Genomic DNA, 142,392 nt, shown 5'->3' with positions numbered 1-142,392 from the left:
CACTGTAGCCTCAACCTCCTGGGCCCAAGTGATCACCCTGCCTCAGCCTCCCAAGTAGCTGGGACTACAGGTGTGCATGCCCTATTAATTTTTCAACTTTTTGTACAAAGTCTCACTATGTTACCCAAGCTGGTCTTGAACTCCTGGGCTCAAGCAATCCTCCCACCTTGACCTCCCAAAGTGCTGGGATTATAGGCATGAGCCACAGAGCCGGGCCTGGGCCTGGTCCTTTTGATAAGGAAGGTTTTTCGGCTCAGGGACTTCATCTACAGGAGCAAAGTGGGGAGTAGAACTGTGGCTACTCCATCATGAGTAAATGTTCCTGACAAGAAATGCTAAAAATCCTTCACGGCAAAGTGAAAGTACACCAGACAGTAACTCAAATCCAAATGAAAAGGAAAAGAACACTGGTAAAGGTAATCACACAGGCAAACATAAAAGTCGGTATTCATGCATTTTTGACAACTGAAATCCTCTTTTCTATGTGGTTTAAAAAACATAAAACGGGCTGGGTGTGATGGCTCAGGCCTGTAATCCCAGCACTTTAGGAGGCTGATGCGGGCAGATCACTTGAGATCAGAAGTTCAAGACCAGCCTGGCCAACATGGTGAAATCCTGTCTCTACTAAAAATACAGAAATTAGCTGGGCATGGTGGCGGGCATCTGTAATCCCAGCTACTCAGGAGGCTGAGGCAGGAGAATTCCTTGAACCTGGGAGGCAGAGGTTGCAGTGAGCTGAGATCACACCATTGCACTCAGCCTGCGTGACAAGAGTAAAACTCCATCTCGAAGAAAATGAATAAAACATAAAACAGTAATTATAAGACAATGTTGATGAGCAAACATTGTATAAAAATGTAATTATGGACCAGGCGCGGTGGCTCACACCTGTAATCTCAGCACTTTGGGAGGCCGAAGCGGGCAGATCACAAGGTCAGGATTTCAAGACCAGCCTGACTAACACGGTGAAACCCCGTCTCTACTAAAAATACAAAAATTAGCCGGGCGTGGTGGCGCACACCTGTAATCCCAGCTACTCAGGAGGCTGAGGCAGGAGAATCACTTGAATCCGGGAGGCAGAGGTTGCAGTGAGCCAAGATCACACCACTGCACTCCAGTCTAGGTGACAGAGGAAGACTCTGTCTCAAACAAAAAAAAAATGTAAATATGACATAATAACTTAAGGGGGACAGAGCTATATAGGAGAAAAATTTTTGTATACTATAAATATTAAGTTGGTATTCATTCAAACCAGAGTGGTAAAGCCAAGCATGGTGGTGCATGCCTGTAATCCCAGCTATTAGGGAGGCTGAGGCAGGAGGAACGCTTGAGCCCAGGAGTTCGAGGTCTCAGTGCACTGTGACTGTACCTGTGAATAGCCACTGCACTCCAGCTTGAGCAACACAGCAATACTCCATCTCTTTAAAAAATAGCAACAAGGAGGCTGGGTGCAGTGGCTCACGCCTGTAATCCCAACACTTTGGGAGGCTTAGGTGGGCAGAATGCCTGAGCTCAGGAGTTTGAGACCACCTTTGGCAACATGTGAAACCCGGTCTCTACTAAAATACAAAAAATTAGCCAGGCGTGGTGGCAGGTGCCTGTAGTCCCAGCTACTCAGGAGGCTGAGGCATGAGAATTGCTTGAATCCAGGAGGCAGAGGTTGCAGGGAGCCAAGATCGTGCCACTGCACTCCAGCCTGGGCAACACTGTCTCCAAAAAAAAACAACAACAACAACAACACAAACTAGAGGGGTATAAATTAAGATGTTAACTGTAATCCCCAAAGCAACCACTAAAAAAGTTATTTCATAAAAGAAATGAAAAAATTCAAAATGGTACGTAAGAAAACATGTGCCAGGCATGGTGGCTCACGCCTGTAATCCCAGCATTTTGGGAGGCTGAGGCGGGTGGATCACGAGGTCAGGAGTTCACGACCAGCTTGGCCAACATAGTGAAACCCCATCTCTACTAAAAAATACAAAAAATTAGCAAGGAGTGGTGGCGGACACCTGCAATCCCAGCTACTCGGGAAGCTGAGGCAGGAGAATCGCTTGAACCTGGGAGGCGGAGGTTGCAGTGAACCGAGATCGCGTCATTGCACTCCAGCTCGGGCAACAGTGCAAGACTCCGCCTCAAAAAAAAAAAGAAAGAAAGAAAGAAAGAAAACATGTATCTAACACATAAGCCAGTAAAGGAGGAACTGAGGAACAAAAAATATATAAGACATATACGAAACAAAAACCACAATGGCATAAATCCTTCATTATCAATAATCAATTTAAATGTACAATCATGTGTCACTTAATGACAGTGACACATTTCTGAGAAATATGTCATTAGGTATGTTTACAAAAACCTAAATGGTATAGCTACTACACACCTAGGCTATATGATATGGCCTATTGCTCCTACGCTACAAACCTGTATAGCATGTGACTATACTGAATACTGTAGGCAAGTGTAACACAATGGTAAGTATTTGTGTGTCTAAACATAGAAAAGGCATAGTAAGTATACAGCGTGAAAGATAAAAAGGCTGAAGCACAGTGGCTCACACCTGTAATCCCAGCACTTTGGGAGGTAGAGGCAGGTGGATTCCTTGAGACCAGGAGTTAGAGACCAGCCTGGGCAACATGGTGAAACCCTGTCTCTACAGAAAAATACAAAAATTAGTTGGGCATGGTGGTGCATGCCTTGTAGTCCCAGCTATTTGGGAGGCTGAGGTGGGAGGATCGATTGAGCCCAGGAAGTCGAGGCTACAGTGAGCCAGGATCATGCCACTGTACTCCACCCTGGATGACAGAGAGAGACCTTGTCTCAGAACAAATAAACAAAAAGACTAAAAAATGGCACACCTGTATAGGGCACTTACCATGAATGGAGCTTGCAGGACTAGAAGTTGCTCTGGGTGAGTCAGTCAATGGTGATTGAATGAGAAGACCTAGAACAGTACTATTACTCTAGACTTTATAAACATTGTACACTTGGGCTACACTAAGTTTATTTTTAAAATAGTTTTTCTTTCTTCAACAATAATCTTAGTTTACCATAACACTTTTTACTTTAACATTTTGACTCTTTTGTAATCATTGTATAGCTGTACAAAAATATTTTCTTTATATCCTTATTCTCCAAGCTTTTTTCTATCTATATATCTATTTGTTTATTTTTACTTTTTAAATGTTTCATTAAAAACTAAGACACACACATACACATTAGCCCAGGCCTACACAGGGTCAGGATCATCATTCTCACTGTCTTCCACCTCCACATCTTGTTCCACTGGAGGGTCTTCAAGGGCAATTGACACACACATAAAGCTGCCATCTCTATGATAACAGTGCCTTCTGGAATACCTCTTGAAGAGACTGTCTGCAGCTGTTTTACAGCCACCTTTTTTTTTTTTTTTTTTTTTTTTTGAGACAGGGTCTCACTGTCTCCCAGGCTAGAGTGCAGTGCTACAATCACAGTTCATTGCAGCCTTGACTCCCAGGCTCAAGAGATCCTCCCATCTCAGCCTCTTGAGTAGCTGAGACTACAGGCATGTGCCACCACATCTGGCTGATTTTTATATTTCCTGTAGAGATGGGGTCTCACTATGTTGCCCAAGTTGGTCTTGAATACCTGGGCTCAAGTGATTCACCTGGCTTGGCCCCGCAAAGTGCTGGTATTACAGGCATGAGCCACCACACCTGGCCTGCCCTTTTTTAAATAAGTAGGAGATGTACACTCTGAAATAATGATAAAATGTATAGTAAATACATAAACCAGTAACATAGGCATTTAATATCATCATCAAGTATTATGTATGATACATCATTGTATGTGCTATACTTTTTAGGACTGTCAGTGCAGTAGATTTAGAACAGTACCAGCACAAATGTGAATAATGAGTTATTTAGGTATTTAGTTTCTTTTTTTTATTATACTTTAAGTTCTAGGGTACATGTGCACAATGTGCAGGTTTGTTACATATGTATACATGTGCCATGTTGGTGTGCTGCACCCATTAACTCATCATTTACATTAGGTATATCTCCTGATGCTATCCCCTCCCAACCCCACGACAGGCCCCAGTGTGTGATGTTCCCCTTCCTGTGTCCAAGTGTTCTCATTGTTCAATTCCCACCTGTGAGTGAGAATATGCGGTGTTTGGTTTTCTGTTCTTGCAATAGTTTGCTGAGAATGATGGTTTCCAGCTTCATCCATGTCCCTACAAAAGACATGAACTCATCCTTTTTAATGGCTGAATAGTATTCCATGGTGTATATGTGCCAAATTTTCTTAATCCAGTCTATCATTGATGGACATTTGGGTGGTTCCAAGTCTTTGCTATTGTGAATAGTGCTGCAATAAACATACATGTGCATGTGTCTTTATAGCAGCATGATTTATAATCCTTTGGGTATATACCCAGTAATGGGATGGCTGGGTCAAATGGTACTTCTAGTTCTAGATCCTTGAGGAATCGCCACACATTGTAGTATTTAGTTTCTTTCAACAATGTTTTGTAGTTTCAGTGTACAAGTCTTGCCTCATTTGGTTAAATATACTCTGAAGTATCTTAATTTTTTTAATGCTATTGTAAATGGTGACTGCACCATTGTACTCCAGCCTGAGTGGCAGAGCAAGACCCTGTCTGGAAAGAAAAAAAAAAGGGAAGTTAAAAGGTTTTGTGGGTTTTTTTGTTTTTTTGTTTTGTTTTGTTTTGTTTTTTTGAGACAGGGTCTCACTCTGTTGCCCAAGCTGGAGTGCAGTGGCACTATCTCAGCTCACTGCAACCTCTCCACCTCCTGGGTTCAAAAGATTCTCCTGCCTCAGCCTCCCAAGTAGCTGGGACTACAGGCGCGTGCCACTATGCCCAGCTAATTTTTGTATTTTCAGTAGAGATGGGGTTTCGCCATGTTGATCAGGCTGGTCTCGAATTCCTGACCTCAGGTGATCTGCCCACCTCAGCCTCCCAAAGTACTAGGATTACGGGCATAAGCCACTGAGCCTGGCCTAGAAAAGTTAAAAGTTTGTAAAGGAAAAAAGTTACAGTAAACTAAAATTAATATATTGTTGAAGAAAAATATTTTTTATAAACAGTGTAGCCTAAGTGTACAGTGTTTATAAAGCCTACAGTAGTGTACAATAACGTACTAGGCCTTCACACTCACCACTCACCCATTGACTCATGCAGAGAAACTTCCAGACCTGCAAGATCCATGCATGGTAAGTGCCTATACAGGTATACCATTTTTTTTCATCTTTTATACTATATTTTTACTGTACCTTTTCTATGTTTACATATATAAATACTTACCATTGTGTTACAATTGTCTACAGTATTCCATACAGTAACATGCCGTACAGGTTTATAGCCCAGGAGCAACAGGCTATATCGTATAGTCTAGATGTGTGGTAGGCTATACCATCTAGGTTTGTGTAAGTACACACTCTATGATGTTTGCACAGCAATGAAGTTGCCTAACATGTCCCAGAGTGTATCCTTGTCACTAAGCAAGGCATAACTGTATGCTGAATCTACAGGTAAATTTAGAGAGCGTGACGATTTCAAGATATTATTAGGTGTTCCCTATCTCCATATTTATGTTTCCTTTAATGTTTTTCAATATACTTTTCTTGTTTTCTCCATTAAAGGCCTTGCTGACCAGGCCCAGTGGCTCATGTCTGTATTTCCAACACTTTGGGAGTCCAAGGCGAGAGAATCGCTTGAGTCCAGAAGTTCAGGACCAGCCTGGCAACAAGAAGAAACCCCGTCTCCACAAAAATACAAAAAAAAAAAAAAATTACCTGGGCATGGTGGTGTGCGCCTGTGGTCCCAGCTACTCAGGAGGCTGAGGTGGGAGAATCAGTTGAGCCCGGGAGGCAGAGGTTGCGGTGAGCTGAGATTGCACCACTGCACTCCAGCCTCGGTGACTGAGCAAGATCCTGTCTCAAAAAAATTAAAAATAAAGGCCTTGTTATTGCAAATGGTTTAAATTCTTTGAATTGGAGCCAGGGGTGGGGGGTTGTTTTTTGTTTGTTTTTTTGAGACAGGGTCTCACTCTGTCACCCAGACTGGAGTGCAGTGGTATGATCATAGCTCACTACAGCCTTGATCTCCTGCACTCAAACCTGAATCATGTTTTCTAAAGATGACTGGTGTGGCCAGGCGTGGTGGCTCATGCCTGTAATCCTAGCACTTTGGAAGGGCTAGGTGAAAGGATCACTTGAGCTCAGGAGTTCAAGACCAGCCTGGGCAACATAGTGAGACCTTGTCTCTAAAACAATATAAAGATGAAGCCAGGCATGGTGGCTCATGCCTGTAATCCCAGCACTTTGGGAGGCCGAGGCAGGCGGATCACCTGAGGTCAGGAGTTCAAGATCAGCCTGGTGAAATCCCATCTTTACTAAAAATACAAAAATTAGCCAGGTGTGGTGGTGCATGCCTGTAATCCCAGCTACTCAGGAGGCTGAGGCAGGAGAATCACTTGAACCTGGGAGGCGGAGGTTGCAGTGAACCGAGACCGCACCATTGCACTCCAGCATGGGCGACAGAGTGAGACTGTCTCAAAAATAAAATAAAATAAAATGAAATAGATGACTGGTGCTTAGAAAGACAACAGATTATATACATTGATCTTACATTTGCCAACTTGCTATATACTCAGTATTTTTAATCATCTGTCTGCAGACAATTTTTTTCTTTTTTTTTTTTTTTTTTTTGAGACAGGGTCTCACTCCATCACCCAAGTTGGAGTGTGACAGCGCAACCTCCGCTCACTGCAGCCTTGACTGCCCAGGCTCACGAGATCCTTCCACCTCAGCCTCACAAGTAGATGGGGCTACAGATGCATGGCACTTTGCCTGGCTAATTTTTGTATTTTTTATAGAAATGGGGTTTTGCCGTGTGCCCAGGCTAGTCTCGAATTTCTGGGAGGCTGAAGTGGGCAGATCGCTTGAGCCTAGAAGGTCAAGGCTTGAGTGAGCTGTGATCACACCACTGCACTCCAGCCTGGGCATCAGAATAGGACTCTGTCTTCAAACAAATAAAATAAAATAACAAAAAAAACCCCTCAAAATCCAACTTATCTTTGTCTTTTATCAGGAGAATGTAGTCAATTTTCACTTCCTGTAATTATTAAAATATCTGGCCGTTTCTTTATTTTTTTGGTCGGGGGTGCAGCTTTTAGGTGTTCCACACTTTCCACTCTTTACTCTCCAGTACTTTATTACCCTTTTTGGGTCTGATTCAATTTGTTTACAATGGTTGGTTTTAATTTTCCACTTTCTCTCATTTGCAGGTTTGAAAGTGATAGTGTTTTGCTTATTTTAGCATTTGTTCATTAAATTTTACCATGCATATTTCTTAACGTGTCTTTGGAAAAACAAACATTTTAGAACAGAAGTCTAACTGCTAACTGACCTATGTGCTATTTTTCAGTATTATGTTTTTGTCCTTTTTACACGCAACAAGTATTACTCACCAAAGAAATGTTTGTTTAGATTTACCTACAATCTTTTTTTTTTTTTTTTTTTTGAGACGGAGTCTCGCTGTGTTGCCCAGGCTAGAGTGCAGTGGCGCGATCTCGGCTCACTACAAGCTCCACCTCCCAGGTTCACGCCATTCTCCTGCCTCAACCTCCCGAGTTGCTGGGACTACAGGCGCCCGCCACTACGCCTGGCTAATTTTTTGTATTTTTAGTAGAGACAGGGTTTCTCCATGTTAGCCAGGATGGTCTCAATCTCCTGACCTCGTGATCCACCCGCCTAGGCCTCCCAAAGTGCTGGGATTACAGGCGTGAGCCACCGCGCCCAGCCTAGATTTACCTACATTCTTATCAATTTCCTCCCAGCACTATTGCATCCCATTTTTCGCCAACTCAATAAATTATAGCTCTATGGACTGGGCACGGTGGCTCACGCATGTATTCCCAGCACTTTGGGAGGCCGAGGTGGGCAGATCACTTGAGTCAGGAGTTCGTGACCAGCCTGGCCACTGTGGCGAAACCCCGTCTCTACTAAAAATACAAAAATTAGCCGGCATGGTGGCAACACAGCTATAATCCCAACTACTTGGGAGGCTGAGGCAGGAGGATCACTTGAACCCGGGAGGCGGAAGTTGCAGTGAGCCGAGATCATGCCACTGCACTCCAGCCTGGGCAACAGAGACTCCATCTCAAAAAAAAAAAAAAAGAAAAAGAAAAAATATATATATATATATGAAATACCAAATACAGGACAGAGTAGGTATGCTGAACCCGAGAGGCAGAAGTTGCAGTGAGCCGAGATCATGCCACTGCACTCCAGCCTGGGCAACAGAGTGAGACTCCATCTCAAAAAAAAAAAAAAAAAAAAATATATATATATATATATATATATAAAATACCAAATACAGGACAGAGTAGGTATGCTGTGTGACACAAGAGATGTCTCTCTCTCTCTCTCTCTCCATATACATATATATATATATATGTCTTTTTTTTTTTTTTTTTTTGAGACGGAGTCTCGCTCTGTCGCCCAGGCTGGAGCGCAGTGGCGCAATCTCGGCTCGCTGCAAGCTCTGCCTCCCGGGTTCACGCCATTCTCCTGCCTCAGCCTCCGGAATAGCTGGGACTACAGGCGCCTGACACCACGCCCAGCTAATTTTTTGTATTTTTAGTAGAGATGGGGTTTCACCGTGTTGGCCAGGATGGTCTCGATCTCCTGACCTCATGATCTTCCCGCCTCGGCCTCCCAAAGTGCTAGGATTACAGGCGTGAGCCACTGCGCCCAGACTATATATCTCTTATGTATCAAACACCACTTTTTCTTGTACTCCAAAACCAATCTAACAAATCCTGTTTGGGGAACACCTTCAACAAACATCCAGAAATAAAACCCTTCACATGACCTCCCTAACTCTACTGAGCTAGTGCAGGCGCCATCACTGTTGTGGGCCATTGCAGGATTTACTGCTGCCTGCTCCCCAGTCTGCCACCCCTCAGCTGGCATGTTCTCTTCATGAAAGCCAGAGAGAGGTGAGTCAGATCCTGTCACTTCTTTGCTCAAAATCCTCCAATGCCTAGAATATTCAGAAACTACACGGCTCACATTCTCCCTCACATCATTAAAATTTGTGTTCTGATTTTGACCCCAAAGGGGTTTAAAAACATTTGCTAAAATATCACACCACATTTTAGTCTCCTCCAAAACAAAAGTATAAACTTCCTCACAGTAGGATCATCATATTTTCCACAGGTCTATCCCCAGCTGTAAACCTAACTGGCATGTAAATTAATAAAAAACTTCATACTTGTTGAATGAATAAATGATACACAATTAAAATAAGACAATAGAAGGGAATAAATAAGAAAAAGATCTAAAATGAGATAGGCAAGAATTAGATTTTTGTAAATGCTGAGAATAATAACTCTGTCTAAAAAATTCAAGTGAAAACCCAAGAACACTCAGCTATGAGGTCATTACTTGGAAGTGTATTATATTTATTAAGGAAAACAGACCGATTATTCTAGGCCACTTTTACAGTGGTGCCTCTAAAAAATAAAACTCCCCCATGACATGAGTTTACCTATGTAAACAAACCTTCACATGTACCCCACTGAACCTAAAATAAAAGTCTTAAAAAAAGACCCCCAAAGAGCTCTCTAGCTCTCTCTCTCCACTATGTGAGGATGTAACGTGACATTGGCAGTCTGCAACCTGGAAGAGGGCCCTCACCAGAACCTGACCATGCTAGCATGCTAGCACCCTGGTCTTGGACTTCTAGCCCCAAAAACTGGGAGAAATAAATTTCAGTTGTTTGTAACCCAATAAATAAATAAATAAATGAAATGAAATATAAAATTCCTTTAAAATAGCAAAGAGCAGACACCTGAATGGACAGGGACCAATCTCACTAGGCTTACAGTGGGTAGGTACTCACTACTCACCAAAGTGGCTTTGGCTTGAGGACTCTTCCTCTAATATCCATGCCTCCTCTCCTTGCTGCAACTTGAAGACCACCTTTGGCTTGCTAATGCAATACCCTGTGAATGAGAAATGACTTAGGACTCAGCCAGGCTTATAGCTTCAAGGCTTCTGAAGAAAAAGGTGCAGTTTTAGGAGCTGTAGTCAATAGTTCCACTTAAGCTTTTCACTAGGAGAGGGGAAAAAAGTTTCCAGTGACCAAAAAAGGTCACCTCATACCTACAGCCCAGGGTCTCCTTTGAAACCTAAATTTCAACCCTAAAAAATAATTCATCTCTATAAAGGATCATGTATATCAACTGCTAAAAAAGAAATGAATGCTATTTGAAGTATATAAAACACAATCCTTACCCACTGAGATGAGGAGGCTGTAGTTCTTCAGCATTACATTCATGTACAGGGTCCTCTCAATAGGGCCCAGATGCTACCACTCCTCCTGGGTGAAGCCCACAGTCACATCCTTGAGCGACACTGATCCCTGAAAAAGTACATCTGTGTTCATTTTACAGTGACTACAACAAACACTATGCAATGTTTGGGATCTAATATCTTGTCATGTTCACTATTGATACTCAAAGAAAAAATGTCACACAGCATACCTACTCTGTCCTTTATTTGGCATTATATCCTGTGGGAGAACAAATCACAAAAGTACCTTAACCATGTATTAATTTATTGATTTGTGGGAAAAAAAAATCTAAAGTTCCCCAATGTGCTGGAACTGTCTTATGTTCTGGGGATATAAAAATTAATACTTTAAAACACTGCTCTCAAAGGGTTAATTATATCATTGAAAGACATAGTTAAAAATATGCCTGCAATAAGGTTTTGCAGAAGAAATGCAAGAAGAATCTAAAAGGTAATGGCCACACCCGGGAAAGTGTTCAATTCTGTTTTGCTACCTTAAGAAATTAACGCATTGAGTCCTCACACATCAATAATGTATCATGGGGCTGGGTGCAGTGGCTCACACCTGTAATCCCAACACATTGAGAGCCCCAGGCGGGCAGATCACCTGAGGTCAGGAACTGAAGACCAGCCTGGCCAACATGGTGAAACCCCATCTCTACTAAAACTACAAAAATTAGCTGGGTGTGGTGGCATACGCCTGTAATCCCAGCTACTCAGGAGGCTGAGGTGGGAGAATCGCTTGAACCTGGGAGGCGGAGGTTGCAGTGAGCCGAGATCATGCCATTGTACTCCAAACTGGGAGACAGAGCAAGACTCCGTCTCTAATAATAATAATAACAATGCATTATGGGCCAAAGACAAAGCAAAAAAAAAAAAAAAAAACCTGGGGACACTGAAAACACAGGGCAGGTTAATAGAACTACAAATACTACTGTTTGTTGGTGAAAGGATAGAGCTATATTAAGATACAGATGCAGAAGCAAAATCAAGAGCTAGATGATTATAAGTAATTTGGGATAAATTCCTTTCCCTAAATATTTTATCATAAGTTAAACATATGTACTATAAAGTTTCTTTTTTGTGAGTGTAAATAATGTAAACAGCTAGGCTAGTATTTTCTTCCAGCGTGCTGATTTTTTTTTTTTTTTGAGATGGAGTCTCACTCTGCTGCCCAGGCTGGAGTGCAGTGGTGTGATCTCGGCTCACTGCAACCTCCGCCTCCCAGGTCCAAGTGATTCTCCTGCCTCAGCCTCCTGAGTAGATGACATTACAGGTGTGCACTACCATGCCCAGCTTTTTTTTTTTTTTTTTTTTTTTTTGTATTTTTAGTAGAGATGGGGTTTCACCATGTTGGCCAGGCTGGTCTCAAACTCCTGACCTCAAGTCCTGGGCTTACAGGTGTGAGCCTCACGCCCAGCCTCAAGTGTACTGATTTTCTTAAGCACTCCCTAAGGTATATCTCGAACCCACCACTTCAAGATCACAGCTGTGGGTAACAGGGAGCCAATAAAGAGGTGAAGTAAGCACTAGAGTTAGATGTCCAGGTTTGCATCTTAGGGGCAGTGATTTTAAGAAGAGTGGAGAAGGGCTTAAGAGGAAATGCAAGGCAAAGACCAGAGGGCAGGATGACCACCCACATTCAGGTGTAAGAACCGGCAGGAGTTGGCAAGCAATTCACAGCCAAATCTGGCCTGCCCCATTCTGTACAGGAACCAGGAATGGTTGTTACATTTTTTACATTTTCCAATGGTTAGGAAAAAATCAAAAGAATATTTTGGGACACATATATGTAAAAATTATACAAAATTCAAATTTCAGTGTCCATAAATAAAATTTTATAAGAACACAAGCATGCGTGTTTGTGTATTGTCTAAGCTGCTTTCACACAACAGCAGGGACAAACAGTCACCACAGACTGTATGTGGCACTCTCACTGCTGCCCAGCACACTACAAATCACAAGACATGGATTCAGTTATAACTTCGCTGCATTTCAAGTGCCAGGCCTAATGCCATCTTGTGACATTTTATTTTCGCTTTTTTTTTTTTTTTTTTTTTTTGAGATGGAGTCTTGTTCTGCCGCCTAGGCTGGAGTGCAGTGGCGCAATCTTGGCTGACTACAACCTCTGCCTCCCAGGTTCAAGCCATTCTCCTGCCTTAGCCTCCCAAAGGACTGGGATTACAGGCATGAGCCAATGCGCCTGGCCTATTTTAGCTTTTTATTACCAGTGCATATCACGTCAAAACAAGAGAAATGGGCTTTGAGTGTCAGATTTTTAAGGCACAGTGGAGTGTGGGTAGTTTTCTTATCTAATTAGCTGGAATATTTCATCACAGCTTATTTGGAAGCCATATATATATATATATATATATATATATTTTTTTTTTTTTTTTTTGAGGAAGGGTCTTGCTCTGTCTCCCAGGCTGTCCAGTGGCACAATCATGGCTCACTGCAGCCTCGACCTCCCAGGCTCAAGTGATCCTCCCACTTCAACCTCCCAAGTAGCTGGGACTACAAGCATGCATCACCACACCTGGGTATTTTTACTGTTTGTAGAGACAGGGTTTCGCCATGTCGCCCAGGCTGGTCTGAACTCCTAGTCTCAGGCAATCCACCCTCTTCGGCCTCCCAAAGTGCTGGGATTACAGGTGTGAGCCATCATGCCAGGTTGTTAGCCATATTTTTAGAAAGAGTTCAAATACAAAGACAGAGAATAAAGCAGTGGTTTCCACAGGTGTTGGAGGGGTGGTAAAGGAAATGCGGAAATGTAGGTCAAAGGATACAAACTTTTAAATATGTAGGATGAACACCATTAGAGTTTTGTTGTTGTTGTTGTTTGTTTGTTTGTTTGTTTTTGAGAAGGAGTTTCGCTCTTGTTGCCTGGGCTGGAGTGCAATGGGGCAATCTCAGCTCACCGCAACCTCCGCCTCCCAGGTTCAAGGAATTCTCCTGCCTCAGCCACCTGAGTAGCTGGGATTACAGGCATGCGACACCACACCCAGCTAATTTTGTATTTTTAGTAGAGACGGGGTTTCTCCATGTTGGTCAGGCTGGTCTCAAACTGCTGACCTCAGGTGATCCACCTGCCTCGGCCTCCAAAAGTGCTGGGATTACAGGCATGAGCCACCACGCCTGGCCTGAACACCTTTAGAGTTCTAATGTACAACATAAGGACTAAAATTAGTAAAATTCTATTAGGGATTTTTATTAAGTAAATTGTAGCTGCTCTTGTCACAACAAAAGCAACTATGTGAGATGACAGATCCATTAATCTGCTTCACTAAACACTTTACTATCTATACATATCCCATAACATGTTGTAAGCCTCAAAAATACACGTTAAATTTATTTTTAAAAAATAAAATCATGACTTTGGGAGGCCGAGGCCGGCGGATCACGAGGTCAGGAAATCGAAATCATTCTGGCTAACATGGTGAAACCCCGTCTCTTCTAAAAAATACAAAAAAATTAGCCGGGCGTGGTGGCGGGCGCTTGTAGTCCCAGCTACTTGGGACGCTGAGGCAGGAGAATGGCGTGAACTCAGGAGGTGGAGCTTGCAGTGAGCCGAGATCATGCCACTACACTCCAGCCTGGGCGATAGAGCGAGACTCCATCTCAAAATAAAATAAAATAAAATAAAATAATAAAATAAAATCATGTTTGTGGACTGGTATCAGTAACTGGTAGTACCTATGTGAAACACATTTTCAAAGATGAAATATGTGAAAGCTCATTACAATTCAACATTAGCAGATGATGATTTGCAATAGATTTTGATGACATAGAATAGTAACAAAGAACCTCAATTAAGCAAAATGTTAACCACCCCAAAAGAATTCCACTTTTCTCATTAGTAGACCTGTATTGCAAAACACTATAACACAATCATGATTATATTTTGAATTTCATCAACAAAAACTGGCGGTAGCCTGGGCAATGTGGCAAAACCCCGTCTTCACAGAAATTTTTTTAAATTAGCAGCTCATGGCAGGATGTGGCAGCGTGGTGGCTGTGTGGTCCCAGCTACTCAGGAGGCTGACGTGGAAGAATCACTTGAGCCTAGGAGGTCTAGGCTGCAGTGAGCCGTGATCACACCATTGCACTTCAGCCTGGCAACAGAGTGAGGCCAAAGACCTCATATCAAAACAAACAAACAAAATAAAACAAAACAAAACAAAAATTGTGGAAATTTCTTCTATCACTTGCTCAATAAGTCCTACATATATCCTTGATTTTATTTCTTGGTCCACAAGGCATAAAATATTCGCTATCTGGCTCTTTACAAAAGACGTTAGCTAACTCCTGGAAAGAAGAATTGATCCTACAAAATAAGACATTAAGAGATATTGGTCCCAAATTCATGGTGCAAAAGAAAGATGGGGAAATTATCTCCCAGAGTTTCTTTATGAGCCTCCAGGTAAATCCAGGTGCCATTTACAAAGACTGGGAAGTGCAAAGAAAGAGGCTGGGCAAAAGGTAAGGGCTAGAGGGGTCTCGGACATGTTGTGCTTGAAGTGTCTGTGGAACGGGCAGGCAGGGATCTTCAGGAGGGAGCTGGATGAGTGGTTCTGGAGCTCAGAAGGGAAGCCCGTAATGAAGCTGAGGACTGCGGAGTCACTGGCATGTTGGTGGCTGCTGAAACCAGCAGTGAATCAGATGGCTCCCAAGGAAAGGCAAAAGTACTGGGGCCAGGTCTGAGGGAACCCACACAGGTGCCTGGAGAACAGGACACAAAGAATAAGAATAAAATTCTCTGAAACATAACAATAAAATTAGCAACCTGCACTAAACATAGAGTTATTCACTTATGGAAAATGAATAAAAAATGAAGTAGAGGCTGGGCATGGTGGTTCACGGGCCTGTAATCCCAGTACTTTGGAAGGCTGAGGCGGGTGAATCACCTAAGGTGAGGAATTCGAGACCATCCTAACCAACATGGTGAAACCCCATCTCTACTAAAAATACAAAAATTAAAAATTAGCCAGGCATAGTGGCACATGTCTGTAGTCCCAGCTACTCAGGAGGCTGAGGCAGGAGAATCGCTTGAACCTGCGAGGCGGAGGTAGCAGTGAGCCGAGATCATGCCCCCGGGAGACAGAGTGAGACTCTGTCTCAAAAAAAAAAAAAAAGAAAAAAAAAAGGCCAGGCATGGTGGCTCATGCCTGTAATCCCAGCACTTTGGGAGTCTGAGGCGGGGAAATCACCTGAGGTTGGGAGTTTGAGACCAGCCTGACCAACATGGAGAAACCCCATCTCTACTAAAAATACAAAATTAGTCAAGCATAGAGGTGCATGCCTGTAATCCCAGCTACTCAGGAGGCTGAGGCAGGGGAATAGCTTGAACCTGGGAGGCAGAGGTTGTGGTGAGCCGAGATCATGCCATTGCACTCCAGCCTGGGCAACAAGAGTGAAATTCCATCTCAAAAAAAACAAAAAATTAGCCAGGCATGGTGGCCGGCACCTGTAATCCCAGCTACTTGGGAGGCTGAGGCAGGAGAACTGCTTGAACCCAGAAGGTGGAGGTTGCAGTGAGCCAAGATTGTGCCATTGCACTCCAGCTCGTGCAACAAGAGCAAAACTCCATCTCAAAAAAAAAAAAAAAAAAAAAAAAAGTAGAGCTACTTCAGGAAAACTCAGGCTATAACAGTAAGAACTAAGATAAGCAAAACAACTGAATATGGGGGGAAAATCACAAGAAGAAATGGGAGAAAATCTGTTTGTTTGTTTTATTTATTTTCTTTTTGTTTGTTTTGTTTTGTTTGAGACAGGGTCTTGGTCTGTTGCCCAGGCTGGAGTACAGTGGCACGATCTCAGCTCACTGCAACCTCCAGCTCACCAGGCCAAGCAATTCTCCTGCCTCAGCCTCCCGAGTAGCTGGGATTACAGGCACCTGCCACCACACTGGCTAATTTTTGTATTTTTAGTAGAGATGGGGTTTCACCATGTTGCCCAGGATCGTCTCAAACTCCTGACCTCAGGCGATCCACCCGCCTTCAGCTTCTCAAAGTGCTGGGATTATAGGCATGAGCCAGCACGCCGGCCTCAATCCTTCTACTTTTAAGCTATTTCTGTCTTTATATTAATATGAGTTTCTTGTCTATAGTATATAAATGGGCATTGCTTTTTTTAAAATCCAATTTGGCAACATCTGCCTTTGGATATTTGGGGCATTTGTATGTAACGTGAATACTGATGTGACTGTTTAAGTCTATAACTTATTTGTTTCTATTTTTCTTCTTGTTCCAGCTGTTCTTTGATCTTTTTTCTCTTTTTAAGCCTTCTATTGGATTTAGTATTTTTTATGATTCTTCCTTCAGGACTTTGCTCCAATGTACCTTTCTCAGTGAAACTAAATTTATGCCTAATTTATCATTTTTGACATTACAAGTATTCCCATTTTTCTTCCATTTCTACTTGGAACTTGTTATTGGCTAACATGTTTAACATTTGTATCTAGGCCAGGTGTGGTGGCTCACGCCTGTAATCCCAACACTTTGGGAGGCGGAGGCAGGAAGATCACCTGGGGTCAGGAGTTCGAGATCAGCTTGGCCAACATGGTAAAACCCCGTCTCTACTAAAAATACAAAAATTAGCCAGGCTTGGTGGCCGGCGCCTATAAACTCAGCTACTCAGGAGCCTGAGACATGAGAATTGCTTGAACCCAGGAGGTGGAGGTTGCAGTGAGCCGAGATTGCACTATTGCACTCCAGCCAGGGCGACAGAGCGAGACTCCATCTCAAAAAATAAATAAAAATAAATAAATAAATAAATGTGTATCTAATTACCTGTTAGCTAGTGACTTTTTAAATTTTTTTCACTTTTTTAGAAATGGAGTCTTTCTATGTTGGCCAGGTTGGTCTTGAACTCCTGGCCTCAAGCAATCCTCCTTCCTTGGCATGAGCCACTGCACCCAGCCTAGTGACTTTCATATAATTCTGTATTCAAGTTAAATATGTTGATGTAGTATCTCCAAGAAGTTGGGGAGTGTTTTTGTTTTGGTTTTTCTTTTTGAGCCAGGGTCTGTCTCTGTTGCCTGGGCTGGCGTGATCACTGTTCACCACACCATTGACCTCCTGGGCTCAGGTGATTCTTCTGAGTAGCCAGGACTACACGCATAGGCCACCATACCCAGCTAATTTTTTCATATTTTTTTTGTAGAGACAGGATTTTGCCATATTGCCCAGGCTGGTCTCAAACTCCTGGCCTCAAGCGATCCTCTCACCTCATCCTCCCAAAGTGCTGGGATTACAGGAGTAAGCCACCACTCCTGGCCTCCAGTAAGTTTCTTATAGTTGAAGTAGCCATACTTTCTTTGATATAAACCCTACTTGGTCAGTCATTTATTCAGTGAATATATATTGAGCATCTGCTGCTACAGTGTTGGAAAGATTGTTGTGAACAAAATTACTACTTTCATGGAGAGGATATTCTAATAGAACATGCTGTATTTATTCATTGCTATAATCCTCGATGTAGTCTCCCTATATTTTTTGTGATTTTCATTTGTTGTGTTACAAGATTTTGTTATTAGGTGTACTTTCTCAAAGCTGTTTATATTTTTGTTTTATTACCTTGCTTCCTTATTAATGCCAGCTTTAGATTTAATCACTTTTATGACTAGTTGCAACAAACTGCTTTTAGTTTTACACTTAGCTTTGCTCCTTTTTATGTTTTAATTATATTCATTTATGATTTTATCCTAACCTTGTCCTGCTTTGCTTTTTTTCCAGTTTCTTTGAGCAAATATATAATTCATAATTATTTTCAGTTTAGTTTTAAAAATGTTACAGTATTCTGCAATAAATTTACTTGTTGCCCTAAAGTTGTCATGTATTCTCCTTACAATTTATTCCAGATAATTAATAATTTGGATTTTGATATTTAAGTCCAAAGTTTTATTTAAGGGATGATTTCTTTTATGATTACATATCATAAGTAATTTATCTATTCCTTTCAGTTTTAAAGCTCACAATTAAGGATGTAATATCTTGAAATTCTTTTTTTTTTTTTTTTTTTTTTTTTTTGAGACAGGGTCTTGCTCTGTCACCCAGGCTGGAGTGCAGTGGAGCCATCTTGGCTCACTCCAAACTCCGCCTCCCTGTTTAAGCAATTCTCCTGCCTCAGCCTGAGTAGCTGGGACTACAGGCGCCTGCCACCATGCCCGGCTAATTTTTTTTTTTTTTTTTTTTTTTGTATTTTTGGTAGAGGCGGAGTTTTGCCAAGTTGGCCAGGCTGGTCTCGAACTCCTGACCTCTGGTGATGCACCCACCTCGGCCTCCCAAAATGCTGGGAATACAGGCGTGGGCCACTGCGCCCGGCCTCAAAATTCTACTTCTAACAAATTTCTACTTTTTAGTATTAAAAATGTTCGGGCCGGGCACAGTGGCTCACGCCTGTAATCCCAGTACTTTGGGAGGCCCAGGCTGGGGGATCACCTGAAGTCGGAAGATGGACACCATCCTGGCTAACACAGTGAAACCCCATCTCTACTAAAAATACAAAAAATTAGCCAGGCGTGGTGGCACATGCCTGTAATCCCAGCTACTCCGAAGGCTGAGGCAGGAGAATTTCCTGAACCCGGGAGGCGGAGTCTGCAGTGAGCGGAGATTGCGCCATTGCACTCCAGCCTGGGCAACAAGAGCAAAACTCCATCTCAAAAAAAAAAGAAAAAAATGTTTCTGGGCCGGGCACGGTGGCTCACGCCTGTAATCCCAGCACTTTGGGAGGCGGAGGCAGGCAGATCACGAGGTCAGGAAATCGAGACCATCCTGGCTAATACGATGGAACCCCATCTCATTTAAAAACACAAAAAATTAGCCAGGCATGGTCGCACGCGTCTGTAATCCCAGCTAATCAGGAGGCTGAGGCAGGAGAATCGCTTGATCCTGGAAGGTGGAGGTTGCAGTGAGCTGAGATCGTGCCACTGCACTCCAGCCTGGGTGATAGAGCAAGACTCTGCCTCAAAAAAAAAGATTCTTAGTGACCAGAATATGATCTAATGATGAAAAATGAGTGATGAAAAATTTGTTGACCTAGATCCCATAATAGGCATGGCACTTAATCTTTTTACTTCAGTTCTATTTTGGGAAAACAATGATATCTATGTTACACGTTTGCTGTTGAGATTAGATTTTATAAGTTTAAGATATTTAGAAAACCATCTGACACAGAATAAATACCACTGAATTTTAGGTATGATTATCTCTTCAATCTTTGCAATTTTTCCTTGAAGAGTAAAATATTCCATTGGGTAGAATACAGGCTAGCTGGCTATCTTTCCTTATTTTTAATCTCTTTGATCTGTCATAAGCTGAAAGAGGTTTCTTGCCTCTCTTAATAGTTTTCTATAACCAAGGTAGCAGCTGCTTTTGTATTTGGCTATATAAAAAGATGGCTTTTATCCTCTTGCCTAATTTTGCTATTTACCATTGTGTGATATCTATTTTCATACCATTACGGGTACAAGTTCCACTTTGATATAAATAAAGGTGCTCTTATTTGCCTTTTAATTGCTTTTGCCAAAAATATTTTGCCCAGTTCTTTGCTTTCCTTCCTTCATCTCTTTTAGACTTTTTTTTTTTTTTTTTTTTGAGAAGGAGTTTCACTCTTGTTGCCCAGGCTGTAGTGCAATGGCGCAATCTTGGCTCACCGCAACCTCCGCCTCCCAGGTTCAAGCGATTCTCCTGCCTCAGCCTCCCGAGTAGCTGGGATTACAAGCATGCACCACCAAGCCAGGCTAATTTTGTATTTTTAGTGGAGACGAAGTTTTTCCATGTTGGTCAGGCTGGTCTCGAACTCCCAACCTCAGGTGATCCGCACCCCCCTCGGCCTCCCAAAGTGCTGGGATTACAGGTGTGAGCCACCCCGCCCAGCCTTTTAGATTTCTTAAAAGCATGTTTTTAAGAAACAATATGGCTGCATTTTGGTTTTTTAAACCAGTATAATAGTCTGTCTTGGATAAGAAATTCAGCCATTCATATTTTTTGTAATGTGTGTATTTTGGTTTTGCTCTGAATCTTGGTTTATCAACTATTATATTAATGTTGGAACATAACATATCCATTTCAATTTATACCATTAATCACACTTTCTCAGTTCCTTTACCTCTTCTGGTTTGTTCAGAAAAGAAAGGTCTGAAATGTGAAATAGAATTACAGGCACAAATGCCAGAGAGTGTAACTGCAAACTGTCTATACTACCCCATAAATACAGCCTAAATGGGGAAAAAAATGATTTACTGAAATAGTCTGAAGATGCACTTGATTTCTTCCTCCAGATACTCTACATTTTATCCCTGTATCAAGCAGCAACACCAGAAAATGGCCTAGAGCAGTGCTGTCCAATTTGGTAGCCACTAGCCACATGTGGCAACTAAGCACTTAAAATGTTACTATGTGACTTATGAAATATATTTTAATTATATTTCAATATCCACATATGGCTAGTGGTTACTCTACTAATCTACATACCACACTAGACTACAATATTTTGATTCTCTGAAAACCTATATTCACTGAGTTTTCTCATAGCTCTTGAGTCCTTTGTTCCCACTGAAGAACTACTGAAAGAGGTTGAATTTCTAAGTTATTGGAAGGTTGTACACTTCATCGCCCATACAGAGTGCAAAAAGAGAACAATTTTAGACTCATTGCCAGGAAGTCTTCATGCCCCATTCATAATCAATATGGTTTTTCTTTATGGAAATGTAAATCATGTGACAGATGTCTGCATTGTGCAATGGCTATCAAAAAGATTCAAATTTACAGCTCAATTTTGATAACTATGAAAGACCATAAAACTTGTACTTACCTATGTATTAAATCATGCTATCAGTCTGCTATTGTCTATTTTCCTGTTGATTTCTATATTTCCATTCTAATGAGCCTTAAAAGCCTCATACATTGCATTATAAATAAAGCTGATAATAACAACTAAACAACTCACCTGGGATCTGTTCATTTTCTACTGATCTTGGAAAAATGTGAAGAGTAAAGGTAATGCTGGGAAAGAGGAGGTAAGAATAAAGTTAGGAGAAATCTGGCCCGCCTTGCTGCTCCTGGATCCAACTTCCTAAAATGCTACACAGAAGAGACCATTTGAACAATGTGGAGACATCTCTATGACCAGATTGTGTTGAGCTTAGACATGCAATTTTTCACTGGGTGAAAGTAAACACATGTATCCCAATGATTAACAATTTATGTCGCTAAGACACAAAAAAATTTAAAATACAAACAATTTATAAATGACAGGATCCTAATATAGAAAGTGTCTTCATTAAAATTGATGTGGTAGGAAACACTCATGTTGTGCTGTTTATCTGTTTTCCTATGAATATAATACTGGGAATATTGTTGAACAATTCACAGAAACTCTAAAAAATAGAATGAATGCTTCAGTACAAGATTTTTTTAAATATTTGTTCTAATTTGATTACAGTTTCACAATCTTTTGATAAGACTTGTTTCAGCTATGCAAAGGAATAAAGAAATCACGAAACTTTTTTTTTTTGAAACAGTCTTGCTCTGTCGCCCAGGCTGGCATGCAGTGGCACGATCTCGGCTCACTGCAACCTCCACCTCCCAGGTTCAAGCAGTTCTCCTGCCTCAGCCTCTCGAGTAGCTGAGATTACAGGTGCCCGCCATCATGCCCAGCTAATTTTTTGTATTTTAGTAGAGACAGGGTTTCCCCATGTTGGCCAGGCTGGTCTCGAACTCCTGACCTCAGGTGATCCACCTGCCTCGGCCTCCCAGAGTGCTGGGATTACAGGTGTGAGCCACCGCACCTGGACCAAATTCTTATCTTGATCAGTAACAAAGGAGTGACCTGTAATAATTCATTGATTCTCTCAGGCTCCATATATTTTATCTTTCAAATGAGGCAGAAATAGTTAAATACTGTATACTCTTCCTGCACTACCATCTTGTGATTCTAAGGTGAGAATAAAGGCCGGGTGTGGTGGCTCATGCCTGTAATCCCAGCACTTTGGGAGGCCAAAGCAGGTGGATCACCTGAGGTCAGGAGTTCAAGACCAGCCTGGCCAACATGGCGAAACCCTGTCTCTACTAAAAATACAAAAATTAGCCGGGCCTGGTGGCACACACCTGTAATCCCAGCTACTCAGGAGGCTGAGGCAGAAGAATCACTTGAAGCCAGGAGGTGGAGGTTGCAGGGAGGCAGACGTTGCAGTGAGCCGAGATCGTGCCACTGCACTCCAGCCTGGGCAACAGAGTGAGACTCCATCTCAAAAAAGATAATAAATAAAAATAAAATAAAATATCAATTATTGGTCAGGCATGGTGGCTCACACCTGTAATCCCAGCAATTTGGGAGGCCAAGGCGGGCAGATCACTTGAGGTCAGGAGTTCCAGACCACACTGGCCAACATAGTGAAAATCTGTCTTTACAAAAAATACAAAAATTAGCTGAGCATGGTGACACATGCCTGTAGTCGCAGCTACTTGGGAGGCTGAGGCACAAGAATCACTTGAACCCGGGAGGAGGAGGTTGCAGTGAACCGAGATTGTGCCACTGCACTCCAGCCTGGGCAACAGAGTGAGATTCTGATTCAAAAAAAAAGAAGGGCTGGGCGTGGTGGCTGTAATCCCAACACTTTGGCAGGCCAAGGCGGGTGGACACCTGAGGTCGGGAGTTCAAGAGCAGCCTAACCAACATGGTAAAACCCCGTCTCTACCAAAAATACAAAATTAGCCAGGCATGGTGGCGCATGCCTGTAATCCCAGCTACTTGGGAGGCTGAGGCAGGAGAATTGCTTGAATCCAGGAGACAGAGGTTGCGGTAAGCCAAGATCACGCCATTGCACTCCAGCCTGGGCAATAAGAGCGAAACTCTGTCTCAAAAAAGTAACAACAAGAAAAGAAAAGAAAAGAAAAGAAGATAAAATATCAATTATTTGCTGTTCAATGAAATATCACTTCTAGGCAAAAGATTTCTCATCTTTATTGGGTGTTCTCACCCCAACCTGGGTTGTTTCTGCTATGGAACGAGTCCAAGAAGGTGAAGGTTTCTGAGCCTTCAGGATGTTGACAAGGGTTTCCTCTATGTTGTCTCTCTGACGTTTAGTGAAGTTGGGATTCTGGTAAAAGCTTTCATTATATTCATAGGGTTGCTCCCTTGTGTGTGTTCTCTGATGTGTTGTGAGGGATGACTTCTGGTAGAAGGTTTTCCCACATTCACTACATGCATAGGGTTTCTCTCCTGTGTGGGTTCTCTGATGTACTGTGAGGGATGACTTGTGGTAGAACATTTTCTCACATTCATTACATTCATAGGGTTTCTCCCCTGTGTGAATTCTCTGATGTTCTCTAAGTTTTGACTTCACAGAGAAGGATTTTTGACATTCATTGCATTCAAAGGGTCTCTCTCCTGTGTGAGTTCACTGATGATTAATGAAGTTTGGCTTCTGGGAGAAAGTTTTCCCACATTCCTTACACTCATAGGGTTTCTCGCCAGTATGTATTCTCTGATGTACTTTTAGAGCTGACCTATCACCAAAGGCTTTCTGACATTCATTACATCCATAGGGTTTCTCTCCTATGTGTGTTCTCTGATGTACATGAAGATTTGACTTCTCACAGAAGTTTTTTCCACATTCATTACATTCATAGGTTTTGTCCCATGTGTGTTCTTTGATGTACTGCAAGGCATGACCATATCCAAAAGTTTTCCCACATTCAGTGCATTCATAGGGTTTCTCTCCTCTGTGTATCCTCTGCTGTAGGATAAAAGAGGATTTATGGCTGAAGGTTTTCCCACATTCACTACATTCATAGAGTTTTTCCTCTGTATCTGTTTTCTGATATACAGAATGCTTTGGCTTACGGCAAAATGTACTAGCATACTGATTAATTTTATAGGCATTCTTTCCTATATGTGTTTCTTGATGTTGAGTGAAATTTGGCTTCTTGCAGAATACTTCCAAATGTCTACTACAGTCAAGTTTTCTCTCCTCTGTAACTTCGTAGAATGAGGAGTGATTTCTTGCCAAAACTATTCTCACTCGCATTACACTCATAGTATTTCATCTCCATAACCCTGTGGTGTTTATTTACAGGTGGCCTCTCACCAGACCTCCTCTCACATTCATTGAATTCATAGTGACTCTTCCTTATGTGAGTTCTCTGATGAACAATGAATATTGGTCTATCGGAAAAGGCTCTCACATGTTCATTATATTCACAGGGTCTCCCATGAGCACACTCTCTTATGGGTACTGCAGGCTGCCTCTTCATGAAAATCCTTCCCACACTGATTGTATTCAAAACACTGCTTAAGAGTTTGAATATACTGATGCCTAAATAAGTCCTCATTCTGAGAGACGGCTTTCCCATTTCCATCATATTCCAAAGGTTTCCCTCTGGCATAAGGATTCTCACGCTTCATACAGAGGAGAAATTTCCCATGTACATTACACTCAGCAGGGTTCCTTACAAAGGAGCTTCTATTACTAATAATTAATTCCAAAATATTATTCAAATTCATTCCAGATGAGTCACAGTTGCCACGTATTTTTCTTGATAGAATAGGGTTTGTGTCAAGAGAAAATGTTTTTCCTAATACACCATTTCTGTCCATAGTCAGTGTTTTATTGTTGACAAAATCAACTTTCTGCAAATGCTGGTCTTGATTTTCCTGTCTCTTCTCCATCAGGTCATCATCTATGCATCTATGCAGCAGTCTAGAAATAATAAGTTATCACAGATTATAAATGTTAACATATTTTTCATGAAAAAGAGACATATTCACATGCTTTTTTTTTTTTTTTTTTTTTTTTGGCACAGTGTCTGGCTCTGTCACCCAGGCTGGATTGTGCAGTGGTGCGATCATGGCTCACTGCAGCCTCAAGCTCCCAGGCTCAGGTGATGCTCCCACCTCAGCTTCTCGAGTAAATGGGATTACAAGTATGTACCACCATGCCTGGCTAATTTTTTGTATTTTTTGTAGAGATGGAGTTTTTTGCCTTGTTACTCAGGCTGGTGTCAAACTCCTGTTGCCCAGGCTGTAATGCAGTGGCAGCATCACAGCTCACTGCAGCCTTAACCTCCTGGGCTCAAGAAATCCACCTGCCTCGGCTCCCAAAATGCTGAGATTACAGGCATGAGACACTGCACCCGGCCCAGGCTGTTCTTATAACAGGATCATATGCATACCTTTATTCATCTAGAATATCATCATCTAACTCATAGTCTGAGATTTCACTTATGCGATCAATTACACTGTAATTATTAGAGTCTACAGTGGTTCTGCTTCATCTTCTGATTTGCTTAATAATTGTGAAGAGTCTTCCTCTTGTTAATTTTCTACTCTTTGCAATTAACGGAAGAAAATAAAAGCTCTGAACTCTCAACTGTGCCCATTGAATTATTAAAAAAAAAAAAAGAGAGAGAGAGAGGTGGGCGCGGTGGCTCACGCCTGTAATCCCAGCACTTTGGAAGGCCAAGGAAGGTGGATCACCTGAAGTCAAGCGTTCCAGACCAGCCTGGCCAACATGGCAAAACCCCATCTCTACTAAAAATACAAAAATTAGCCAGGTGTGGTGGTGTGCATCTGTAATCCCAGCTACTCGGGAGGCTGAGGCAGGAGAATCGCTTGAACCCGTGAGGCAGAGGTTGCAGTGAGCCGAGATCATGCCACTGCATTCCAGCCTGGGTGACAGAGTAAGACTCCATTTCAAAAAATAAAAAAATAATAATAAAAAGTGGCCAGGCGCGGTGGCGCACGCTTGTAATCCCAGCACTTTGGGAGACTGATGGGGGTGGATCACGAGGTCAGGAGCTCGAGACCAGCCTGGCCAACATGGTGAAACCCTGTCTCTACTCAAAATACAAAAATGAGCTGGGTGTGGTGGTGCGCACCTGTAATCCCAGCTACTCAGGAGGCTGCAGCAGGAGAATGGCTTGAACCTGGGAGGTGGAGCTTGCAGTGAGCCTAGATTGTGCCGCTGCACTCCAGCCTGGGCAAGAGAGCGAGACTCCATCTCAAAAAAAAGAAAAGAAAGAAAAGAAAAGAAAAGAAGGAAGGAAGGAAGGAAGGAAGGAAGGAAGGAAGGAAGGAAGGAAGGAAGAAAGAAAGAAAGAAAGAAAGAAAGAAAGAAAGAAAGAAAGAAAGAAAGAAAGAAAGAAAAAGAAAGAGAGAGTCAGGTGCAGTGGTTCACACCTATAATCCCAGCACTCTGGGAGGCCGAGGCAGGAGGATCACCTGAGGTCAGGAGTTTGAAACCAGCCTTGCCAACATGGCAAACCCCGTCTCTAGTAACAATACAAAAAAATAAAAAATAGCCAGGACGCAGTGGTGGGTGCCTGTAGTGCCAGCTACTCGGGTGGCTGAGGCAGTAGAATCACTTGAACCCGAGAGGCGGAGGTTGCAGTGAGATGAGATCACACCGCTCCAGTCCAGCCTGGGCAACAGAGTGAGACTCCATCTCAAAATGAAATGAATAAATAAAATAAAAACAACAAAAAAAAGAAACTACAAATAAGGTTTCTCCAGTCTTCTTTTATATTTTTGTCACAAGTAATGCAATACTTCAAGCAGCTCAATAAGAAAATTGAAGGATGATGTAATAGTGACAGTGTTCTTTACTATTCTATTATCCTTATAAGCAATTCCATCATTCTTTTCTATTTTAGTTTATTTTACCACAGTTGGACATAATTGATGAGTAATGTTGAAATAATTGCTAAGGAAATAACATACCAAAATGTTTCAAACTTAAGAAAAATAGATCACTAAAATAGTATCATGCTTCTTAGATTATAAATGGGACCAATTCACTCAAATGATAACAGCAAAAACAGAATGAGTTTCATTCAATTAAAAAATAAAAGTAGGCCAGATACAGTGGATCAAGCCTCTAAACCAGCATTCTGGGAGGCAGAGGTGGAAGAATTGCTTAAGGTCAGGAGTTCAAGACCAGTCTGAGCAACACAGCAAGACCTCATCAGTACAAATTTATATATATATACACACATATATATGTGTATATATATATACACACATACATACATACATACATATATTCACACACACACAAATATATATATATAAATTTTCTCTTTGTTTATCTAAGTTAGAAAAAAAATTTTTTTGAGATAGGATCAAAAGAGATCAGCTACTGCACTCCAGCCTGGAAGACAAAGCGAGACTCCATCTCATTAAAAAAAAAAAAAGAAAAAAGAACTGCGTCAAAAATAAACTCAAAAGCTAAATTTGGGTCCACTGAGAGGTAACATTCTATTTTGTTTATTATTTGGACCATATATCATTTATATTCCTTTTATATTCTAAGGTTTCATGTTCACATTTCATATATGATTCTCAAATTCCATATAGCTTGATTTTTGTTTTGTTTTTACAGACAGGCTCTTACTCTGTCATCCAGACTGGAACGCAGTGGCATGATCATAGCTCACTGCAGCTTCAAACTCCTGGGCTCAAGCGATCCTCCCACTTCAGCCTCCCAAAACCGAGACTACTGGTGTATGACCATGCCTGGCTAATTTTTTTTTTATTTATTTTTGAGACAGAGTTTCGCTCTCGTTGCCCAAGCTGGAGTGCAATGGCGCAATCTCAGCTTACCACAACCTCCGCCTCCTGGGTTCAAGTGATTCTCCTGCCTCAGCCTCCCGAGTAGCGGGATTACAGGCATGTGCCACCACGCCCGGCTAATTTTGTATTTTTAGTAGAGAAGGGGTTTTTCCATGTTGGTCAGGCTGGTCTCGAACTCTCGACCTCAGGTGATCCACATGCCTTGGCCTTCCAAAGTGCTGGGATTCTAGGCATGAGCCACCGCGCCTGGTCTAATTTTTTATTTTTTGTACAGATGGATCCTCATTGTGCTGCCTGGGCTGGTCTCAAACTCTTGACCTCAAGCAATCCTCTTGGGTTGGTCTCCCGAAGTGCTGGGATTACAGCAGTGAGGCACTGTACTGAGCCTATATAACTTGGTTTTTGAAAATCCAATTTGACAATATCCATCTTTTAATAAGATGGTTTAGCCCCTTTAACTGTATTATGATTTCTAAAATATCTGGATTGGTTTTCTCTTTTTCACTTAAGAGTTTCCAGTTTTTCTAATTTTTACCTGCCTTTCCCCACTTTTTCTTTTTTTTTTTTTTTTTTCGAGATGGAGTCTCGCTCTTGTCACCCAGGCTGAAGTACAATACTGCGATCTCTGCTCACTCCAACGTCTGCTGCCCCCGTTCAAGCTTCTCCTGCCTCAGCTTCCTGAATAGCTGGGATTACAGGCATCCGCCACCACACCCGGCTAATTTTTGTACTTTTAGTAGAGACGGCGTTTCACCATATTGGTCAGGCTGGTCTTGAACTCCTGACCTCAGGTGACCAACCCGCCTCGGCCTCCCAAAGTGCTGGGATTACAGGCCTGAGCCACCAAGCCCGACCTCATTTTTTTTTTTTTTTAGTCTAATCCAACACATTTAATTTTTTTCTTTTCCATTTTCTTCTTTTTAAAAGTTTAGAAGTTACACGTATTACTTTCTTTTAGCATTTACTCATTACATGTTACCATTTATATTTAATGCAACATTATTTCGTCTTAACAATGAAAGGAATTTAGAAGCCAGGCGCAGTGGCTCACACCTGTAATCCCAGCACTTTGGGAGGCCAAGGGGGGCAGATCACTTGAGGCCAGGAGTTTGAGACCAGCTTGGCCAACATGGCAAAACCCCATCTGTACTAAAAATACAAAAATTAGTCAGGCGTGGTGATACATACCTGTGGTCCCAACTACTAGGGAGGCTGAGGTATGAGAATCTCTGAGCTGGGAGGCAGAGGTTGCATTGAGCCAAGATTGCACCACTGCACTCTAGCCTGTGAGACTGAGAGAGACTGTCTCAAAAAAAAAAAGAAAGAAAGAAAGAAAAAGAAAAAAAAAAAAGAAAGGATTTTAGAACACAATTCAGATCAACTGGTAACTGATTCACATGTTGGGTCATTTTTCAGTATTTTATTTTTATTGTTTTATATCCAACTGGGCATCATTACTATTTTATACAAAGAATATTTGTTTAAATTTATGTGTCTATCTCTTATTTCTTCCCAAAACTGTTTCTCCCCATTTTCTCCCATCCAGTTAATGGTATCATCACACAGCCAGTGCCTCAGCATAAAACCTTTGAGATCATGCTTATTATCTTTTTCTTATACCCATAATCCAATTTAGCAGCAAATTCTGTTTTGGCTACAACTTCCGAATATATCGGCACCTCAGCGAGCAGTCTCTCTGACAGCATCTCTCACATGCTCCCCATCACCCCTTGACTTCCACGCAGCCTGGCTCACTGCACACATGACACTGTGGCCTAAGGTTCACAGCACAGGGTATACCATCTGGCCAGAATATTCCACTGACACACAATTCAAATCTGTGTTTATTAAACTACTGACTTCAAAAAGGCCCTTGCATAAAGCACACACTACATCTCATTCTCTTCTACCAACATAACACAGCCATGGTGTTAGAGCTATATCTCTAACACAGTTGGAAATGCCAACATCGTAGCTGCCAAATTAATACATATTGAATAAATACATAATATATGATGAAAAGAAGATAACTGAAATTGATATAGAAGGAAGAGTCAAATGACATTCATTTGACTAAACTGAGAGAGGCAAGGATTAAGTTTTGGAAAAAAACAAAGACCATTTAGCTGTTATCTGCTAGTGTGTAATAACATATACATCTGAGGCAAGCAGGCCAGCTCTTCTTAGTCACTTCCAAAGTTCTGGTAACTCTTAAAACATATCTCTGAAAAATTTCAAAGATGTCAATATGTGAAGTATCTCCCTAGGATCAAATTTCTCCCTGGGATTATAGCTTCCTATATATTTATTAACTCACCTAGGTGGCTCTGACTTGGGGACTCTTCCTCTAATATCCACAGCACCTGTCCATGCTCCAACTTGCAAAACACCTCTGGTTTGGTAATGCAATATCCTGTGAATGAAAATGACACAGGACGTGGGCCAGATAGCCTGCGGAGGACAAAGGTGTGCCTGCACAAAAACAGGTCCACTTGAGCGTTTCATTACAGAAAACACCACAGATATTCTTTACAGTGCCCAGAAGGGATCAATCAAGCTTCAACTCCTGAGTCTCAAGCCTTTAACTCATATTCATACAAAGAAACCATCTGTAATCAGCAGCTAAAAAGGAAATAAATGTTATTCAAAGCTGCAAATTACATAATCCTTACCCACTGAGAGGAGGAGGCTGTAGTTCTCCAGCATCACGTCTCTGTACGGGGTCCTCTGAGCAGGGTCCAGATGCTGCCACTCCTCCTGGGTGAAGCCCACAGCCACATCACTGAAGGACACTGATCCCTAGAACAGTACATTTGTTTTCATTCTACAGTGATCAGAAGTGGAGAGCATACAACATGTGTGAGATCTAACACCTTGTCATGTTCACTGTTGATAGCTGAAGAGAAAACGCTACATAGGATGCCTACTATTGGTATTATACATTGTAGGAAAATGAGAAATCCTGGTATGAGAACTCTGCCGGTATATTAATTGTTTTTTTTTTTTTCAGACGGGGTCTTGCGCTATCACTCAGGCTAGAGTGCTGTGGCATGATCACAACTCACTGCAACCTTGACCACTGGGGCACAAGCGATTCTGCCACCTCAGCCTCCCAAGTAGCTGGGACAACAGGCACGCACCACCACACCCAGCTAATTGTTTATTTGTAGAGACAAGGTCTCACCATGTTGCCCAGGCTGGTCTTGAACTCCAGGCTCAAGCGATCCTCCTGCCCTGGCCTCCCAAAGTGCTGGGATTACAGATGTGAACCACTAGGCCCGGCCTACTTTCTCAATTCATACAAAAATTATACGAGGTCCCGCTAGTGATAGACGCAGGAGGCAGATAAGGGAGGGTCCCCGGAGAATCTCCGACCAACCCCACAAGTGTTTACATCAGATGCTTTTCTGCAGATAAGGGAATCTGCCCAGGGTCTTGTCTGCACATGCCTGCAACAGACTGGGGACCCACCTGCACACTGGGAGAATGAGGTGGAGGCAGGGGAAGTTTGCGCCTTGTGCAGGGGGTAGGAGCCTGGCGTCTTAAGATACTGTGTGGTAGCCTGGTATTCAATCTGTGAGGTGGCAGTCTTTTAGTAGAATTGATTTTTTTTTAAAAATTGATTGAAAAAAAAAAACCTAGGCTGAGTGTGGTGGCTCATGCCTGTAATCCCAGCACTTTGGGTGGCCAAGGCAGGCAGATCACTTGAGGTCAGAAGTTCAAGACCAGCCTGGCCAATGTGGTGAAACCCTGTCTCTATTAAAAATACAAAAATTTGTCAAGCTTGGTGGTGCGCACCTGTAATTCCGGCTACTGGGGAGGCTGAGACAGGAGAATCACTTGAACCTGGGAGGTGGAGGTTGCAGTGAGCCAAGATCACGCCACTTCACTCCAGCCTGGGTGACAGAGCTAGACTCTGTCTCAAAAAATAAATAATAAATCATTTTTCCTTTTAGAGGCCAGGTCTTGCTGTTTTGCCCATGCTGGAGTACATTCACAGGCATGATCATCGCACACTACAGCCTCAAATTCCTGGGTTCAAGCAATACTCCTGCCTCAGCCTCCCAAGTACCTGGGGCTCCAGGCATGTCACCCAGGCTGTAGTGCAATGGCACGATCTCAGCTCACCGCAACCTCCACCTCCCAGGTTCAAGCAATTCTCCTGCTTCAGCCTCCTGAGTAGCTGGGGTTACAGGGGCGCACCACCACGCCTGGCTCATTTTTGTATTTTTAGTAGAGACAGGGTTTCATCATGTTGGTCAGGCTCATCTCAAACTCCTGACCTCGGCCCACCTCAGCCTCCCAAAGTGCTAGGATTACAGGCTTGAGCCACACCGCACCCAGCCCCTGCTTTTTTTTTTTTTTTTTTGAAACACGGTCTTGTTCTGTCACCCAGGCTGGAATGCAGTGGCACAAACACAGCTCACTGCAGCTTTGACCTCCTGGGCTCAAGCAATCTTCTTACCTCAGCCTCCTGAGTAGCTAGGACTACAGATGCATACCACCATCCCCAGTTAATTTTTTTGTCTTTTCACAGAGACAAGGTTTCACCATGTTGCCCAGGTTAGTCTCTAACTCCTGGGCTCTAGCAATCTGCTTGCCTCAGCCTCCCAAAATACTGCAATTACAGGAATAAGTCACTGCATCGGGCTGATTTTTAAATTTTTGGAGAAATGGGGTCTCACTATGTTACCCAGGTTGGTCTCAAACTCCTGGGCTCAAGTGATCCTCCCACCTCAAGCCTCCCAAAGTGTTGTGATTACAGGCATAAGCCACCTTGCCCAGCCTGGCTGTTGTACTTAAGTTGCTTTTATAAAAGGTGGCGAAGGTAAGTTGATGTTTGGGTCTGGGAAAAAAAAAAAAAGGGCCTGTAATCCCAGCTACTCAGGAGGCTGAGGCAGGAGAATGGCGTGAACCCGGAAGGCGGAGCTTGCAGTGAGCTGAGATCGCGCCACTGCACTCCAGCCTGGGCGACAAAGCAAGACTCCATCTCAAAAAAAAGAAAAAAGGGAAAAAAGGTATGTCAAAAACAAAAATTATAAATGGGCTTATCTTGCTAGATATTACTGTTTATTATGAACTCCTCTAATAAAAAGAAAAATACCCCAGTGAAAAGAAAAAGTCCCAAAACAGAGTTAAATAGTGTCCTACGCCAGGCGCGGTGGCTCACACCTCTAGTCCCAGCACTTTGGGAGGCTGAAATGGGCAGATCACCTGAGGTCAGGAGTTCCCTGGCCAACATGGTGAAACCCCATATCTACTAATAATACAAAAAAATTAGACAGGCATGGCTACTCGGGAGGCTGAGGCAGAAGAATTGCTTGAACCCAGGAGGCAGAGGTTGCAGTGAGCCGAGATCATGCCACTGCACTCCAGTCTGGGGGCACAAGAGGGAAACTCTATCTCAAAAAAAAAAAAAAAGTGTCCTAATATATGGTAAAGTCACCATATACAAAGGATGATCAACCTTTTTTTTTTTTTTTGAGACAGAGTCTCGTTTTGTCACACAGACTGGAGTGCAGTGGCACAAACATGGCTCACTGCAACCTCTACCTCCCAGGCTCAAGTGATCCTCCTGCCTCAGCCTCCCAAAGTGCTTGGATTACAGGCATGAGCCACTGCACCCACCCAGCCAATGATCAACTTATTAAATATGGTTGACATAATTATAAGTGCTTATAAATTATAAATCCTTTATAAATTATAACAGAATAAGTTGGAAGGCTCCCTAGGAAACATACTCCAGGAAAAGGGCACATTTGGTACAAAGACAAAGGTGGTGTTATGCCTGGTACGTCCAGCAAGAAGGCAAGTCGAGCTGGAGCACAGTGATCAAGAGGCTGAGAAGGAAGTGAAGTCACAGATGTAATGGATCACATAACCCACTGGTGGAACTTTGGCTTTTACTCAGTGAAAAATGTAGATGTTGGGCAGAGGATTGGCGTTTAGCAACCTGACTCTTCCTACACAGGTACTCTAAATGCTATGCCAGAGGCCAAGGTCTGAGCAGCAGCAAGACTGCTCTGCAACGGTTGCTGTAATCCAGGCAAAAGATGTCATAGAGAGGATTGCAAGAGGTCAGACTCTGTGGATATATTCTGGATGTATGCCCCAGAGGTTTTTCTGACAAATAAGATGTGTAAGACAAGAAAAAAACAGTTCAAAAATAATTCCAAGGGGTCTGCTATCAAACAAGAAGGGGAAGGAATGCTCCAGAGGTTGTGGGTTTGGGAGAGAAAATCCAAGAGGCCAGTTTTAATCATGTTGAGCTTGGGTCTATAAAATACTCAAGCAGAGATGCAGAGTGGACAGTTAACATATGCATCCAAAGTGTAAGAAGGAAATCTGAGCTGGAGAGATTACCAGGAGGGATCAGGCCCCAGAGAGTACTGCTGACAAAACATTGCCAAGGGAGAGGCCTCAGCCAGACAAAGTACAAGTGATAACAAATGGAGGCAGCCAAATGCCAAGGTAAATAGGGGCAGGTCCCCAGTGAAACCTCCAAGCCAAAGACAGTTTAAAGCCTGAAAGCCAAGATACAAGTTAAATCCTTGGACCAGACTGAGGACTTATCTTCCTCTTTGGCATGCTTTCCTCTAATCCCCACTCTTCACCTATTTTATATATAGCTACCCTTTCCTAATTGGTTTTCTACACTGTTATGCCCACCATTGAGTGGTGTCTTCACTTTAACATTTTTTGCATACTCACAAACCAATGAGCACACACTGTCCATTCTGAGTGCTATAAAGAAAGACCCCAGACTCAGTCAGTAGAGGGGGAGACATTGACTTCAGAGAGAGACAATTTGACTTCAGAGAGATGGCTTGACTTCAGGGAAGGGGCAACCTGACCTCAGGGAAGGCAACCTGCCCTTCCCGTCCCCTTTCCAGTTCCCCTCTCTGCTGAGAGCCATTTTCATTGCTCAATAAAATTCTCTGACTTCACCATCCTTCAGTTTGCCCATGTGACATTCTTCTTGGACACCAGACAAAAGCTCAGGATCCACTGAGTGCGGGTACCTAGAAAGACTGTCACGCTAGCCCTTTGTCCTCACCAGAGGAGGGCAGCCACCCCATGCAACGAGACAAGGGGCCAACTGAGCTGCAAACACACAGCTGTCTGCAGACAGCAAAACTAAGAGAGCACCATAACACTCCCTCTAGGGTTTTGGGGTAGTGGGCACCCTCGCCTTGGCACCGCCATCCAAGTGTGCGAGCAAGTGTGGGATCTGGCTGGCCATTCTGGACACGGAGCTTGCTCCTGCCAGTGCCCGGAGCAGCCAGCCAGATCCCGCACTCACTCACGTGCTCCATCCTGCAAGGGGTTGAGCGCAATGGGCCGAGTAAATGGGACAGCCCTGTCACGAGTCCAACAAACGGGCCAAGAAAAATCCTGCATCACAATGACCAAGGACTACACATAAACATTCAGAGACAGGAAGAAAAGGAGGAACCAGCAAACGATGAGAGAAGGAAAGTTAAAAGTTAAGGTTGGCAACATGGTAAAACCCCGTCTCTACAAAAAAATACAAAAATTAGTGTGGTGGTGCATGCCTGTAGTCCCAACTACTCAAGAGGCTGAGGTGGGAGGATCACTTGAACACCTGAGCCCAGGATGTCGAGGCTGCAGTGAGCTATGATCGTGCCACTGTACTCTAGCCTGTGTGACAGTGAGACTCTGTTCAAAAAAGAAAGGAAAAAGTTAAGGCAAAGTGCAGTGGCTCTCACCTGTAATCCCAACACTTTGGGAGGTCAAGGTAGGAAAATTGCTTGAGCCCAGGACTTCCACACCAGCCTGGGCAACGTGGCAAATCCCATCTCTACAATAAATAGAAAAATTGCCCGGGTGTGCTGGCTCACGCCTGTAATCCCAGCACTTTGGAAGGCCGAGGCAGGTGGATCACCTGAGGTCGGGAGTTCAAGACCAGCCTGACCAACATGGAGAACCCCATCTCTACTAAAAATACAAAAAAATTAGCCAGGTGTGGTGACGCATGCCTGTAATCCCAGGTACTTGGGAGGCTGAGGCAGGAGAATCGCTTGAACCTGGGAGGTGGAGGTTGCGGTGAGCTGAGATCACGCCATTGCACTCCAGCCTGGGCAACAAAAGCGAAACTCTGTCTCTAAATAAATAAATAGAAAAATTAGCTGGGCATAGTGGCATGCACCTGTAGTCCCAGCTACTCAGGAGGCTAAGGTGGGAGTATCACCGAAGCCCAGGGAGCTCAAGGCTAAAGTGAGCCGTGATGGCACCACTGCACTCCAGCCTGGGCAACAGAGTAAAACACTGTTCCCGCAACCAAAAAAAAATTAAAAGGGAAAGTTAAAAGAGTGTGGTGTCCTGTAAGCCAAGTGAAGAAAGTCAACCAGAAGGGAAAAACACAGGCATACCTCAAAGATAATGTGCATTCAGTTCCGGACCACGGCAATAAAGCAAATGTCACTTAAGTCATGCGAGTATGTTGGTTTCCCATGCATGTAAAAGTTATGTTTTCACTACACTATAGTCTATTAAGTGTGCAATAGCATTATGTCTAGTAAACCAATGTACATATCCTAATTTTTTTTTTTTTTGGAAGACAGAGTCTCGCTCTGTTGCCCAGGTTGGAGAGCAGTGGTGTGATCTCAGCTCACTGCAACCTCTGCCTCCTGGGTTCAAGAAATTCTCATGCCTCAGTCTCCCGAGTACCTAGGATTACAGGAGTACACCACCACGCCCACCCAATTTTTCTATTTTTTGGTAGAGACAGGGTTTCACCATGTTGGCCGGGCTGGTCTCAAACCCTTGGCCTCAAGTGATCCACCCACTTTGGCCTCCCAAAGTGCATGAGCCACCGTGTACAGACATATCCTAATTTTAAAATACTTCATGGCCTAAAAATGCAGGCCAAGTACATTGGTTCATGCCTGTAATCCCAGCACTTTGGAAGGTTGAAGTGGGAGGATCATTTGAACCAAGGAGCCCAAGATCAGCCTGGGCAACATAAGGGACCCTGTCTCTTATTTATTTAAAAAAATAAATAAATGAATGATGGCCAGGCGCACTGGCTCACGCCTGTAATCCCAGCACTTTAGGAGGCCGAGGCTGGTGGATCACCTGAGGTCAGGGGTTCGAGACCAGCCTGGTCGACATGCTGAAAGCCCGTCTCTATAAAAATACAAAAATTAGCCGGGTGTGGTGCACGCCTGTAGTCCCAGGTGCTCAGGAGGCTGAGGCAGGAGAATCGCTTGAACCCGGGAGGCAGAGGTCACAGTGAGCCAAGGTCGCACCACTGCACTCCAGCCTGGGTGAAAGAGCCAGACTATGTCTCAAAAAATAAAGTAAAATAAAAGAAATGCTAACAATCATCTGAGCCTATAGTGAATCATAATCTTTTTGCTGGTAGATGGTCTTGCCTCAATGTTGATGACTGCTAGTGGTGGTTTGCTGAAGGCTGGGATGGCTGTGCAATTTTTTAAAATGAAAGGACAATTAAGTCTGCCACACTGATTGACTCTTCCTTTCTTTTTTTTTTTTTTTTTTTTTTTTGAGATAGAGTCTCACTCTGTAGCCCAGGCTGGAATGCAGTGGCACAATCTTGGCTCACTGCAAGCTCTGCCTCCTGGGTTCACACCATTCTCCTGCCTCAGCCTCCCGAGTAGCTGGGACTACAGGCGCCCACCACTACACCCAGCTAATTTTTTGTATTTTTAGTAGAGACGGGGTTTCACCGCGTTAGCCAAGATGGTCTCGATCTCCTGACCTCGTGATCCGCCTGCCTCGGCCTCCCAAAGTGCTGGGATTACAGGCGTGAGCCACTGCGCCCAGCCTTTTTTTTTTTTTTTTTTTTTTTTTTGAGACAGAGTTTCACTCTTGGTGCCCAGGCTGGAGTGCAATGGCGCGATCGCAGCTCGCCACAACCTCTGCCTCCCAGGTTCAAGCAATTATCCTGCCTCAACCTCCCGAGTAGTTGGCATCACAGGCATGTGCCACCATGGCCGGCTAATTTTGTATTTTTAGTAGAGACGGGGTTTCTCCATGTTGGGTAGGCTGGTCTCAAACTCCCGACCTCAGGTGATCCACCTGCCTCAGCCTCCAAAAGTGCTGGGGTTACAGGAATGAGCCACTGCACCCGGCCGGCTCTTCCTTTCACGAAAGATTTCTCTGTAGCATGAGATGCTGTTTAATTTTACCTATAGTAGAACTTCTTTCAAAATTGGATTCAATCCTCTCAAACCCTGCTGCTGCCTTATTAACTAAGTTTATGTAAGTCTAAATCCTTTGTTGTCATCTTAACAATGTTCACAGCATCTTCACCAGGAATAGATTACATCACAAGAAACAATTTTCTTATCTCACGCATAAGAAGCAACTCCTCATCTGTTCAAGTTCTAACATAAGATTGCAGCAATTCACTCACATCTGCAGGCTCCACTTCTAATTCTAATTATGCCATTTCCACATCTGCAGTGACTTCCTCCACTGAAGACTTGAACCCCTCGAAGTCATCCATAAGGGTTGGATTCAAGTTCTTCCAAATTCCTATTAATGTTGTTAATTGGACCTATTCCCATGAATCGTAAATGGTCTTAGTGGCATCTTGAGCAGTGAATCCATTCCAGAAGGTTTTCAATTTACTTTGCCCAGATCCATCAGAGGGATCACTATCCATGGCAGCTATAGCCTTACAAATTTTTCTTTTCTTTTCTTTTCTTTTTTTTTTTCTGAGATAGAGTCTCATTCTGTTGCCCACGCTGGAGTGCAGTGGCACAATCTCGGCTCACTGCAACCTCTGCCTCCCAGGTTCAAGGGATTCTCCTGCCCCAGCCTCCCGAGTAGCTGGGATTACAGGTATGCACCACCACACCCAGCTAATTTTTGTATTTTTAGTAGAGACAAGATTTCACCATGTTTGCCAGGCTGGTCTCAAACTCCTGACCTGAGGTGATCCACCAGCCTCGGCCTCCCAAAGTGCTGGGATTACAGGCATGAGTCACCACACCTGGCCACAAATTTATTTCTTAAACAATAAAAGTTGAAGGTCGGGCGCAGTGGCTCACACCTGCAATAACAGCACTTTGGAAGGCCGAGGCAGGCAGATCACGAGGTCAGGAGTTTGAGACCAGCCTGGCCAATATGGTGAAACTCTGTCTCTACTAAAAATACAAAAATTAGCCGGGCGTGGTGGCGTGCACCTGTAGTCCCAGCTAGTCGGGAGGCTGAGGCAGAAGAATCACTTGAACCCGCGAGGCAGAGGTTGCAGTGAGCCAAGATTGTGCCACTGCACTCCAGCCTGGGCGACACAGCAAGACTCCATCTCAAAAAAAGAAAAATAAAAAATAAAACTTGAAAGTCAAAATTACTCCTTGGCCGGGCGCGGCGGCTCATGCTTATAATCCTAGCACTTTGGGAGGCTGAGGCAGGCAGATCACTTGAGGACAAGAGTTCAAGACCAGCCTGGTCAACATGATGAAACCCCATCTCTACTAAAAAAAAAATACAAAACAATTAGCTGGGTGTGGCAGCAGGCACCTGTAATCTCAGCTACTGAGGAGGCTGAGGCAGGAGAATCGCCAAACCTAGGAGGCGGAGGTTGCAGTGAGCCAAGATCACGCCATTGCAATCCAGCCTGGACAACAAGAGTGAAACTGTCTCAAAAAAAAAATTACTCCTTGATCCATGGGCTGTAGAATGGATGCATGCTAGTAAGCATGAAAACAACATTAATTTCATACCTCATAGCTCTTATGTGACTAGCTTGTCAATGAGCAGTAACATTTTGAAAGAAATATTTTTTCTGAACATTAGGACTCAATAATTTGTTTAAAATAATCAGTAAACCAGCTGGGCGTGGTGGCTCACGCCTGTAATCCCAGCACTATGGGATGCCGAGGCGGGTGGATCACAAGGTCAGGAGTTGGAGACCAGCCTGACAAACATGGTGAAACCCCGTCTCTACTAATAATACAAAAATTAGCTGGGTGTGGTGGTGCGCACCTGTAATCCCAGCTACTCAGGAGGCTGAGGCAGGAGAATCACTTGAACCCAGGAGGCGGAGGTTGCAGTGAGCCGAGATCACACCACTGTACTCCAGCCTGGGTGACAAAGCAAGACTCCATCTCAAAAAAAAAAAAAAGAAAGAAAGAAAAAAAGAAAAGAAAACAAAAATTCAGTAAACCATGCTATAAACAAATATGCCAGCCAGGCACAGTGGCTCACGCCTGTAATCCTAGTACTTTGGGAGGCTGAGACGGGTAGATCACCTGAGATCAGGAGTTGGAGACCAGCCTGGCCAACATGGTGAAACCCTGTCTCTACTAAAAATACAAACAAGCTCCAGCTCCCTCTCCCTCTCCCTCTCCCTACGGTCTCCCTCTCCCTCTCTTTCCACGGTCTCCCTCTGATGCCGAGCCGAAGCTGGACTGTACTGCTGCCATCTCGGCTCACTGCAACCTCCCTGCCTGATTCTCCTGCTTCAGCCTGCCGAGTGCCTGTGATTGCAGGCGCGCACCGCCACGCCTGACTGGTTTTCGTATTTTTTTGGTGGAGACGGGGTTTCGCTGGGTTGGCCGGGCTGGTCTCCAGCTCCTAACTGCGAGTGATCCGCCAGCCTCGGCCTCCCGAGGTGCCGGGATTGCAGACGGAGTCTCGTTCACTCAGTGCTCAATGGTGCCCAGGCTGGAGTGCAGTGGCATGATCTTGGCTCGCTACAACCTCCACGTCCCAGCCGCCTGCCTTGGCCTCCCAAAGTGCCAAGATTGCAGCCTCCGCCTGGCAGCCACCCCATCTGGGAAGTAAAGAGCGTCTCTGCCCATCGTCTGGGATGTGAGGAGCCCCTCTGCCTGGCTGCCCAGTCTGGAAAGTGAGGAGCGTCTCTGCCCGCCCGCCATCCCATCTAGGAAGTGAGGAGCGCCTCTTCCCGGCTGCCATCCCATCTAGGAAGTGAGGAGCGTCTCTGCCATCCCATCTAGGAAGTGAGGAGCGTCTCTGCCCGGCCGCCCATCATCTGAGTTGTGGGGAGCGCCTCTGCCCCGCCGCCCCCTCAGGGATGTGAGGAGCGCCTCTGCCCGGCCGCGACCCCGTCTGGGAGGTGAGGAGCGTCTCTGCCCGGCCGCCCCGTCTGAGAAGCGAGGAGACCCTCCGCCCGGCAGCCGCCCCGTCTGAGAAGTGAGGAGCCCTGCCGCCCAGCAGCCGCCCCGTCTGAGAAGTGAGGAGCCCCTCCGCCCGGCAGCCACCCCGTCTGGGAAGTGAGGAGCGTATCCGCCCGGCAGCCACCCGGTCCGGGAGGGAGGTGGGGATCAGCCCCCGCCAGGCCAGCTGCCCCGTCCGGGAGGGAGGTGAGGGGGTCAGCCCCCGCCCGGCCAGCCGCCCCATCCGGGAGGTGAGGGGCGCCTCTGCCCGGCCGACCCTACTAGGAAGTGAGGAGCCCCTCTGCCCGGCCACCACCCCGTCTGGGAGGTGTACCCAACAGCTCATTGAGAACGGGCCATGATGACAATGGCAGTTTTGTGGAATAGAAAAGGGGGAAAAGTGGGGAAAAGATTGAGAAATCGGATGGTTGCTGTGTCTGTGTAGAAAGAAGTAGACATGGGAGACTTTTCATTTTGTTCTGTACTAAGAAGAATTCTTCTGCCTTGGGATCCTGTTGATCTATGACCTTACCCCCAACCCTGTGCTCTCTGAAACATGTGCTGTGTCAACTCAGGGTTAAATGGATTAAGGGCTGTGCAAGATGTGCTTTGTTAAACAGATGCTTGAAGGCAGCATGCTCGTTAAGAGTCATCACCACTCCCTAATCTCAAGTACCCAGGGACACAAACACTGCGGAAGGCCGCAGGGTCCTCTGGCTAGGAAAACCAGAGACCTTTGTTCACTTGTTTATCTGCTGACCTTCCCTCCACTATTGTCCTATGACCCTGCCAAATCCCCCTCTGCGAGAAACACCCAAGAATGATCAATAAAAAAAATAAAAAAATAAAATACAAACAATTAGCCGGGCATGGTGGCACACACCTGTAATCCCAGCTACCCAGGAGGCTGAGACAGAAGAATCACTTGAACCAGGAGGCAGAGGTTTCAGTGAGCCAAGATCGTGCCACTGCACTCCAGCCTGGGTGACACAGTGAGACGTTGTCTCAAAACAAAAAAAAAAAAAAGAAAAAAAAAGTTTTCCTTTGCATTTACATTTGGGCTGTTCGGCACAAGAGGCCTAATTTAGGCCTGTCTTGGCTTTTGATATATGCCTTCCTCATTAAGCTTAAGTATTTCTAGCTTCTGATTTAAAGTGAGAGATGTATGACTCTTCCTCTCACTTGAACACTGAGAGGCCACTGCAGGGTAGTTACCTACCCTAATTTCAATATTGTTGTGTCTCAAGGAATAGGGAGGCCAGAGGAAAGGGAGAGAGAAAGGGGAACAGCCAGTCAGTGAAGCAGTCAGAACACAGGCAACATTTGTTAATTTTAACCATCTTATATACGGTCAAAACAATTACAATAATAATAACAGAAATCACGGATCACAGATTGCCATAATAGATAATTTTAAAAAGTCTGAAATAGGGCAAGAATTACCAAAATGTGACCCAGAGACACAACATGAGCACATGCTAAAAAAAAAAAAAAAAGAAAGAAAGAAAAACAGTTGTGAGGCTAGGTGAGGTGGCTCGTGCCTACAGTCCCAGGGCTCTGGGGGACCAAGGTGGGATGGGAAGATCACTTGATGCCAGGAGTTCAAGACCAACCTGGGTAACATAGTGAGACCACGTTTCCACCAAAAAAAAAAAAATTTTTTTTTTTTCGAGACAGTGTTTCACTCTGAAACCCAGACTGCAATGCAGTGGCATGATCTCGGCTCACTGCATCCTTAGCCTCCCGGGTTCAAGCAATTGTCCTTCCTCAGCCTCCCGAGTAGCTGGGACTACAAGTATGCACCACCACGCCTGGCTAATTTTTATATTTTTAGTAGAGACAGGGTTTCGCCATGTTGGCCAGGCTGGTCTCAAACTAATGACCTCAGGTGATCCACCTGCCTCGGCTTCCCAAAGTGCTGGGATTACAGGCGTGAGCCATCCGCCTGGCCCAAAAAGAAAATTTTTTTTTTTTGAGATGGAGTTTTGCTCTTGTTGCCCAGGCTGGATTGCAATGGCGTGAACTCGGCTCACTGCAACCTCTGACTCCTGGGTTCAAGCAATTATCCTGCCACAGCCTCCCGAGCAGCTTGGATTACAGGCATGTACCACCTCACCCAGCTAATTTTGTATTTTTAGTAGAGACAGGGTTTCTCCATGTTGGTCAGGCTGGTCTCAAACTCCCGACCTCAGTTGATCCACCCGCCTTGGCATCCCCAAGTGCTGGGATTACAGACATGAGCCACCGCACCTGGCCAAAAAAATTTTTTTAATTAGCCAGGCATAGCCAGGCATGGCTGTGGTCCCAGCTACTCAGGGGGCTGAGGCAGGAGAATCCCCTGAGTCGAAGAGTTCAAGGTTACAATGAGCTAAGATCATGCCACTGCACTCCAGCCTGGGTGACAACATGAGACCCCTATCTCTACTTATAAAAAAAAAAAAAGAAAAAAAAAAGGCCAGATGCGGTGGCTCATGCCTGTAATCCCAGCACTTCAAGAAGCTGAGGCAGGTGGATCACGAGGTCAAGAGATCGTGACCATCCTGGCCAACATGGTGAAACCCCACCTCTACTAAAAATACAAAAATTAGCTGGGTATGGTGGTGCACACCTGTAGTCCCAGCTACTCAGGAGGCTGAGGCAGAAGAGTCGCTTGAACCCAGGAGGCCAAGGTTGCAGTGAGCTGAGATCACGCCACTGCACTCCAGCCTGGTGACAGAGGGAGACTCTGTCTCAAAAAAAAAAAAAAATGTTGTCTACAGATTTGCTCAATGCCGGGTTTCCACAAACTTTTAATTGTTAAAAAAAGAAAAAAGAAAAAAAAGCACAATATCTGCAAAGTACATTAAAGCAAGGGACAATAAAACGAGGTGTGCCTGTAATCAATGATATCAAATATGGCTAGAAAGCCACGTAAGAGGGTCCAGGCATAGTAGTTCAACCCTATAACCCCAGCACTTTGGGAGGCAGAGGTTGCAGTAATCTGGGGTCGCGCCACTGCACTCCAGCCTGGGCAACAGAGCAAGACTCCATCTCAAAAACAAACAAACAAACAGAAAGAGTAATTCACTAGATAATTTTTAAAAAAGAAAGTCATGTTAAGAGGAAGACTGAAGATTTCACCACTAGAGGTCACTGCTGACCTTAACTAAAAGGACTGGGATAGAATTAAGGCTTTGAGTTCACTACAGACCAACCTTGGAGATAAAGAGACAAAAAGCAAAGTAAACTGTGAACAATTTTTGGTCTGAATGGGGTTATGTGAACTAGTGTGTGTGAGACATAGCTTTGCCCTGGAACAAACACACCTGCCACCCACCTGGGGATGACAAATGACAAGGTAGAAACAAACAACTAGGACTTGTATCAAGTTCTAAAGGATAATTTCCCTAATATAAAGAAATTAAATCTATAATTTTAAAATTATTCATAAAGAAAAGCCAGACCCTAGAAAAATTCACTGCTGTAATTTTACAAGCAATTAAGGAATAAATAGCACCAACCTTACACAAGCACTTATGGAGAATAAAGAGAAAACACTAAACATGTTTTCTGAAACAGGCATAAAATTGATATAAACCTAACAAAGGCCGGGGGCAGTGGCTCATACTTGTAATCCCGATGTTTTGGGAGGCCAAGACAGGAGGATCACTTGAGCCCAAGAGTTCAAGACCAGCCTGGGCAACATAGCAAAACACCATCTCTAAAAAAAATACAAAAAAGTAACCAGGCATTATGGTACATGCCTGTAGTCCCAGCTACTCAGGAGGCTGAGATCAGAGGATTGCTTGAGCCTAGGAGTTCAAGGGAGAGGTGAGTTATGATCATCACACCACTGTGCTCCAGCCTGGGTGACAGAGCAAGACCTTGTCTCAAAAAAAAAACAAAAGACTGGGCCGGGCATGTTGGCTCACGCCTGTAATCCCAACACTTTGGGAGACCAAGGCAGGCAGATCACCTGAGGTCAGAAGTTTGAGACCAGCCTGACAAACATGGTGAAACCCCATCTCTACTATAAATACAAAAATTAGCCAGGTGTGGTGGCTAACGCCTATAATCCTAGCTACTCAGGAGGCTAAGGCAGGAGAATCGCTTGAACTGGGGAGGTGGAGGTTGCAGTGAGCCGAGATCACGCCATTGCACTCCAGCCTGGGCGATGAGAGCGAAACTCTGTCTCAGAAAAAAAAAAATTAAGATATTAGAAGAGGCCGGGTGTGATAGCTCACGCCTGTTATCCCAGCACTTTGGGAGACCAAGGTGGTTAGATCACTTGAGGCCAGGAGTTCAAGACCAGCCAGGCCAATATGGTGAAACCTTGTCTCTCTAAAAATACAAAAATTAGCCAGTCCGGGTGGTGCCTGCCTGTAATCCCAGATACTTGGGAGGCAGAGGCACAAGAATCGCTTGAACTCAGGAGGCGAAGGTTGCAGTAGGCTGAGATAGGGCCACTACACTCCAGACTAGGCATTAGAGTGAGACTCTTTCTCAAAAAAAAAAAAGACTTTTAAGAAAGGAAAATAACAGCCAGGCATGGTGGCTCATACCTGTAGTCTCAACACTTTGGGAGGCTGAGGCAGGTGGCATCTGAGGTCAGGAGTTCAAGACCAGCCTGGTCAAGATGGTGAAACCCCGTGTCTACTAAAAATACAAAAAATTAGCTGGGCATGGTGGCAGACACCTGTAATCTCAGCTACTCAGGAGGCTGAGGTATGAGAATCGCTTGAACCCGGGAGGCAGAGGTTGCCATGAACTGAGATCATGCCACTGCACTCCAGCCTGGGCGACAGAGCAAGACTTGGTCTCAAAAAAAAAAAAAAAGAAAGAAAGAAAACAACAGACTCTTTCAGGAACAAAGACACAAAAATATCTAACAATTTGTCATGGAATATATTTTTTTTGTTTGTTTTGTTTTGTTTTATTTTGTTTCTTTTTTTTTTAAATTTATTTATTTTTATTGATTATTCTTGGGTGTTTCTCACAGATGGGGATTTGGCAGGGTCATAGGACAATAGTGGAGGGAGGGTCAGCAGATAAACAAGTGAACAAAGGTCTCTGGTTTTCCTATGCAGATGACCCTGCGGCCTTCCTTAGTGTTTGTGTCCCTGGGTACTTGAGATTAGGGAGTGGTGATGACTCTTACCACTCCCGTAGACACGGGAGACTTTTCATTTTGTTCTGTACTAGGAAAAATTCTTCTGCCTTGTGATCCTGTTGATCGGTGACCTTACCCCCAACTCTGTGCTCTCTGAAACATGTGCTGTGTCCACTCAGGGTTAAATGGATTAAGGGCGGTGCAAGATGTGCTTTGTTAAACAGATGCTTGAAGGCAGCATGCTCATGGAATATATTTTAAAAGGATAAAGCAACAATATGACTTTGTTCCTGGAAAATAGGCTGATTTAACATTTGAAAATCAAAACATTAATAAAATTAACTCGATCCATAGGTTAATATCAATCAATCCACTGAAAAAGAATAAAACAATATAATCATCTCAATAATAATTAAATTCATTCTTCTGGTCTATTAGCTAAAAAATAATAATAATTCAACGGCCGGGCACGGTGGCTCACGCCTATAATCCCAGTACTTTGGGAGGCCGAGGCGGGCAGATCATGAGGTCAGGAGATCGAGACCATCCTGGCTGACACGGTGAAACCCTGTCTCTAACTACAAATACAAAAATTAGCTGCGCGTGGTGGCAGGCGCCTGTAGTCCCAGCTACTCGGGAGGCGGAGGCAGGAGAATGGCGTGAACCCAGGAGGCAGAGCTTGCAGTGAGCCGAGATTGAGCCACTGCACTCCAGCCTGGACGACAGAGCGAGTCTCCATCTCAGAAAATAATAATAATAATAATAATAATAATAATAATAATAATAATAAACTCACAGCCTGAGCAACACGGCAAAACCCTGTCTGTAAAAAAATAAACAAATTAGCCAGGCATTGTGCTGTGCAGCTGCAGTTCCAGCTACCTGGGAGACTGAAGTCAGAGTTACCTGCAGTGAGCTGTGATTGCAACACTGCACTCCAGACTGCGTGACAGAGTGAGACCTGACTTAAAAATATTTTTTAAAAAGTTCAATACCCACTGGATGATAAAAAGTCTCAGCAAACCAAGGGCCAGGTGCAGTGGCTCACGCCTGTAATCCCAGCATTTTGGGAGGCCAAGGTGGGTGGATCACCTGAGGTCAGGAGTTCGAGACCAGCCTGGCCAACATGGCAAAACCCTGTCTCTACTAAAAGTACAAAAACTAGCCAGGTGTGGTAGCATACACCTGTAGTCCCGGCTACTTGGGAGGCTGAGGCAGGAGGATCACTTGAACCTGGGAGGCGGAGAATGAAGTGAGCCAAGACCATGCCACTGCACTCTAGCCTGGGAGACAAAGTGAGACTACACCTAAAAAAAGAAAGAAAGAAAGAAAAAGACTGGATACCTTGGGAACAGCAATAATGAGAGGCAGGAAGAGGAAGAAGACTTCACGGACAAGACAGAAAAAATTACAGAGGAAGGACTAGATCAGAAACCAACTGAGAAGACATTTTAGGGAGATTAAACATGAGCATCAACTGGACAGAATGCTCAATTAAGGCAAGCACTAAAGTATCCATGACATTTGGATACCCCTACCAGGCAGATCCAGCAAGTCATGTTGTTCAAAATAAGAAAGGGAAATGTGGAGATACTTGCCAGAAAATACAGCTTTAACCTTGCTGTTGTACAATCTACACATACATTTAAGGAGTTTATCTGAAGGTGACATAATCCATTCTTTCATGCAGCTATCCCAGCTTCTATGCCTGGATCAAGCAGGACCATCAGAAAGAGGTCTATGGGACCAAGGTGCCTCCATCCCTAGAAATGTACTGACTGAGTACTCCACCCACACGAAGTACTCAATTACAGGCAGCAGACTGCACTGATTTCTGGTACTCACTGAAAGACTGAAGACTCTCTACTAAGTCATCTACAGAAAGACCGGAAAAACAATGTTTTTTAGACTTCAATGCCAAGAACTGTTTTTTGTTTTTTGTTTTTAAGGGGCTTTCCAGGGTGAAAGGAAAATAAATCTTGGGGCACCAAAATCACTAAGCTAAAGAGAAAAAGTCAAGCTGGGAACTGCTAAGGGCAAACCTGCATCTCACTCTATTTAAAGTTACCCCTCTGCTCACTAAGATTAAATGCAAAGCTGATTGCCTCCTTTGAAGAGGCTAATTAGCAACTCAAAAGAATGCAACTATTTGTCTCTTCTGTACCTAAGACCCCGGAAGCCACCTGCCCTTCAAGTTGTCCCACCTTTGATTCCAGTTGTCCTGCCTTTCCGGACTGAACCAATGTTCATCTTACATATATTGATGTCTCATGTCTCCCTAAAATGTACGAAACCAAAGTGTGCTCTGCCCACATTGGCGCATGTCATCAGCACCTCCTGAGGCTGTCATGGGCGCGTGTCCTCAACTTTGGCAAAATAAACTTTCTAAATTAACTGAGGCCTATCTCAGATATTTTGGGTTCACACTGGCAAAAACTGGAAAGCCTGCCAGACAAATTCTAAAAGAGCTGTAACTCTTTTTTTTTTTGTTTTGTTTTTGTTGTTGTTGTTTTTTTATTGAGACGGAGTCTCGCTCTGTTACCCAGGCTGGAGTGCAGTGGCCTGATCTCAGCTCACTGCAAGCTCCGCCTCCCGGGTTCAGGCCAGTCGCCTGCCTCAGCCTCCTGAGTAGCTGGGACTACAGGCGCCCGCCACCACACCCAGCTAATTTTTTGTATTTTTAGTAGAGATGGGGTTTCACCATGTTAGCCAAGATGGTCTCGATCTCCTGACCTCGTGATCCGCCCGCCTCGGCCTCCCAAAGTGCTGGGATTACAGGCGTGAGCCACCCTGCCCGGCAAAGAGCTGTAACTCTTAATGTCTCATGAGGAATTTTTTTTTTTTTAATTGAGGCGGAGTCTCCCTCTGTTGCCCAGGCTGGAGTGCAGTGGTGTGATCTCGGCTCACTGCAACCTCCAACTCGCGCGTTCAAGCGATCTCATGAGGAATTCTTTTCTTTTTTTTTTTTCCCCAAGACGGAGTCTTGCTTTGTCGCCCAGGCTGGAGTGCAGTGATGCAATCTCGGCTCACTGCAACCTCCACCTCCAGGGTTTAGGCGATTCTCCTGCCTCAGCCTCTAGAGTAGCTGGGATTACAGGCATGCGCCACCATGCCCAGCTATCTTTTGTATTTTTAGTAGAGACGGGGTTTCACTATGTTGGCCAGGCTGGTCTCGAACTCCTGACCTCGTGATCCTCCCCCCTCGGCCTCCCAAAGTGATGGGATTACAGGCGTTAGCCACCGCGCTAGGGTTTTTGTTTTGTTGTTTTGTTTTGTTTTCTGGAGATGGAGTCTCACTCTGTCACCCAGGCTGGAGTGCAGTGGCTCTATCTCGGCTCACTACAACCTCCGCCTTCCGGGCTCAAGGGATTCTCCTGCCTCAGCCTCTGGAGTAGCTAATGAATGGGATGACCTGGACATTCACCCCTCTGGAGTTCAGTGGCTTTCATCTTTCATGTCAGGCAGAAATTGGTAATCCAGGAAACTGTTTCCTGAACTACTTTCTGAGTAAGCATGGTGGAAGCACCCACATCTCTCAAGGCCACCTGTGGTAATTGGCATAGTATGGGAAGCTCTCAGTATCTGGAATGAGTAAATAATTCAGAAAAATTCAAAGGCCGTTGGGGTGTTTAAGACATAATTTTCTTGGCCAGGAGCAGTGGCTCACGCCTGTAATCCCAACACTTTGGGAGGCAGAGGCGCGCGGATTACCTGAGGTCAGGAGTTCAAGACCAGCCTGGCCAACATGGTGAAAATCTATCTTTACTAAAAATACAAAAATTAACCGGGCGTGGTGTCGCGCACCTGTAATCTCAGCTACTCTGGAGGCTGAGGCAGGAGAATCGCTTGAACCCGGGAGGCAGAGGCTACAGTGAGCCGAGATCCCACCACTGCACGCCAGCCTGGGCGACAGAGCGACACTCCATCTCAAAAGAAAAAGAAAAATAATTTTCTTAGAGGTAGGTAATATTTCTTTCCCTCCCAATCAGGTTCTCTCAACCCTGAAAATGGAGAGACATTTCCTGGGCAAGCCTGACCCTAGCCTTAGGCCCAGCTCACCTCTCTGACAGCTGGAGCAAAACTCCTGTTGAGTCAGCTGGGGTGGCTTGTGGAGCACAGGCATTACATATTGCCTCTCCGTGCAAATATGGGCCGTGCTCTTTCTCAGCCTCGTCTTCCGCTGCTGTGAAACTCTGGTGAGAAGTCCCCATTCAGGTGGGCCATGCTTCCTCTACCTTACAAGTGCTGCTCTGTTTTTAGAAACTCGGATCTGGCCCTAGGGGCCAAAATCATTTTATTTGGGGCTTACATCAGGGCCCCAAGTCTTGTAACTCCCTGTGCCCCAGAATCTCGGGTTGGTTCTTCAAAAACCCAACCAAGACGACTGAGGACACACTGGCTGGACGGTTCAGACGAGGCCCGCAGCCCTCCATTATGAAGTGCGGGCCCACGAACCCTGACTACAAGTGCCCCAGGATAAAACAGAGCCTGCATTATACTTGGCAACGATGTCTGGGGCTCAGTACTGTAACCATGCAACGCTGGACTTCCGCCGAATGGGCTTTTAGTGGGCAAGCAGAGCGGTGAGCCCCGAGGTCCAGCTCCCGGACTGTGCTAGAGCGGGCGGTGCCCGCCTCCTTCCTGGAGCGCGAAGCGTCCCCGTAGTCCCCACTAGGGCGCGCAGTGGCGTCCGCACAAGAGCAGCAAACGCCGCTAAGGCCGGATGCCACCCTGGCGCGCTGTCTCCTACGCGCCAAAGGGCCAAGGCCGCGGCCCCGCCCTCCCGCGGGCTCGGCGTGCTCTTTGACCCCAGAGGCGACCCCACCGCGCCCAGCCCTGCCACTCTCGGAAATGGGCCGCGCATGCGCGGCAGTGCCCGTCGCTGCCACAAGCGCGCCGCGCCACGGACCTAGAGGGGCCGTTTCCCGTCAGGTTCCGCGACACAACCTCGCCTCGCCCCGCCCTGAGCTGCGTCGTCCAGCCGGGAAGGGGCGCGTCAGGCGTTGACCCGGACGTGGACAAAAGACCGCAAAGGACGCCTGCACAGCAGGCATGGAAAGGCGAGCGAACCCATGGCGCAGGGATTCTCCCGGAAAGCAAAGCAGCTGAGTGATGTGGTCGTTGATAGTCACGATGCCAATGGGATGGTGCTCGCTTCTCAAAATTTGAGACTTACTTGCAATACACAGAATTTGGGGGTGAATAAAAGTGCAAACTAGGCCGTGCGCCGTGGCTCACGCCTGTAAACCCAGCACTTTGGGAGGCCGAGGCGGGCGGATCAGGAGGTCAGGAGATCGAGACCATCCTGGCTAACACGGTGAAACCCCGTCTCTACTAAAAAATACAAAAAAAATTGGCCGGGCGTGGTGGCGGGCGCCTATAGTTCCAGCTACTCGGGAGGCTGAGGCAGGAGAAGACCTTGAACCCGGGAGGCGGAGCTTGCAGTGAGCCGAGATGGAGCCACTGCATTCCGGACGGGGCAGCAGAGCGAGACTGTCTCAAAAAAAAAAAAGAAAAGTGCAAACTAAAAGAAAACGACTATCACGCACAGCCTCGTATCCCTTAAAGGACTTTTTTTTTTTTTCTTGAGACAAGGTCTGGCTCTGTTGCCCAGGCTGGAGTGTAGTGGCGCAGTCACGGCTCACTGCACAGCAGTGATGGGAGCAATGTGTACGTGAAGACTTGGCATGATTCACTCCCTGCATAATCAAGTACTAATGTGCCCATTGGAATAGGTGTAGAGAGAATGCATTCTTGACATGGCTCTACGAATAAGATAGATTTTGTTTTAATTCTGCTTTATCTTTTCTCAGCTTTTCAGACTAGTCTCTACCAATTTAACTGCATAAGTACATCAAAATCAATTTTAATTAAAAATCCAAAGTTTATTCCAGAGCTATTGATTTTCCAGTATGTTTTACAGCACAAGCATTCATGTTACACTAAATAAATTTTTGCATTACTTGGTTTAAAAACTATTCTTTCAACAACATTGAATATTAAAATAGCACAAATCAGCAGATCATTCACAAGTTTCAAAGCACATACACTGCATTTTTAGGAGACTGACAAGTGATGTAGTTAAATTTTGTGAGCTAGTGAAAGGAGACCAGTATAGTCATAATAAACACTGTCCTCAGCTTACTGTTCAAAAGTATTTTGAAAATCTGTGAGTCGAGGGCCAGGTGCAGTGGCTCACGCCTGTAATCCTACCACTTTGGGAGGCTAAGGCGGGAGGATTGCCTGAGCTCAGGAGCTGAGACCAGCCTGGGCAACATGGTGAAACCCTATCTCTACTAAAACACAAAAATGAGCCGGGCGTGGCAGCCTACACCTGTATTCCCAGCTACTCCGGAGGCTGAGGCAGAAGAATTGCTTCAACCCAGGAGGTGGAAGTTGCAATGAGCTGAGATCATGCCACTGCACTCTACACTTCAGCCTGGGCGACAGAGCGAGACTCCGTACCTTAAAAAAAAGAAAAGATAAAATCTGAGTCCTAACAATTTTTTAAAATATTAAAAGAATTGCATTATTTCAAACCTTGTGCATAACATACAACTTTCAAATATTTATTCATATTATTTTAAATTTATATAAATTCCCATAAAACATGAGAGCATTATACTCATCAGGCAGCCCTTGCTTGGTACAGTTCTGATATGCACGAATTTCAGTCACCATGATTTAATAACACCAGTCCCCCAACGACACAACTCAAATTTCAGGTACACAGTATATTAACTGTGAGTTTTCGCATAAAGTGCAGGCTGCTAGCTCTTCAGTCTACACATCATCACATTAATAACAAATGCATGTCATGATCAGTAACCAATCACATCACTTCTGTCTGTTGGTGACTGCTCACTGTAAGTTTGCTATTCGGCTCACTCAGAAACAGTAACATCTGTAGTTGTGTGGGCTTCATCTTCCAGTGATATATACTGTTGTGGTTACTGAGAACTGCAGAACTCTCCCCCCATAACTCCATCTGAAACTCTGCACTGAGAGACAAATTGGCATGGCTTCTAGTAGCATAGCCTGTGTTCCCAGGATGACCCCAGTCCCCACCATTAAAATGCCTGCCTGAGAAATCTCAGTGCTGCCAGGATAACTTACTATTCTTGCCAATATCTGACCATAGGCTCCTGACCGCCCTCTCTTAGAGCATTTACTAAAAAGGACTTACAATTATGAATCTGTCCTCTGTCCCTTTGAGATGTTTATGTGATACACATGTTGTGTATGTGTATGCAAGTGTGTATCTCCTACAGCTAAGAAGTGTCTTTCTCAAGGAACATTGCTTTCTCAAGGAGCCATTGCTTTGAAATGTAGTGATTGGGAAAGATAAGGCCTCTGTCTCCCAGTCTCTGTGGGAGGATGGAATCTAACTTTGACCATTGCCAGCAGGCAGACACCGCTGGCCTCATCACATTTACACTAGTCCCTTGTAATTTTTCACATCCCCAACTCTACTGAGCCCCAACTCGTACCCCTCCATACTCCCTCATTCCCCCTTTAAAATCACCAATCGACTACATTCAGTGGAGAGTATTTGGGAAAAAAAAGGAAGAAAATGAAAAAAAGGTATAAAATATCCAACCACCAAAAAAAGAAAAAAAGCCCGATCATCACTGCACAAATCAGAATGGAGCTCAGCTCTTTCCCCTACTGTCAGTGGTTACTGAATAAAATGTTAATGTCTGCTGTATTTATCTGTGATATTACCCAAAGATACGAGATAGATTCCCCACCCAAAACCTGGTTTTTCAAAACTGGTGACAGCCCCACATGCACAGAGAGAATATGTAAAGGCTTATGACTCACATGAGGCTTTCTGGGGAGAACAGGGATGAATCCCAAATGGGTTCAAAAATAGCTTAAGGCTGGGTGCAATGGCTCATGCCTGTAACCCCAGCATTTTGGGAGGCCAAGCCAAGAGAGGATCACTTGAGCTCAGGAGTTTTGAGACCAGCCTGGGCAACACAGTGGCACTCCTCATCTCTACAAAAAAAAAATTAAAAAATTAGCCAGGCGTGGTGGCACACCCCCGTGGTTCCAGCTACTGGGCAAGCTGAGCTGGAAGGATCGCTTGAGCCTGGGGGTCTAGGCTGCAGTGAGCTGTGATCAGGGCCCTGCACTCCAGCCTGGGTGACACAAGACCCTGTCTCCAGAAAAAGAAGAAAAAAAAATGGCTTGAGAGCAGGGAAGAGAGACTGGCTTTGGGTGTTATTAAGGTTAAGGAGTGGGGTGGAAATGAAGGCTCCAATGCACATGCTGGGGCCTGCGTGGCTTGAACTTGCCTTTAGAGCCAAAAGAGGAAGCACCTGGGCTTTTGAATCAGCCATCCAGGTGTGGGACAGAAGGGGAGGGAAGAGGTGGGGCTTGAGAGCTGACAGTAGTCAAAGATAAAATATGGAGTCAGACTCTCTAGTTCATAAAAACTACATTTACATAGAATGTAAAAAAATGGAAAATTAAAAGAGAATTGACCAACAAAGATGAAATTGCAGCAAAGAAAAAGTGATAACACAGGAAGTGAAACTCGAATTGAGCATTTCCTGCAGTGCCACCCGGTCCTTGTTCTCATCATGCAGGTTTCCTGCTCCTCGCAGAGCCAGCAAAGTTTACTTTGCGGTGTAGGAACTCTCTTCTAGTTGTCCTCTTCTTTTCCACCCTACCATCAACTGGCAGGCTTTGCAAGTGCTCCCATAATAATGGTGCCAACTGGCCAGGTGCGGTGGCTCACGCCTGTAATCCCAGCACTTTGCGAGGCTGAGGTAGGAGGATCACCTGAAGTCGGGAGTTCGAGACTAGCCTGACCAACATGGAGAAACCCCATCTCTACTAAAAATACAAAATTAGCCAGGCGTGGTGGCCCATGCCTGTAATCCCAGCTACTCAGGAGGCTGAGGCAGGAGAACTGCTTGAACCCGGGAGATGGAGGCTGCAGTGAGCCGAGATCACGCCATTGCACTCCAGCCTGGGCAACAAGAGCAAAACTCCATCTCAAAAGAAAAATAATAATAATAATAATGGTGCAAACTTTGGCCAGGCACAGTGGCTCAGGTCTATAATCCCAGCACTTTGGGAGGCCAAGGTGGGTGGATCACCTGAGATCAGGACTTCGAGACCAGCCTGACCAACATGGTGAAACCCCGTCTCTACTAAAAATACAAAATTAGCCAGGCCTGGTGGCGCACACCTGTAATCCCAGCTACTCAGGAGGCTGAGGCAGGAGAATCGCTTGGATCCAGGAGGTGGAGTTTGCAGTGAGCTGAGATCGCACCATTGCACTCCAACCTGGGCAACAAGAGCAAAACTCCATCTCTAATAATAATAATAATAGGCCGTCCATGGTGGCTCACGCCTGTAATCCCAGCACTTTAGAAGGCCGAGGCAAGCGTATCACCTGAGGTCGGGAGTTCACGAGCAGTCTGACCAACATGGAAAAACCCCGTCTCTACTAAAAATACAAAATTAGCTGGGCGTGGTGGCACATGCCTGTAATCCCAGCTATTAGGGAGGCTGGGGCAGGAGAATCCTTGAACCTGGGAGATGGAGGTTGCAGTGAACCAAGATCGCGCCATTGCACTCCAGCCTGGGCAACAAGAGTGAAACTCCATCTCAAAAAATAATAATAATAAAAAAATAATAATAATGGTGCAAACTCTGAAGTTTACAACGTGGCTCCAAATGTATTACTAGTAGGATCACCATAGTGCAAGTGTTATCACCTTTAGAGATGAGGAAACAGAGATGTCAAGGCTTTTTTTTCTTCTAAATCATTGGTATCTGCTATTATTTTACACTTCACAGCCACTTAAATTTAGATGCTAAATTTACATCAGAAATACTTGATCTATAATTAGATTTTATTAAATTTACTATGGATAAAAAGGCATTCACACACCCAAATTATTCTGGGCACTTAAAAGCTTTCCGGCTGGGCATGGTGGCTCATGCCTATAATCCCAGCACTTTGGGAGGCCGAGGCGGGCAGATCACCTGAGGTCAGGAGTTGAACTCCTGGCCAACATGGTGAAACCCCGTCTCTACTCAAAATACAAAAAATTAGCCAGGTGTGGTAGCACATTCCTGTAATCCCAGATACTCAGGAGGCTGAGGCAGGAGAATCACTTGAACCCAGGATGCAGAGGTTGTGGTGAGCCGATATCTCACCATTGCACTCCAGCCTGGGCAACAGAGTGAGACTCCGTCTCTAAAAAAAACAAAACAAAAAAGAGGCCGGGCTTGGTGGCTCACACCTGTAATCCCAGCATTTTGGGAGGCCAAGTCGGATGGATCACCTGAGGTTGGGAGTTCGAGACCAAACTGACCAACATGGAGAAACCCTGTATCTACTAAAAATACAAAATTAGCCTAGCCGGGTGTGGTGGCACATGCCAATAATCCCAGGTACTCGGGAGGCTGATGCAGGAGAATCACTTGAACCCGAGAGGCGGAGGTTGCAGTGAGCCAAGATCACGCCATTGCACTCCAGCCTGGGCAAAAAGAGCAAAACTCCGTCTCAAAAAAAAAAAAGTTTTCCAATAACTGAATCAAGTATCAGTATTTAAATTAAAACTTACATTAAAAGTAAAAGTAAACATTCAGGCCTGGCATGGTGGCTCACACCTGTAATCACAGCACTTTGGGGGCCAAGGCAGGTGGATCACCTGAGGTCAGGAGTTCGAGACCAGCCTGGCCAACATGGGGAAACCCTGTCTCTACTAATAATACAAAAATTAGCCAGGCGTGGTGGTGGGTGCCTGTAATTCGAGCTACTTGGGAGGCTGAGGCAGGAAAATCACTTGAACACAGGAGGCGGAGGTTACAGTGAGCTGAAATAGTGCCACTGCACTCCAGACTGGGTGACAGAGTGAGACTCAGTCTCATTAAAAAAAAAAAAAAAAAAAAAAAGCTTCAATACATGTTAACTGCTGAGGAACATTACAACAATATAAACAGAAATAAGCTCAAAATGCATGTTGAAGCATTACAAAATACTGAAAAGGAATTTTTTTTAAATACTGAATTCACAAGCTTATAGTTCACTTCTGTAACACAGCTGTTAACTCTTCCTTGGTTACTTACATAATGTTAGACTGAATTAAGTAGAATTTTCCTATGAAATTAGCTTTAAATAGTGAGTTGACTTGACTAATAATATATGCATCACTGTGCTTCAACATCCAGTCCATTTCTATTCTCTGTGACTTGTGTATGTCAATATATACCAGTGTCTTGTGGTTTCTCTCTTTTCAGTACCATTAGATACACAGTTGATTTTTTTTTTTGGAGACAGAGTCTCGCTCTGTCGCTGAGGCTGGAGTGCAGTGGCACAATCTTGGCTCACTGCAACCTTCGCCTCCCAGGTTCAAGCGATTCTCCTGCTTCAGCCTCCAGAGTAGCTGGGATTACAGGCCCACGCCGCCATGCCCTGCTAATTTTTTGTATTTCAGTAGAGACAGGGTTTCACCATGTCGCCCAGGCTGGTCTCAAACTCCTGAGCTCAGGCAATCTGCCTGGCTCACCCTCCCAAAGTGCTGGGATTACAGGCCTGAACCACTGCACCCAGATTTTTTTTTTTTTTTTTTTTTTTCGGAGACAGGTTCTTACTCTGTCACCCAGCCTGGAGTGCAGTGATGCAATCAGAGCTCACCACAGCCTCTATCTCCTGCTCAAGTGATCCTCCTGCTTCATCCTCTCCAGTAGCTGGGACTATGGGCATCTGCCACAATGCCCAGCTCATTTTTTTTATTTTTATGTATTTATTTTTTTGAAACGGAGTCTTCCTCTGTCACCTAGGCTGGAGTACAGTGGCAAGATCTTGGCTCACTGCAACCTCCATCTCCAAGGTTCAAGCGATTCTCCTGTCTCAGCCTCCCCGATAGCTGGGACTACAGGTGTGCGCCACCGCACCCAGCTAATTTTTTATATTTTTGGTAGAGACAGGGTTTCGCCATCTTGGCCAGGTCAGTCTCAAACTCCTGGCCTCAAGTGATCCACTCGCCTCGGCCTCCCAATGTGCTGGGATTACAGGCAGGACCCACCGCACCCAGCCGACCCCATCTCCTTAAAAAAGAAAAAAATCCACATATACATGGACCCACACAGGTCAAACCCATTTTGTTTAAGGGTCAACTGTACTTTTATTATTAGAATTCAATAACAGATTAAATGAATGCTTGATGCCCCATCTTCAATTCTCCACTTCAGCGCAAGGTGAATTGAGTAACAGGGACCAGGTTACATTGGAAAAAAAAAACATTTTTTGACAAAATGTAAGGACAAAAATGGTTACCAATTGGCCAGGCATGGTGGCTCACGCCTGTAATCCCAGCACTTTGGGAGGCCGAGGCAGGTGGATCACGAAGTCAGGAGATCAAGACCATCCTGGCCAACACGGTGAAACCCCGTCTCTACAAAAAATACAAAAAATTAGCCGGGCATGGTGGCAGGCAACTATAGTCCCAGCTACTCCGGAGGCTGAGGCAGGAGAATAGCGTGAACCCGGGAGGTGGAACTTGCAGTAAGCCGAGATCACGCCACTGCACTCCAGCCTGGGCGACAGACTGAGACTCCGTCTCAAAAAAAAAAAAAAAAAAATGGTTTCCAAGACCCTGAACATCAGAAAACAGAGAGTAATCCCTAAGAGATAGGAAACAAATGAGATGAGTCCTATAAGTGCCCCAGCTAACTGACTTGAGTAGTTTGTAGAATGTGCTACAAGGAAAAATAACTAAGGCAGAGCCTGGCAGATTCCTTGAGTTGAAAAGATAGATTTGATAGTCTGGGGAGACACAGGCAGCTAGAATTCACAGAACACAGCATCAGAGAACAAAGAGCTGCATGGAGAGAAAACCCCAGAGACCTGCAGCGTTCCCCTTGAGAGTTCAGCAGTGTATTGATCAGCACATGAGTATAAGGGCATTACCCACATCTGTCAAAAGAACCATCTAAAAAGATCAGAGGGAACAGTGCCCAGTGCTCACACAGGGCATGGAATAGTGCCTGTTCCTACACCCGGCAGATTAGAAATGTCATAATTCAGGCTGTGTGTGGTGGTTCACGCCTGTAATCCCAGCACTTTGGGAGCCCGAGGCGGGCTGATCACTTGAGGTCAGGAGTTCAAGACCAGCCTGGCCAACATAGTGAAACCCCGCCTCTACTAAAAATACAGAAATTAGCTGGGCATGGTGGCACATGCCTGTAATCCCAGCTCTCAGGAGGCTAAGGCAGGAGAATCACTTGAATCCGAGAGGTGGAGGTTGCAGTGAGCTAAGATCGTGCCACTGCACTCCAGCCTGGGCAACAGAGCGAGACTCTGTCTCAAAAAAGAAAAGAAAAGAAAAGAAAATGTTGTTCTCCCTCTCCCCTCTCCCTCTCCGTCGTCTCCGTCTCCCGCTTTCCACGGTCTCCCCCTCTCCCTCGTCTCCATCTCCCGCTTTCCACCGTCTCCCTCTGCTGGACTGTACTGCCTCGATCTCGGCTCACTGCAACCTCCCTGCCTGATTCTCCTGCCTCAGCCTGCCGAGTGCCTGGGACTGCAGGGGCATGCCGCCACACCTGACTGGTTTTTTATTTTTTGGTGGAGACGGGGTTTCGCCGTGTTGGCCGGGCTGGTCTCCAGCTCCTGACCTCGAGTCATCTGCCCGCCTCGGCCTCCTGAGGTGCCGGGATTGCAGACAGAGTCTCGCTCACTCAGTGCTCAATGTTGCCCAGGCTGGAGTGCAGTGGCATGATCTCCGCTCACTACAACCACCACCTCCCAGCCGCCTGCCTTGGCCTCCCAAAGTGCTGAGATTGCAGCCTCTTCCCAGCCGCCACCTGGTCTAGGAAGTGAGGAGCGTCTCTGCCTGGCTGCCCATCGTCTGGGATGTGAGGAGCCCCTCTGCCCGGCAGCCCAGTCTGGGAAGTGAGGAGCGCCTCTTCCCGGCCGTCATCCCGTCTAGGAAGAGAGGAGCGTCTCTGCCCGGGCGCCCATCGTCTGGGATGTGGGGAGCGCTTCTGCCCGGCCGCCCCGTCTGGGATGTGAGGAGCGCCTCTACCCGGCCGCCACCCCGTCTGGGAGGTGAGGAGCGCCTCTGCCCGGCCACCACCCCATCTGGGAGGTGAGGAGCGCCTCTGCCCGGCGGCGACCCTGTCTGGGAACTGAGGAGTGCCTCTGCCCGGCCGCCCCGTCTGAGAAGTGAGGAGCCCCTCCACCCGGCAGCCGCACCGTCTGGGAAGTGAGGAGAGTCTCCGCCCGGCCACCCCGTCTGGGAGGTGGGGGGCGCCCCTGCCCGGCAGCCGCCCCGTCTGGGAGGTGGGTGGCGCCTCTGCCCGGCCGCCACGTCTGGGAAGTGAGGAGCGCCTCTGCCCGGCCACCACCCCGTCTGGGAGGTGTACCCAACAGCTCATTGAGAACGGGCCATGATGACGACGGCGGTTTTGTCGAATAGAAAAGGGGGAAACGTGGGGAAAAGAAAGAGAGATCAGATTGTTACTGTGTCTGTGTAGAAAGAAGTAGACATAGGAGACTCCATTTTGTTCTGTACTAAGAAAAATTCTTCTGCCTTGGGATGCTGTTAACCTATAACCTTACTCCCAACCCCGTGCTCTCTGAAACAAGTGCTGTGTCAACTCAGGGTTAAATGGATTAAGGGCGGTGCAAGATGTGCTTTGTTAAACAGATGCTTGAAGGCAGCATGCTCCTTAAGAGTCATCACCACTCCCTAATCTCAAGTACCCAGGGACACAAACACTGCGGAAGGCCGCAGGGTCCTCTGCCTAGGAAAACCAGAGACCTTTGTTCACATGTTTATCTGCTGACCTTCTCTCCACTATTGTCCTATGACCCTGCCAAATCCCCCTCTCCGAGAAACACCCAAGAATGATCAATAAATACTAAAAAAAAATTAAAACAAAATAAAATAAAATTTTTGAGGATCAAAAAAAAAAAGAAAAGAAAATGTCATAATTCATGGCCCATTGGGTAAAGTACTCAGGAAGATCTAGCCTTAGCAGTGGGGAATAATTTGCCCCAGAATGAACAATGCCCTGGACCTGCCTAATAATCCTGAAAAGACAAAAGCCAAAGAGAACAAACTGTTTTCAGGTAACTTAACTATATCCCAGAATAAAGCTCAAGAAGATTCACAGGAATACAAAAATATCCTGCATCCAATAAGTAAAATTCACAATGCCCAACATCCAATAAGATACCAGGCATGCAAACAGGCAAGAAAACATGACCTACAATGAGAATTACAGTATAGGAAAGATATAAAAACATCCAGTCAAAATTCTGAAAATGGGCCAGTTGTGGTGATTCACACCTATAATCCCAGCGCTTTGGAAGGCTGAGGTGAGAAAATTGCTTGAGCCCAGGAATTCAAGACCAGCCTGCACAACCTAGCAAGATCTCATCTCTAAAGAAAAAAAAAAAAATTCTGAAAATGAAAACCAGGTTTGAGATGAAAAATACACTGAATGAAATGAACAGCAGATTAGACATTACAGAAGAAAAGATTACTGAACTTAAAGGCAACTAAGTTCATTTCTGAAAAAAAAATCCAAAACAATGAAAAGAACATCACTGAGCTGTGTCATGATTTAAAGCAGCCTAAGATATACATAACTGGAAGGAGGATGGGGGGTTGTTGGCATAAAAAATATTCAAGGAGATGATGGCCTAAATCTTTCTACCCTTACAATAAAAACCCATAAATCTAAGGCCAGCTGCAGTGGCTCACACCTGTAATCCCAGCACTGCCTGGGAGGCCGAGGCAGGAGGATCACTTGAGCTCAGGAGTTCAAGACCAGCTTGGGCAACATGGTGAAACCCCATCTCTACCAAAAACATAAAAAAATTAGCCTGGAGTGGTGTGCGCCTGTGGTCCCAGCCACTTGGGATGCTGAGATGAGAGGCTGACCTGAGCCCGGAGGCAGAGGTTGCAGTGAGCTGAGATCATGCCACTCCAGCCTGGGTGACAGAGTGAAACCTAATCTCAAAAACAAACAAACAAACAAACAAACAAAAAACGAACAACCTGTAAACCTATAATTCCAAGAAGCTCAATGAAACCTAAACAAAGGAAAGCCACCACGCCCGGCAACAAAAATGTCTTTCAAAAATGAAAGCAACACTTCCAGTTCAGGGTACTGCTTCATACTCCTCCCATTAAGTAAAGCTCAACACCCTGAAATTATATATAAATAAACATGATATGGACTGAAAGGCAGAAAATAGCAGACCAGCACGGGATCTTGGAACTCAAAGAATGACACAGTGCTGGGTTCACTGGGTATTCTTTTTGCCTCATATATCCCAGACTAGATGTTACAGAAGCCAGCAATCTGAAAACATCAATGGGTACAGATTTTAAAAGCCTAAGAAAATCTGTCGCTTTTGAGCCAAAGGACAAGGAGAGAAGGAGCTTTGTTAGAAAACTTTTAGGAGCCGGGCGCGGTGGCTCACGCCTGTAATCTCAGCACTTTGGGAGGCCGAGGCAGGCGGATCACGAGGTCAGGAGATAGAGACCATCCTGGCTAACATGGTGAAAACCCCATCTCTACTAAAAATACAAAAAATTAGCCAGGTGTGGTGGTGCACACCTGCAGTCCCAGTTACTCAGGAGGCTGAGGCAGAGGAATCGCTTGAACCTGGGAGGCAGAGGTTGCAGTGAGCCAAGATCACGCCATTGCACTCCAGCCTGGGTGACAGAGCGAGACTGTGTCTCCAAAAAAAAAAAAAAAATTCAAGCAATATACAAAAAGACAACTCCTCCACTAGGTGCAGTGGTTCGTGTCTGTACTCCCAACACTTTGGGAGGCTGAGTTGGGGGGAATTGCTTGAGGCTAGGAGTTTGAGACCAGCCTAGGTGACATAGTGAGACTTCCATCTCTACAAAAAAATTGATTAAAACAAAAAAAACGGGCCGGGCATGGTGGCTCACTCCTGTAATCCCAGCACTTTGGGAGGCTGAGGCAGGTGGATTACCTGAGGTCAGGAGTTCGAGACCAGCCTGGCCAACATGGTGACACCTCATCTCTACTAAAAATACACAAATTAGCTGGGTGCGGTGGCATGTGCCTGTAATCCCAGCTACTTGGGAGGCTGAGGCAGGAGAATCTCTTGAACCCGGTAGGGGGAGGTTGCAGTGAGCCGTGATTGCTCCATTGCATTCCAGCCTGGGTGACAGAGCAAGACTCCATCTCAAAAAAAAAAAAAAAAAAAACTAGGCCCAGCAGGATAGCTCAGGCCTGTCATCCCAGCACTTTGGAAGGCCAAGGTGGGTGGATCACCTGAGGTCAGGAGTTCGAGACCAGCCTGGCTAACATGGTGAAACCTCGTCTCTCCTAAAAATTATAAAAATTAGCCAGGCGTGGTAGCAGGTGCCTGTAATCCCAGCTATTCAGGAGGCTGAGGCAGGAGAATTGCTTGAATCCAGGAGGCAGAGGTTGCAGTGAGCAGAGATCATGCCATTGCACTCCAGCCTGAGCGACAAGAGCAAAACTCTGTCTCAAAAAAAAAAAAAAAAAGCTAGAACGAGTAAGTTTAGAAAGGTCATAGAACATAAGCTCAACTAAAAAATCAACTGTATTTCTATATATTAGCAATAAAACATGGACACCTAAATTAAATTAAAAATAAAATACTATTTGTAATAATTGAAAAAATTACTAAGCTATAAATTTAAAAAATACTTTAAATTGCTAATCTCTGTATCATTCCAATTTTAGTATATGTGCTGTCGAAGCAAGCACACTTAGCTATAAATCTAACAAACACATATCAGACTTGTACGCTGAACACAACTTGTACCCTGAATACTACAAAATGCTTATAAAATAAATCCAGGGCTGGGCGCAGTGTCTCACGCCTGTAATCCCAGCATTTTTGGAGGCTAAGGCGGGTGGATCACAAGGTCAGGAGTTCAAGACCAGCCTGGCCAAGATGGTGAAACCCCATCTCTACTAAAAATACAAAAAATTAGCCAGGCGCAGTGGCAGGCGCCTGTAGTCCCAGCTACTCAGGAGGCTGAGGAAGGAGAATCATTTGAACCCGGAGGGTGGAGGTTGCAGTGAGCCGAGATCGTGCCACTGCACTCCAGCCTGGTGACAGAGTGAAACTCCGTCTCAAAAAAATAAATAAATAAATAAATAAATTCAGGAAAATCTAAGCAAATGAAGAGACGTACTATGTTAATGGATTAAAAGACTCAATATAATAAAGATGTCAGTGCTCTCCAAAATTCCAAAACAATATATAAATTGAACATTTTTCCTATCAAATTCACAGCAAGAGTTTTTTTCTTTGTTTGTTGTTGTTGTTGTTGTTGTTGTTGTTGTTGTTGTTGTTTTAGAGACAGGGTCTCCCTCTGTAGACCAGGCTAGGGTACAGTGTTAGTGGTGTCACTATAGCTCACTATAACCTCAAACGTCTGAGCTCAAGCAAACCTTACACCGCAGTGTCCCAAGTAGCTAGGACTACAGTACAGGCATGTGCCATCACATCCAGCTAAATTAAAAATTTTTTTTCGTACAGACAGGGTTAGCTACATTGGCCAGACTGGTCTTGAACTCCTGACTTTGATTTTCCCGCCTCTACCTCCCAAAGCACTCAGATTACAGGCATAAGCCTACATGGCCAACCACAGCAAGATATTTTATAAACAACCTTATTCTAAAATTTATATGTAAAGACAGGGGAAGGCTGGGCATGGTGGCTCACGCCTGTAATCCCAGAACTTTGGGAGGCCAACGCGGGTGGATCACTTGAAGTCAGGAGTTCAAGACATGCCTGGCCAACATGGTGAAACCCCGTCTCAACTAGAAATACAAAAATCAGCCAAGCACAGTGGCATGCACCTATAATCCAAGGTACTCAGGAGGCTGAGGCAGGAGAATCACTTGAACCCAGGAGGCAGAGGTTGCAGTGAGCCGAGATCGCACCACTGCAACTCCCGCCTGGGTGACAGAGTGAGACCCTGACTAGCCGGGGCAACATGGCAAAACCCTGTCTCTACAAAAATTGGCCAGGCGCGGTGGCTCATGCCTGTAATCCCAGAACTTTAGGAGGCCGAGGTGGGTGGATCACCTGAGGTCAGGAGTTCGAGACCAACCTGACCAACAAGGTGAAACCCCGTCTCTACTAAAAATACAAAAAATTAGCCGGGCACAGTGGCAGGTGTCTGTAGTCCCAGCTAGTCGGGAGGCTGAGACAGGAGAATTGCTTGAACCCGGGAGGCGGAAGTTGCAGTGAGCCGAGATCGTGCCACTGCACTCCAGCCTGGGCGAAGGAGTGAGACTCCATCTCAAAAAAAAAAAAAAAAGGCAAAGCGGTCTGGTGCAGTGGCTCATGTCTATAATCCCAGCACTTTGGGAGGCCAAGCCAAGTGGATCACTTGAGGTTAGGAGTTTGAAAGCAGCCTGGCTCATGCCTGTAATACCTGCACTTTGAGAGGCTGAGGTGGAAGGATTGCTTAAGCCCACGAGTTCAAGACCAGCCTGGGCAATACAGGGAGACCCTGTCTCCACCAAAAAAAAAAAAAATTTAACCAGGTGTGGTAGCATTTACCTGTGGTCCTAGCTACTTGGGAGGCTAAGGTGGGAGGATCTCTGGAGCCAAGATGATCGAGGCTACAGTGAACTATGATCACACAACTGCACTCCAGCCTAGGCAACACAGTGACTCTCTCAAAAACAAACAACAAAAAAAAAAGTCCAAGGTTATGCAAAACTACTCAATATGTCTTTTTTTGGGATACAAACAATTTTAGTCAAATTATAAAGAAAAGCAAGTTAAGTGACAAGCATAAAGTTGAAGACAGTGGTTACCCTAGGGCAAAGGAGGGAGCCATGAGGCGGAACTACACAAAGGACCACAAATATGAGGGTAGTCTTCTGTTTCTTTTTTTCTTTTTTTTTTGAGACGGAGTCTCACTCTGTTGCCCAGGCTGGAGTGCAGTGGCGCAATCTCAGCTCACTGCTGCCTCTGCCTCCCAGATTCAAGAGATTCTCCCACATCAGCCTCCCAAGTAGCTGGGACTACAGGAAGCATTACCATGCCGGGCTAATTTTTGTATTTTTTGGTACAGATAGGGTTTCACCATGTTGAACAGGCTGGTCTCAAACTGCTGATCTCAGGTGATCCTACCACTTCGGACTCCCAAAGTGCTGGGATTATAGGTGTGAGCCACTGTGCCCGTCCTTAAACTCCTTTGATTAAAAATATAGGCAGGGCACAGTGGTTCACACCTGTAATCCCAGCACTTTGGGAGGCCGAGGCGGGCGTATTACCTGAGGCCAGGAGTTTGAGATCAGCCTGGCCAACATGCCAAAAGCCCGTCTCTACTAAAAATATAAAAAATTAGCCAGGCATGGTGGCGGGCACCTGTAATCCTAGCTACTCGGGAGGCTGAGGCAGGAGAATTGCTTGAGCCGGGCAGGCAGAGGCTGCAGTTAGCTGAGATCTCTCCACTGCACTCCAGCCTGGGCAACATGAGTGAAACTTCGTCTCAAAAAAAAAAAACAACAAACAAAAAAAAACATATATATATATAAAACAAAACTTACCAATTAACCTTTTTAAAGTGTACAGTTCAGTCTTAAGTAGATTCACATTGTTGTGAAACAGATCTCTAGAACATTTTCATCTTGCAAATCTGAAACTCTGTACCCATTAAACAACTTCCCATTCCTCCTTACCGCAGCCTCTAGCAACCACCATTCTACTTTTCTGTTTACATGAATTTGACTACTTCAGATTCTCATATAAGTGGGGATCATACAATATTTGTCCATTACTGGTTTACTTCACTTAACATAATATCGTCAACATTCATCCATGTTGCAGCATATGACAACATTTTCTTTTTTATTTTCACTTATTTATTTATTTATTTTTGAGATGGAGTCTCACTCTGTCACCCAGGCTAGAGTGTAGTGGTGCCATCTCGGCTCACTACAACCTCCACCTCCCAGGTTCAAGCAATTCTCCCTGCCTCAGCTTCCCGAGTAGCTGGGATTACAGGCGCCCACGACCATGCCCAGCTAATTTTTGTATTTTTAGTAGAGACAGGGTTTCACCATGTTGGCCAGGCTGGTCTTGAACTCCTGACCTTAGGTGATCTGCCCTCCTCGGCCTCCCCAAGTGCTGCGATTACAGGCGTTAGCCACCGCACCCGGCCATCTTATTTTTATTTTTTGAAGAGATGGAGTCTTGCTCTGTCACTCAGGGTGGAGTACAGCAGTGCAATCATGGCTCACTGAAGCCTCAACTTCCTAGGCACATGTAATCCTCCGACTTCAGCTTCCAGAGTAGCTAGGACTACAGGCACATGCCACAATGCCCAGCTAATTTGTTTTTGAGACGGAATCTCGTTCTGTCACCCAGGCTGGAGTGCAGTGGCGTGATCTCGGCTCACTGCAACCTCTGCCTCCCGGATTCAAGCAATTCTTCTGCCTCAGCCTCTCAAGTAGCTGGGATTACAGGCATGTGCCACCATGCCCGGCTAATTTTTTTGTACTTTTAGTAGAGACAAGGTTTCACCATATTGGCCAGGCTGGTCTCGAACTCCTGACCTTCTGATCCACCCACCTCGACCTCCCAAAGCGCTGGGACTACAGGCGTGAGACACCGCGCCCGGCCTGCCCAGCTAATTTTTGTATTCTTTATTTTATTTTATTTTTTGTGGAAACAGGATCTCGCTATGTTGCCCAGGCTGGTCTGGAACTCCTGGACTCAAGCAATCCTCCCACCTTGGCCTCCCAAAGTGCTGGGATTACCAGCATGAGCCGCTGCATCCAGCCAAGATTTTCTTCCTAAGGCTGAATGATATTCTATTGTATATGACACATTTTGTTTATCCATCTATCAATGGACACTGGGGTTACCTCTCCCTTTTGACTATTGCAAATAATGCTGCTATGAACATGACTGTACAAGTAACTGAGTCCCCGCTTTCATTTCTCTTGGATTCAGACCCAGAAGTGGTACTGCTGGATCATATGACAATTCTATTTGTTAATTTTTTGAGGAACTGCCATACTGTTTTCCATAGCTGCTGTACCATTTTACATTCTTACCAACAATACACAAGGGTATATGTCTTAATATATGGGGGCTGGGTGCAGTGGCTCATGCCTGTAATCCCAGCACTTTGGGGGGCTGAGGCGGGTGGATCACCTGAGGTCAATAATTCGAGACCAGCCTGGCCAACAAGGCAAAACCCTGTCTCTACTAAAAATACAAAAATTAGCCGGGTGTGGTGGCACGTGCCTGTAACCCTAGTCACTTGGGAGGCTGAGGCAGGAGAATTGCTTGAAGCCAGGAGGTGGAGGTTTCAGTGAGCCAAAATCACGCCACTGCACTCCAGCCTGGGCGACAGAGGGACACTCCATCTCAAAATATATATATATATATGGAACCTAAGACAAAAGCCTGCACTCACCCCTAATCTGCTAAATTCAAGTTCTCTCCATGATGAGGTTTCAAAAGGAATTAGTGCAAAATGTATTTAAGGATATGACCAGAAAGGAGAAAGAAAAAACAAATGGCTATTACACACACAGCAGAAAAGTAACACTAGGAGGCAAAGGAACTCAATGAAGAAATATTTCGGTGGGAGGCGGTGGTTCAGCCTGTAATCCCCGCACTTTGGGAAGCTAAAGCAGGAGAATCACTTGAGCCCAGGAGTTCAAGACCAGCCTGAGCAACATAGTGATACCCCTGTTTCTATTTATAAATAAATAAATATTTCCAACCAAAGAATACGAACTTAGTAAAGCTAATGAAGGAAGAACACAGTGAAGAGCTGCCGATGTAAGAGAAAAAAAGGAAATTTCCGGAGGAAAAAAGTTCAAAGATTTGCAACTATTTCCTCAGAAGGAACTGGGAAAAGGGAGTTTTGAGTAATAAGGCCTTGTGCAAGTTTCTGACTCTTAAGGATGTGAATGTACTGCCTTAAAAAATAAACTAAAAAGAGCCTCTTTTCTCACCACAACTCAACAATCATGAAGGTATCCTTGCAAGTGTGTGTAGACCTCTCATGCCTCCTAGGTCCAGGGTCACTCGTCCAGGACTCTCCCAATATCCCTGCCCAGAGGAAGCGCTTCCTCAGACTCGGTTCCTTCTGGTTGCCCTTGTCTCGCTTCTCTAGGGTGGGCTGGCCGCTCCCGCACTGGGGTCAAAGATCCTCCGGGTTCCCTCTGCCACGACTCGCCCTGATCCCAAATCCCAGCCCCACGGTCCCCACCCCCAGCGGGCCCAGTCCCCGCTCGATCCTGGGTGTGCGGCCCTCGACCTCAGACCCGGCCCCTGCCCGCCGGCCGCCCCTCACCTCGGCCTCGGAGGCTCCACGCTCCCTCTCTCACAGCCCGCACCTCGGCGGTCTCTCGGAGGAGGGAGGAACCCGAGGTACCTGGTAGTCGTAGCTGAGGAACTTACAGGATTGTTGACCATCTCACCATGGAAACTGCCGCAGCGCTCCCTGGGCGGGGCCGCCGAGGGGCGGGGCCTGCGCGAATCCCGGGCGCCCGCCAGTCCAGCGCTCCCTGCGCTTCCGGAAGCCCTGCTGCTCCCGCGTGCCTAGCGGGGGCTCGGCCCTATGCCACGGGCATCCCACCCTGCTACCAGCTGCCCTCTTGTCCGCTGGCCGGACTCAACCCCAACCTTCTTCAGGAAGACACGGCGCAGTCCGGCTTCCCCACGAAAGCGAAGGTCGCTGGGACCGCGGCTGGGCGTCCGGGGGCGGGGCCGCGACGCCATTGTGACGCGCTCGGAGCAGGGCTGGGCCGAGGACCCCGGGCGCTGGAGGGCAGGCCCCAGCCACTGCTCCTGAAGCCCTGGAGGCAGCTGACGCTTGAGGCCGCTGGGCGCCGCAACGTGAGCCCAAAGGACGCCCCGCTTCAAGACTGGCGCAAGAGGAAAAAATGAAGGTCGTTGTCTGCGGAGGATGTTAGGAGAACGAGAACTGCGGGTCGGAGAACTGACCTAGCTTAAGGAGCGCAGGCAGCCTCTGCCGCCGGCTCTTGGGGAGACACGGAGAGGATGGGGTCCCCGCTCCGCATCAGGTCCTCTGACGCACCCTGGCTTTCCAGGAGGTAGGACTGGCCACAGGCCTCCTTCCCAGGGACAAAGTGCAAGGCAGAGGCTGTCAGCAGCGTGACCTTCGCTGCAGGAGAAATACGCGTCCAGTTCGTTTTCGTCAGAGTTCTGCTACATCAGGCCTGCCGTATTTGCTGTACACAAAGCAGCCAACTTCCCAGGCCTGGGTGCGGAGGTATTTGTTAAGCACATGCACACAGTTGGAATTAGCAGCCTCAGGGATCAAAAGTTGTCCTTTTTTTTTGGAGACGAAGTTTCGCTCTTGTTGCCCAGGCTGGAGTGCAGTGGCGCGATCTTGGCTCACTGCAACCTCCGCCTCCCGAGTTCAAGTGATTCTCCTACCTCAGGCTCCCGAGTAGCTGGGATTACAGTCGTCCGCCACCACGCCCGGTTAATTTTTTTTGTTTTTCGTAGAGATGGGGTTTCACCATTTTGGCCAGGCTGGTGTCGAACTCTTTTTTTTTTTTTTTTTTTTTTTGAGACGGAGTCTCGTTCTGTCACCCAGGGTGGAGTGCAGTGGCGCGATCTCAGCTCACTGCAAGCTCCGCCTCCCAGGTTCACGCCATTGTCTTGCCTCAGCCTCCGGAGTAGCTGGGACTACAGGCGCCCGCCACCACGCCCGGCTAATTTTTTGTATTTTTAGTAGAGACGGGTTTTCACCGTGTTAGCCAGGTTGGTCTTGATCTCCTGACCTCGTGATCCGCCCGTCTCGGCCTCCCAAAGTGCTGGGATTACAGGCATGAGCCACCGTGCCCGGCCTGGTGTCGAACTCTTGACCTCAGGTGATCCACTGGCCTCGGCCTCCCAAAGTGGTAGGATTACAGGCGTGAGCCACCGCGCCCCTGCCCAAGAGTTGTCATTTCTGTAGCAAAGCAGCTAAGCAATATTCTTTTGCCTGCCACCTAAATGTGATTAGGTGCAGCATTATTAAGAAAAAAAATAAAAAGCCCGGGCGTGGTGGCTTACGCCTGTAATCCTAACACATTGGGAGGCCAAGGCGGGTGGATCACCTGAGATCAGGAGTTTAAGTTCAGTCTGGCCTACATGGTGAAACTCCATCTCTACTAAAAATTCAAAATTAGCTGGGTGTGGTGGCACATGCCTGTGATCCCAGTTACTCGGGAGGCTGAGGCAGGAGAATAGCTTGCACCGGGGAGGCAGAGGTTGCTGTGAGCCGAGATCTCGCCATTGCACTCCAGCCTGGGCAACAAGAGCGAGACTCTGTCCCAAAAAAAAAAAAAAAGCCCTGAGACCCACGGTAGCTGGCCTGGATTACTTGATGAACATAAACAGGTTCACAGAAAATTGATATCAGACGAGTTCTTTCTGTGACTGAGGGAAGGAGAAAATAATTCCGATCAGTGATCTTGCCTGCATAAATAAAAACTGGCACTGCGCAACCACACACACACAAGAATATACATCCCTTCTTCAGCTAGCATGAGTAATTACTGCTTTTTCTCCAATGACAGCTTTAGCTCCTCTCTATTCCTCCTGCTTTCTGGATTTAAAAAAAAAAAATTTTTTTTTTTTTTTTGAGAAGGAGTCTTGCTCTGTCGCCCAGGCTGGAGTGAAGTAGCACAATTTCGGCTCACTGCAATCTCTGCCTCCCAGGTTCAAGCAATTCTCCTGCCTCAGCCTCTCGAATAGCTGGGATTACAGGCACCTGCCACCTAGTAGAGATGGGGTTTCACCAGGTTGGCCAGGCTGGTCTCAAACTCCTGACCTCAAGTGATCGCCTGCCTCGGCCTCCCAGAGTGCTGGGATTACAGGCGTGAGCCACCGCGCCCCACCTAAAATTGTTAAAATAATCTTTGAGTGGCCGGGCGCTGTGGCTCACGCCTGTAATCCCAGCACTTTGGGAGGCCGAGGCGGGCGGATCACGGGGTCAGGAGATCGAGACCATCCTGGCTAACACGGTGAAACCCCGTCTCTACTAAAAATACAAAAAATTAGCCGGGCGAGGTGGCGGGCGCCTGTAGTCCCAGCTACTCTGGAGGCTGAGGCAGGAGAATGGCGTGAACCCCGCGGGGCGGAGCCTGCAGTGAGCCAAGATCGCGCCACTGCACTCCAGCTTGGGTGAAAAAGCGAGACTCCATCTCAAAAATAATAATAATAATAATAATAATCTTTGAGTTGCCCCTGTTAGTACAACACCAATCCAAAACACACCCCTGTCCTTGGACCCTCCCCAAAATCACCAGCCACAAGTCCAAATGGTATGACAAGCCCTCTAACAAGTCTCCTAAGACACCCCATGGTTTCAGAGGTGTGATGTCTCATTGCAGCAACTAACAGCCCCAAATAATAACTAGTTCACAGTGAGGAATATATGCATTCACTGAAATAGCAAATCATCATCCACCATATGTATGCCTTTTGTAGTCTGACTGGTAGACACGGCAAATATAGATACACTTATATATGAAGGATACGTAACTCATATGCACAAATGAAACTTCAGAGCCTATGCTCTAATGAAAAATCAAAATAAATTTTTCTTTCTTTTTTTTTTTTTTAACTCTTTGAGACAGGGTCTTGCACCATCCCCTAGCCAGGAGTGCAGTGGCAGGATCTCAGCCCGCTGCAGCCTTGACAGCTCAAGCAATCTTCCCACCTCAGCCTCTCAGCCTCCCGGTAACTGGGACGACAGGGGGTCACCACCACACCCAGCTGATTTTTTTTTTTTTTTTTTTTTTTTTTTGAGATGGTGTCTCGCACTGTCTCCCAGGCTGGAGTGCAATGGTGTGATCTCGGCTCACTGCAACCTCCACCTCCCAGGTTCACGCGATTCTCCTGCTTCAGCCTCCGGAGTAGTTGGGATTACAGGCGCACACCACCACACCCGGCTAACTTTTTGTGTTTTTAGTAGAGAGGGGGTTTCACTATGTTGGCCAGACTGGTCTCAAACTCCTGACCTCATGATCTGTCCTTCTTGGCCTCCCAAAGTGCTGGGATTACAGGGTTGAGCCACCGTTCCTAGCCACACCCAGCTGATTTTTAAATTTCTTTGGAGAGACACAGACTTGCTATGTTACCTAGGCTGGTCTCTAACTCCTGGGCTCAAGTGATCCTCCTCCTGCATCGGCTTCCCAAAGTGCTGGGATTACAGCTGTGAGCCACTGCATCTGGCCAAAACAAACATTTCTTTTTTTTTTTTTTTTTTTTGGACACTGAGTCTTGCTCTGTCGTCCAGGCTAGAGTGCTGGGGCGTGATCTTGACTCACTGCAACCTCTGCCTCCCAGGTTCAAGCGATTCTCCTGCCTCATCCTCCCAAGTAGCTGGGACTACAGGCACACGCCACCACGCCTGGCTCATTTTTGCATTTTTAGTAGAGATGAGGTTTCACCATGTTGCCCAGGCTAGTCTTGAACTCCTGAGCTTAAGTGATCCGCCTGCTTTGGCCTCCCAAAGTGCTGGGATTACAGACGCGAGCCACTGCACCCGGCTAATTTTTTTATTTTTAGTAGAGATGGGGTTTTGCCATGTTTGCCAGGTTAGTCTCAAACTCCTGACCTCAGGTGATCTGCCCACCTCGGCCTCCCAAAGTGCTACTCGGGAGGCTGAGGCAGGAGAATGGCGTGAATCCAGGAGGCGGAGCTTGCAGTGAGCCGAGATTGTGCCACTGCACTCCAGCCTGGGCAACACAGCAAGACTCCGCCTCAAAAAACAAAAAAAAATTAAACAGGCATGGTGGCAGGTGCCTGTAATCCCAGCTACTCAGCAGGCTGAGGCGGGAAAATCGCTTGAACCTGGGAGGCAGAGGTTGCAGTGAACCGAGATCACGCCACTGCCTAGGCAACAGTGCAAGACTCTGTCTCAAAAAAAAAAAAAAATACAAAAATTAGCTGGGCGTAGTGGCGCAAGCCTGTAGTCCCAGCTACTGGGGAGGCAGAGGTGAGAGAATCGCTTGAACTTGGGAGGCAGATGTTGCAGTGAGCTGAGATCGTGCCATTGCAACATAGGGAGGCCCCATCTCAAAAAAAAAAAAAAAAAAAAAAAGAACCACAGATGTAGCCAGGCACAGGGGCTGATGCGTGTAATCCCAGCTACTCAGGAGGCTGTGGTGAGAGAATCACTTGAGCCTGGAACTTTAAGACCAGCCTAAGCAACGTAGTGAGACCCTGTCTCTAAAAAAAAAAATTTTAGGCCAGGTGTGGTGGCTCACGCCTGTAATCCCAGCACTTTGGGAGGCTGAGGCAGGTGGATCATGAGGTCAGGAGTTCAAGACCAGCCTGGCCAAGATGGTGAAACCCTGTCTCTATAAAAAATACAAAAATTATCCTGGTGTGGTGGCGGGCACCTGTAATCCCAGCTAATCGAGAAGCTGAGGCAGAGAATTGCTGAGATCACGCCACTGCACTCCAGCCTGGGCAACAAGAGCAAAACTCCGTCTCAAAAAAAAAAAAAATTTTTTTTAATAAGCTAAAACAGGCTGGGAACATGGCTAAAACCCGTCTCTACAGAAAACATACAAAAAAATTAGCTAGGTGTGGTAGCAAGTGCTGGTGGTCCCAGCTACTCAGGAGGCTGAGGTGGAAAGATCACCTGAGCCCAGGACGTTGAGGCTACAGTGAGCCATGATCATGCCACTGCACTACAGCCTGGGCAACAGAGTAAGACTCTATCTCAAAATAATTAATTAAAATAAATATAAAATTAAATTTAAAACCCCAAATGTGGCTGAGTGTGGTGGCTTACACCTATAATCCTAGCACTTTGGGAGGCTGAGGCAGGAGGATCAATTAAGCCCAGGAGTTTGAGACCAGCCTGGGCAACACAGTGGGACCCTGTCTCTATAAAAAATAAAAACCACAAATCTGCAGGAGGAACAGGAAAAGTTTTGGTAAGGCGGCATTGTCAAATCAAAAGAGAAGGAAGGAAGGTATCTCTTTAGACTCTGCAAACACATTGACACATCTCCTGAGCTTTTCTTGGTGTTGTCAGCATCACCCAGCCCCATCCCCTACTCCTAGACTTCCCCAGACACAGAAATTAATCAACACTATACAGGACAGCCAACAAAACAGAAAATAGGGTACTCAAGCCTGGACACCAGACAGTCACCATGGGACAGCCCAGCCTTCTGCAGTAATAGTGGACAGATGTTTCCATTCAGGGAATCCAGTAATAAAAGGAAAATGAATGTGCATGTTAAGGGCAGAAAAGAGGGAGAAGAGGGATTACTTGACTTACAGCAATTGCAACTTGGAGTCTGTCTTCCAGAATCTGATGGCTTTCATAATTATGTGGTATGAGTGGAGGCTACCTCTGTAGCAGTGCTGTAGAATAGAATATAGAAATACATAAGCCAGCCAGGCACAGTGGTTCACGCCTGTAATCCCAGCACTGTAGGAGGCAGAGGTGGGTGGATCCTCTGAGGTCAGGAGTTCAAGACTAGCCTGACTGACATGGAGAAACCCTGTCTCTACTAAAAATATAAAATTAGCCAGGCATGGTGGCGCATGCCTGTAATCCCAGCTACTCCGTAGGCTGGGGCAGGAGAATTGCTTGAACCCAGGAGGCGGAGGTTGTGGTGAGCTGAGATCGCGCCACTGCACTCTAGCCTGGGCGACAGAGCAGGACTCTGTCTCAAAAAAAAAAAAAAAAATTGCTACTAGCTGCATTTATAAAAGTAAAAAGAAACAGGTGAAATTAATGTTAATATTTTATTTGATTCAATATATCCAAAATATTATATTTCACATGTGATTAATAAAGTTATCCATGAGACATTTGACATTCTTTTTTTCTGTATTGTCTTTGAAACCTGGTATTACAGCACATCTCAATGCATATGCTATATCTTCCTGGGTATACTTAATTTTTATTTAGAATCCATAAAAATAATAGTTGACGCCGGGTGCAGTGGCTCAAGCCTGTAATCCCAGCACTTTGGGAGGCCGAAGCGGGCAGATCACGAGGTCAAGAGATCGAGACCTTCCTGGCCAATATGGTGAAACCCCGTCTCTACTAAAAATACAAAAATTAGCTGGACATGGTGGTGGGTGCCTGCAGTCCCAGCTACTCAGGAAGGTGAGGCAGGATAATCGCTTGAACCTTGGAGGTGGAGATTGCAGTGAGCCGAGATCAGGCCACTGCACTCCAGCCTGGTGACAAAGCAACACTCCGTCTCAAAAATAAAATAATAGTTGAAAAAGTAGATTCACATACCCAAGTTGTTCTAAACATACTTAAAAGTCTTCTAGGCCGGGCACAGTGGCTCATGCTTGTAATCCCAGCACTTTGGGAGGCCGAGGCGGGTGGATCGCCTGAGATCAGGAGTTCGAGACCAGCCTGGCCAACATAGTGAAACCCTGTCTCTATTAAAAATACAAAAAATTAGCTGGGCGTGGTGGTGGGCACCTGTAATCCCAGCTACTAAGGAAGCTGAGGCAGGAGAATCACTTGAACCCATGAGGCAGAGGTTGCAGTGAGCCGAGATCACGCCATTGCACTCCAGCCTGGGCAACAAGAGCAAAACTCTTGTCTCAAAAGAAAAAAAGAAGTCTTCTAATAACTGAATGAGTATTTGTTTTTAAATTTAAGGCAAGGACATGAAGAAATGTCAGCTCTATGTACTGTTGATAGAAATGTAAAATGGTGCAGCCACTATGGAAAACAGTTCTGGCAGATCCTCAGGAAACAAAATAGAATTACCATACATACGATCCAGCAGTACCACTTTTGGGTCTATATGCAAAAGAATTCAAAGCAGAAACTCAGATATTGTATGTTCATCTTCATAGCAGCATTATTTACAATAGTCAAAAGATAGAGGTGAGTCAAGTGTCCACTGGTTAGATGAATGGATGAACAAAATGTGGTATATACATACAGTGGAGTTTATTGTTGTTTTTCTTTCTGAGACGGAGTCTTGCTGTGTTGCCCAGGCTGGAGTGCAGTGGCACCATCTTGGCTCACTGCAACCTCTGCCTCCTGGGTTCAAGCAGTTCTCCTGCCTCAGGCTCCCTAGTAGCTGGGATTACAGGCGCACGCCACCACACCTGGCTCATTTTTGTATTTGTAATAGAGACGGGGTTTCACCATGTTGACCAAGCTGGTCTCGAACTCCCAACCTCAGGTGATCCACCCACCCCAGCCTTCCAAAGTGCTGGGATTACAGACAAAGCAAGACCCTGGCTCAAAAAATAATACAATACAATAAAATAAAAAGTCAGCCTCTCAGTGGCACTAACCACATTTCTTTTTTTTTTTCGAGACAGAATCTCGCTCTTTCACCCAGGCTGGAGTGCAGTGGTGCGATCTCGGCTCACTGCAACCGCTGCCTCCCGGGTTCAAGTGATTCTCCGGCCTCAGCCTCCCGAGTAGCTGGGACTACAGGTGCGTGACACCACGCCTGGCTAATTTTTTGTATTTTTAGTAGAGATATGGTTTCACCATGTTAGCCAGGATGGTCTCGATCACCTGATCACGTCATCCGGCAGCCTTGGCCTCCCAAAGTGCTGGGATTATAGGCGTGAGCCACCGCGCCTGGCCAAACTAACCACATTTCAGGTGCTCAACAACTTTTCATGGCTAAATGGCCCCTGTATCCTACAATGAGCTCTAGTCTGAGACAGAACAATGGAAGTCCTATCTTAAACCTGACCTGTTGCTCAGTCTGTGTGCTAAGGTACTGCCTTTCTTGACTTACCCTGAAGGGTTGGAGCCCCTTTATCTGACAAGCCTTGCTTATTATTCTGTTATTTCACAATATGCTGCAGTATGCTGTGGGAGTTTTACTAATATGTATAGAAGAGGCCGGGCGCAGTGGCTCATGCCTGTAATCCCAACACTCTGGGAGGCTGAGGTGAGTGGATCACCTGAGGTCAGGAGTTCGAGACCAGCCTGGCCAACATGGTGAAACCCCAACTTTACTAAAAATACAAAAATTAGCCAGGCGTGGTGGCACATGCCTGTAATCCCAGCTACTCAGGAGGCTGCGGCAGTAGAATCGCTTGAACCCAGGAGGCAGAGGTTACAGTGATCCAACATTGCATCACTGCACTCCAGGCTAGGCAACAGAGTGAGACTCTGTCTAAAAAAAAAAAAAAAAGTATAGAAGAAAAATGCAGCCTCCTAATATGCTATCCATCCACTTTTACTCTGTGGATGCAAAATTTCTCAGAATGGAGGCATAGGGAGCTTACTCTAACTCTGTTTGTTGACTCATGAAATTGTACCCTAACATGGATGACTTCACACCATAGGCATTGACCCAATGTCTATGAATTGAAAGCAGCTTATTGTAAGGTTGTCTCATTTATGAACAGCACAGGGACTTGATATCTGAAACGGAGGGTGAAGGAGCGCTGCTCCACAGGCATCAGGAGGGTTTGCTCTGACTTTGCCTCAAGGGCTTAATGTGGTTGGTTTTAATTTAGTTTTTAGTACAGTATAGGATTCCTAACAGGTGCACAATATACATTTATTTCAGATAAGGATTGATTGGAAATGTGCTATTTTCATATTAGTCTTTATATTTCATTGCTGTGTGATTTAATCAAACTTTTCAATTCTCAAATATTCTGTTTGTTTCCAATTACATGCAGCTCCTGCATATGTCTTCTTTTCTGAAAACGTATAATATCTGACTTATCCCTCAGCTTGGCAGTAAGCACTCTAAAAAGCAAGGATGCTGGCCAGGCGCGGTGGCTCACGCCTGTAATCCCAGCACTTTGGAAGGCCGAGGCGGGCAGATCACGAGGTCAGGCGTTTGAGACCAGCCTGGCCAGCATGGTGAACCCCTGTCTCTACTAAAAATATAAAAAATTATCTGGTCATGGTGGTGCACGCCTGTAATCCCAGCTACTCAGGAGGCTGAGTCAGAAGAATCACGTGAACCCAGGAGGCGGAGGTTGCAATGAGCCAACATCGCACCACTGCACTCCAGCCCGGGCGATAGAGCGAGACTCTGTCTCAAAAAAAAAAAAAAAAAGCAAGGATGCTGGTATCCAACATGTTAAAAAATAAATAAAAGCAAGGACAGAACAGTGTAATTCTTCTTACCTTCTATACCATCAGGCACAGAGCTCAATAAATTTTCAGTATTTGCTGACTACTAGAAATATTTTTTCTGTAAGAGTTCATGTGCATTTTAATCTTACTATATATGCTGCTGAAGTGAGCACATGTTCACATGTATTTTTTGTTTTTTTTTGGTTTTGGTTTCTTTTTTTTTTTTTTTTTTGAGACAGTCTCCTCTGTCACCCAAGCTGGAGTGCAGTGGCGTGATTTCAGCCCACTGCAACCTCCGCCTCCTGGATTCTAGTGATTCTGCTCCCTCAGCCTCCCTGCTGGGTTCTAGTGATTCTCCTGCCTCAGCCTCCCAAGTAACTGGGACTCCAGGCACGCACCACCATGCCTGGCTTATTTTTTAATTTTTATTAGAGACAGGGTTTCACTATTGGTTGGCCAGGCTGGTTTCAAACTACTGAATTCAAGTGATAGGCCCACATCGGCCTCCCAAAATGCTGGGATTACAGGCGTCAGCCACCATGCCCGGCCCACATGTATTTTCTTTTTCTTTCTTTTTTCTTTTTTTTTGAGATAGTCTCAGGCTGCCGTCCAGGCTGGAGTGCAATGGCATGATCTCAGCTCACTGCAACCTCCTCCACCTCCCGGGTTCAAGCGATTCTTTTGCCTCAGCCTCCCAAGTAGCTGAGATTACAGGCGCCCGCCACCACACCCGGCTAATTTTTGTATTTTTAGTAGAGACAGAGTTTCACCATGTTGGCCAGGCTGGTCTTGAACTCCTGACCTCAGGTGATCCACCCGCCTTGGCCTCCCAAAGTGGTGAGATTACAGGCGTAAGCCACCGTGCCCAGCCGTTTTTTTTTTGTTTTTTTTTTTTTTGAGGCAGGGTCTCACTCAGGTTGCCCATGCTGGAGTGCAATGGCGCCATCTCGGCTCACTGCAACCTCTGTCTCCTGGGTTCAAGCGATTCCCCTGCCTCAGCCTCCTGAGTAGCTGGGATTACAGGCAAGCGCCACCACGCCTGGCTAATCTTGTATTTTTAGTAGAGTCGGGGGTTTTTCCATGTTGGCCAGGCTGGTCTCAAACTCCCAACCTCAGGTGATCCATCTGCCTCGGCCTCCCAAAGTGCTGGGATTATAGGCATGAGTCACCGTGTCCGGCCAAAAACATTTTTTTAAAGAGATTGAGGGGGAGGGGGGTCTCACTATGTTGCCCAGGCTGGTCTCCAGCTGACCTCAAGTAATTCTCCTGCTTTAGCCTCCCAAAGTGCTGGAATTACAGACATGAGCCACCACATCTAACCCATAAAGGCACATTTAAGGGCATGGTTGCCCAAGTGCATTTCAGCACCAGAAAGAACCATGGGGAGAGGATCCCAGCCATGGAAACAGGCCTGTCAGGTGTGGTCAAGATGAATGAAAACTAACTTTGTGGCTAAGTCAGCCAACTTATAGGAAATCAGCAAACTGATAGGAAATAATATTTATAGTTAACATTTTTAGGAAACCAAATTGCTTTTCACTGCTTTTACAGATATCGGTAGACTTACTTATAGATTCAGTATTCATTACTTCGTTGTATATTGAATCAAGTGGCCCTCTCTCTCTTAAGGGATGAAAGTTAGGCCTGGCTGGCAGAAGTGAGACTGGCTGGGATAGAAGAGAAAGAGTCCCAGTTAAGACCCATTATAGCTGGGCGCGGTGGCTCACGCCTGTAATCCCAGCACTTTGGGAGGCTGAGGTGGGCAGATCTCGAGGTCAGGTGATTGAGACCATCCTGGCTAACAGGGTGAAACCTCGTCTCTACTAAAAATACAAAAAATTAGCTGGGCGTGGTGGTGGGCGCCTGTAGTCCCAGCTACTCAGGAGGCTGAGGCAGGAGAATGGTGTGAACCCAGGAGGCGGAGCTTGCAGTGAGCCGAGATGGTGCCACTGCACTCCAGCCTGGGCGACAGAGCGAGACTCTGTCTCAAAAAAAAAAAAAAAAAGACCCATTATTTTGCTGTCCAGAAAACTTATCCCAGGGAAGCTAAGCTAAGCAACTTTGGAAAAGTTGCCTAAATGGTGAATAGCTGCACAGAAACCCACTGTGCCTGAGTCCTATTCTAACCATCTTCCTCTCAAGCCAGACTGATTTATTTGCTATGTGTGTATGCATGTGTGTGTCTCCTTGCTTTGCCCAGTAAAAAGTACTATAAGTACCATACCATAAGTACAAAGTAGTGTAAGACTGTAAAAGTGAACATACAAGCTGATACCATGCAAAGCAATCTTAATGATCAATGAGAAAAATTATGATTGTTCTGTGACTTTCAAAATTTTTTGCCAAAACATTAAAAACTCTTTCAGTTTGAAATGTACAGGGAAATGAAAATAGTAAAACTAATATTTATCTGGTACTATGTAATTTAATACATTAGAAATATTGAGGCCAGGCGCAGTGGCTCACACTTACAATCCCAGCACCTTGGGAGGCCAAGTTGGGCAAATCACCTGAGGTCAGGAGTTTGAGACCAGCCTGGTCAACATGGTGAAACCCTGTCTCTACTAAAAATACAAAAATTAGCCAGGTGTGGTGGTGGGCACCTGTAGTCTCAGCTACTTGGGAGGCTGAGCCAGGAGAATCACTTGGAACCGGGAGGCGGAGTTTGCAGTGAGCTGAGATTACACTATTGCACTCCAGCCTGGGTGACAGAGTGAGACTCCATCCCCCAACAACAACAATTTAAAAAAGAAAAGAAAAGAGAAAGAAAGAAATATTGAGAATTAGTTTTCTTTGTAAAAACCTACCAAGAGGCCCGGTATGGTGGGAGACAAGAAGCAACACAACCACATGCCTTTCTGTGCATGAGTGAACGAAATAACAGACTTTCAAAGAAATTACGCAACTTGTCACTGATCATGTACATTTGTTATTCACAGTGCTTTGTGCACTGACGAGCTGGCAACGAAGTTTATATTTTATGTAATTGCTCATACTTAACATACTGTAGTAACTGATATTTGAACCCTGTTGTTGGGAGACTGATGTTACTTAACAAAACCCTGGTAAGTGAAATCCATGCATATTTGGGCCTTGTACAATGAAGTCTGGCTGTATAATGTATTTCTATGACATTGGACAAGTCCCTCCGAGAGATAAAACCACCCATCTCTCAGAGTTACCATGTGAAGTAGTGATCACATAAATATGTTCTACACAGCAGTGGGCAGACAGCTGCCAGGCTTTTGAGTAGGAATAATTAATATTTGTGGCAGCAGAAACAAAATCTTTTTTTTTGTAGAAAATTCCAAAATTAGCCAGGTGCGGTGCTCATGTCTGTAATCCCAGCACTTTGGGAGGCCAAGGCAGGCGGATCGTGAGGTCAAGAGATAAAGACCATCCTGGCCAACATGGTGAAACCCCATCCCTACTGAAAATACAAAAATTAGCTGGGCGTGATGGCACGCACCTGTAGTCCCAGCTACTCACGAGGCTGAGTCAGGAGAATCACTTGAACCCGGGAGGCAGAGGTTGCAGTGAGCCGAGATTGCACCATAGCACACCAGCCTGGGTGACAGAACAAGACTCCATCTCAAAAAAAAAAAAAAAAAATCCAAAATTGCTTTTAGATTCCTACTGATGTGATTAAACAGAAGACTCAATACTTTATGGAAATATATACATTTCCTACGCCCAGCTAATTTTTGTATTTTCAGTAGAGACAGGGTTTCTCCATGTTGGTCAGGCTGGTCTTGAACTCCCAACCTCAGGTGATCCGCCCACCTTGGCCTCCCAAAGTGCTGGGATTACAGGCATGAGCCACCGTGTCCGGCCAGCAGTCTGAAACTTCTTAAGTCTTACCTAAATTATCTAGTTTTGAGAGGATGAAGGCAGTTAGAATGTCTAAAGCAAGGTACTGTGTAACTACAAAAGAGGACTGTTGCCTTGTTTCCAGGGATGGAGGAGGTAGAATAGGGGTATAAGGTGAGAAAAGGGATGGTGTTCCGCACAGTGTTCTGTGTTTTTCTGAGTCAGATCTACATGGGAGCTTCATTATTTGGTTTGCAATTTCTAAAATACTCTTAACTCTAGTCCCAAGTGCAAGAATGAACATATTCCAGTAACAAATAACAGATTAAAATTTTGACATCTATAATTTTAGTTTGCTACAGCATGTTCCTTTCTAAGTGTTCTCTTTTATTTTATTTATTTAGTTATCTATTTCTTGAAATGGAGTCTCACTCTGTCGCCCAGGCTGGAGTGCAGTGAAGCGATCTTGATTCACTGCCACCTCCACCTCCCAAGTTCAAACTATTCTCATTCCTCAGCCTCCGGAGTAGCAGGGATTACAGGCGTGTGCCACCATACCAGGCTAATTTTTGTATTTTTTAGTAGAGACAGGGTTTTGCCATGTTAGCCAGGCTGGTCTTGAACTCCTGGCCTCAAGTGATCCGCCAGCCTTGGCCTCCCAAAGTGCTGGGATTACAGGCGTGAGTCACTGTGCCCGGTCTAAGTGTTCTTTCTATATGGAAATACAGATATATTGATGAGTCATATGCATAAGGATAACAAAGTCCACCACTTTTTTTTTTTTTAAGAGACGGGGTCCTGCTCTGTCACCCAGGCTGAAGGGCAGTGGTGTGATCCCAGCTCACTGCAACCTCAACCTCCTAGGCTGAGTAATCCTCCCACCTCAGCTTCCCAAGTAGCTAAGATTATAGGTGCACACCACCACACCTGGCTAATTTTAAAATTTTTGTAGAGACAGGGTGTCGCTTATGCCGCCAAGGTTGGTCTTGAACTGCTAGGCTCAATCGATGCTCCCGCCTTGGCTTCACAAAGTGCTGGGATTACAGGCATGAGCCACCAAGCCCAGCTAACTCATAGTCTTTAATACAATTTTTTCCCAGCATCTATAAAATGGTCATTCAGGAGAGTGTAGAAACAGCTTCTCTGATGAGTGGATTGCTCATCATATTCTGATAGTAGTCACTGGAATTAACATTGGTAAGAAGCAGTTGAGACCTGTAAGAGCAAAGAGAGACGATTTATTTCAAGAGGGTGCCCAGATGACCTGCAAACAAGTTTGCTCCAATGAGGCCCCTGAATTTGGAGAAGCAATGAAGGAAGGAGAAAGGGCTAAAATAACATAGTCGGTTGTTCCAATATTCCAAACGGGAAAAATGGAAGAAACCACTGATAACATTTTGAAGTACATCCTTCCAGAACTTTTTAATGTATATTAAAGTATACATTATATATTTAATCACTATACCCTAATCCATCATTCTAGGGAAATGTACACGGTATCACTATAAAAGTTCTAGATTATCTCTCTCAGCCCAGCCCCAAGTCTTCCCGAAGGCAGAAAAGTTGACCACTTGTCCGATAGTAGGTTAACCTCTGCTGCGGGTGTTAGGATGGCAGTAAGAACTCAGCCTTGTCTCTAAGCACCCAGTTATTGAAGCATGGAGTACATGGTACAATTCCTTCTATCAGGGTTCAAAGGGAGAAACACCACCAGTCACGTGTATGTGCGATGTGTTTCAGGGATCTGACGTTACGCAACCGCGGGAGTGGAGGGCTGCAGGAACATGCTGGAACGCACCTCGGGTCTCATGTTCTCCGCACCTCTGACCTCGGCAGCGAGGACGTCCCGCAGAGGGAGGGGACCCTTCTCCACAGAGCTGCACACGCCTGGCCCCGGAAAGGCGAAAGGAGGAGCCAAAAGAGGCTCTCGGCCGGGCGCGGTGGCTCATGCCTGCAGTCTCAGCACTTTGGGAGGCCCAGGCGGGCGGATCGCTTGAGCCCCGGAGTTCGGGAGCAGCCTAGCCAACATGGCGAGACCCACGTCTCTACTAAAAATACAAAAAATGTAGCCGGGAGTGGGGGCGCCCGCTGGTGGTCCCAGCTACCGAGCGGCTGAGGCGAGAGGAGGCTGAGGCTGCAGTGAGCGGTGATCACGCCACTGCACTCCAGCCTGAGCCACAGAGCCAGACTAGGTCTCAAGAAAAAAACAGAGGCGAGTGGCAGCCGCTCTCCGCAGAGCCTGGGAGTCCGCGTCCCGCCCCGCGCAGCAGGCGCGCCCGGCCCCCCCCTGCCGCCGGCAGCGCTGGAAGGGCGCTTTGGGCCACGTGGTCCTGCGGCCGCCCCGCCTGCTCCGGGTGGGCCTCAGGCGGCCTGCCCCGGGAGGATCCCGCGTTGGGCGGGCTCAGTGTTTCCTGATACCAGGCGGCTGTGAGGCAACTTAAGTTTTCTGAGGAAACTTTGGTTTCTTTTTCTTTGTCCGCAAAAGACGTCAGCCCTATCCCTTGTTTCTCATTTTTCGCGGGTCTCTCTCATTGCCTTCACACACCAGTTTTAACCACAGTTAAACTGGGAAGGAACTGGGCACGGTGGTGGCAAGCGCCTGTGGTCCCAGCTACTTGGGAGGCTGAGGACGGAGAGATCGCTTGAGCCCGGGAGGTCGAGGCTGCAGTGAGCCGGGATCGCACCACTGCACTCCATCCTGGGCTATACAGCAAGACCCTTCAACAAAAAATAATTTAAAAAAACAAGGCTGGGCGCGGTAGCACACTCCTGTAATCCCAGCACTTTGGAAAACGGAGACAGACGGATTGCTTGAAGCCCAGGAGTTCAAGATCAGCCTGGGCAACATAGCGAGACGCGTCTCTATAAAAAGAAAAATACAAATATTAGCGGGGCGTGCTGGCGAGAGCCTGTGGTCCCAGCTACTCTGGAGGCAGAGATGAGAGGATCGCTTGAGCTCAGGAGGCAGAGGTTGTAGTGAGCCCAGACTGCGCGCCATTGCACTCCAGCCCGGGCGAAAAAGTGAGACCCTGTCTCCAAAAAGTAAAAAAAAAAAAAAAAAAAAAAAAAAAAAAAAAAAAAATTAAAAAGGGAATGGTAGGGGGAAAGGAAGGATAAGGAGAGATTTGCTAAAGGATATGCATCAGTACAGCTATCTGGTTTTCAATGCCATAGGATGACTTTGGTTCACCATAATAGTTTCAAATAGTTAGGAGAAAAATATTGAATGTTCCCAACAGGAAGAAATGATAAATATTTGAGATGATGGATGTTAATTATCCTGATCACTATACGTTATATGTATCAAAACATCACTATGTACCCCATGAATATGTACAATTATTTGTCAATTAAAAATTATTTTAGGCCAGGTGCAGTGGCTCACGCCTGTAATCCCAGCACTTTGGGAGGCTGAGGTGGGCGGATCACGAAGTCAGGAGATCAAGACTATCCTGGCCAACACGGTGAAACCCCGTCTCTACTAAAAATACAAAAAATTAGCCGAGCGTGGTGGTGGGCGCCTGTAATCCCAGGCACTCGGGAGGCTGAGGCAGGAGAATGGCGTGAACCCTGGAGGCGGAGCTTGCAGTGAGCTGAGATCGTGCCACTGCACTCCAGCCTGGGCAACAAAGCAAGACTCCGTCTTAAAAAAAAAATTATTTTAAAAAGATCAACTGATCTTTATGAACTATCTTTTTTCCCCACTCTCTGTTGTAGGAGGGAAGAAAACTTCAAAGTCAACATTATTAAGAACCACTATGATGAAGATTTTATAAAAAGCTCAGATTTGGCCAGGCACGGTGGCTCATGCCTGTAATCCCAGCACTTTGGGGGTCCGAGGCAGGTGGATCACTTCAGGTCAGGAGTTTGAGACCAGCCTGGCCAACCAATGGTGGAACCCCATCTTTACTAACAATACAAGGATTAGTTGGGCTTGGTGGCACATGCTTGTAATCCTAGCTACTTGGGAGATTGAGGCGGGAGAATTGCTTGAATCTAGGAGGTGGAGGCTGCAGTGAGCCAAGATCGAGCCACTGCACTCAGCCTGGGTAACAGAGCCAGACTCTGTCTCAAACACAAAAACACAAACAAAACAGTTTACCTTGGGTGAGGTATGGTGAGGTTAGATGCAGCACAGGAGTTACAAACCAGTTTTACAGTTTTTGTTTTTGTTTTTTGTTTGAGACAGTCTTTTACTCCGTCACCCAGGCTGGAGAGTAGTGGCGCTCCAGCCTCCCAGAGGAGGTTGCTCCTCCACCTCCCGGTTTCAAGCAGTTCTCCCTCCTCAGCCTCCCGAGTACCTGGGACTACAGGCATGCGCGCTGCTATGCCCAGCTAATTTTTGTATTTTTAGTAGAGCCAGGGTTTCACCATGTTGGCCAGACTGGTCTTGAACTCTTGGCCTCAAGTGATTTGCCTGCTTCTGCCTCCCAAAGTGCTGGGATTACAAGCGTGAGCCACCACATTGGCCCAAGTTTTACTTTTGTACTCTCATTTCCCTGGGGCTTCACACAAGGCCATTCAGCAGGAGCAGAAGGGGTCACTAGGCAGAGGGAGTGAGGGGGGAACTGCAGAAGAGCCTTTGTTGTGGTTTTTGCAGGAAGAGAAGGGTTAGGCAAGGCCAACAGGTTTGGGATTGGCTAATTTGAGTAATTTCCGGGGGCTCAGGGGCATGGGGCTGGCCCTAGTTGTCTGGCAACTGGCCCTGGAGTGATTACGGTGTATAATGGTCCCGAGTGTTTGAGCCTGGTAACAGAGGTGGTTGGGGGTGCAGACATAATCGGCAGCTCAAGAAGAGGAACTAACTGGCTTTTAGCCAGAGCCTAAAATCTAAGTCAAGACAGCACACACCCACACACAAACTACATTGCCTGAAACAATATTCTTTAAAGATATTTACCTAAAGGGCCACAAATTTTATTAAATCTCTGATCCTGAAACTTCAATACTCCCCACTGACTATATAAAGTTATCTTCAGGTTTTTTTTTGTTTTGTTTTTTGTTTTTGAGAAGGAGTCTCGCTCTGTGGCTCAGGCTGGAGTGCAGTAGAGCCATCTCGGCTCACTGCAACCTCCACCTTCTGGGTTCAAGCAATTCTTCTGCCTCAGCCTCCCGAGTAGGTGGGATTACAGATGTGTGCCACCACGCCCAGCTGATTTTTCTATTTTTAGTAGACACGGGGTTTCACTATGTTGACCAGGCTGGTCTTGATCTCCTAACCTCAGGTGATCCACCTGCCTCAAGCCTCCCATAGTGCTGGGATTACAGGCGTGAGCCACCGCACCCGGCCTGTATTTTTAGTAGAGAAGGGGTTTCGTCATGTTGGCCAGGCTGGTCTCGAACTCCTGACCTTAGGTGATTCACCCTCCTCAGCCTCCCAAAGTGCTGGGATTACAGGCATGAGCCACTGTGCCTGACCAATTTAGAAATATTTTATCATTCAAAAATTAGGCGGCTTTCAGGGATCATTTCTATAGTCTGCTACTAGAGTACTTTCTGTGAAAGTGTAGAGCCCCCGGAAACGACAGGAGGTGCAGTTTTCTCCTGAGTGTGAAGCCGGCGCTTGGTGTTGCTTTCGCCATTCAGGTTTCTTCTCCTCCGTGGGGGAATGAGAGGGAGAGGACACAGGCTGAATGGTTTGAGTTACCAAAGTAAAAAAATATATTTACAGTAATGCTTTTTAATTTTTATTTATTTATTATTCGAGACAGAATCTTGCTCTGTCGCCCAGGCTGGAGTGCAGTGGCATGATCTCGGCTCACTGTGACCTCCGCCTCCCGGGTTTAAGCGATTCTCCTGCCTCAACCTCTGGAGTAGCTGGGATTACAGACGCGCACCACCACGCCTAATTTTTTTTTTTTTTTTTTTTTTTTGAGACGGAGTCTCGCTCTGTCACCCAGGCTGGAGAGCAGTGGTGCGATCTTGGCTCACCGCAAGCTCCGCCTCCCGGGTTCACGCCATTCTCCTGCCTCAGCCTCCTGAGTAGCTGGGACTACAGGCGCCTGCCACTGCGCCCGGCTAATTTTTTTTTTTTTTTTTTTTTGTATTTTTAGTAGAGACGGGGTTTCACCGTGTTAGCCAGGATGGTCTCGATCTCCTGATCTCGTGATCCTCCCGCCTCAGCCTCTCAAAGTGCTGGGATTACAGGCGTGAGCCACTGCCCCCAGCCACTAATTTTTGTATTTAGAGTAGAGACGGGTTTTCACCATGTTGGCCAGGCTGGTGGCGAATTCCTGACCTCGTGATCCGCCCACCTCGGCCTCCCAAAGTGCTGGTGTTATAGGTGTGAACCATCGCACCCGGCCTGCTTTTTATTTTATTTATTTATTTATTTTTTCTGAGACTGAGTCTCGCTCTTGTTGCCCAGGCTGGAGTGTGCAGTGGCTCACTGCAAACTCCGCCTCCCGGGTTCAAGCGATTCTCCTGCCTCAGCCTCCCGAGTAGCTGGGATTACAGGCGTCCACCACCACGCCCAGCTAATTTTTCTATTTTTAGTAGAGACAGGTTTCACCATGTTGGTCAGGCTGGTCTCCAACACCTGTCCTTGTGATCCGCCAGCCTCGGCCTCCCAAAGTGTTGGGATTACAGGCATGAGCCGCTGCGACGCCTGGCCAGTAATGCTTTTTTTTTTGTTTGAGAGTTTCACTCTTCTTGCCCAGGCTGGAGTGCAATGGCACGATCTCGGCTCACCGCAACCTGCGCCTCCTGGGTTCAAGCGATTCTCCTGCCTCAGCCTCCCTAGTAGCTGGGATCACAGGCATGTGCCACCATGCCTGGTTAATTTTGTATTTTTAGTAGAGACGGGGTTTCTCCATGTTGGTCAGGCTGGTCTCGAACTCCCGATCTCTGGTGATCCGCCCGCCTTGGCCTCCCAAAGTGTTGGGATTACAGGCGTGAGCTACCGCGCCTGGCAATTTTTTTTTTTTTTTTTTTTTTTTTGAGATGGAGTTTCGCTCTTGTTTCCCAGGCTGGAGGGCAGTGGTGTGATCTCCACTCAGCACAACCTCCACCTCCCAGGTTCAAGTGATTCTCCTGTCTCAGCCTCTCAAGTAGCTGGGATTACAGGCATGTGCTACCACGCCCGCCTAATTCTGTATTTTTAGTACAGACATGGTTTCTCCGTGTTGTTCAGGCTTATCTCGAACTTCTGACCTCAGGTGATCCGCCCACCTCAGCCTGCAAAAGCACTGAGATTACAGGCATGAGCCACCGCGCCTGGCCCAGTAATGCTTTTTAAAGAGTCGAAAAGCACCTCAGAGCACTGGTTTATCTATAATCTTTTTTTTTTTTTTTTTTTTTTGAGACAGTCTTGCTCTGTTGCCCAGGCTGGAGTACAATCTCACTGCAACCTCCACTTCCCCGGTTCAAGTGATTCTTCTCCCTCAGTCTCCCGAAAGCTAGGATTACAGGCACAGGCACATGCCACCACATCTGGCTAATTTTTCTATTTTTTGTAGAGATGGGGTTTCACCATGTTGGCCAGGCTGTTCTCGAACTCCTGACCTTGTGATCTGCCCGCCTCGGCCTCCCAAAGTGCTGGGATTACAGGTGTGAGCCACCACACCTGGCCTATCTGTTATCTTTTGTCCAAAAACAATAAAAGAGCAAAATGTCTGTTAAATTTGTTATATATCTATAATTTTCTGTATGTTTCAAGTATTCCATAATTTTTTTTAAAATGTAAGTTAATAAGAGAAAAAGAAAGGCAGAGAGAAAGAGAAGGTGCATGCTGTCCTGTCCCTTGCACATTTTGATCCAAATGAAGTTTTCTGACTCTTCTGAGGCTCCATAGAGCTGAAGGCATCTAACTGTACACAGTTTTTGGTAGGAAAACTCATGATCAGACTAAAAGATGATGACTTAGAATGAAAAAAGAGCTGGCCAGGTGTGGTGGCTCATGCCTGCCTATAATCCCAGCACTTTGGGAGGCCAAGGCAGGCAGATCACTTGAGGTCGGGAGTTCCAGACCAGTATGGCCAACATGGTGAAAACCTGTCCCTACTAAAAATACAAAAATTGGCTGGGCGCAGTAGCTCACGCCTGTAATCCCAGCGCTTTGGAGGCCGAGGCAGGTGGATCACCTGAGGTCAGGAGTTCGAAACAACCCTGGCCAACATGGCGAAACCCCATCTCTATTAAAAATACCAAAAAAAAAAAAAAAACTTTAGCTGGGCATGGTGGTGGGTGCCTGTGATCTCAGCTGCTCAGGAGGCTGAGGCAAAAGAATCGCTTGAACCCAGGAGGAGGAGGTTGCAGTGAGCCGAGATCACACCATAGTACTCCAGCCTGGGGTAGAAGAGGGAAACTCCGTCTCAAAAATAAATAAATAAAATAAAAGTAAATAAATAAAAATACAAAAATTATCCGAAAATTGCTTGAACCTGGCAGGCAGAGTTTGCAGTGAGCCCAGATCGTGCCACTGCACTCTAGCCTGGGCGACAGGGTGAGACTCCGCCTCAAAAAAATAAAATAAAAGGGTGAAGAAAGAGCTAGAACTTAGCTTACTAACATCCAAGTGAGTCCCTCAGTTGCTTGCTTGGCCTGCTGGGGAAATGGGCAAAGTAAGGGCAGCCACTCTACCAACACTGGCCACTACCACCTAATCAAGCTGTGGTCCTTTATTGGGCAAAGAAACCAATTCAAGCAAGTAACCAGCAAGCTCAGGTATCCCATAATCCTTCTTTCACTATTTAATACACAGTAAAAAGTGCTATTTGAAAGAACTGTCAAGTTCTCTGAAAGAATTGCAAATAACCTAGGGATCCAGCCTTCCTGGTGGTAGCTCACTTCAGTGAGTATCAGAGCAGCTTCAAAGTTGCACTTTTCTTTCTTTCTTTTTTTTTTTTTTTTGAGACGGAGTCTCGCTGTCGCCCAGGCTGGAGTGCAGTGGCGCCATCTCGGCTCACTGCAAGTTCCGCCTCCCGGGTTCACGCCATGCTCCTGCCTCAGCCTCCCGAGTAGCTGGGACTACAGGCACCCGCCACCTCACCTGGCTAATTTTTTGTATTTTTAGTAGAGACACGGTTTCACCTTGTTAGCCAGGATGGTCTCAATCTCCTGACCTCGTGATCCGCCGGCCTCGGCCTCCCAAAGTGCTGGGATTACAGGCGTGAGCCACCGTGCCCGGCCTCAAAGTTGCACTTTTCTATATTGGTCATGAAAATTAACCAGACAAGGCTGTGACTGCCGAATGTGCCTCTTCCCACCTGGGTTATCTCTGCCTCCTAGAGCACCTCGCTTCAAGGAGAAAAGTGACATTTAGACAGGGCCTATACTGACTAGACAGGTCAGTTGGCTTTCTCACTTCCTTCATTCTCCTCTCAGATGGGAAAGGGAGGAGACAGCCTGAAAAGCCCATTTCTCACTAGGATCTAGATTGCAGTAGTTGAGAACGGACCCTGGAATCAGATGGGGCCTCCAGCCTCCATACAACTTCCAGCTCAGCCATCTAGAAGCTGGGTGACTCAGTTTCTTTCCGCCAAATGGTGGTAGTATCTACTGCGGGGTTGTTACGAGGTTTCAGTGGGATTAAGTAGAATAGCGCAAAGCATAGTGAGAATGCAGTATGTGTTAGCTACGGTTATTGCTATTTAACAGATACTATGATTTTTGAGCAATAGACATCTCTGAACCTTGGTGATCCCTGCCTACTTAATGGCACTGTCTTGCGGGAAGGGGGAATCTCAGCTTAATAGGTAAGGTGATTTTTCAAGAACTACTGAGTAGAAGATTTAAAAACCTCTGTAACGCTCCAAACCTGTAACCAATTGTATGGATGAGTAGTGTCTAGAGGGGAACTTATTTTTTAAAACTGACAATATTGGCCAGGCGCGGTGGCTCACGCCTGTAATCCCAGCACTTTGAGAGGCCGAGGCGGGTGGATCATGAGGTCAGGAGTTCGAGGCTAGCCTGGCCAACAAGGCGAAACCCTGTGTCTACTAAAAATACAAAAATTAGCCGGGCCTGGTGGTGGGCACCTCTAATCCCAGCTACTCGGGAGGCTGAGGCAGGAGAATCGCTTGAACCTGGGAGGTGGAGGGTGCGGTGAGCCAAGATCGTGCCATTGCATTCCAGCCTGGGCGACAAGAGCAAAACTCCGTCTCAAAAAAAAAAAAAAAAAAACCTGACAATATTTATTAAAAACTATTAAGTTTTTGGCTGGGCGCGGTGGCTCACGCCTGTAATCCCAGCACTTTGGGAGGCCGAGGCGGGCGGATCACGAGGTCAGGAGATTGACACCATCCTGGCTAACACGGTGAAACCCCGTCTCTGCTAAAAAAAAAAAAAAAAAACCCCGTCTCTGCTAAAAATAAAAAAAAATTTGCCGGGCGCCGTGGTGGGCGCCTGTAGTCCCAGCTACTCGGGAGGCTGAGGCAGGAGCATGGCGTGAACCCGGGAGGAGGAGCTTGCAGTGAGCTGAGATCGCACCACTGCACTCCAGCCTGGGCGACAGAGCGAGACTCCGTCTCAAAAAAAATAAAGTATTAAGTTTTTGATAATAATCAATGTACATAAACAACAGGAAATAATCAGGCAGGTCAGTCTGTAAGGGGCAGCATCTTGGAATTCAATTGTTTTAAACCATAGATCTTAAAGGTTCATCTCTGTGTAGATGCTTTCAAGCATCAAGGTGCTCTCTGAATGTTTAGATTTCAGAGCTTAGGTAAGACATTTCTATGGACACAGAGGTGAAAGGGCTACAGATAAGGAGGTAGTCCAGGTGGACCAGGTGTGGATGAGCATTTGCGAGTTGGTGAAGTGAGCCCAGTGTGGAAAAGGCCTAGGACCTGTGGCATCATTCTGAGTGATGCCAAGTCTTCACTGTGGGATAAAGCCTACATGTGACTGTGCTGGTACTCAATGCTGAAAAAGATAGAGTGGACACCTGGGATGACTCCTTAGGACAGCAGGAAGTTCTATAATCAGGCCAAAGTACTAGTCTTGCATTCAGAGAAGACCGTCTCCAACAACTATTACCTCATTTATGAATAATGGAGAACTATCAAATTTGAGTGAGGGGATCAAAGGTCCACTTAGCTTAGAGGCTTTTTTTTTTTTTTAACTTTTAAAATACAGACTGGGTCTCACTATGTTCCCCAGGCTGGTCTTGAACTCCAGGGCTCAAGCAATCCACTGGCCTTGGCCTCCCAAAGTGCTGGGATTACAGGTCTGAGCCACCGCACCCAGCCAGAGAGACTCTTAATACAAAGATTGCATGAATATATCTTCTTGCAGCTGGTTTAACAGTCCCTAAGTTCTGAAGCATTACTAGTCTTTTGGTTTAATTTTCTTTCTTTTTTTTTTTTGAGACAGAGTCTTGCTCTGTTGGCCAGGCTGGAGTGCAGTGGGAAAATCTTGGCTCACTGCAACCTCCATCTCCCGGGCTCAAGCAATTCTCCTGCCTCACCCTCCCGAGTAGCTGAGATTACAGGCATGTGCCACCACGCCCGGCTAATTTTTGTATTTTTAGTAGAGACAGGGTTTCACCATGTTGGCCAGGATGGTCTTGAACTCCTGACCTCAGGTAATCCGCCTGACTCGACTTCCCAAAGTGCTAGGATTACAGGCGTGAGCCCTTTTGGTTTAATTTTCCTAATATTTGATTTAAATTGGCTACTTGAATTTTTCTCTCCAGAAACATCTTTCTACAGCATGAGCTGTGATGCAGTCACTGTATGACTTTTTTTTTTTTTTTTTTTTTGAGACAGAGTTTCGCTCGTTACCCAGGCTGGAGGGCAATGGTGCAATCTCGGCTCACTGCAACCACCGCCTCCTGGATTCAAGCGATTCTCCTGCCTCAGCCTCCAGAGTAGATGGGACTACAGGCACGCGCCAACACGCCCGGCTAATTTTTTTTGTATTTTTAGTAGAGACAGGGTTTCGCCATGTTGCCCAGGCTGGTCTCAAACGCCTAACCTCAGGTGATCCACCCACCTCGGCCTCCCAAAGTCTTGGGATTACAGGCGCGAGCCACCGCGCCCGGCCGGCCACAACTTCTTAAGAATACCTACCTATCTGATTTTAGCCCCTTTCCTATGATGCTGAATACCTATCTGATTTTTGCAGGAACTATTTTCTGTAATTTTGCCTCAAATTATGCAGTTTTCTCTTTGGACATTTTTACCTATTCTGACAGCTCCTGCTTTACTCTTTCCATTCTCTTTCTTGGAACTAGCTTTTTAACAAACTCCTTCCTTCATCACAATCATCCCACTCATCATCTGACACTATTTTGAGCACTCCTTTACTTTCTCTGGTGATTTAAAAAATAACGTTCAGCCAGATGCGTGGCTCAATCCAGTAATCCCAACACTCTGGGAGGCGTAGGTGGGCGGATGGCTTGAGTCCAGGAGTTCCCGACCAGCCCGGGCAACACAGCGAAACCCCGCCTCTACAAAAAATACAAAATTTAGCCGAGAGTGGTGGTGCTACTCAGGAGGTTGAGGCAGGAGGATCGCTTGAGCCCAGGAGGTCGAGGCTGCAGTGAGCCGTGATTGTACCACTGCACTCCCGCCTGAATGACAGGGCGATACCCAGTCTGGAAATAATAACAATAGTAACAATGTTCAGCTTAACCTGTGATGAGTGCCTTGACATCATCTCTTCATGAAGAAGATCCACCAAAATAAAATGGTTACAGTTATTAGCCCTACAAAGCATCAAAAAAAAAAAAAAAAAAAAAAAGAAAGAAAAGAAAAGAAAGAAAATCTGTCCCTGGCTTAGCCATTAGCCACCAAATCTGTGTGTTCAGGTGCTCTGTGACTGAAAATCTTGCCCTCGACCTGGGTCTGAGTTACATTCTGAGGTTTGGGGGCTTCTCACACCACGGAATTTATCACCTGAGCAACTTCAACCTGACAAATCCCTCCTAACGCCCCGCTCTGAGACCCCTTTAGGCGGTCTCCGGAGTACTCAGTGTACCTTTTTTTTTTTTTTTTTTTTTCTTTGAGACGTAGTCTCGCTCTGTCGCTAGGCTGGAGTGCAGTGGCGCGATCTCCGCTCACGCAAGCTCCGCCTCCCGGGTTCAAGCGATTCCCCTGCCTCAGCCACCCGAGTGGCTGGGACTACAAGCGCGCGTCACCGCGCCCGGCTAATTTTTTTGTATTTTAGTAGGGGTTTCACTATGTTGGCCAGGATGGTCTCGATTTCCTGACCGCCTGATCCGTCCGCCTCGGCCTCCCAAAGTGGTGGGATTACAGGCGTGAGCCACCGCGCCCGGCCTTCAGTGTACTTTCCTTATTTTATTTTTTGAGACAGCGTCTCGCTCTGTCGCCCAGGCTGGACGCAATGGAGCAGTCACGGATCACTGCAGCCTCGACCTCCCGGGCTCAAGCGATTCTCCCGCCTTAGCCTCCCAAATTACTGGGACCACAGGCTTGCGCCACCAAGCCCTGCCATCGGCTCTCATTTCCTTTTCCCATCCTAGTCTTCAATCAGGCGTCCTTTCGGCGCACATTTCAGTGTCCTGCGGAGCTCACCAGTGTCCTTCCTTCAGGGCCTCAGGGGCAGTCAGAGGGATCTTTCCCGCCGCTCCACTCCCTCCCCCTCCCCCTATCCCCTCCCCTCCCCTCCCTTCTCCTCCCCCTATCCCCTCCCCTCCCCTCCCTTCTCCTCTCCAGAAACGTCCTCGCTTGTCCGCCTCCCCCGCCAGCCGTGTCGGCTCTGCTCCGCGCCCAGCCGGCCAACCGGCGGCTCAGCTCTGGGCGCGTCACAATGCGCCGTCGCGGCCCCGCCCCCGGACGCCGGACGCAGAAACTCCGCCCTGCCGCGGTCCTTGCGTCCTTCCGGCTCCGTCGTGGAAGCAGGACTGCGCCGCGTCTTCCTCAAGGTGGGGTTCGGGGGGCCACCGAATCGCTGTCACGCCGGCAGGTAGCAGGGGGTGGGGACGCGGGCTCCTTGGGCTTCTGTTTCCTGGTGTCCAGGGCAAAGGGCTGAGCCGGGCAGTAGGGCCTAGTCGGGGCCTGGCACGCCGGGAGCAGGAGGGCTTCCGGCAAAGCCGCGTGCGCTCGACGGGCAAGCGCTGAGGATTGGGGCCGGCAGCGCGCCGGACCCCGCCCCTCGTAAGCTCCGCCCCGTGCTCGCAGGCGGGGGTTTCCATGGTGATGGTCAACAAGCCTCAACTGCCTCTGCTACAACTGCCAAGTTCCCCGCGTCCCACCCTCCTCTAGGTGCTCCGAGGGACCACCGGGGTGCCTGATATGAGAGCGGGAGTGTAGAGACTCGGAGGCCGAGGTGAGGGGCGGCCAAAGTCTCCGAGGTCGAAGGCCGCACACCCGGGACCTGGCGGGGACCGGGTCCCCCTGGGGGTGGGGACCGGGGGGTGGGATTTGAGATTAGGGAGACTATCCGAAGTCCAGGGCCCCGTACCCGGACTACCTGGGGACTGGGCCTATTGGGGTGGGGATCGTTGGGCTGGGGCTGGGATTTGGGATCAGGGAAAAGAGATCTGAGTTTAAGCGCCGCAAACCTGGGACCGAGCGAGGACTGCACATAATGAGGGGCCGTGGCGCTGAGATTTGGGTGACGGGATTCGAGGTCGAGGGGCCCGTACGTGGGACCGGCAAGAACTGGACCCACTGGGATCGGGAGACGCAGCGTCGGAGGTCGAGAGCCGCACGCCCAGACAGTGGTCCCACGCGGTGAGCACCGCGGGCTGAGATTTTGGAGTCAGGAAAGCGCGGTTAAGGCACGGACGGCCGGGTGCGTTAGTCCGGCCCCCTGGCGGGGCGCTGGCGACTGCCGGAGGGCTCTGAAAGTGAGAACAGGCCTGGCGCAGTGGGAGGCCCAGCCGGGAGGATCTCTTGAGCCCAGGAGTTCCCGACAAGCCTGGGCAACATAGACTGTCTCTACTGAAAAGTAAAAAAAAAAAAAATTAGCCACGTGTGGTGGCGCGCGCCTGTTGTCCCAGCTACTCGGGAGGCTGAGGCGGGAGGGTCGCTTGCTCTGAGGTCGAGGCTGCAGTGACAGTGATTGTGCCACTGCATTCCAGCCGGGCGACGGAAGTGAGACCTTGTCTCAAAAGAAGTAATAATAATAGTAATAATACCTGAGTAAAATGAAAGCCGCGCGCTCACGTGGCTGCAGGCGCCTGAGAGTTGCACAAGACTTCCTTGTGGGGAGTTGGCTCCGCCCTCCTCCCACGCCCGGTTCCCGTAGCCTTAGCTCTCGGCCCTGGGCCCTTTTTCTTCCTCGGCTGCGCCGCGTGTCCTCGGAGCGCGGTCCCTGTATTGGTCTCCTGTTCCTAGAGGTATCGTGTTTGTATTTGGGGTGAAAATCTGACTCGTGCGCGCTCTTCAGCTTAGTCGTCCTTTTTTTTTTCCTTTTGTTTGTTTGTATTAAGTATTTTCGTCGATTCCGCCCTGCTCGTAGGAAACTTGTGGACGGGGCCCGGCTCCTGCTGCGCCGGCTGCCCGGCTCCCCCAACCGCAGAGTCGTGGACCAGAGTTTTGAGGAGCAAGGCACCCGACTCGCCCTCCCCCCCAGGCCGCCCCGGGCGCGGGAACCCCTCGCCCTAGGCGCCTGGGACCCCCGCTCGGCTCCGCGTGTGTCCCGGCGGAGGGTGGAAGGAGAGCCGAGCTCGGCCATTGCCCGCGGGCGGCCCGGGGACGAGCTGACGCGCCTCTTTAGTTCTCGAAACTGCTCGCGGGCGCTGGGGGCTCGGGCCGGCCATCTGTGTGGCGGGACGCGAGGCGCGCGCTGGCGGCTGCGCGCGAGGGGCAACGGGCGGCGGCGGCGGCTTCCCGGAACCGCGCGGGGCGGGCCCTGCGCCGGGGTCAGGGCCACAGCCTCAGGCGGCAGGGAGTTCTGAAAGCGTAGTTTTCAGTCGTTCCGTCCCAAAAGTCATCTTAATTCTTCCAAAAATATACGCATATAATTCTTTCTACTTAGTTATATTTTTAAAAGTTAAATACGTGGTTGTCTCTGAATTCCTAGTAAGATGAAAATTTCTTGGGTTCTCCAGGTAGGTGAAAGATACCTTAAGTGCTATTCCTGCAAAGTGACTCGTTGCTCTCACAGAATTTATAAACTATAAAATAAGACATTACTACTTTAATGAATATTAAGAGAGAGATTGCATTATTCCTAAGCAAGAAGATCTTTTGCCTTGTAGGTATTACATTCCGGTGTGCATTCTGTAGATTAGAGTCATTATCGGCCGGGCGAGGTGGCTCACTCCTGTAATCCCAGCATTTAGGGAGGCCGAGGTGTGGGAGGATCGCTTGGGCCCCAGAGATCTACCCCGTCTCTATAAAAAAAAATATATTATTTTTTGAGACAGGGTCTCACTTTGTTGCCCAGGCTGGAGTGCAATGGTGTGATCTCGGCTCGCTGCCGAGATCCTCCTGTGCTCAACGGATCCTCCCACCTCAGCCGCCGAGTATCTGGGACCAAGGGCACTCTCCAGCACGCCCGGCAAATTTTTGTATTTTTTGTAGAGATGGGGTCTCTTTATGTTGCCCAGATTGATTTTCAAACTTTTGTGCTCAAGCGATTCTCACGCCTCTGCCTCCCAAAGTGCTGGGATTACAGGCGTGAGCCATCGTGCCCGGCCACCTTTTTGTAAACTGGCAAGTTTTCTGTTAAGGGTAGCGTTACAAAGCTTTATTCAGGTAAAAATTGGAATTTATTTAAGGGAAAAGACTGAGTAAATAGAAAAGTTACTTATCCCACGTGGCCAGAACCTTGGAAAGCCTGGAGGCAAATGAGAGCCCGGTGGGGGTAGATGCCTGCAGGGGCTGCAGAAATGTGACAGGCCCTTTCCTTGGAGGTGACTTCTCTAATTCCCTCTCCCCCACTGAGCTCTGGTTCTCTGCTCTTCGGGAGAACCACATTAGTTGACTCTTACTAGGTCCTAGAAGTTTTACTCCATTTTCTAATTACATGCTCAGGACTACTCCAAAAGGGCTTGCTATTAGCCCCGTGTTTCAGATGAGAAAATGGAGGTTGGGAGAAGTCATGTGTCCAGGGACACAATTGGGACTGGGTCCCAAGTTGGACCGGGACACCCCTCCCCTGCCAGGGCCCTTGCCCTGTCTTAGTTGCCCTGGGCTACGGTTCTTGTGGAGGGCAACAGGGTGGGCAGAGGGAGAACTGAGCTCAGCCAAGACCACCCTGGCTTATTTTACAGCAAATCCCAGACCAATAAGGTCTTTATTAATAAATAAATCCGCAGTATTTCTAAGAACTTTTAAAACCTAACCATGATACTGCTGTCATGCCTAAAAATACATTCCAAAATATCAAGTATCCAGGGTTTAAATGTTTCTGTATTAAATTTTTTTTTTTCCCGAGACGGAGTCTTGCTCTGTCACCCAGGCTGGAGTGCAGTGGCACAATCTCAGCTCACTGCAAACTCCACCTCCCGGGTTCATGCCATTCTCCTGCCTCAGCCTCCCGAGTTGCTGGGACTACAGGCGGCCGCCACCATGCCCGGCTAATTTTTTGTATTTTTAGTAGAGGCGGGGTTTCACCATGTAGCAAGGATGGTCTTGATCTCCTGACCTCGTGATCCGCCCGCCTCGGCCTCCCAAAGTGCTGGGATTACAGGCGTGAGCCACCGTGCCCGGCCTGTATTAAATATTTTAAACAGCTGGTTGGTTTGAGTCAGGATCCAAAGTCACACCTTATATTTTGTAGATAACTTTTTAAATTCAGAGCAGCACTGTCCAATAGAAATATAATGTATGCTATAAATGTAATCTTATATTCTTTAGTGGTAAAAGGAAACATGATTCATTGTATTAATAATTTAACCTAATATATATCCACTACTATTTTGCATGTAATTTTAAAACACTTTCATCTCTCCATGATCTTGACTAAAATAATTAAAAACAAAATCCTGTGAACTTGTCAAAATCCAGTGTGAGTTTTACACTTACACATTTCAAGCGTGGTGAATGGATGCTGTGTAAGTGATCATCTAGAGGTTCCCCTTTCTTAAAAGGCTCCATCCCCCGTTATATTTGTCTGGCTGTCTTGCAGCATTCCTTCCCCACACTTCGCATTTTTCTGATTGTTTTTCCGTGGTGGTCTTTGAGTGTCTGTTCTTTATATTTCCTGTAAAGTGATAGTTACCTCTAGAGGTAGTTTTTGGTTTTGGTTTTATTTTTGTTTTTGAGACGGAGTTTTGGTTTTGTTGCCCAGGCTGGAGTGCAATGGTGTGATCTTGACTCACTGCCTCCTGGGTTCAAGCAATTCTCTTGCCTCAGCCTCCTGAGTAACTGGGATTACAGGGGTATTTTTAGTAGAGACGGAGTATCAACTTGTTGGTCAGGCTGGTCTCAACCTCCTGACCTCAGGTGATCCACCCGTCTCAGCCTCCCAAAGTGCTGGGATTACAGGTGTGAGCCACCGCACCCAGTCTGGAGGTAGTTTTGATTCAGATGAGTTTTTGGAAAGAAAACTTACTTGAGGTGCTGTGCTCCAACCGGAGGCACATATTGGTTAGTATCTTCTCTTTTGTCATGTTACAGCAGCTATTAATGATCATTACGTAGATACATTATTTTCTTAAATGGTTTCCAAATTAGTGATATTTTAATAATCGATTCCTTTTCATTTATTAGCAGGAATACTTTTTCATGTGATCGCTCTAAGATGTACTTTTGTTTTTGTTTTCCTTTTTTTTTTTTTAGAGACGGATTCTCACTCTGTCACCCAGGCCGGAGTGCAGTGGCAGGATCCAGGCTCACTGCAGCCTCCGCCTCCTGGGTTCAGGCGATTCTCAGGCTCGTGAGCAGCTGGGATTACAGGTGTGCAGCACCACCACGCCCATCTAATAGTAGAAATGGTGGAGTGGCAGGGGGTGGGGGGTTTCACCATGTTGGCCAGGCTGGTCTCAAACTCCTGACCTCAAGTGATCCACCTGCCTTGGCCTCCCAAGGTGCTGGGATTACAGGCGTGAGTCACCCACCACGCCCAGCCCTCCACATTTTTTTTTTTTTTTCCGAGAAAGGGTTTCACTTTGATGCCCACACTGGAGTGCCCTGGTGTGGACAGAGCTCACTGCAGCCTCAACCTCCTGGGCTCAGGCAATCCTGCCTCAGCCCCCCAAGTAGCTGGGATTACAGGTGTGTGCCACATGCCCAGCTATTTTTTTTTTGTATTTTTTGTAGAGAAGGGGTTTTGCCATGTTGCCCAGGGTGGTCTCCTGAGCTCAAGTGATCTGCCCACCTCGGCCTCCCAAAGTGCTGGGATTACAGGTGTGAGCCTCTATATATGGCCTCAGTTCTTCCTTGACATAAATTCAGCTTAGCATTTCTCATAAAACATTAAAAAAGTACCTCTATACTTTGGCTCCATTGATACATCAGTATGAGAAATTGCAGTGATTGAGTTTGAAATGATCAACTACACTTGCATTCCTGAAATCCAACTTGGTCATAATATCGCTTTATATATTGCTGGATTAGGTTGACTGATACTTGGTTTGGACTTTTGCATCTGAGTTCTTGAGTGAAATTAGCCTGTGATACTTGATTAATTGTAAAACTCTTTTGGAAATGAAAAAATCAATTCCAAGTTCATTGTAGATGTAAGTGTAAAAATTTAGAGAAGAACATCAACGCTTTGTAATTTCAGATAACTATATGGGCTGGGGCTAGGAAAAAGATCTCTTGAAAATGACACAGGCTGGGCAGGGTGGTTCACACCTTTAATCCCAGCAGGGCCAAGGCAGGCGGATTGCTTGAGGCCAGGAGTCCAAGACCAGCCTGGCCAATGTGGCGAAACCCCATCTCTACTAAAAATACAAAAATTTGCCAGGTGTGGTGGTGTGCATCTGTAATCCCAGGCTGAGGCAGGAGAATTGCTTGAACTCAGGAGGTGGAGGTTGCAGTGAACCGAGAGTGGAACAATGGTTTGAGCTCAGGAGTTCAAGATCAGCCTGGGCAAGATGGCAAGACCCTATCTTTTCAAAAACAGAATTTTTAATTAGCCAGGTGTGATAGCGAACACTTGTAAAGACATAGAGGATGCAGTAAGTTGTGATTGCAGTACTGCAAACCACCCTGAGCAAGAAAGCAAGACCCCGTTTAAAAAAAAAAAAAAAAAAGCCATCATAATTAAGAAAAGGCATGACAGATTAAGACTCCTATTAGATTTATCCTAACGGTATGCCTCCTGTTAGACAAAATGCTTCACCTAATACAAATACAGATACTCTTACTTACTGTTATATCCTGATAAACCCATCATAAGTTATTTGATTAGAATAGTGCCATCTAATAGAATTATGATGTTTATGACAAATACATATCTTTTCTAATTTAAGTTGGTGTTAGATACCATATACGATCCTCTTAAAGTACATAGAATTCAGAAGTTAGTTTTCTTGTGATGTTTTTGTCTGGTTTGGTAACACGTTGTATTAGTATGCTAGGGCTGCCATGCAAAGTAATACAGACTAGTAACAAATTTTCTCACAGTTATGGAGGCTAGAAGTCTTAAGATGAGGGTGTTGATAGGGTTGGTTTCTTCTCAGGCAGGAGAAATAATGTGAATAGTAGGAATTCCAGAAGGAGAAAAAGACACAGATGGAGGCAGCAAAAGAAGCGATAAAGGATAGAAGTAAATTTTCCTGGCTTAAGATCCCTGTAGTTCCCATTAGGATATTTTGAAAAGACACAGCACAGGCGTGTGTTGGTAAAACTCCTAAAGTATAGAGGAAACTGCTTTCGAAAAAGTGTGTCCTCCAAATCTCTTATCTTCTCCCCCATTGTTTCTGTTTTGATGTTTATTCTACTTCGTTTTCCTTTCTTTGAATTCATTACTATTAAATTTAAAACTCAGTTTTAGTTCCAGAAAGTTTTTTTTTTTTAAGTTTTGTAATGGAGTGGTATCTGAAGTTGCTCTTTTTTTCCTGTTAAAATCATTATGGTTTTTGTCTAGCACTTCTTGTTCCCTGAAACCTGAGGTGTGGTGCGTTATTTCTGGGTGCCGGAGCCCCTCTTCTGTAAATTGTCATGTTCCTTTCCTCCTTCCATCTCTCTGTTCTCCACAATTCCCCCAAGGCAGAATGCAGTGGTTCCCTGGGCAGCACAGCTCAGGGCCAGCAGTCTCAGCTCAGGGCCTGCTGCTTGGAACCTGACTAAGGTGTCATGTTTCCATGGAGGCTTCAGGAAGAATTCCCATCCCAAGGAATGTACCTTCCTCAGGGGGCTGAGGATACCCCACAGGCCTCCTTTCTGTCCAGCTCCAGGGTTTGACTATGCACCTACTTAGGGGCTGCTTGCTCAAGGGAGAGAGGTACAGGAGGTGGTCTGGGAAAAACAAAATTGATCTTCCTATCAATTGTATTTTTGTTTAGCGGAATCTGTACACACCCATTTCTTTGGATATTATTTCCAGTTACTCCAGCTAATCCAAATAATGATATTTGCCCTCAGTTAAGAACAGATTTTATTTTTAGGAACAGAAGTCTAGTAGCAGTTTTGCTTTTTATTAACGTTTTAAGGAACATTTACCTTAGATATCATGATTCTTGGGCATTTGCAAAATGCAATCAATATCAAACAGCAATGGTTGCTTGTTTTATGATCGGTCAAAATTTGTCCCTTATATTAATTTCAGTACAAACAGTATAGATAAAATTTATCTAACATTACATTATACTACTCTTGATGCTTTTTAGTAACACAGCTTTTGAGAAATGAATGCTGAGGGAAGCAGTGTGTTATCCCCCCAGACTTAGCTACAGCAAGTAAGTGAAAGGACCTGATAGATGGTAATGGAAAACAGCTTTCCTGTTGCATGCAGATCAGGACAGATCCCCTTTGGTGGATATAAATGTAGTAATAATGGAGTAAACATTTAAAATGTTAATATATGCTCCATCTGCAGCTTCTCAGTCTTTTTCTTTTTTTTTTTTGAGACAGAGTCTCGCTCTATCGCCCAGGCTGGAGTGCAGTGGTGCGATCTGGGCTCCCTGCAAGTTCCGCCTCCCGGGTTCACACCATTCTCCTGCCTCAGCCTCCTGAGTAGCTGGGACTACAGGCGCCCGCCACCACATTTGGCTACTTTTTGTATTTTTAGTAGAGACGAGGTTTCACCGTATTAGCTAGGATGGTCTCGACCTCCTGACCTCATGATCCACCCGCCTCGGCCTCCCAAAGTGCTGGGATTACAGGCATGAGCCACTGTGCCCGGCCACTTCTCAGTCCTTAATAGCTTTTAGGATAGCTCTGTGTATTGAATTTGGCATGTTGTGTGAATTGGGTTAGAATTCTCACACTTCAGATACATGTGCCCCTGAAAAGTTAAGTACAAATGTGTGTGTTGGTGCATTTTTTTTAAAATGGAATTAGTGTCTTGTATCATAATTCTTGAGTTCATGACAGCAGGAAGTACTTAAGAGTGACTGAATAGGAATTTTATAAAATTGCTGGGTTGGAAGATACTTTTGAGGCCATTAAATCCAATTTTCAATATTTCCAACAGAAAAGGAAAACATCCATACAAATATGGTCTATGATCTGCTCACATACTATATACCATGATGGGGAACTTTTGCCCCCAAGACGCATCTTGTGCTTCTCATGTGAACAGACATGAGCAGCAGAATCTGTGTCCTAAAATTTCTTCAATCTAAAGGATTCACCACGAAATAAGAATATGAATACAAAGCATCCAGCACCAAAATGTATCCCAGTAAAGGGCTTTGGTAAAAAATATAAATAATTTGAACAAGTGTCCAGAGGGGAGATAATGTACAGAAGGAAAAAAGAATAATGGGCTTTTAACTTCTTTTTTTCCCCTCAGTTTTTATCTTTTTCCTATATAGAGATGGGAGTCTCACTATATTGCGCAGGCTGGTCTCGAACTCTCTTGGGCTCAAGTGATCCTCCCACCTCGGCCTCCCAAAGTGCTGGAGTTACAGGCTTGAGCCACTGCTCCTGGCCAGCTTCTACTTTAAACCTCAGCTATTTATCAGGGAAAAAAGAATTTCCCTTCTTTCTACATGAAATTCATCACTCAGTGTTCCCACTGACCCATGCTCCTGTCTGTTTAAATGTCACTTCCTCAGAACCCCAATCTGAGCTAATCCCTATTTTCTGTTTTTCGTTCATTCTAAAATTTGTCATCATATATTTGTATATTTCTTGATTTCCTACTCCACTGTTACTGGACCCACCAAGGCAGGAACTGTGTCTTTTTACCACTACAGTTCCTGTATCTTTTAGGTGTGTAGTATTTCTTGGTGAGTCAGTCAATCTCCAGACTCAGTCATTTTTCTCTACATTACACATTCTTTCACATTCTTCAGTTCCCACCAGTCTTCCTAGACTTGTTTCATTCCTTCCCATCTTGTCTCTATGTATCTCTTCCCACCATTCATTTTCCAGATAGCATCTAGACTGTTGTGTTAAAAAGCAAAACTCCTTTCACACCACATTCCATTAAATGCCTTCCCATTGGCCTTTGAACACCAAACCAGGCCTTTAAGGCTATGTCATCTCCTACCATTGATCTCAGACCTAGCTGCAGTTGCACAATACAACCCCTGGCTCAAGTCTTCTGCACACGTTGTTCCCTCACAGGCAGGAACTCTATGGTGACTGATCAATAATTAAAACTTGCCTTGGGCCAGGCACAGTGGCTCATACCTATAATCCTAGCACTTTGGGAGGCCAAGGTGGATCAGTTGAGCCCAGGAGTTACAGACCAGTCTGGGCATCATAGAGAGACCTTGTCTCTACTAAAAAATTAAAAAGAAAAAATTAGCCCGGCTTGGTGGCATGCACCTGTGGTCCCAGCTACGTTGGGGAGGCTAAAGGTGGGAGGATCATTTGAGCCCAGGAGGTTGAGGCTAATGTGCCTGTCACACAGATTCAACAGTTACTAATCATGGACAGTTATTCTCCATCTCCCCACCTACTACTTTGTGGACAACTTCAAACAAATCCAAGCCATCACAAATATTTCAAGATGGATTTCTAAAACTTAATTGCTTTATTTTATAACATAACCATAATTCTGTGGGTTCTTTTATCTGGCTGGAACTATTCTGAGGAAGGACTGGCTCATTTGTCCTTGTAGTTTCCCACAGTCTACATCACTATATGCAGTATGTTACTGTTCCCTGTAATTCCTGTTATCTAGTAAGTGCATTCTAAAGACTTGCTTTCTCTCAGTTTTACAAACAGTTGTATTAGCCGGGTGTGGTTGCATGCCAGTGGTCCCAGCTACTCAGGAGGCTGAGGTTGGAGGCTTGCTTGAGCCTGGGAGGTTGAGGCTGCATTGCCATGATCTTGCCACTGCATTCCAGCCTGGGCAACTGAGCCAGACCCTGTCTCAAAATAATAATAATTCTGTGAAAAACGTAAAACAGGCCGGGCGCGGTGGCTCACACCTTTAATCCCAGCACTTTGAGAAGCTGAAGTGGGTCGATCACAAGGTCAGGAGTTCGAGACCAGCCTGACCAACATGGTGAAACCCTGTCTCTACTAAAAATACAAAAATTAGCCAGGGTGTGGTAGCGCACGCCTATAATCCCAGCTACTCAGGAGGTTGAGGCCAGGAGAATCGCTTGAACCTGGGAGGGGAGGTTGCAGTAAGCCGAGATCGTGCCATTGCACTCCAGCCCGGGCGACAGAGCAAGACTCTCAAAAACAACAACAACAACAACAAACTCCAAACAGGCCGGGCATGGGGCTCACGCCTATAATCCCAGTACTTTGGGAGGCCGAGGCCAGGGGGATCACGAGGTCAAGATATCGAGACCAGCCTAGCCAACACGGTGAAACCACATCTCTACTAAAAACAAAAACTAGCTGGGTATAGTGACATGGGCCTATAGTCCCAGCTACTTGGGAGGCTGAGGCAGGAGAATCGCCTTAACCCAGGAGGCAGAGGTTGCAGTGAGCCGAGATCATGCCACTGCACTCCAGCCTGGGTGACAGAGTGAAAACTGTGTCTCAAAAAAAAACCAACCAAACAAACAAAAAAGTCAAACATACACAAAAGTAGAAACAAGTGTAATGAAACTCTTATGTATACATCAGGAGCTTTAATAAAAATTACTAGTTCATAGCACATCTTGTTTCATGTATATTTCCACTTTCCAAGTAATCTGAATCATTCAAGAAATCAGGTATCATCTGCAAATATTTGTGGCTCTAAAAAGGGTCTTTTAAAGAAATAACAGTATAATGACAACAAAATTTACAATTCTAATATAAAATGTCACTGATAATATTATCGAAATTGCTTTATAGCTGTTCTCCAGTTCATTTGAATTAAGATTCAGAGGTCCACAAAATTGCGTTAGTTAAAAGTTTTAGGAATTGCGTTAAAAAAATTTTTTTTTCAAAGATTTTTTTTCAAAATCTTTACGTGTGTCCATGGTCAAATGTACAAACCAAGGTACGTCCGCTAGTTCCATTTTAGAGGCGGCCTCCCAGAGAGGGGCTGTGTCTAACTTGCTGGCTTCTCTTCCACTCTGCAGTGCCCGCCCTTCCCCGTGGCTGGCACTCTGGACTTTCCCCAGGTCGCGCTCGCGCCTGGCTCCCTTCGGGAGAACTCGGAGAAATGTCTTCCCGCCGCCCTGGCTCTCTTCTTCCCCCACTTCCTGCCTGGGCCCAGCGCGCGGGCCACGGGGCCGCACCTGCAGGCACGCGTTTCCCATTGGTGACATCTTGGCGGGCCCGGCAGTGGCACTTCCTCCTCTGCACCCCGTGACCCACGTCCGGCTGCCGGTCTTGGATCACGAGGCCTCCGCTTCCCGGACTCCGGACCCCGCGCCTCCTCGGGGCCGACGGGCCAGTCCCTGGCGTGGTGAGCCGCCGCGCGGGCGCCCCGGCCCCGCCACTCCAGTCCCGGCCGCCCCCCACCAGGTCCCTTTCCGCCGCCCCGGTCGCTCGGAGACGGACGCAGACCTAGGAGCGCCTCTTCCCTCCCCTCCCTTTAGCCGCGCTCGGCCCGCGGGTCCCGGAGCTCCCGCCTAGGCAGCGCTAGCTTGGCGGGCCGCGGAGCAGCCCCCACCCCACCTTGCCGTCGCCCTCAGGGCCCCGGAAGCCCGCCAGGCGCCCCCTCCCCTCCCCCTCCCGCGAGGCGCCCTTCCCTCCGGGAACCCTCCCGTCCCTGCCCCCACTCTCCCCGCTGCGCCGCTCGCTCCGCCCCCCGCCCGGAAGCTCCCGCCCGAGCCCGCGCAGGCCCTGGGGCCGACCTTCCTGCCGGGCCGGGCGGTCCGAGGCTGCTGGAGCGCCGTGAGCAGGCCGCGGGAACGTCGCCGTCACCTTGTCTCGGGGCCTTGGCGCTGCTTCCCGCCAAAACACGTTTACCGCGCGCCCGGGCCTCCCACCTTGCGGAAGGGGCCCCCCCACCACTTGGATTTCTGTTGCAGGTTGAGAACAAAAACATGCACCTGGAGTTTCCCTGGAGCCCTCTGCGTGGTTGAGCTTCGGTGGAATTTCGGGGCTCTTGGCTGCCAGCCGCGCTTGCCTGGTAGCAACAGAAACCAGTCCCGCTCGCCTCTGTGGTAAGTCTAGAGCATGAAAGTCCGCGGGCCCGGCCGGGTGGACTTTGGTTTGAGAGTGGAACTAAGTGAGTAATGGGGGCGGCGCGGCCGGCGCGCTCCCAGCCGCCTGGCGAGAGTGCTGCCCGGTTTCCCGGGGGCACGGGAGTGTGTCTAGGAGGGGAGGCCAGGATCCTTCCTCGAGTCCTGTCCTGAACAAAAGAAAACGAGGTGGGTGGTGCTTGAACGGCCCTGTTTACTCTGCAGATAGCCGAACTGGTAGGACTCCGGCGCGCCCTATTTATCTTGATTGGCTCTGCCTGAAGGCAAGCGTTAATCCCGTCCAACCTGTATCACTGCGAAGAGCTCGTTCGGGAGCGCTTTTTGGAAATGCAGATTCTTAGCCCCCACCCAGATCTGTTTTAGGGTTGGTGTTTTAATTATCTAGGTGGCCCGCGTGCAAGCTCGATCTGAAAACCTCCGGGTCCAGTCACCTGGGGGAGCTGAGCAGCCCTCCCCGCCCCCAGCGCTTTCTTGGCGCTGCGGACGGGGAGACCAGACTCTTCCTCTGCGTGCGTTGGCGGTGCGCAGTGGCCGTGGTCTACAGGCTCACAGCGGCTGGTCCATTGGGGTAAATGGGTGTACGTGGGTCTGGTTGCCAGCTTGTGCATGTCCCCAGAGAGGCCTCAGGGTGTTGGTCTGTGGATCACGCAGGGATAAACAAGGGCATAAGTGGATCAGATCATTAAGATGACTGGGTTCCACCCTTTAGATCCTTGAACAAGTCGGATTGTTGAAGCCTTTTGAAAACCTGATTCCAGAGTACTTGAAACTATTTCACCCCTGAATAGGTTTCCTAATAAATGTAATGCTTTCCATTTGTACACCCCCCCAAGAGTGTCTTAAGTAATAATCACTGGAAGTTTGCAAGACAAGGCAGATTTGATTATCTTCATGTTAAGACAACAGGTTCAGCATAATTAGCTGGTTTTACTAATTCCACATTTCCAAAACTCAAGCAGCTTAGTTCTCAGAATTCCATAGCCCTCAGCCCGTGTCCTAGTCCTTTGGGGCAGCGTTATTACTGGGATGTTGGTGATCTAGTGATGATGATGTATATTCTAGTGAAGCATATTTCAAAGAAGTTATCCAATAAAACTGAAAGTGTCTTTTGGATGTGTCTCCACACTGCTTACAGAGGGGTTCCTATAAATCAGATTGAACAATTTCTAGCAAGCACCCTTGCTCCATGCCCATGCTATCCCAGTGAAAGAGGGGTCTTAAGGTCAAGTCCCCTGTGGTTGTCACTTCTCCCCCACCCATCTCCCTCCCAAGTGCCCTGCCCCCGATATTTAAATTTCCTCCCAGCACTCAGGGTCCTCAGTGTACAAACTTAGAATTGGGCAGAGGCGGGCAGATGACCTGAGGTCCGGAGTTTGGGACCAGCCTGGCCAACATATTGAAATCCCATTTCTACTAAAAATACAAAAATTCGCTGGGTGGGGTGGTGCACGCCTGTAATAATACCAGGTACTGAGGCAGGAGAATCTCATCAAGAGTAAATCTCATCAAGATCAATAAGGCGTTTCCCTTTTGTTGTGCTCTGTATTGCCCTGTGAAAAGATAATACTTCCAAAATGCTGTTAGGCGGATGGGGTGTGAGATTTAATTTAAACCCAGGGGCTATATAAAGGGCTTCCCAGCTGTCTCTGTCCTTACCTGGAGTTCTGATCCCAGAGCCAGTGTCTAGGATCTGAGACCACACAGCCAATATCGCTCTGTTTTTTTTTTTTAGGACATTTCATTACCATCCAGAAGTGTCTCCCACTGAAGGCATCCGTGGTTGTTTTTAAGGTAAGCTATTTTAAGAAGAGCCTTTTTTCAGCTGCAGTATTTATATTTGTTATACTCAAATTTGCTTAGCAGCCTGGAGTGAAAAAAGTTTTATCCCTAACTTTAACCTTGAGCAGGACACCACAGGGCTCTTTTCAGCTTGAGTTTTTAGTTAATGAAAAGCCTCAGGACTTCTGAGAAATGGAACAGAAAACCAATTCTGGAGTAAAAATAAGCAGTAAGTGTTTTAAGTGTACACATGTGTTTTGGAAAGGAATGGTCTCTTCGCCTTGCCTTCAGAGAGGAAGTAATTTTGCTTCTGAAACATTTCCTGATGCAAAACACTTATGACATGTAAGAGATTAGGCATTTTAAGTAATTCTTCTATGAAATGTTTTTATTTTTTATGCTTCTTGTATGTCTTTTTCAGCCTAGCCAGGCCACTGCCTTCTTGAGGAAGGTGTTGACCCCCCTACACATGGGCAACAGTTAATCCTGGCTAATCTTGGACCAGCTGGGTCAAGTCTGTGCTGAGGATGGGGTCATGGTGGCCAACAAAACAGGCACAAGTTTCTCCCCAGTAGGCTCCGATTGTGGGTTTAAGACCCCTTTAACAACACAAGAGTGCTGTGGTTAGCGTAGAGCATGAGACTTAATTTGGATAATGAGAAGACTTTTGAGAAAGGTGGTGTATTTGAGCTTAGACCTTAAGGATTAGTGGGATTTAGGTAGGCAGAAGGTTGAACAGAGTATATTTGGGGAGAGAATTAACCATGAGTGTCAACTATGTGCGTCACATCCCTGAAGGGGCAGAGAGCTTGCCACATTCCGGGAGAAAAAAGGAAGTGATGTGAGCTTAGGTAGAAGAGTGTTGCAGGCAAAAGTTGCAAGGCCTGAGGGACCCCATTGGGCCTGTGGTCCTTGTTCTGAGGTCAGTGGGAAACCACTGAGGACTTGGATGCAGGACAGTAATGAGTTTTAAAAGTACACGTGAGCCGTAGATGGGATTGCAGTAAGGCCTAGCCACTGTGCTTGGAAAACTTTTTTTTTTTTTTTTTTTGAGATGGAGTTTTGCTCCTGTTGCCTAGGCTGGAGTACAGTGACGTGACATTGGCTCACCGCAACCTCTGCCTCCCGGGTTCAAGCGATTCTTCTGCCTCAGCCTTCCTGAGTAGCTGGGATTACAGGCATGCGCCACCACGCCTGGCTAATTTTGTATTTTTAGTAGAAACGGAGTTTCTCCATGTTGGTCAGGCTGGTCTTGAACTCCTGACTTCAGGTGACCTGCCCGCCTCAGCCTCCCAAAGTGCTAGGATTACAGGCATGAGCCACTGCGCCCGGCCTATGCTTGGAATTATTTAAAAGATATATCGGTAATCTGGAATTGGCTGTTTGTACATAGAGGAATTAGAATAGGAGAAATAACAATATGAGGTACAGAAAGAAAATGACAATTTGATAACTCCCATTACAAAGAAAAGAATTACTGAGTTCATAGGCTGCCATTCAACGTGTTAGGAACAGGGTAGAGCTGTGAGGCACCTTTATTGCTGAGGAAATGGAAGAGTTGAATAGGATTTAGGGATGAGGATACTGTGGAGAATGGGATCACCCAAGGGAGTTGAGTTGATTGGATTTGAGGGCTTGGGAGAAGGTCAAGGATTACTCCAGTTTCCTTCTAGAGCCTCTGGGTGCAGGTAGGGGCAGTCATGTTGCTATTGGAGTGTGACAGAAGAGAGAATGAGGTTTAGTTGTGGCACAGAGGAGAACCTGTGGAGTGGAGTTGTGTCTACTCGTCTGGGCTTCAGGGAGCCGAAGACTGGGGGTTTGTGTATCTCCTGACCCTGGAGATGATTATGGAGACCCTGGGAGCAGGTGAGTCCACTGAGAAGAGGACTGGGCCCAAGCCCGATTCCCTACAGTTAATGGTTAAGGAAGGACTCAGAGACTGTCTAAGTAATTAACTGGAAAACCAACAGTAATTGCCAACAGGAGTGAAAGGGAGAGGATTTCCAGGAAAGAATGGTTAAGTAAGATGAAGATGAAAACATTTGCTCTTTTTCTTGCCATGGAGATCTGTATAGTAGGATCATGCAGTTTTTTTGTTTGTTTTTGTTTTTGAGACGAGTCTCTGTCGCCTAGGCTGGAGTGCAGTGGCACAATCTCAGCTCACTGCAACCTCTGCCTTCCAGGTCCAAGCGATTCTCCTGCCCCAGCGTCTGGAGTAGCTGGGATTACTGGCGCCCACCATGACGCCTGGCTAATTTTTGTATTTTTAGTAGAGACGGGGTTTCACCATGTTAGCCAGGATGGTCTCGATCTCCTGACCTCATGATCCACCTGCCTCAGCCTCCCAAAGTGCTGGGATTACAGGTGTGAGGCACTGTGCCCGGCCAATTTTTCTGTATTTGTAGTAGAGACGGGGTTTCACTATGTTGGCTAGGCTGGTCTGGAACTCCTGACCTCAAATGATCTGCCTGCCTTGGCCACCCAAAGTGCTGGGATTACAGGCGTGAGCCACTGTGCTCAGCCTAGGTGTCCACCACTATGCTCGGCTAATTTTTGTATTTTTGGTAGAGACGGGATTTCACCATGTTGGTCAGGCTGGTCTTGAACTCCTGACTCCGGTTATCCACCCTCCTTGACCTCCTAAAGTGCTGGGATTACAGGCGGTGAGCCACCACACGTGGCCTTGATCATGCAGTTTTAATGGAGGGGAGTGGAAGTGACAGTAGAGGCCTTTTGACAAGATTTTGCTGAACAAATCAACAAGTAGCTAGAGGCAAAGTTGGCACAGGGGAGGTATGACATGATTGGGTAGAACTGAGCATGTTTAATTACCAAGTAGACAGGGCTCAGTGGAGAAAGGGGAAAAGGAAAAAAAGAAGAAAGCATGGCCCCGGGGTATGTGAGGTTGGACCCAGAGCAGAGCTGTTGTTCACGATGTCTGCTGTAAGGGGCCCACTACGTGCTTACAAACTCCTGGACTCTGACTTGACTTCACAAAGTCCACTTCCAAGAGTAATGTCAACCAGCTGGAGAGGAGGTGAGAGTCTGTAAGGCTGCCCCAGACATCTGAAGGGCTTTGGACAAGCAGGGTGCTGGGGTAGGACAGTGGGCGATATTGAGGGCCCGCTTACTCTATGGCTGTTCACTCTGATTTTCTTTTTTTTTTCTTCTTGTGTGGTGGGTTTTTTTTTTTTGGAGTTAGTCTCGCTCCGTCACCCGGGCTGGAGTACAATGGTGCGATCTCCACTCACTGAAAACTCCGCTTCCTGGGTTCAGGTGATTCTCTTGCCTCAGCCTCCATAGTGGCTGGGACTACAGGCGCCCACCACCAAGTCCAGGTAATTTTTTTTTTTTTTTTTTTGAGACAGAGTCTTGCACTGTCGCCCAGGCTGGAGTGCAGTGGTGCGATCTTGGCTTACTGCCACCTCTGCTTCCCAGGTTCAAGCGATGCTCCTGCCTCAGCCTCCCAAGTAGCTGGGACTACAGGTGCCCGCCATCACGCCCGGCTAATTTTTTGTATTTTTAGTCGAGACAGAGGTTTTGTCTATTGGAACTCATGACCTCAAGTGGTCCCACCCACCTCGGCCTCCCAAAGTGCTAGGATTATAGGTGGGAGCCACTGTGCCTGGCCTCACCCTGATTTCTACAGTATTTCACAACTTGGGGGCAGCATTAGCCACCAGAGAACATTTGGGAATGTCTGGAGACATTCGGTTGTCAGAACTGGAGGTGGAGGGTGCTACTGGCATCTAGTGGGCAGAGACCAGGGATGCAGCTAAACATCCTACAGTGCCTGGGCCTGCCTCCACAACACAAAGAACTGTCTGGTCCAAAATGTCAGTAGTCCTGAGGCTGAGAAATTGTAGCTTAGAGGCACCGTTTCTCCTGGCTGTGTGCAGCTGAGCCACTCAGTACATCCATGGAGTAGTCAGATATTTGTTTGGAATCTTCCAGAGCTCTGGTTTTACTGGGCGCGTACAGTTAAGAAGTTCATTGAATGAATTCCATGTATTGTGAGGAAGGAATGTAAAATGATACTTGCTCTAAGCTGGATTATGAAGAATGAGAGAAAGAGGCTGTGTGGATAAGGAAGCCAAGGTCTCTACAAAGGAGGGGGATAGCAGTTGTGGTGGAGGGAGTAGGATGTGATTAGGTGGGGTTTCCTGCAGGGAATGGTGAAATCATTGGAGGTAGGAGTCCAGGAGAAAATGGTTAGTGGATTATGGCTTCATCTCCCCCACCCGGAACGATGGCTGGACCTAAGGCTAGGAACAGAACTCGAGGGAGGCCTTCAGATACTTCTCATGAGTGAGGAGCAAGACCAGGGTATGGTCAAAGACAAAAGGACAGGCGGTGCCTAGCCTGACCCAGTGTTGGGAATGGAATTACATAAGAAGCCCCCACCTGTAATTGAGCTGTCCCAGACCCATTATCCCAAGAGACAATACAAACTTGCCCTGACTCTCCAAGGAGGAGCTTCTTTACTGTTAGCACAGAATTCCCTCCGTGGACAGGAGAGGAAGAATCTGCTGTGACCTTGCTCTGCCAGATCAGCATGTTGCAGTGGCCATATGCTGCTGCAGGGGATTTAGATAAGGCCCTGGGGAGGCGGGGACCATTACTTTCTAAGGTGGAGGCTAAACCCCAGGGTTTGTTGCAGACCCAAAGCACAGTTTGAGAATTGGGGATAGGATTATTTATGCCCAATCCTTTGCCGTTCAGGATTATTTTATAAAAGTTGATGGAGTTTATGTACATAGTCAATAATTTGAGGTGGGCAATGAGCAATCCAGGTTAGGCTCCCCTTGACTCTCTTCCCAGAGGCTTCCATGTTGCACTCATTAGCAAGGGTGACATCTTTTAGTTAGGCTGTATACTTTCAAAGCCCTTGCATTCCAAATCACAGTTCGTGAGTAAATGCCGAGTGTTTGGTCTTGGTGATGTGTTCAGGATATCACATACTGTTCTGTTTCATTTGTGCCATTATGCTTATTGGGAGAGGAGACACATCTTGTTATCTTTATAATCTGGTGTAGACACAGGTAAATTTGAAAGATTTACACAATTATCCTTTTAGACATTGTCAATTTGAAATGATGAAGCACTGTATGATAATATGTCATTATCTGCAATGGCTACATCAAACTTTAAAATTACTAATATTCCCTGAAGCTAGTGCAGTTGAGCATTTATTTATTATGAATTTGCTTTTCCTTTTCTTAAATTACACTTACCTTTACTTTTTGTCTGTTTTTTAAGTTGTGGGGTTTTCTTATGGAGCTTTTTTCCCCACATGATGAGCCCATATTTCTTGAAAAGGCCACCAGCTATATCTATTATGCTTGATGTAAAATGACACTTTGAAACATTCGATTTCCAGCTGTGCATGGTGGCTCACGCCAGTAATCCCAGCACTTTGGGCAACTGAGGTGGGCGGATCACCTGAGGTCAGGAGTTCAAGACCAGCCTGGCCAACATGGTGAAATCCCGTATCTCCTAAAAGTATAAAAAATTAGCCGTGCGTGGCGGCTGGTGCATGTAATCCCAGCTACTCAGGAGGCTGAGGCAGGAGAATTTCGTGAACCTAGGAGGCGGAGGTTGCAGTGAGCCGAGACAGCACCACTGTACTCCAGCCTGGGCGACAGTGAGACTCTTGTCTCAAAAAAAAAAAAAAAAAATTCCATATACTCCTATGCTCATTTTGAGCGTCACCTTTGACAGTGTTCATATAAAAATACGTCTTTGGCCCCATGATACTGCATATTTTTCTTGCTTGTGGCTATGTTATATACCCTGCTGTCTAGGTCAGCTGCTCCTCTTTCTCAGAAGACTGCCTTCCAGTGTGTGGTTGGCCTTACTCTGAGTTGACTTCAGGTGCCATGTACCACCCTGGTGGGAAAGGCATTTCTCAGCCCTCTTGCGATTGCCCTTTCTTCCTGATGCCCTCTTCCAGATCTTCAGCACAAGGCAGCAATTCTGCTATATTTTATGTGAACCTGTGAATCATCTGATCTGGTTTCTCCATTTATTTGCAGTGCACATAACTAAGTCTGCTGGTGAATTTGTCTGCTTGTCTGTATATGTCATCAGTTTGGCCTCATACTTGACTGGTATTTAGTTTGAATTGACAATTTAGGAGCAAAATCATAACTCCATAGACAGTGGAAGCCATTGCTGTCTTGTATCCTGGCAACATTACTGCTGATGAGAACACTAGAAAATCTTACCCTATGTTGTGGTTTAAAAACAGCCTGCTATGTTCCCATCCCTTATTTTTACTCATGAAAGTAAAAGTATCCTACCGTAGACAAGCAGATTTACTAAATTTACTATTTTACCAAATGTAAGGCGTATAGTTTAGGAGGAACAACTCAGGAGCTCTTATAGGTGAACTGCCACATATTATTATGACAAATATGTGGAATAAATATAACAAGGAAATGCGCTTGCTCTAACCTGACTGAAACTTACATTTCTCTGTGTTCAAGGCACCACATTCACATGCATCGTCCTGTCTTGTAAACTCCTGATTTGTTTTTCAAACTGCCTGTGACTGATAATGTAATTTTTTGAGAGACCTGGCGTTAAATCTTAGCTCTCAATTGTATTTGGTATATTTCTTAATGTCTTGCTACCTCTCTCATCTGTAAAATGGGGAAAATTTCTGTTGCATACTAAATAAATTTTTCTTTTTTTTTTTTCCAGCCACAAAAAAGCCACACCCAAGATCACCTGACACCCACCCTGTCAAGTGTCCATGATGCTGGGCCCTGAGGGAGGTGAAGGCTTTGTGGTCAAGCTCCGTGGCCTGCCCTGGTCCTGCTCTGTTGAGGACGTGCAGAACTTCCTCTCTGACTGCACGATTCATGATGGGGCAGCAGGTGTCCATTTCATCTACACTAGAGAGGGCAGGCAGAGTGGTGAGGCTTTTGTTGAACTTGGATCAGAAGATGATGTAAAAATGGCCCTGAAAAAAGACAGGGAAAGCATGGGACACCGGTACATTGAGGTGTTCAAGTCCCACAGAACCGAGATGGATTGGGTGTTGAAGCACAGTGGTCCCAACAGTGCCGACAGCGCCAACGATGGCTTCGTGCGGCTTCGAGGACTCCCATTTGGATGCACAAAGGAAGAAATTGTTCAGTTCTTCTCAGGGTTGGAAATCGTGCCAAACGGGATCACATTGCCTGTGGACCCCGAAGGCAAGATTACAGGGGAAGCGTTCGTGCAGTTTGCCTCGCAGGAGTTAGCTGAGAAGGCTCTAGGGAAACACAAGGAGAGGATAGGGCACAGGTACATTGAGGTGTTTAAGAGCAGCCAGGAGGAAGTTAGGTCATACTCAGATCCCCCTCTGAAGTTCATGTCCGTGCAGCGGCCAGGGCCCTATGACCGGCCCGGGACTGCCAGGAGGTACATTGGCATCGTGAAGCAGGCAGGCCTGGAAAGGATGAGGCCCGGTGCCTACAGCACAGGCTACGGGGGCTACGAGGAGTACAGTGGCCTCAGTGATGGCTACGGCTTCACCACCGACCTGTTCGGGAGAGACCTCAGCTACTGTCTCTCCGGAATGTATGACCACAGATATGGCGACAGTGAGTTCACAGTGCAGAGCACCACAGGCCACTGTGTCCACATGAGGGGCCTGCCGTACAAAGCGACCGAGAACGACATTTACAACTTCTTCTCTCCTCTCAACCCTGTGAGAGTCCATATTGAGATCGGCCCAGATGGAAGAGTGACGGGCGAAGCAGATGTTGAGTTTGCTACTCATGAAGAAGCTGTGGCAGCTATGTCCAAAGACAGGGCCAATATGCAGCACAGATATATAGAACTCTTCTTGAATTCAACAACAGGGGCCAGCAATGGGGCGTATAGCAGCCAGGTGATGCAAGGCATGGGGGTGTCTGCTGCCCAGGCCACTTACAGTGGCCTGGAGAGCCAGTCAGTGAGTGGCTGTTACGGGGCCGGCTACAGTGGGCAGAACAGCATGGGTGGCTATGACTAGTTTTGTTAGGAACATTTGAGTTACTTCAATCAAATTTTCACAGGCAGCCAACAAGCAATTAAGAGCAGTTAGAGGAAGCTGGGGGACCCATTTTGCACCATGAGTTTGTGAAAAATCTGGATTAAAAAATTACCTCTTCAGTGTTTTCTCATGCAAAATTTTCTTCTAGCATGTGATAATGAGTAAACTAAAACTATTTTCAGCTTTTCTCAATTAACATTTTGGTAGTATACTTCAGAGTGATGTTATCTAAGTTTAAGTAGTTTAAGTATGTTAAATGTGGATCTTTTACACCACATCACAGTGAACACACTGGGGAGACGTGCTTTTTTGGAAAACTCAAAGGTGCTAGCTCCCTGATTCAAAGAAATATTTCTCATGTTTGTTCATTCTAGTTTATATTTTCATTTAAAATCCTTTAGGTTAAGTTTAAGCTTTTTAAAAGTTAGTTTTGAGAATTGAGACACAATACTAATACTGTAGGAATTGGTGAGGCCTTGACTTAAAACTTTCTTTGTACTGTGATTTCCTTTTGGGTGTATTTTGCTAAGTGAAACTTGTTAAATTTTTTGTTAACTAAATTTTTTTCTTAAAATAAAGACTTTTTCACAATGACTGGCACAGATTATCTACTCAGCAAAAGATAGCAAAATGGGTGGTTGAAGATAATTCATTTTAATCGTAATGTATTTTAGTGTGAATTTAAAAATTTCATACATCAAATCTATGATCTCCCTTATATTCTTATGATGAGGCTAAATAAAAGTCTAATAAAAATGTTAAATATGTGAATGGTGGAAATGGTGACTAGCAGCACACATTCTGGGAAGCATCAAATAGACACACGGCCCCAGCCACCTGCAACTTATGTGCACTGTTGTAAACCATTCAGAATTTTCCTGCTAGGCCCTTGATGCTGGAGTCACATCTGTTGATAGCTGGAGAACTTTAGTTTCAAGTACTACATTGTGAAAGCAATTATTTTGTTTCTAGTTTTTATAAAATGCTGATTTAAACTTTTTTTTTTTTTTTTTTTTGGTCACGCTCCTGATTTCTGTAGGGCGCATTTGTTAATTAGGTTATGACAGGATACACATTATCAAGCTTGAGACCCATTTTCAAATTGCTATCCACCTTGGCAACAGCAATGTTGAAATTCAGGCAGCTCTATATATAGCATACAGTATTACTATCATTTTAAACCTTATGCTAAATACAAACCATCAGGACTTTAAAATGTGGAGTTTATTTAAAACCAGTCTATGCAAAAATGCTATCTACCATTGGGAATTCTTCAACTTTATTTTCCCACTTCACTAGCTGTATAATGTAACCTATATGTTATGATTTTACCAATATTAAGGGTCTTCATTAGTATCTTAAAGAGTAAATAAATGCTCTTGGTAAAACCCCTGAGAGCTGCATTAAAAATTAGGTCTGTGAAGTCTTCAGCCTTTTCTAGCCTCATTGGGCTTCAGAGGCTCACCTTAGGTACAGCCCTTCGTTCCAGTGTTCTGCATGCTTATGTTCTGCATGCTTGGATGGCCTGATGTGAGGGCAGCAGCATCACCAGGAATGGCAGGGTACAGGGACGCAGAAAGAGGCACTCGGAAGACTGGCATGGGGGAAACCTAGGGAGAACTGTCCTTGCTGTAACCCTGATCTGGGATCTCTGCCCACCTGTGGGCCTACCATGCTTCAAGTGTCAGCACTGCATGGGGAAGGAGAGGCCTGTAGGTGAGGGAGACCCACAGAAACAGGTGGAGTTTCAGCTGGAAATGGGGCTGGAATGCCATGAAAATGAGACCTCAGATTTCGTAGAGTGGTGGAGATTCAAAGAGTACCCTCACAACCCTGGAAGTCTATGCTAGATTTAGGATGCATGGGTGGAAAGGGCTCCAGGGGATGGGAAAGGGAATGTGTTAGATGACCTGACATCCCAAGGTAACAACATAACATGGACAGCAAAACATCCCCTTGGTCCAGGATTGTTAACTTTTGTTGGGGAGGGACAAGTCTCTCTCTGATGCCCAGGCTGGAGTCTAGTGGCATGATATTGGCTCACTGCAGTGTCAGCCTCCCGTGCTCAAGTTATCCTCCCACCTCAGCCTCTCAAGTAGCTGGGACTGGAGGCGCACACCGCTATGCCCGGCTGATTTCTGTATTTTTTGTAGAGGTGGGGTCTCACTATGTTGCCCAGACTGGTCTTGAACTCCTCAGCTCAAGTGATCTGTATTCTTCAGCCTCCCAAAGTTCTAAGATTTCAGGCATGCACCATGGCACCCAGCCATGCCCATTTGTTAATACTGTCCATGGCTGCCCAGGTACTACAGCAGGCAGAGACATGGGTAGTTGTATCAGAGACCACATGGCCCACAAAACCTAAAATATTTACTGACACTACAGGAAATGTTTTTCAACCTGTGGCCTTGGGCATGACTAGGGCATTCCCTGCAAGGTGAAAGTCAAGATACTGCATCTTGTTATGTTGTAGAACCCCAAATTCAGGCTTGCGTACCTGATGTGTAGCTGATGCCAAACACCAAGACAAAGGTGCTTGGAGATAAAGGTTTATTTGATTTGGCCAAGGTGAGAAATCTGCCTTAACAAAAAGAAGCAGCGTGGAGTTTTTTTGTTTGTTTGTTTTGTTTTTTTAGAGATGGGGGTCTCCCTATATCGCCCAGGCTGGAGTGCAGTGACTTTGAGAGAGTCTCAAAGTGCTGGGGTTACAAGCGTGAGCCACCGCGCACAGCCTCAGCATGGAAGTTTTGACCTCCGTTTTCACCCTGGGCCAGTTCGCCCCTCCTGAGGCAACGTGGTGGTCCTCCACTCCTGGGAGGTCATAGCGAGGCCGAACTTGCTGCAGATACCCAATCGACATAGTACACTACAGCCTCGGCCTTCCAAAGTGCTGGGATTATAGGCATAAGCCACCATGCCAGGCATGGGGAGTTTTTACACAGCTAGAGACTAAGGGAGGGGCAGTTTCAGAGAACCGAGGGGGGAAAAGTCTGTGTTTCTTTAGTCTCACATAGTGTCTTGAATAACCAGACTTCTGGGTGTCTGCAGCTGGTCGCAGTGTGTTTAAAGACATTCATTACTTCTGCAAAATTTTTTTATGGCCCTGAAGTTATCCCCTCCTTCACAAGGAACAGTATTTCAGCAATTCATAATTTCATTATGGGAACAAGGAATACTGGGCAAAAAGCGAGTGGTTAATGTGTAAGCAAGTAAGGGCCTGATAAGAATTTTCATCCCTTGAGTCACTAAAAATGCCGGGTGTTGAAAGAGGCATAATTTTGGGTAGTAGTTTTTGGATTTTGGAGAAAGCTGCTTTGACACTTGAAAATACCCTGAGGCCTGGCGCAGTGGCTCACACCTGTAATGCCAGCACTTTGGGAGGCTGAGGCAGGTGGACTGCTTGAGCTGAGGAGTTTTTTTTTGTTGTTTTTTTTTTTAAAGACGGAGTCTCACTCACCCAGGCTAGAGTGCGGTGGTGCGATCTCAGCTCATTGCAACCTCCACCTCCCCAGTTCAAGCGATTCTGCCTCAGCTTCCTGAGTAGCTGGGATTACAGGTGGGTGTCACCACGCCCAGATAATTTTTGTATTTTTAGTAGAGATGGGGTTTTACCATGTTGGCCAGGGTGGTCTTGAACTCTGGACCTCAGGTGATCCACCCACCTCGGCCTCCCAAAGTGCTGGGATTACAGGTGTGAGCCAGTGTGCCCGGCCAAGCTGAGGAGTTTGAGCAGCTTGGGCAACATGGCAAGACACTCGACTCCACAAAAAATACAAAAATTACTCGGGCTTGGTGGCTCACACCTGTAGGCCAGCTACTTGGGAGGCTGAGGTGGGAGGATCACTTGAGCCCAGGTGGCAGAGGTTGCAGTGAGCCAAGATTGCACCACTGCACCTCAGCCTGGATGACAGTGAGACCCTGTCTCAAAAAAAAAAAAGAAAATACTACTCCTGCTAATTATCAGGTGACCAGAAGGATGCAAGGACTCCACCAGCTCCTCTGCCATCTGCTACAAATGACAGCATAGGCCCCATCAAAGAGGTACCTGTGTTCCTAAATGATTTCCTGTGGCACCTCTGATAAGTCTCAGTAAACACTCAGGCCAAACCCTGAAACTCTGAGTGTTCTGAATCAAGGCCACGTTTTCTGCAGGAGAGGGCTAGTTACCTTTCTTTTCTTTTTCTTTCTTTTTTTTTTTTTTGAGACAGAGTCTCATTGTGTTGCCCAGGCTGGAGTGCAATGGCGCGATCTCAGCTCACCGTAATCTCTGTCTCCCAGGTTCAAGCGATTCTCCTGTCTCCACCTCCCAAGTAGCTGGGATTACAGGCACCCGCCACTACACCCGGCTAATTTTCGTATTTTTAGTAGAGACAGGGTTTCACCATGTTGGCCAGGCTGGTCTCAAACTCCTGACCTCAGGCGATCTGCCCACCTCAGCCTCCCAAAGTGCTGAGATTACAGGCATGAGCCACCATGCCCAGCCTAGTTACCTTTCAAGAAGCTGCCCCCAAGTACTTAGCAGTATGGGAGATAAGTCACCTGCACTAAGACCACCCTCATGATTTCGGTGCTGACAGATGCATCAAGTCTCAAGGCATCTCAGTTTTATTATCAGTTTTTGTTTTTTTGAAAGACAGAATTGGGCTGGGCGCGGTGGCTCACGCCTATAATCTCAGCACTTTGGGAGGACGAGGCGGGCGGATCACCTGAGGTCAGGAGTTCCAGACCATCCTGGCCAACATGGTGAAATCCCATCTCTACTAAAATTACAAAAATTAGCTGGGCGTGGGGGCACACGCCTGTAGTCCTAGCTACTCAGGAGGCTGAGGCAGGAGAATTCTTGAACCCAGGAGGCGGAGGGTGCAGTGAGCCAAGATCATGCCACTGCACTCCAGCCTGGTGACAGAGCGAGACTCCGTCTCTAAAAAAAAAAAAAAAAAAAAGGAATCTTACTCTGTTGCCCATGCTAAAGAGCAGTGGTGAGATGATAGCTCTCTCTTTTTTTTTTTTTTGAGACTGGGCCTTGCTCTGTCACCCAGGCTCGAGTGCAGTGGCATGATTGCGATCACGGCTCACTGCAGCCTCAAACTCTCAAGTGATCCAACTGCCTCATCCTAAGTAGCTGGGACTACAGGCATGCACCACCACACCCAGCCTAACACTTTTTTTTTCTTTTTTTTGAGACGGAGTCTCACTCTATTGCCCAGGTTGGAATGCAGTGCACCTCTTCCTCCCGGATTTAAGTGATTCATCTGCTTCAGCCTCCCGAGTAGCTGGGATTATAGGCGCCTGCCACCACACCTGGCTAATTTTGTATTTTTAGTAGAGACAGGGTTTCACCATGTTGGTCAGGCTGGTCTCGAACCCCTAACCTTAGATGATCCACCTGCCTCGGCTTCCCAAAGTTTTGGGATTACAGGTGTGAACCACCGTGCCCGGTCCTAACATTCTCGAAATAACAAAACTATAGAGATAGAGGACAGTTTAGTGGTTGCCAGAGGTTAGGCCTGGGGGGCCTAAGTAGGGAGGGAAATGGATTTGGCTATAAAAGAGGAGCATGAGGGATCCTGGTAATGAACTGTTCCAGATCTTGACTGTGGTGGTCACAGGCATCACAGGTGATAAAGTTGCACAGAACTAAACGTACATACACACACAAATGCGTGATGTAACACTGGTGAAATCTCAGTAAGGCCAATGCTTCTAGCAGTTTCAATATTCTGCTGTGATATAGTGTACTATAGTTATGCAAGAAGTTGCCACTGGGGGAAACTGTCTTATCTCTCTCCATTATTTTTTACAATTGCATGTGAATCTACAATTATCTTAAATGTAAGGTTTTTTTTGTTTTGTTTTGTTTTAGTTTGTTTTGTTTTAGTTTGTTTTGTTTTAGTTGTTTTAGTTTTGTTTTAGTTTGTTTTGTTTTAGTTGAGAAAAAAGAGGCAGGCCAGGTGCTGTGGCTCACGCCTGTAGTCCCAGCATTTTGGGAGGCTGAGGTGGGAGGATTGCTTGAACGCAGGAGTTCCAGACCAGCCTAGGCAACACAGTGAGAGCCCATCTCTACATAAAAAAAAATTAGCTGGGCCAGGTGCAGTGGCTCTTGCCTGTAATCCCAGCACTTTGGGAGGCTGAGGTGGGTGGATCACCTGAGGCTGGGAGTTCGAGACCAGCCTGACCAACATGGAAAAACCCCGTCTCTACTAAAAAAAAAAAAAAACAAAATTAGCCAGGCATGGTAGCACATGCCTGTAATCCCAGCTAATCAGGAGGCTGAGGTAGGAGAATCACTTGAACCCAGGGGGCAGAGGTTGTGGTGAGCCGAGATCATGCCATTGCACTCCAGCCTGGACAACAAGAGCGAAACTCCATCTCAAAAAAAAAAAATTTGCTGGGCATAGTGACACGCGCCTGTGGTCCTACCTAATCTGGAGGCTGAAGTGGGAAGATTGCTTTAGCCCGGGAGGTTGAGGCTGCCATGAGCTGTAATCATGCTACTGCACTCCAGCCTGGGTGAGAGAGTGAGACCCAGTTTTAAGAAAAAAAAGAAGAAGAAAATAAAAAAAATACAGAAATTAAAAAAAGAGAGCTGGGTGCCATGGCTCACGCCTGTATTCCTAGCACTTTGGGAGGCTTAAGCTCAGGAGTTTGAGACTAGCCTGGGCAACATGACGAGACTTCATCTCTACAAAAAATATAGCCGGGTGTGGTGGCATGTGCCTGTAGTTCCAGCTACTTGGGAGGCTGAAGCAGAGGTTACAGTGAGATGAGATTGCACCTCTGCACCCCAGCCTGGGCGACAGAGCCAGACTTTGTCTCAAAAAAAAAAAAAAAAAGTATTATTTTAAATCAGAATAATAAGTCCTTTCTCTAGTCCTCACCTTTGGGTTCTGAAACAATAGCTTTTTTTTTTTTTTTTTTGAGGCCGAGTCTCACTCTGTTGCCAGGCTGGAGTGCAATGGCACGATCTCAGCTCATTGCAACCTCCGCCTCCCGGATTCAAGCAATTCTCCTGAGTAGCTGGGATTACAGACATGTGCCACCACGCCCAGCTAATTTTCTATTTTTACTAGACACAGGGTTTCACCATGTTGGTCAGGCTGGTCCCGACCTCAGGTGATCTGCCCGCCTCAGCCTCCCAAAGTGCTTGGATTACAGGCTTGAGCCACTGTGCCTGGCAATAGCCTGAGTTCTGATCCCAAACTCACAAGGCCAACTCCCAGGTACAAGAGGGAAAAGATGATCTGAAAGACTAGCGAACAATTTTTTTTTTTGCAAACTTTCAAACTTGATTATTTTGGGGTGCTAGATTAGAAGTTGGTTTACTTTGTGAGTAAATGTCTCTGTGATGTTTGTTTTCTTTTCTTTCTTTTTTTTTTTTTTTTTTTTTTTGGAGACAGTCTCGGTCTGTCACCCAGGCTGGAGTGCAGCGGTGCGATCTCGGCTCACTGCAACCTCCACATCCTGGGTTCAAGTGATCCTCCCACCTTAGCCTCCTGAGTAGCTAGGATTACAGGCATGAGCCACTGCACCCGGCCAATTTTTGTATTTTTAGTAGTGACAGGGTTTCACCATGTTGGCCGGGCTGCTCCTGAACTCTGGACCTCAAAGTGATCCTCCCACCTTGGCCTCCCAAAGTGCTGGGATTACAGGCATGAGCCACTGAACCCAGCCCTGAAAAATAAAAGATTTTTAAAATAAAAAAGTGAGGAAGGATGTATAGTCACCCAGCAGCACAGTCCCTGGGCTCTGTCTTTGACAATGATAAACATCGGGAAGGCAACAGGCCCCAGTCCTTTGGAAACAGGGCTCAGGAGCAGGACACCAGGGTTGGAGGCTGGCTGTGGAATTCGTTAGCCCATGAGAATCTCTGGGTGCCTCCTCTCCTCTAACCTAACCCTAACCCTAATGTCATCCGCATCACATAGGTTGCTAGGAAAATTTGACATGTGTGAAGTGTTTACAGTGGTGTCTGTCACTCAGTAAATCCCCAATTGAGTGGAAATGACACTTTGCTTTCTCTGGTCCCCCCTACCTCTCCCCACAGCCCCTCAACTAGGAGAGGATGACAAGGGGAAATCACCCCCCACCTCTGAAACAGGCCGCAGGAAGGGGTCTCTGACGCACAGCCAGTAATCCCACAAAGGGAAGCCTGGAGAGCCTCTGTCATGCCCTAATCAGCCCACTCCTCACTCCCAGAAGGGAGAGAGGAGAGCTCGTTTCCCCTGGGAACCAGGATCCCAACTCCAGGGCCTGGCCTTGTCCATCTGGGGCTAACACCGACTCCATCCTCCACTGTCATCCAGGCCTGGCCTCCCATCAGTTTCTGACTCCTCCCACCATGATTTTCCCAGGCTCCATGAGCGAGAGCCGTCACCCTCCACATCAGAGAGATAAGCCTGTCACTGGACAGTCACACCTAGGGACTCATGTGTGGTGGGGCCTCCTACATAAGTGGTCACTTATAGGACTTGGGGGAACTGTGGCACCTGTCCAGGAGAAGTTTAAATGAAGCAGCATGAGAGCTTGAAAGAAGAGCGGCAGGTCTCCACCGCGACGTGGCCCCAGGATACATGTGAAGGTGGAGGTGGGTGGCTGTCACGTCCAGAAACCTCTGCTCCCCAGTGGGGCACTGGGGTTGGAAGTTGAGGCTGCATCTCTTGTCAGGGTCATGGGGCCACCATGCAAGGACAGGGTTTGCTAGGATTTCAAACAGCAGAGCTCCTGATAGTCGTGACTGCGCAGCCCTGGGTTCCTCAGTCAGAAAGCATGCACTGCTTCCGGTCACCTTTGTGTGGCTTCCCCTGGGTCTGCCACTCCAGACTTGGCTTTCTTACCTCACTTTTCATGTTCTCAAAAGCAGTCTCTCACACCAGCGTCTTCCCGTGCCAACGAGGAAAGAGCTCTGCACTGCACCCCCTGGATGAGGAGGCGTGCTCAGGAGCCCCCTTCTACCAGCCCTGCTGGGTGGCTCCCACCCCTGCCTTTGTGTCCTGCAGGGCTGGGCCTTGCCTCCTCAGTGATCCTATCGCCTGCATTCCAGTCGTGCTGCTAATTCCCTCCACCAGGGTGGTTTGCGCACAGGCCCCTCCCTAGGTCCACCTGTGCAGACTCAGCGCTGCCTCTGGGCTGGCCATACCACCTGGGGCTGCTGGTACAGGACAGCTTCCCAAAGCACTGGGGCTTGCCAGGCCTTCTGTGACCCACCCAAGATTCCCTGATAGTGGCTGGACTCAGCCAGGTATCTTTAGTCCCACTCAGCCCCACCTTGGAACCTTGCTCTCAGCCCCTACATGTCCTGTTTCAAAGGCCCTGGAAGACATGTGGACCTCATTTTTACACCTCTGGGGCCCTGCACAAGTCTCTGACCCCACCCACAAGGCAGGTGACCCTAAGTCTAGGATACATCATACTTCTCAAGGATGTGGCCCACCCTGAGACATGGAGGAAGGGTGCATCATTGGAGACAGCTGCCCAGCCCAAGCCCTGGCCTCAGATTGGGAGCTGCCACCTGGCGGGGACTCCATTGTTTTCTGGCCTTTGCTGGAGGCAGAGGCTAGAAGTGGTCTCAGTTCCTTCTCCTGGGCTGTCAAGGGGCAGGACTGCAGGATGGGCACCAGGCAGAAGTGGCACTTCACACCCCTGCCTGGGGTGCCACAGGGACATTGCCAGGGAGGTCTTCCTGGAGGGGAGTTCGGGCATGCCAAAGAACTTGGATTTGCACACATGGTGTTTGTCTCCCACATGCACTATGCAGGGCTTCTCGAGACATACTTCTTCATGGAATTTCACAGGATATTTCCTGGGAGGAGGGGGGCCCATGGGGTGAGCTGAGGATTTTACTGGGATGGGTCAAAGGAATTGCTACATTTTCTACCATAGAGAGCATTCACTGGGTGAGGACTCAATGGGGGGTCTCAATTGAGGTCTCAATGGGGGGGTGAGCTCTGGGGGTCACTCTAGATTAAAGGAAGTCATGGGTACCTGAGGCATCAGGACTTCTAGGGCCCCCGTGCAAGTGGTGGAAATGGAAAGGTCTTCTGTTATAACACTGTGGTGTCTCACAGTGCATGGGTCTCTCTGTGGGGCTTGCTGGAGTGGGAGCCATAGGAGACAGTTGGGCGGCAGGGACTCAGGGATTGGGAAGCTTGCTGGGAGTGGGCATCCAGGGAAAGTCAGCAATCCAAGGGATTACCCACCCCCAGACCCAAAGACGATGGATCACAAGACTACCGAGGAGGGGGTGGTGGGGCGAGTTTAATTCATAAAGAAGCCTCCTGATCAGAAAGGGGCCTAACAGCCTGCCCTTGGAGAGAAGTCCTTCCTTGAGGATAAGGCCTCCCAGGGGAGGAGGTGCTGGGGGCCAGTGTTAGGCTTCAGGCCATCCCTGGAGGCCAGTCCTGTGCTCAGCAAGTAGTGGCAGAGCCTGCGGAGAGTGGCGGGCAGGCCATCAGACACAGTCCTTACACAGACACCCCCTCAGCCCACAGAAGCCCGTCTCACCTGGAGTGATGAGTGGCATGGCTTTCTCAGGTACAGGACTAGAGAAAGGACCACATCAGAGTAGTATCAGGTTAGCCTGGAGGACCTTCTCCCCTGTATCCCAGACTCTTACTGCCCAGCCCCAGGAGTGCACCTCCTTGCTCTCCTTCCATGGTCACTTCCCACAATACCAAGGTCAGAGCTTTCCTGACTGGGGCCCTTCAGGGTTGACTATCTGAATAACAAAGCCAGCTGCAAGCCCAGCGAGTGGCCAGGACGCTGTCCACTCTCCAGGTCAGGACTGTCCCCCCGTAGTTCTGCCCCGAAGGAGGAGGGCACCATAGGGTCAGGCTCACCTGTGCTGCTTCTGGCTGCTCTTGCATTTGCATTTGCCACCTGGGAGAGAGAGAGGGGTCAGCGCCAGGGTCAGTGCTGGAATGAGAGCACTCTCTCTTTCTGCCCCACCCTGTCCGCCAGCCCCACCCTGTCCTCCAGCCCCACCCTGTCCGCCAGCCCCACCCTGTCCTCCAGCCCCACCTGTCCTGCCACTCACTCAGAACTGCTGCGATCCCAGCAATGGCCAGGAGCCCTCCGCAGATCAGTCCGCTCAGCTGCAGGTTTTTCCAGTCTGGGGTGGGTACAGAGAGTGAGCTTGCACCAGCCTGGGGCCTCAGTCATTCATTCAAAAGACATTCCTGAGCCCCTGCTTGTGCCAGCCGCTGCCATATACATAAAGACAAGCCAGCAACAGAGGCATCATTCTGTGTCTGGTGGGGAAACACTAAGAAGAAAAAAAGTGAGGCTGGGTGCGGTGGCTCACATCTGTAATCCCATCACTTTGGGAGGCCGAGGCGGGCAGATCACCTGAGGTCAGAAGTTCGAGACCAGCGTGACCAATATGGTGAAACCCCATCTCTACTAAAAATACAAAAATTAGCTAGGCGTGGCGGCAGGCGCCTGTAGTCCCAGCTACTCGAGAGGCTGAGATAGGAGAATTGCTTGAACCCGGGAGATGGAGGTTGCAGTGAGCCGAGATCATGCCACCGTACTCCAGCCTAGGCGACAGAGTCAGAATCTGTCTCAAAAAAAAAAGAAGTGGACATGCGCAAAGAAGGGGCTTTGAAGGATGATCAAGGAAAGCTGTCCTGGAGCTGAGGCCCAGGGGAGAGGAGGAGAGGAGGACCGCCTGAGGGCTGGGGACTAGGGAAAGGGAGGGTGAGGGTGAGTGAAGGCAAGAGGGTAGGGGTGATTTATCGGGGGGCCTAACCACCCAGGCACCAGCCCTTTTCCAGGAGGGTTCCTAAGCATCCTGTGGCCACCCTCCCCTTGTTGGAGCGACGCTCTCACAGAGACCAGGTTTAATCCCCCATCCCACTTTGTCTACACTAGGTCCACACTACCCCTCACCAACTTGTCTAGCAAAGAGGTCCAGGATAGGCAAGGGTAGGGTGGGGGTGGGAATATCGGCTCTTACCATAGTAGAAGGGATCGTCTTTATTGGCTAGAAAAAGTGGGGCAAAAAGACTTCAGAACCAGAACCAGGAGACAGGATGTGGGTGTCAGAGGGGAGATGTGGGCAGAGTGGGCAGGCTGTTTGGGGGCCTCACTCACCAAATGGGTCATTGGCTTCCAAGGCAGTCAGGCCTGTGTGGGAGGAGCAGAGAAAATGGGTGGGAATTCATGACACTGGTGTCCAAGTGAGCCAGACAGCAGGACCCCAGCCCGGAGGTTGTGGGGTGACCCTGGAGCCACCAGTTCCCTTCCTCATGCCCTCCCCAGCCCCACACAGCCTCAGGGTGTGGCCCCGCCCAAGCCCTGCTGTCCCAGGCTTCCTGATGCTCCTGTGTGCGTGCTGACTGGGATGGTTTGTTACGTCTCTGCCTCCTGAAGAAACAGGGAATGCTTGTCTTTTTTATGAGTCGGAACCTCTCTCTGTCACCCAGGCTGGAGTGCAATGGTGCAATCCTAGCTCACAGCAACCTCGACCTCCCAGGCTCAAGTGATCCTCCCACCTTGGCCTCCCAAAACACTGGGATTACAGGCCTGAGCCGCTGTGCCACCCTGCTTTTGTCTTCAAGCCACAGGTGGTTAATGTTTTTCATGGTTCAATTCCTCTGGAGCTATTAGGACCTTTTTGCAATATTCTCATCCTACCTGTACTGTCATTTCCTTCATGTTTCTCTCTAAATTGGCAGTTTAAATAAAGCATGCTGATTGAACACCAGACTCCCAAAGGAGATGTCTGGCTTTTGCTGCCTTTGTGGGTGGGGTGAATGCAAGAGGGTCCCAGGAGACTGGGAGGACTCACCTGCCAGTAGGAGAAGGGCCAGGGTCACTCTCTCCATGTCACAGTTCGAGGGGCAGGGCTGCAGGGGGAGAGGCACTGGGGCTGGGGTCTGCAGCCCACGGATCTGCTCCAGGCTCACAGCTCACTTGGTCAGCTAGAGGAGGCGGGGGCGCGGGCAGGCAGAGCCCCGTGGTGAAAGTAGGTGTACAAACCCCAAGGATACACTTGCTTGTGGGGAGATCTTGGGAAAGTAACTACTTTCTGTCTTCCCATCTAGAGATGGTGATGGCCTGGGGGAGTTGTGTGGATTGAGTAAGCACAAGCTAAGAGCTCAAAACTGTGCCTGCACAGAGTAAGTGCTGTAGAAGGTGTTGTTAAAATCCATGCGACAAACACACCCCCTACTCCTCCCCATGAGGAAGATACTATTATTGTCTCTATTTCAGAGGAGAAAAAAAAATGGAGCTTAGAGAGGTGTAATCAGATGCCCAGGGTCAGGTGGCTGCTATTCTAAGTCAGGGTCTGGAGCCTGCCTTCCTAACCCCACACAAAGGGCATTGTTATCAGGCCCCAGGCTATTGTTCCCAAAGGTCTGGGCCTGGGATGGCCAGAGTCCAGCACCCTCAGTCTGAATTCCCAGAGAGCCTCCACAAAAGCAAGGGTGCAGAGGAGGGAGGGAGTGCTGAGTCCTGGGATGAGATGACTGCAGCAGCCAGGACCTCCCCTGCCAGCCCTGGCAGGGGACCCTGCTCCAGCAGACCCAGATTCTGCTCTCAGAGTGTAGACCTCCTGTGGTATGACATTTCTCCCTCAGGTTGGAAGTAGCCAGGACCCCATTTACTTGTCCTTAGGGAGGCTGAGTCTTTGAGCGCAGGCCCCCTCCCAGCCCTCTGCATATTGTTAGCCTAGTGTGGTCAAGTTTTCAATACTGAAGCCATTGTCATCATCTGCTGTACCCAGCTCTGGCCTCCTGATGAGATCACAGATCCAGGGCCAGCTGTCTGGGCTGGGTCCCTTCTTAGCAACTTACCAACTGTGTGACTCTGCACGTTCCTCACTGCTCCTTCACCAGTGTCCTGTAAAAGGAGGATCATCAGAATAGTAGCAACCTCATAAGGTTATAGCGATGGAATTACGTGAACTACTATTTATCAAGCCTAAGAACTATGCCTAGCACACAGTAAGCACTAAAAACCTGTTACAATAAATACATCCATAGGCTGGGCGCAGTGGCTCACACCTATAATCCCAGCACTTTGGGAGGCTGAGGCGGGTGGATCACCTGAGGTCAGGAGTTCAAGATCAGCCTGGCCAACATGGCAAAACCCCATCTGTACTAAAAATACAAAAATTAGCTGAGTGTGGTGACAGGCGCCTGTATTCCCAGCTACTTGAGAAGCTGAGGCAGGAGAATCACTTGAACCTGGAAGGTGGAGGTTGCAGTGAGCCGAGATCCTGCCACTGCACTCCAGCCTGGGCAACAGAGTGAGACTCCATCTCAAAATAAATAAATAAATACATCCATAAATAAACACACGGTCCTTCTGCAGTGGGAGGGAGGCACTGGAGGGAGAGACTTAGGCACTGCTTCTGAACATCGGTTCTTGGGCTAGGAGCAGTCTCCAAAGCTGGCTTCCCCCAGCCTTCACTGGTCTCTCTACCTTCACCAACCTGGAGTTCCTGGAATACGAGGGTCTCAACTCTAGGTCACATTTTTTATTTTATTATTATTATTATTACTATTTTTTTTTGAGACAGGGTCTTGCTCTGTTACCCAGGATGGAGAGCAGTGGCGTGATCTCGGCTCACTGCAGCCTTGAACTCTCTTGGCTCAGGTGATCTCCTCACCTGAGTATCTCAAGCAGTTGGGACCAGAGGTGCACCCCACCAGCTCATATATTCTTTAGCCAAGGGCTGGCTTCTGTTTCCTCCAGCCCCCAACCCACCATCCATATGATAGTGGGTGCAAAGCAGGAGGCCTTCAAGCGGCTGCTGCAGCCATATCTGTCCTCAGACCCCTCAACAGGCTCCTCATTACTCAGAATTCTTGGGCACCCACCCCCTTCACCCAGCAGCCCCAAAGTGGACGCCTGCTCACCTGCGAGGTCACCTTGGCGAGGGCTCACCTGAGCTGGCAGCGCAGAGAACGGATCTGAGGAGGCTGCTGGGCAGGTGGGTCGGCTCTTTAAACCCTGCAGCCACGCCCAGGGCTCCATGACGCAGGCTGGAGGGAACTGGTCAGGCTCCCTGCCACACCCAAGGCTGTTGGGGAGGGGCGGGCTGGGCCGAAGACCCTCTTTTGGCTTCTTTTTTTTTTTTTTCTTTTTTTTTCTTTTTTTGAGATGGAGTCTCACTCTGTCACCCGGGCTGGAGTGCAGTGATGCAATCTCAGCTCACTGCAACCTCTGCCTCCTGGGTTCAAGCAATTCCCCTGCCTCAGGCTCCCAAGTAGCTGGGACTACAGGTGCACGCCACCACACCTGGCTAATTTTTTTTGTATTTTAGTAGAGATGGGGTTTCAATGTGTTGCCCAGGCTGGTCTCCAACTCCTGAGCTCAGGCAATCCGCCCACCTCGGCCTCCCAAAGTGCTAGGATTACTAGCGTGAGCCACCGCGCCCAGCCTTTCTTTTGGCTTCTTTAGCTCACCCAGATCCTAAAAGAGGGACCTGGAGGGTGCTGGGCAGGGTGTTCCTGGGCTCTTGTGCCAGCTGTGGGGGTTCTGGGACCTCTGTGTGGGGGTGTCCTGGGGACCACGGAGGATACCAGGAGCCAGGCACTGACCTTGAGGCTCCCTGTGCTCAGCAGTGCCATGCCACTGCTGTCACTTGGGCTGGGTGTCTACTGAAGGGAGGCTGGTGGCCGATGGGCACCCCCGGGGGTGGCTCACCCTCTGACAGGGCCCTGACACCCACTTAGCCTCCCCCACAGGTGAGGGATGGGGCCAGGAGGAGGATAGACGCCCCCGGCTGAGGAGTGGGCTGCCTCCCTCTGCAGACCTCAGGCCTGCCTTGTTGCTGGGGGCCAAAGTCACCCCACACAGGCGTGTGGAGGACCCCAGGCCCCCCTAGTCTGCTGTTACCCCTCCTTAATTCTTTTCCAAATGAGGGACACTTGTCCCTGTCCAGAAGGTAAGGGGGGATGGCTGACAAGGGATGGGGGTCTCTGGGCTGGGAGGGCTGGGGAGGGCAATGATGATTTAGTTGGTTTGTTTGTTTATTTATATATTTATTTTTGAGCTGGAATTTTGCTCTGTCGCCCAAGCTGGAGTGCAGTGGCTCGATCTTGGCACACCACAACCTCCACCTCCCAGGTTCAAGCAATTCTGTCTCAGCCTCCCGAGTAGCTGGGATTATGGGCACACACCACTGTGCCCAGCTAATTTTTGTATTTTTAGTAGAGATGGGATTTCGCTATGTTGAGCAGGCTGGTCTCGAGCTCCTGACCTCAGGCGATCCACCTGCCTCGGCCTCCCAAAATGCTAGGACTACAGGTGTGAGACACTATGTCTGGCCCAGACATACTTTTAAGTGGAAAAAAAGTATAGGGCAGTCTGAATAGGATGCTGTCACTTGTGTAAAAATATAAAATATTGGTTGGGAAAGGTGGCTCACGCCTGTAATCCCAGCACTTTGGGAGGCTGAGGTGGGCCTGTGTCTGTGTGCATGCTGCATGGGGCTTAGCACAGAGGAGGCGTCCCGGTGTTTCCTCAGCCAGCTGTTTACTTGAGCTCATTGCATATATGACTGCACTTAGCCCTCACAGAAGTCTTTGGAGGTTCATACTCTCATTAGCCTGTCAATCTACAATAGTCAAACAGGTTAGATTTTAGTTTTAAAGGAGTTTATTTAAGTGTAAAGGTTAAGGATGGCCTGCTCAGGAAGTAAGGATGGTAAAGAATGGAAGACATGGCTGGGGGCGGTGGCTCACGGTTGTGATCCCAGCACTTTGGGAGGCTGAGGAGGGCAGAACATGAGATCAGGAGTTCAAGACCAGCCTGGCCAACATGGTGAAACCCCGTCTCTACTAAAAATACAAAAATTAGCCGGGCGTGGTGGCGCGCTCCTGTAGTCCCAGCTACTTGGGAAACTGAGGGAGGAGAATCACTTGAACCTGGGAGGCGGAGGTTGCAGTAAGCTGAGATCGTGCCACTGCACTCCAGCCTCAGTGACAGAGCGAGACTCCATCTTAAAAAAGAAAAAAAGAGAAGAATGGAAGTCAGAGTTTTAAAGTCTCGGTGGAGTGTGGGGGTTAAATCCTGACACTCTGGGAGGCCGAGGTGGGCAGATCACTTGAGCCCAGGAGTTTGAGACCAATCTGGGCAACATAGCGAGACCCCATCTCTACAAAAAAAAATAGAACAAACAGCCTGGCGTGGTGGCACACACCTATACTCCAGCAGAGGTGGGAGGATCGCTTCAGCATGGGAGGTCAAGGCTGCTGTGAGCCCAGAAAGCACCACTGCACTCCAGCCTGGGTGACAGAGGGAGACCTGTCTCACAATAAATACGTAAAATGTAGAAGTTTGGGATCATTTATTTTATTTTTATTTTTTTGAGACAGAGTCTCATTCTGTTGAGACAGAGTCATTCTGTTGCCCAAGCTAGAGTGCAGTGGCACGATCTCTGCTCACTATAACCTCCGCCTTTTGGGTTCAAGTGATTCTTGTGCCTCAGCCTCCTGAGTAGCTGAGATTACAGGCCCGAGCCTCCATGCCCAGCTAATTTTTTGTATTTTTAGTAGAGACAGTGTTTCACTACTTTGACCAGGCTGGTCTCAAACTCCTGACCTCAAGTGATCCACCTGCCTCGGACTCCGAAAGTGCTGGGATTACAGGCATGAGCCACCGTGCCTGGCCTGGGATCGTTTATATAGACACAGTTTAGGAACATTTAACAGGATTTTAGCTGTTTTTTTAATCCTTTTTGAGACAGGGTCTCCCTCTGTCGCCCAGGCTGAAGTGCAATGATACAGTCATGGCTCTCTGCAGCCTCGACCTTCTGGAACAAGCAATTCTCCTGCCTCACCCTCCTGCGTAGCTGGGACTACAAGTGCACGCCACCACGCCAGGCTAATTTTTGTATTTTTTTTGGTAGAGACAGTTTTGCCATGTTGCCCAGGCTGGTCTCAAACTTCTGGGCTCTAGTGATTCACTTCCCTTGGCTGCCTAAAGTGTTGGGATTACAGATGTGAGCCACCCACTGCCCCTGGCTGAATTTTAACTTTTTAAAATTTAAGGTTTAATGCATAGTTATAATGATCTGGGCCGAGTGTGGTGGCTCACGTCTGTAATCCTAGCACTTTAGGAGGCCGAGGCAGGTGGATCACCTGAGGTCGGGAGTTCGAGACCAGCCTGACCAACATGGAGAAACCCCATCTCTACTAAAAATACAAAATTCACCGGGCGTGGTGGCGCATGCCTGTAATCCCAGCTACTTGGGAGGCTGAAGCAGGAGAATTGCTTGAACCTAGGAGGCAGAGGTTGCAGTGAGCCAAGATTGCGCCATTGCACTTCAGCCTGGGCAACAAGAGTGAAACTCCATCTCAAAAAAAAAATGATCTGATCAGTTGAGGTAGTCTTTCTTTAGGAGGAAGGTCTATTTAACACTTTATTTATTTATTTAAAATTTAAATATTTGTATATAAAATGAAGGCTGAGTCAGGCTGGGGGTGGTAGCTCATGCCTGTAATCCCAGCACATTGGGAGGCCGAGGTGGGAGGATCACGAGGTCAGGAGTTTGAGACCAGCCTGGCCAACATACTGAAATCCCGTCTCTACTAAAAAATACAAAAAATTAGCTGGACATGGTGGCGGGAGCCTGTAATCCCAGCTATTCGGAAGGCTGAGGCAGGAGAATCACTTGAAGCCAGTGGGTGGAGGTTGCAGTGAGCCGAGATCAGCCATTGCACTCCAGTCCAGGGAACAGTGCGAGACTCTGTCTCAAAAAAAAAAAAAAAAAGTGAAGGCTAGGTCTCACTATGTTGCCCAGGCTGATCTTGAACTCTTGGTCTCTTGCCTTGGACGCCCAAAGTGCTGGAATTATAGTGGTGAGCCACTCCTCTCAGCCAATTTATTCATTTTTTAAATTAAAACATATGGAATCAGCCTGGACAACATGGTGAAACCCTATCTCTACCAAAAATAGAAAAAATTAGCCAGGCGTGGTGGTGCACACCTGTGGTCCCAGCTACTTGGGAGGCTGAGGCAGGAGGATAGCTTGAGACTAGGAAGCAGAGGCTGCAGTGAGCTGAGATCGCGCCACTGCACTCCAGCCTGAGCAACAGAGCGAGACTCCGTCTCAAAAAAAGAAGAAGCAGACTTGTGAAATGTTATGTGATTCAGATCATAGTCACATCTCTCTTAAAGCTTAAAGTGTTTTAGGTGTTGTAAACTTTATTTTCACAATCCCCACTTTAAGGGTGAGAAAACTGAGGAAGAGAAAGGTTGAGTGACTTGCCCCATGTCACATGTAGGGTGGATGGTGAGGTCAGGACCCCAGCCTGGTGGCTGGATGGCGACACCCTCACTGCCTAGGGCAGCCGCCTCACTGTGCTTTTTTTTTTTTTTTTTTGATGGAGTCTCGCTCTGTTGCCCAGGCTAGAGTGCAGTGGCATGATCTTGACTCACTGAAACCTCCGCCTCCCGGGTTCAAGCGATTCTCCTGCCTCGTCCTCCAGAGTAGCTGGGACTACAGGCGCATGCCACCACGCCAGGTTAATTTTTGTAATTTTGGTAGAGACTGGGTTTCACCATATTGGTCAGGCTGGTCTCAAACTCCTGACCTCAGGTGATCCACCCGAAAGTGCTGGGATTACAGGCATGAGCTACTGCACCCAGCCTTGCTGTACTTTTTATGGTGTGGCCTCTCTGGGTGCCACGGTCTCCTGGAGGACAGATCTTGGCCTGCCTGACCCTGTGTTTCCTGGCCTCTGCCTCCCACTCTCTCTCTGCTGGTCTCTGGGCATGTGTCCCCCAGCCATTCTCTATGCAGGAAATAGAATGTAGTGGCTCTGCAGTAACTGAGCAGAGTTTAAACTTGGGGCCCATCTCCCAAGCCAGGTGACATTGGAGAAGGTTTCTACCTCCTTGGGTCTCGGTTTCTTCATTTATTAAAGGAGACTAGTGAAAGCATTGTTTTGAGGACTCAATGTCCTGAGCCAGCTCCCTTGCCATCGTGGTTTCTCTGAGGATGGTGTCACTGCAGCAGGGTATATTTTCTCCCACTTTCTGTCTGGGTCTCCCAGGTCTTTTTTTTTATTTTTTATTTTTTGAGACGGAGTCTCACTCTGTCACCCAGGCTGGAGTGCAATGGTGTGATCTCGGCTCACTGCAACCTCCTCGTCTCGGGTTCAAGCGATTCTCCTGCCTCAGCCTCCCAAGTAGCTGGGACTACAGGCACCTACAACCACTCCTGGCTAATTTTTGTATTTTTAGTAGAGATGGGGTTTCACCATATTGGCAAGGCTGGTCTCAAACTCCTGACCTTGTGATCCACCCGCCTTGGCCTCCCACAGTGCTGGGATTACAGGTGTGAGCCACTGCACCTGGCCTTTTTTTTTTTTTTTTTTTTGAGACAAGGTCTTGCTGTCACCTAGGCTGGTGTGTAGTGGTGCTATCATGGTTCACTGTAACCTTGACCTGCTGCCAGGCTCAAGTAATCATCTCACCTCAGCCTCCCAAGTAGCTGGGACTACAGGCATGCACCAACATACCCAAACAATATTTTAAATTTTTGTAGAATCGGGGCCTCCCTATGTTGCCCAGGCTGGTCTTGAACTCCTGGTCTTAAGCGATCCTCCCAACTCAGCCTCCCAAAGTGCTAGGATGACAGGCGTGAGCCACTGGGTGTGGCTTTACTGGGTCTTTTAAAATCTCAGTCTGTGTGTGTGTGTATGGGTGTGCACGTGCACACACGCACGCGAACACATACAGCACTCCTCAAAATAGACCATCTCAGCCTTCTACTGATGCCTGTGACGTTCAGTCCATCTTGGAAAATAGAAATCTCAGGTTATGTTCCCACTGTGTGCCAGGTAAGATACTTGCCACTTCCCTTTTATTTTATATCTGGGTACATTCCAGTCTTTATTACCTTTCCTCAGGGAAATTAATACCTTCATGGACACATCTATGTTCTTCATAGAGCAACAGGGAAAAGCTCATTGAGTAGGGGAGGCCAGGTGGCAGGGAGGAGTCCCAGTTGCGAAATGCTCATCTTCAGGTGCCACTCTGGACCACAGACTTCCCTTCCTCTGCACCAGGTCCTTTGTATACTTTGCAGTGCTGGAGCCAGAGAGAGAAGATAAGCTGAAGCTGGGTCCTGTAATTTTCTCTTTGAAACGTCTTGATACCTCCGAACTTTGACCTGCACCCACCCAGCTGAGGCTCAGGCAAAGTGGTGTTGTTTTTCCTCTACCCTTCCAGTCTCATCACCCAAGGTTTGATTTCCTGTAGGTTTCAGTGCCTCTCACCCAGCTTTCTCATATTTGTACTATATAAGAAGTCCGATTCCAATGCATCGCTCCAGGAGTTTTGGTAAGAAACGCATGTCCAGGAAGCAGGGCAAGAAACTTCCTGAACACAGCCTTCATTGCCAGTCCAACCCTCAGAAATCACACCATGAGAGAGTTCATCCAAACACTCCTAATGGATGAAAAAACACTTTTTTTTTTGAGACAGGGTTTCACTCTGTCACCCAAGCTGTTGTGCAGTGGCACAATCACGGCTCATTGCAGCCTCCACCTTCCAGGCTCAAGTGATTCTCTCGCCTTGGCCTCCTAAAGTGTTGGGATTACAGGTGTGAGTCAACACCCCCAGCCAACACTTTTTTTTTTTTTTGAGACAGAGTTTCTCTTCTTTGCCCAGGCTGGAGTGCAATGGGTGCGATCTCGGCTCACTGCAACCTCTGCCTCCCGGGTTCAAGCAATTCTCCTGCCTCAGTCTCCCAAGTAGCTGGGATTACAGGCACGTGCCAGCATGCCTGACTAATTTTTGTATTTTTAGTAGAGACAACAGGGTTTCATCATGTTGGCCAGGCTGGTCTTGAACTCCTGACCTCAAGTGATCCGCCCGCCTTGGCATCCCAAAGTGCTGGCGTAAGCCACCGCGCCTGGCCCAGCCAACACTTAATATCCAAAACTTTTAAAGTTTTCTACACCATTCTGTGGTCATTTATTTATAAATACTGGGTTTAATACCTAAGAAGATATGTTCATTAACCCAGGGACTGACTTTGCATCACTTCCAGTGTAAAAGGTGTTGCTGCAGATTGAGTGTGTGGCCAGAAATTGGGGGCCTCTCAGAGGGCACACAGTGCTAAGGCATGGTACACACCGTGGATGAGGTGATGTACCATTGTGCTTGCAGAAGGTACACTCAAAGACCTGGATTCCCAATCTCTGGATCTGTCCAAGCCTCAACTTGTCCCCTGTCTTGGATGGGTATCAATACCACCTGGCTGAGGTGAAGTTTTCTTTCCACCTGTTAAAGGTTATAATACCTCACAGCAATAGGAATAGGAATGGTGGATCCCTGAAGAGGGCAGAAGTTGTTGCGGGGTGGGGATGGGGGCAGGCAAAAATGCTAGGGCCTTCTGGAGAAGTGCATCTGAGGTTCCTTTTGGAGACCTTCCAAAGCAAAGGTGGCTTTTGGGACTTACAGGACCCCTTTCCTACGAATGCCTGCTTTCTTGAGGCTTAGTCTCCGGCTTAGCCTGATGGGCCAGAACTCAGCTGAGAAGGCTGGAAACTTGGGCGGAGCAGGCTGCCCTGTGCTCGCTACCAGGGCACAGTGTGACCTTAGCAAGACATTTCTCTTCTCTAGAACAGTTTCCCTCTGGGGTCTCTCTCATGGTGGCCCCCTTTATCCTAGGCTACCGATCTTACCATGTATGTCTCAGGGCGCTTCCCAACTACAGTAACAGCTCTTGTAAACTGAGCAGTCACTCAACTGAGCCCTGTCTTCTGAGTTCATGCAGCATAATCAGATTCAAAGTAGACTCAGTCACAGTTCCCATTTTACGGATGAGCAAACAGGCAGAAAGAGGTAAGTCGGGGGCGCACGCAGCAAGTTAACAGCCTGGATTTGACTCCAAAGCTTGTGCTGTGAATGGTGCTTCTGAATCTTGAGGTTAACAAGCTTTCTTCACAACCTGTCCTGGGAGGGATTAATTCCACAAATGTGTACTGAAGGCTGAGCGTGGACCACCCCCTGCCCCTTGCTGCCTGTGCGTGGTCATTTTTTTTTTTTTTTTTTTTTTTTTTTTTGAGACGGAGTCTTGCTCTGTTGTTGTCAGGCTGGAGTGC

At 47.0% G+C, this 142,392-nt stretch overlaps 3 protein-coding genes, 1 non-coding gene and 2 pseudogenes across 15 annotated transcripts; 2 read left to right on the top strand and 4 right to left on the bottom strand.

Moving 5' to 3' along the window:
- Window positions 1–23,300: 23,300 nt before the first annotated feature.
- On the bottom strand, window positions 23,301–24,400 carry LOC745336 (zinc finger protein 25; annotated as a pseudogene).
- Window positions 23,301–70,638, bottom strand: LOC134806911 (putative zinc finger protein 487). 2 transcript variants are annotated; one of them, XR_010146864.1, is made up of 5 exons: window positions 69,569–70,638; window positions 30,606–30,732; window positions 30,251–30,346; window positions 29,122–29,235; window positions 23,301–25,063 (listed from the first exon to the last, which is right to left on the bottom strand). XR_010146864.1 is itself a non-coding variant. In XM_024346337.3 (4 exons), exons 1-4 carry the CDS (start codon window positions 69,581–69,583, stop codon window positions 25,044–25,046), a joined length of 258 nt encoding a protein of 85 aa, XP_024202105.1. In that variant the 5' UTR covers window positions 69,584–70,546; the 3' UTR covers window positions 23,301–25,043. The 2 variants fall into 2 exon arrangements, 1 of the variants encoding a protein (XP_024202105.1); XM_024346337.3 differs by lacking the exon at window positions 29,122–29,235 and having other exon boundaries at window positions 69,569–70,546.
- On the bottom strand, window positions 48,550–48,613 carry LOC112204664 (U7 small nuclear RNA). The gene has a single exon (XR_002938336.1). It is a non-coding gene; the product is annotated as a U7 small nuclear RNA (small nuclear RNA).
- Window positions 70,639–88,448: 17,810 nt separating the features above from the next.
- Window positions 88,449–88,638, top strand: LOC112204719 (small nucleolar RNA U3; annotated as a pseudogene).
- A 7,392-nt stretch (window positions 88,639–96,030) lies between these two features.
- HNRNPF (heterogeneous nuclear ribonucleoprotein F) lies at window positions 96,031–119,917 on the top strand. Of its 7 annotated transcripts, none has more exons than XM_016962425.4 (4): window positions 96,031–96,828; window positions 109,345–109,479; window positions 111,251–111,309; window positions 118,003–119,917. In XM_016962425.4, exon 4 carries the CDS (start codon window positions 118,055–118,057, stop codon window positions 119,300–119,302), a length of 1,248 nt encoding a protein of 415 aa, XP_016817914.1. In that variant the 5' UTR covers window positions 96,031–96,828; window positions 109,345–109,479; window positions 111,251–111,309; window positions 118,003–118,054; the 3' UTR covers window positions 119,303–119,917.
- A 9,640-nt stretch (window positions 119,918–129,557) lies between these two features.
- FXYD4 (FXYD domain containing ion transport regulator 4) lies at window positions 129,558–142,136 on the bottom strand. Of its 5 annotated transcripts, none has more exons than XM_054659480.2 (9): window positions 140,203–142,136; window positions 133,120–133,165; window positions 132,111–132,243; window positions 131,414–131,446; window positions 131,277–131,303; window positions 130,356–130,430; window positions 130,159–130,198; window positions 129,824–129,861; window positions 129,558–129,746 (listed from the first exon to the last, which is right to left on the bottom strand). In XM_054659480.2, exons 3-9 carry the CDS (start codon window positions 132,145–132,147, stop codon window positions 129,727–129,729), a joined length of 270 nt encoding a protein of 89 aa, XP_054515455.1. In that variant the 5' UTR covers window positions 132,148–132,243; window positions 133,120–133,165; window positions 140,203–142,136; the 3' UTR covers window positions 129,558–129,726. The 5 variants fall into 5 exon arrangements, with proteins under 5 accessions (XP_054515455.1, XP_016818575.1, XP_016818577.1 ...); XM_016963086.4 differs by having other exon boundaries at window positions 132,111–132,168; window positions 140,203–140,275; XM_016963088.3 differs by lacking the exon at window positions 140,203–142,136 and adding an exon at window positions 134,188–134,273 and having other exon boundaries at window positions 132,111–132,379.
- Window positions 142,137–142,392: the final 256 nt, after the last annotated feature.

The sequence above is a fragment of the Pan troglodytes genome, chromosome 8 (assembly GCF_028858775.2).
Source record: "Pan troglodytes isolate AG18354 chromosome 8, NHGRI_mPanTro3-v2.0_pri, whole genome shotgun sequence".
NCBI classification, from domain to species: domain Eukaryota; kingdom Metazoa; phylum Chordata; class Mammalia; order Primates; family Hominidae; genus Pan; species Pan troglodytes.
This window is presented reverse-complemented; position numbering and strand designations above follow the sequence as displayed.

Coding starts and splice junctions, on each gene's coding strand:
- LOC134806911 (XM_024346337.3), bottom strand. Junction 30,347..30,605: donor CAGCCTCCTCCTCTCAGTGG/GTAAGGATTATG, acceptor TTTCATTCACAG/GATATTGCATTACCAAACCA. Junction 25,064..30,250: donor CCCAAGTCAGAGCCACCTAG/GTGAGTTAATAA, acceptor TATTATTTCTAG/ACTGCTGCATAGATGCATAG.
- HNRNPF (XM_016962425.4), top strand. CDS start 118,055: ATGATGCTGGGCCCTGAGGGAGGTGAAGGCTTTGTGGTCAAGCTCCGT.
- FXYD4 (XM_054659480.2), bottom strand. CDS start 132,147: ATGGAGAGAGTGACCCTGGCCCTTCTCCTACTGGCAG. Junction 131,447..132,110: donor GGCCCTTCTCCTACTGGCAG/GTGAGTCCTCCC, acceptor CCTCCCACACAG/GCCTGACTGCCTTGGAAGCC. Junction 130,199..130,355: donor TGGGATCGCAGCAGTTCTGA/GTGAGTGGCAGG, acceptor TCTCTCTCCCAG/GTGGCAAATGCAAATGCAAG.